We start from the raw sequence: 144,179 nt of genomic DNA, 5'->3' as shown, positions 1-144,179 counted from the left end.
GATGAACAGGATATAAACTGGGCTGGATTTGGCAATCCCGGCCCAAGAGCTAAAAAACCGTAGCAACTCTACAATGGGAGCACAAGCCCATACCGATAATAAAATGAAGATAAAGGTGTTAGGATTATGACCAGTAAAAGCTACTAAAAAAAAGTCTGAGGTTAGCAGAAATATATTTTGCATGATTCCATTCTTCATTAGTTTACTATAAGAGTTTAAAGTTGCTGCAATATTTAATACTATACCAATTAGTATTCGGGGAATACTAAGTGTATTCAGTAGGAGAATCAGGGCGTTTTTCAGAAAATTAGGCTGTTATTAAATAGTTTTGTCTGAAAGGTTTAAGTGTAAAGGAAATTAAAGAAGAGCTTGATATGACACTGGAAGAGTCTTCTCCATCACATACAACAGGATCAATCCATTCCAAGTGGTCCAGAAATAAATAATTAGTCGCTTGACCATTTCAGAAAAAAATCATGTTTTGAAGATGCATTGCATTCCCTTATGATTTCGCAGTTCAAAAATAATTAAACATTTTTTTTTATTGTATTCAGTTGAAAACAGGTGGCCATTTTTGTTTTACACCTCATGCTGTATTTCATGTTTGCAGACATCTATGGATTTTCTAAATTACTCAGCACTGGGTTGTCGCAGGCTTTTCAAATAAACTGTATTGTGTACAGTACATTCTCACCTACAAATAAAAACCTTATTTACCTAACTAATACGATTTTGTTCATGTACGCTTTGTACCCCAATGTTATAGAATGTGAATGAACAAAATTCAATTTTTTTTTGCACTTATAAACTGGATGTATCATGAAGTTCTCCTGGGACTTTCATAATTAATTTTACTCTTAAAAATAATGGAAAAAAATTAGAAACTTACGAGGTGCGACAATAAAGTAATGAGACTGATGTGAAAAAAAATGTTGCTTACCGTTTTAGTCATGTTTAGTATTGTCTCCTTCAAAGTAGTTCCTCTCTGATTGCACACACTTATTCCAGCGCTTCTGCCATTGATGGTAACATTTCTGGAACTCATCTTCTGTAGACCTTTCATCCTCTAAGACCCTCGTCACAGCTTTTTGAACATCTTGTGTTGTTTGAAAATGGTGTCCCTTGACCGCCATTTTGACTCTTGGAAATAGAAAAAAGTCGCACGGAGCGATATCTGATGAATAAGGTAGCTGTTGGTAGTACTGAAATTTGTTTTGAGGTTAAAAATTGCTGTACTGACAGCAGTATGGGATGGCGCATTATCGTGATGCAGAATCCAATTATCAGCAATGTTAGCACGGACACGAAGAACTCATTTACGAAGTCTTTCTAAAATCGCTTTGTAGAAATATCGGTTAACTGTTTGTCCAGGAGGCACCCACTCTTTATGAGCAATTCCCTTGGAATTGAAGAAGCACACAAAGCATGCATTTCACTTTTGACTTTGAAATGCGAGCTTTTTTTGGTCTGGGTGAACCCTTTGAGCACCATTGCGAACTCTGGTGTTTTGTCTCTGGATCGTATTGAAAAAAAACCAACCTTCATCACCAGTGATAACACGGCTCAACAAATCTGGATTGATTTCCGTTTGTTCTTACAGATCGGCTGCCACATTTTTCCGTGTTTCTCGCTGTTGTTGTGTGAGATTTTTGGGAACCATTTTTGCACAAATCTTTCTCATACCAAGATCTTCAGTTAATATTAGACGAACCATTTCTCGATCGATGTTGAGTTCTTCTGCAATAATTTTCATGGATAATCTTCGATCAGATCGTACAATTTCACGCGCCCTGGTCAAGTTGACATCTGTCCGTGAGGTTGATGGTCGTCCACTGCGGTCTTCATCCTCAACATTCGTTCTGCCTTCACTAAAAATTTTATGCCACCGAAAAACTTGAGCTCTTGACATAACCTCCTCTCCAAAAGCCTTCTGAAGCTTACCATAAGTTGTCGTAGTGTTTTTACACAATCAATGTGCCGCTTGGACTAGAAGTAGCTTATAGACCAAGGTCAAAGATGGTGTGCCTACGCAAGCTGCAGGGTTGCCACATCTTGCAAAGAAAAATCAGTCTCATTACTTTATTGTCGCACCTTGTATGTCCTAAAATGCTTTGTTTGTGAGTTACAGCTAGAGAAAGATATTGCTCAAATTTAAGATAACCTGGTGAAATGAGGTCGTACTGAAATTTTTAGGATGTTAATTAAGAGGCCTCCCTCTATGAATCATGAAACCTTGCCGATGGTGAGGGGGCTTGACTGCTCAGTGATACAGAGTAGGCTGAACCAAAGGTACAACCATATTGAAGAGGTATCTGTTGAGAGCCAGCCGGATTAAGGAATGATTCCTGATAGAGGGCAGCAGCAGCTCTTTCAGTAGTTGTTGAGGTCATAGGTCAGAAGGACTTAAATGGCCATATCAACATCACTCAATCTTCTGAGTACTGTGCAGCTGAAAGCAATGGAAAACTACAGCTGTTTTTTTCCCCCAAAAAATGTAGCCTTCTGCAGTTTCATGTGGAGGCATCTTTCTCGGTAAAATAATTCCTTATTCGGATCTCCGGGTGGTGATTATTAAGGAAGGGGTTATCAGAAAATTAAAAAAATAACATTTTATGAGTCGGAGCGTGGAATGTTAGAAGTCTAAAAAAGGTTGGTAGGTTAAAAAATTTAAAGAGGGAAATGGATAGGATAAATATAGATGTAGTAGGAATTATCAAGGTAAGATGGGAAGAGGAAAATGACTTTAGGTAAGGTGATTTTAGAATAATTAACTCAACGTCAAATAAAAGGAAGACAATAATAGATTTTGTAATGAACAAGATAAGGAGGAGAGTAGAGTATTTCAAAAAGCTTAGCAACAGAATCATTGTTGTAATAAGGATAAAATCAAAACCTAACCCGACAATGACTGTTAATGTCTATATGTCTTGTAAGTGCCCAAGGTGATAATGAGGTAAAGTGTATAAATGAAGAAATTGATAAAGCAATTAATCACATAAAAGATAATGGAAATTTAATAATACTTGGAGATTAGAATGGAAGCATCAGAAAAGGCAAGCAAGGAAATATTGTGGGTGAATATGGACTGGGTAAAAGGAATGAAAGAAGGGACCAACTTGTTGATTTTTGCACAAAGTTTAATTTAGTAATTGCCACCCCAATTTAAAAATCATAATAGAAGAATATACAAATGGAAAAATCCTGGTGATACTGCAAGGTACCAGACAGATTATATTATGATTAAACAGATTTAGAAATTAACTCCTTGACTGCAAATCATATCCAGGGGCAGACAATGATAGCAACCATAATTTAGTGATAATGAAATGTGGGTTTAAAAACCTGAAGAAAAGATGTCAGATGAATCGATGGAATTGGGATGAAAAACTATTTTTATGTTTGATGTACAATAACTTTGTTAAATGGGTAATAAACACACAGACCTTTTAAACAATATGTGTAGAGAATTTAATTCTGAGCAAAATTGTATAGAATAATTTGAATGAAACAAAGAAAAGTTAAAAAATTTGAGAAATTTAAAAAGAAATTCAAGAAAATCAAAGAGAAATTAAAAAATTTACTTAGAAACAGTACACTAGACACTGAAGTACCAGTTTACAATAAATGTTCAAAAATGAACCTGTCATTTTCAACATATTTCTTGGCACGCTTTTGTTGCTCTTTTTAGTTCAGGGCTGTCCTTAAGTTGCTCAGCCACACCCATAATGCAGACAATTCTTCATAAGAATGCATTTTTGTTTTGTATACAATATTTTTCATCCATTCCAGATGCAAAAATCTTAAGGTTTTAGATCAGGTGATCTTGGTGGCCAGGAACGTGGACTTCCACGACTAAACCATTTCTCAGGAAAATTATGATTTAAGTGAGTGGAAATGGCACAATAGAAGTGGGAAGGCGGGCCATCGTGCTGCAAGTATACTTTGCGTCTCAGTGCTAGAGGAACATCTTCAAGCAGCTGCGGCAATTCTTCTTGAAGAAAGTGCAATTAGACCTCAGCATTTAAGTGGCCAGGTAATATGAATGGTTCAAACAGCTGACTGTGAAGAGGGCCGTATCGTACATTGAAACTAAATTGGTTTGGAAACTGACTTCCATTGATTCATGAAAATTTACCTCTTCATTGTTAAAATTGAAAATCGAAACATTTATCATTTTATTGCAAAATCACAAGGAACATTTTTTACAGATAAAACAAATCTTATCCGATGATGAATGCATTATTGTGGCTGACTTTTCAGAAAATTATTTCTTTGTTGTGTAAGAGGCAAAGGACAAGGGCACCAGTCGGTAAAAATGTATGCTACCATTTGTTTTATAAAGATCAAGAGAAAGTAAAGAGCCTTAGCTGTTGTGTCATAAGTGATCATCTAGAACATAATACCACAATAGTCCATGTATTTCAACTTCAATTAATAAATTACATTAAAGAACACCATCCTTCTATAAAAAAATTAATCTATTTCTCTGATGAGAAGATAATTTTATAAATATGTACTATCACAGAGCAGATTTTGGACTTAACATAGAATGACATCTTTTGCATCTTGTCATGGGAAAAATGCCTGTGATGGCATAGGGGATAATATGAAGCGATCCCTGACAATCTAGTTCACAGCGACCTCATAAGGATCAAATCTTGACAGCTCAGGAAATGATTAAATTCAGCAAAGAAAATATTAAGGGAATTATGTATGTTTTTGTGAAAACTGAGGAAATCAAGAACTTGGTTCCACTACCCATCCACCAGAACTGGAGCAAAGAACTTCATTCCAAAAAATGAACAAGACTAAGTCTGGGTGCCAATGAAAAATATACTGAAGAAACTGACTCGCCTGGATTTGAACATCACACTCATCACGATTTTAACATCACACCTAAACTTTGTGTAGAAATTTCACAGGTATTAAATCAACATTAAAGTAAAAATGAATTACAGTTGAGAAGATATTATATTGTTGTCAGTGTATTAGTTGTTAATTCACTGCTAAAGTAGTTCAGGGAAATAATTTACTACATTTTACCTGACTGCTGTTTCAGTTACGTTTTTCAAGATTTTTTATTTCATTACGATCTTCAAATTTAACATTATACAGTACAGCAAGGATATTTACCACACGTAATTTAATGCATATCCTGTACTGTTCTTACCCTACAAAAATTGAATTTTATTCATTTGCATTTGATAAAACTTTGGGCTACAAAGAGTACATGAACAAAATCATACTAGTTACATAAACAGGATATTGATTTTTAGGCCAGAATGTACTGAACACAATGAGTTTATTTGAAAAGCCCAGTACTGAATAATTTAGAAAATCGTAGATGCCTATGAATGCAAAAAAACAGTGTGAGGCTTAAAACAAAAATGGCTGCCATTTTTAAATCAGACACAATAAAAATCTAAAAAAAATTAGTTTTGAACTACCAAAATGTTAAGGGGATGCACACCCAAATTTGAAGTTTTTCTGGTGTGGCAACCAGTGCTGGACCATTTGGAAAGCACTGACTCAACAATTAAACACTGGGTTGCTCAGTTTAAAACAGTTCCAACATGTACTAGCGATGAATCACATAATGGACACCTTTCTTAAGTGACTATGCCAGAAATGATAGAAAAAGTGCGTAAAATAATTTTGGCAGATTGATGAGTGACAGTGAATGAGTTAGCAGAGCTCAATAGAACATGTCCACAATATTCTGCATGAAATTTGGGCACGAACAAGCTGTGTGCTAGATGGGTTCACTTTTGTTCATGCCCAACCAAAAAAAGATTTTAAGTGGTTGTCTTGAGATCTTAATCCAGAGGATTTTTTTTTTGAGCATAATCTAGAGTAATTTTTAAGTTTTGTGACGCTTGAGACTTGGGTTCATCACTACACTCCTGAGATAAAACAGCAATCAAAACAATGAGTTGAAAAGTTGAACCTGCTCTAAAAAAAAACCTAAAACAATGTTATCCGTTAACAGTTATGACAACTCTGTTTTGGGATGGATGTGGAATAATTTTCATTGAGTCACTTAAAAAGGCTGAATAATAAATGTGGGTAACCCTGCTGTAGCACCTCAGCATGAAATTAAGGAAACACAACCACATTTGACAAAAAAGTAGCACTTTTCCATCAAGACAAGCTTCAGTCAATGCAATGGCAAAAATCAATGAATTACGATTTGAATTGCTCCATATTCACTTGACCTAGCTCCCAGTGACTACCATTTGTTTCCTAACCTAAAAAAATAGCTTGGAGGAAAGAGATTTTTGACAAACAATGAACTTATTGCAACCGTAGATGGTTATTTTAATGAGCTGGATAAATCTATGTACTGAACTGGTATAAGAAACTCTTATGGAATGCTGGGTGAATTGTATAGAACTTAATGTTGACTATGTGAAAAATAAATCATAATATAACCAGAAAACTGTTGGTTTCTTATCCAGGCTCAGAACTTTACACCATGCCCTTGTATTTTTTCAGTCAGGAAAAACAGTTGGATGAATTAATGGAGAGGGAGAGATAGAGAGGGCGAGGGGGAGAAATAGATAGATTCAAAGTTAGGATTGGTTGAACTTAACTATAAGTGGAACAAATCACATATAAAAACACTGCAACAATTCAGGAAAAAAGGTGTTTCATAAAGAGAAAAATTAAACATCACAATTACAACTGGTAACATAATACATACCTCTGTAACACTACTTGCAGACACCTGACTGATATCATTTGCCAATTGTAATGGAGTAACATAATTTCCATCAAAAAGAAGAATCTGGTTACCAATATCAGCAACAAGTTCTTCTCCATTTTGTGCAGCATGTAAAATTTCATTTTTTAGCTGGATTTTTGCACGCTCTATGAGATCATTAGGTATTTTACCTTCAGACAAAACATGTGCTGCTGATGTAACAGCTGATTTAGCAATTGAAGATGGAGCCGATATGATGAATCCAAGCAATCCAGAATCAGCATGAGCAGCATATAATGCTGATACAGAAACTGGTTTATCAAATCCACACATAGCTTCAGCAAGAAGGCTGCCGCCTCTGGACCATTTAATGCTTGACCATCCACCAAGAGCATGTCTCAGTACAGCGAAATTAATGGCATCCTTATTCTTTAATCTAAACAAAAATAATACAATAATAAATAACTGAATCAGCATTACTTAACCTATATTAGCAATATGTGCTCTACAGAAGCGTGTAGGATGAGAAACGACATACATTTTTCTCCAGTAATCTATTAATACTCCAAATCTAAAAATTAAGCCAGACAGGCAATGTCAATTCAGCATGCAACCTAACAATTGTTGTCTAGAACAACAAGTATCAAATGCTTCACAATAGAAAGACATTTTTTTCCTGTTTTAAATTCATGTTTTGATCAGCAATGATTCTGCTCAAAAAATATATAATTTAATTAATCTGAAAATATTACCGTCCATATAAGCAAACTAAGAATTATTTTTTTGATAAAGTATAATTTTTCTTTGGCCGCAATTGATTTAAGAAAAAATAAAATCTTTTCCAATAAAAATAGGTTTTTTAAAATTGTTCTTCAATGATCATTAGAAGGGAAAAGTACCAACAATACATATTTTACTTTAAAGCAACATGGGGATTCAGAATTAGAATTAATACATTAGTTAAAAATAATCACTGAAAAAAACTTATAGTTCAGTTGTTTGCCAAACTAGTTTAAAAAAAAAAAGCTTATACATCCAGATTTAGGAATTATAATATTCACATTCACTAAAACTGCCAGCTAAAATATATATATATATATATATAGTTCTCAAACAACTTAAATTATACTATTTCATTATAGCTATGTTCACTGTAATTTTTACTTTCCTTGCTACAGCAATATATGTTGACATAGCAATAATGAGAAAGTATATGTTTAGTAAAAGACTATCCCCAAAATTTGCCTCTTTTAAGTTTTACGATTTGGAGACATTTTAATAAAGAAATTAAAAAAAAATATATAGATTTAAATAAATTGGAACTAATGTGCAAAAAAGTTTTTTATTCCAGTGGCCCCCAAGTCCAAAAAATCTATTTTTGTCAGATGGACATTTGTGCAACTTGTACGTAAGTATGTTGGTTTGTATTTGGTCTTATAATCCAGGACACCATTGACCAATCTTCTTCAAACAAAAATAGATGAGTATTACCCATTGGGCAGAAAGAATGTATTAAACTTTTGCAAAAATTGGAAAAAGGGGTGAGGGATTTTGACCAAAAAAACTTGAAATCTACTGGGATACTTTAAGAGAAAAATTTTCTTAAAAAGTTAAAGTTTTTTTTATCAAGGTCACAAATTACCAAAAAGGTTTATTTAATATTCGCTTACCTCCCCCAAATATGACTTCATTTATTTTTTTTATTCTTATTTTGTCTTGCTTCAGAAAAGGAGTTATTTGGAACATTTTTCATCTATATTTTCTAAATCGAGGCCTTCAAAACCGCCATAAAAAAATTTTGCCCATCCCACTCCCAACTGTCTATGGAAATAAAAAATACTTTTTAAATACATCTTGCAAGGTGCCTATTGCATTTAAAATATAAAAATCAGTATTTTTTGAATTTGAATTACAAATGTTCACCTCTTCCTAGAAAATTACAACTTTGTTTATTTAGAATTTTGGCTGTATCTGTAATTTTTAAACAATTTAAAAAATATATATATTTTTTAAATTTATTATCACCACTTGGGATTATTTTCTTAAAAATTAATTTTACCACAATGCTTCTCTTGAATACAAGAGGCCCCAAAATTAAAAAAAAAATAAGTTTCGCTAACAATAGTCATTAAAATACCCTCTCCTGATAAAAGAGCTCCCAAATTTAAAAACATTTTATTTTAAATTTTAATTTATTAAAAATACAACTTGGAAACTTTTTAGAGGAGAATTATTTTTAAATGATAAAGTAATTGGATATATTATGTTTCTAGTAGCTCAAACTTTGTAAACATTTTTACAATATTATGAAATATTGATGAAACAATTAGCATGTAGAACAATAAAATGTGGATTCAAAATTTCTAATCTTTGTGTTTCTTCAGATACTATCTACGTCTGTGTTTTATTTCTCACTGCAAAAAAATTTTCTAAACAATTTTCAATTTCCGCTTCACTTAAGTTTGTTTCATTTTTGAACACAAATCTTTGTTGATGGTTATTTTATTTTTCATTATTGTATATGTAAATTTACCATTTCTGTTACACTTGATATAAATTTGATATTAGGGAAGTGGGCAACAATACATAGTTTTTTATTTATTACAAAAATTTTAATTGCTGTATATTATGTATTTTTGATGCCTATTTAAAATACGTAACTGGTTTTTTTTTTATCATAGTTTTATTTGTAATTAAAATTTTTATTGAAAAAAGCATTGTGAGTGGATAAACAATATTATACATGGAATTTCTACAAGCCTAAAATCTGCTTCTTTTGGATTTTCTGGTGTAGTTTCCTGTAAGTATATCATCTTCAGATTCCTACAGTGGTAGGCCAGCATTCTCAGGTTACATTTTCCCTGGTAGCAAGTTTCCAAAGCGGATATTTCCTGGTGAAAGCTAAACATTACACACACAAGAGCTTTATATATATATATATATATATATATATATATATTATGCTTTTCAAATTGATGGGATCAATCATCAGTATACAGGATAATTCTTAACACATAATTTGATAGATGTCATGACCAGTCTTAGCAGTATATCTATAATCAGTTATAATCAAATTCTACATGTAATGAAGATAAGAATAACAGATAACAATAATAGGATAACAGATGGGGTGAATCCATGGATTTGAAAAGACTGTTATATAAATCAGTAAATTTTATATTAAGTTTGCTAATTTATGTATTTAGTGCTGATTTTTATTAATAATTAACTACAGCTCACTTTACAGTTCCATTCTCTCATTCAAATACAAATGCAGAAGCTGTGTTTATTATAACATTTTTAATACATTAGTCTCTAGAAAATGAGGAAACAAATTATGATGGCTAGGAACAGCTAGCTACTTCCCTAGTTCTCAAAACTGTAAACTAAAACTGTGAAGAAGGACAAATATTAGTCTTTCTAATGATTTCTAAAATCTAATGAAATTAGATTTTAGATCACCCAAACCCTAAGTATCTGTGGTGTTATAGAAATACAACACCACAGATACAGTGAAATCAATAGAAGGAGAATTCAACAAAATGCAATTAAAAGACTACCTACCACAAAACCTTAAAAAAATTCCAAAATACAAACCCCCAGCCCTACTAATGAAGGATGAAAACCATAATGTGGTCCATAACAATAAAGTCAAGGCAGAAATCCTAGCTAAAAATTTAAACTAATTCCTAAATTGCGAAGAACCGACAGAATTCCTAAACTCTGACACCACCACCAGCAGAAAACATCAACCCTCCCATAATAAAAGAAGTCCACTATGCACTCGGTGAGATGAAGAGTTACAAAGTGACGGGAGAAGATCAGAAATTCGTAAAGATCTATAAACACACAGGAAGACCAGCAAAAATCACCCTTCATCAACATCTGGATCAAAGAAGAACTACCAGAACACTGGACGACAGTCATCATCCATTTACTATACAAAAAAGGTAACAAAACAGACCCTAAAAACTACAGAAGAATATCACTCCTAGACACATCATACAAAATTCTTTCAAGAATCATCCTCAACAGGATCAGTTTACAACTTGAGAAACAACTAGAAGAATACCAGGGAGGTTTCAGACCCTGGAGGAGCTGTCCATACCAGTCATCTAAAGGTAATAATGGATTACAACAGAAAAAGAAGCAGAGGCATGGTGATAATGTTTGTAGACTCCAAGAAAGCATACGATTTCATCCACAGAGAATCCCTACTAAAAATTCTTGGACTACACCCCAAATTAATAAACATGAAAAACTGACCCTCAGAAAACATCAAAAGTGATATTCAGAAGTGAATTCTCAAAATCGTTTGAGATCAAAACAGGATTGCGCCAAGGCAATTAATTGTGACTCACTGGTACTATTCAACTACACTCTGGAAATGGCTTTGCTAACTGCTTGCCATTGCTAGCAAATTACATCAACAAAGCTAAACACAAATATTAGAACTTCAAAACATTGCAAATAAAATTGGCCTCATAATATTATTCGAAAATACAGAAATTATGCCTCAAAAACCAACACAATTAAAAAAAGTAAACATAAACGGTAATAAAGTCAAAATAGTAACCCAATTTTAATACCTTGGAGGAATAATAACCTAATGAAAAACCCTCAATCCAAAGAAGAATAAACAAACTAGCTAAAGCACAAAAATTAACCTGGTTCATGGTAAAAAATTTTATCCATATACACAAAATAAGTCACAACACAGTTATAAAATCGGAAACCACATATGCAGCAGAAATACTCTTCCACCTGAACAAACAATCCAAGACTGACATACTCCAGAAAATCAAAAGAAGAATTTGAAGAACCTGCATCATCAAGAAGTACCAGAAAGACGCGCAGTGGTGAAACGTGTCCAACAAAGTAGTGTACGAAGAGTTGGAACCCATCACTGATATCATGCATAAGATGAGAGTAGGATTCTTTGGTCATGATATGAGGATGCAAGATTCGAGACTTCTGAACAGCTGGTATAATACAATGTTGACTTGAAAAACACTGACAGGTTGCAGACAGATCAAAGAAATAAGAGAGGATCTGAAGAAAATCGGCCTTTCATCAGAACACATCACAAACAAGATCCTATCCTATGTGGTCTATGGTCATAAAATATGAAAAAAATCCTATATATATATATATATATATAAACCTTAAATTCTATTAAAAAATTAATTTCAAGAAAATAATATATATAAATGTAAATTTTTTACCCAGCAGCTTTCACAGCAATGGCAGCATGCGTTAAACCAGTATTACTTTCTTCAAAAACTTCTCCACCATAATATACTGCTGGTACATCAGGTCCAGAACCAACAGGAAGTTCAAGATCAGAGGCAAAGCTCGTTACTATATCACTACTAACACCAACTCCAGTAACAGAAGCTCGACTGCTTGTAAACAGTGAAACTACATGATGTTGCAGCTATGAAGTAAACAAAATACTTTCTTTTTTAATCAAATAAAATATAACAACATATCAATCATATAATTTGCTTGTATTAACTTCATACTTATTATTATTAACATTTATTACAAGATATTGTTATCAGGAGAGCAACAATTTTTCTTCCATTACAAAGCTTTAATTTAGATCAGAATTACAAAAAAAAAAGAATTAACAAATTTTTTAAATAACTCAATTATGATACACCTGTGTCAGTTGGAACTTTCAATGTGAATTAAACCAGGTTGGATTAATTCCAATACTTCGCTTTTTTCTATATGAATTAAACCGGACTGGATTAAGCACTTTGCTTTTTTCTAAAGTAATTCCTAACCCAAATTTACTTTCTATCTTTTAACTCAAACATCTTTATCTCAATCTTTATTTTTTTAAAGCTAACTTGACAAACATCTAAACATTCTTAATTGCATGTAATTTTTAATAAATTTTTATATTTGTTTTTAATTTTTAACATTATTTTGCAACATCACAATTTTAATTATAGATTACCATTAATCTTTTAACAAAAAGAAAAGATTTATAAAATTTCTGGAATATTATTATCTTCTGTTAAACTAAACATTCTCTTTTCTATCACTTTTTATTACTTTTGATTTACTTTTAAAACAATGTCCTTTTTTAAACTTTAAAAACTTATTTTTTTGCACTTTTACTTTTTCTGTATTGCTTTTTCCAAGTGTAACTGAATAATGAGGAGAGATGATATTTTTATCTAAATTTTCTATGCATACCAGCTTACCTTTCTTGTAAGAATCTTTATAGTATGGTAAAGTAAAAGGAACACACACACACCTTTTTTTATAGATACGACAGCTTGAGAAAGTTGAATTTAAATAAAATAAAATCACATTAAAAGTAAGGACAACACTAAAAAAATCAATGACATCAAAACTCTTAAAAAAATAACAAAAGTTTACATAATTCTAATCTGATTAGACATTACAGTTTTAGGTAATTTTTCATATTTTTAATAGTAACATTCTGCACTAAAAGCTAAGCGAGATAAAAGACTATTCATGTGAACATATGCCACATTATCACTTACAACAGCCTACCCAAAAAAAGTGAACACAGTTTTTTTGGGTTTTCTAGAAAACCTCAATTTTTAGTTTTAACTGTAACTGAAAATAATAAGGTATTTTGTCTGTTGTTCAGCACCGATAGGTATTTTAAATAAAACCTGATCACAATTTTTCATTTCATAAAAATTTAAGTCCCTAATCAAATAAAATAACTATGAAAGAAATCGTTAAGTGTCAACTCTTCAAGTTTAATTTTAAAGTTTGATTCATCAAAATCAAAAGTGATTTTTATATTTTTGACGCTAGCAAAAAAGCTTTTTTTCCTGCAGCTGTATTTGTTTATTACAGAATAGCTAAATAAATTATTTAAAGAAATATGTTATAAAGTCAAGAGACCAGGAGTAAAAAAGGCCCCTAAGCACAAGATGGAAATTAATGTTACAATTAGGGTTTGTCGGTTTTAAAAAGAAAATTATGCAATTCGAAAACCAAAATTTAAAATTTATACATAACATTTATCTATTAATCTACTATAATGATTTTAATGTAAGTAAGCAAAAAGTACACAGCAAGTTGTATATACCAGAGAAAGGTCTGGCAACACTGTTGCCTGAGTGGAGTTCGACTGCATATGATATGCTGACTAGACATTTATGTGCATTGTGCACTGTCCGATTGGTGCATGTGATGAGCCCAGTCTTTGTCAGACTGCAGGAGTGTGTAGTAATTGACTTGTTTTTTGCAGTGTCTACGTAAACAAATGTATGCTGCGATTACTTAGATGAAATTCAGAATCAATTTCCATGTTTATTATTTCATGGCACAGACTTACTTACTCATCTGATATTACTGTAATCTTTACACTATTTTTAACAGCGGGTAAAAATATCAATTTGTAAGTATTTTGATTTATTTATTTTTTTTTAGTGCAAAAGGTCAGATGTTTGGAATTATTTCAAAAAGGTTGAAAATAATAAGGGGCGCTGTAATTACTTTAATAAAATGTTAACTTGGAAAGGATTATTCATGAGTAGCCTGCACAATCATTAAAAATAGTCCATGAAAAAAATAACAAACAAAAAATCATCTGATGCTGGCCCGAGTTCACAAAAACAATCAAGCATCTTTAACTTCTTGAAAATGAGTAGTTTAGAAGAAATTGTATCAAGATTTGCTGCCTTGGATGGGTTATCCATTAATAGCATTACAACAAGCTTGTACATACAAGAGTTATTACAACAACGAGGCTATTCCTTACCGCAAAACAACTCTCGAGTAATGAATCATTTATTCATTTTATGAAACTATTAAAAATTAAATTATAAATGAATTAGATTGTATGAAGAATGGTGAATGTTCTATATTTCTAGATGAATGGACTAGCGAGAGAAATTGCAGGTATTTAAATATCAACGTACACCATCTTGAAAAAGATTTTAATTTAGAATTAGCTCTGATAGCAAGTTCTTGTGATGCTAAGATAACATTAAAACTGGTTTCCAAGAAGCTAAAAATGTTTCATTTGGATCTAGCAACAGATAAAGTTGCATCAACAAATGATGGTGCTGCGGTTATGAAAAGGTTTGGCCAAATATCATCAACAATTAATCAACTGTACTATTCACATGCCATACACTTAGCAGTTATTGATATACTATATAAAAAATTTTTCTGTTAAAACAGATGTAAATGCTACAAGTGAGGACTCTGAAAATAATGAGTCTGAGGATGACTATGAGGAGTTAGATTCTGTTGACATCCATGATTATAGATTAACTACTCCTGCATACTAGATAATTACCAAAAACTTATGTCTCAAATAAGATAAATTTGCAAATATTTTTTAAAATCCTCTGTCAGAAACAGCATTCTTCAGAATTATGTGAAACAGTAATACGGAAAAGAATTAAAAATGATTTTTTTTTTGTCTTCAGTCATTTGACTAGTTTCATGCAGCTCTCCAAGATTCCCTATCTAGTGCTAGTCGTTTCATTTCAGTATACCCTCTACATCCTACATCCCTAACAATTTGTTTTACATATTCCAAACGTGGCCTGCCTACACAATTTTTTCCTTCTACCTGTCCTTCCAGTATTAAAGCGACTATTCCAGGTTGTCGTAGTATGTGGCCTATAATTCTGTCTCCTTTTAACTATATTTTTCCAAATGCTTCTTTCTTCATCTGTTTGCCGCAATACCTCTTAATTTGTCACTTTATCCACCCATCTGATTTTTAACATTCTCCTATAGCACCGCATTTCAAAAGCTTCTTATCTTTTCTTCTCAGATACTCCGATTGTCCAAGTTTCACTTCCATATAAAGCGGCACTCCAAACATATACTTTCAAAAATCTTTTCCTGACATTTAAATTAATTTTTGATGTAAACAAATTATATTTCTTACTGAAGGCTCATTTTGCTTGTGCTATTCGGCATTTTATATCGCTCCTGCTTCGTCCATCTTTAGTAATTCTACTTCCCAAATAACAAAATTCTTCTACCTCTGTAATCTTTTCTCCTCCTATTTTCACATTCAGTGGTCCATCTTTGTTATTTCTACAACATTTCATTACTTTTTTTCTTCTTGTTTATTTTCAGGCGATAGTTCTTGCGTAGGACTTCATCTATGCCGTTCATTGTTTCTTCTAAATGCTTTTTACTCTCTGCTAGAATTACTATATCATCAACAAATCGTAGCCACTTTATCTTTTCACCTTGTACTGTTACTCCGAATCTAAATTGTTCTTTAACATCATTAACTGCTAGTTCCATGTAAAGATTAAAAAGTAACGGAGATAGGGAACATCCTTGTCGGACTCCCTTTCTTATTACGGCTTCTTTCTTATGTTCTTCAATTATTACTGTTGCTGTTTGGTTCCTATACATGTTAGCAATTGTTCTTCTATCTAAGGCCTAAAATTGCTTCCCTTGTCCCTATACTTTTCCTGAAACCAAATTGGTCTTCTCCTAACACTTCTTCCACTCTCCTCTCAATTCTTCTGTATAGAATTTAAAAAAAAATTAAAAATGATTCTTGACTGTAAAACAAGGTAGAATAGTTTACAGAGGCCATGTTAGAGAGATTAGTACATTTAAAACAATGTATTGTTTTAACTCTGAATGACCTTAATGCTTCTCACATGTGGAACGAAGATGAAGAAGAATATTGCAAAATTGTAGAGCTTCTTAAGGTTTTAGGACCAATAAGATTAGCAGCAGAAGCCTTAGGCAGACAAGACACGAATTTATTAACAAGTGAAGTCATATTTGAATTTTTGTTTAATTAAAAAATATGAAAACTGAAATTAGTTGCAAGTTATAATATGCTATAAAGACACGAACTGAAGAAAGAAGACACACAGAATTAGTACCTCTAATTACAAAATTCACAGACCGTTTGGACAAAATCTTCTAATAAATTTCTTCCATTAGCTAAAAAAACTGGCATTTTTAAGTTATCCGGACAGATGTTATCAAGATTATATTAAAGACTATTCTACAGAAGATGAGTGTGATGTTAAAAAAAAGATGAAGCAGAAAATCAATCTATTTCTGCTTATTTTTGTGTCCAAAATAAGGACACGACTAAGCAATAAATCCATCAACATTCTTTGCTTATGGAAGTCATATTTTATTAAACAAAAAAAGAAGTAAAAAAAATAATTTACATAAATATAAAACTTTGTTAATTTCTGTGTTGTTTTAAGGTATTATTATTTTGTTAATTTTTTATTTTAATAATTTTATGTAAGTATCTATATGTACCTTGTTGTTATTTTTTGTATTTGTGAATTATTATAAATAAAAAAAATAATAAATTGATGATCTGTGAAAAGTGCTAAAAGTAGAGAAAAATAATAAGCAAGTGAATTTTATATATATATATTTAAAATTAATATTATAAATCAAGAAACCAAAAGTAAAATACAATATGTTTTATACAAATTTACTAATAGTCCACTAAAAATTGTAACTAAACCTCTGTTAAAGGTTGGATTAACGATCCATATGGTTTTTACTCTGGAACTTTTTAAACCTGCATAATGTATTAAATAGTCAAGGATCAGATAAAAATCTTACCATGAATGGTGCGTTTTCACTTAAATAAATAATTAATAAATCAAATAATAAATTAATAAGTAATTAAAATATTTTATCACAAATATTGCAATTAAATAAATTAGAAAGTAAATTGAAATCCAATATATGCATTTAAGATAAGTAATTCATAAAAAATAATCCATAAATTTCATACCGTTTCACTTCCGATTTTTGAAATATTGAAATCCTTAACAAACAATGGATTTCCATAGCCTTGTCTATAAGCAGCTTTGTGCAATAAATCTATTGCCTTTGCCTAAAAAAAAAATCAAAAAATCAAATAATCTATATAAAATAAAAATTTATACAATCAAAGATAATGTTCAATAGTACTCATTAAATCAATTTTCTGTTCCTTTTTAATAATTTTTTTAAATTTTAAATTTTTGAAATCTTGATGTTACTAAAATATCTGCATAAAAAATATGATTACTTATGAAATACAGTTTCACCAAGCAAATCAGTTTTTCTAACTGGTTTAAGCTTGCTAAGTCTTTCTAGCGCTTTGCAGCTAGTAATGTTATGTGAAGTCTAAATAGAAGAAAAATGACAGTGGTAAGTAAATATCTGAGACTAAACAATTTTCCATAATTAAGCGCACTAAAAAAGTACAGAAAACATCATAAAACAATTTATTTAAGTTAGTTAAATTGTATTAAATATATTAAAATTTCATTGTTTAATTATTGTACTACGGTTCTTTTGTATTACCGCTACAGTTTGTTTGTTTTTTAAAATATTATACTAATCTAATGAATAAAGATTAATTTTTAATACTACAATTTATTATATTAATATAAATAATAAAATACCATTAAAAGAGTCATTTATAAAAGTAACCTCTGGTCGAAAAATAACAATAAAAAAAATAGATTGAAAAATTTTTTCGTACAAACGTTATGTACATGCAAATATTACTTCTCGAACATAGTTGCCACCTTTATTCAGGCACTTTTGTCGTATCATGATATCAGCTTGTTCTACTTCCTCTTTAAAGAATGAAACTGTCAAAGTATCTGTATGTTTGCTAACTCCAATTTCCCTCACCACTTTTGAAGTGCTGAGTAATCAGCAAATTCTTCAATTTTATGATGAAATAAAAATGGGGTGGTTGAAAATCTGCTACTTAAAAACTTATTTAGAACACCCTTTGTGCATGAGGTGATGTAAGCCGTGCATGTCATGAAAAAAAAAAATTATCCTCTTTGTTTAGCATCCTTTGCTATTTATTCTGTACCCCTCTCCTAAACTCTGTCAATGTTCACAATAAATGTTAGGAGTTTGTATCATATCATACTCTGCCAACAAATTTCTGTTGGCTATAAATTCTGTCAAAAAAATTTCTTTATGTTCCTAATATAGGGTAGGCATTTTTTTTTTTTAATTTTTGGGCTTGTTCAGAAAGTGTGTGTGTGTGTGTGTCCGTACATGCATCTGCTTGGACTATTTTTTTTTGTCTCAACATCAATGAACCAAATCCATATGCAATCCCCAGTAATAATACTGTTAAGAAATTCACTTTTAATTCTGGTAACTTGCTGAAAAAAGTCAGTACTGCTCCCATTCTTTTTATTTTGTGGGCATCTATAAGTTGTTTTGGTACCCACTGTGCACAGTACTTACAAAAACAGAATCTGTCTTTAACAATTCCAAAAGGAGTAGATCTTGAAGTTGGGGAAAATCTCTCTGAGATCAGTGATTGTGAAGTGTCGTTTATCTACACATTCAATTTTTTCAAAAAGTTCATCACTAACAATGATGAACTTCCTCTTCCTTTATCATTGTGCATATTAATTTGCTGTTCCTTGAATTTTCTGTATCATTTTCTCACAGAACCATTACTCACTACATTATTACTGTAATCTCAAAGCCAACAGTGGATCTGTAACAGATGATCCTTCTGTTTGCAAAAAAATGAATGACACTATTTACTTGCAACTGGCAGAGCTGCTAGAATCAGCTCCGTATTCACCACAGACTATTTACGTGGTATAGAACAAAATAGTGACTTTTAAATTACATACAATGTTGTGAGTATGCCTAGTACTACTACTAACTGTATCCAGGATTAATTCAGGTGGGTCCTCAACATCAATCACCTTCACCACATGAACTCACTAAATTAGCTTTCTACATGTTGATGTGTCATACCATAATATTTTTGGTTCCACCATTTCCTAAATTCCATATTAATTCCTTTCTATTGTCAATATATTAACATATGTTAGCTGCTCAAGAAAATTAAAGGGAATGGAAACTAGCAGGTCACAACACTTGTTTAATCTTCTGGCCAGTACAAAATCAAAAGGCAAAGTATTCTAACAAACCCACCGAGTTGGTCTAGTGGTGACGCATCTTCCCAAATCAGCTGATTTGGGAGTTGAGAGTTCCAGCGTTCAAATCCTAGTGAAGTCAGTTATTTTATACGGATTTGAATTCTTTATCGTGGATGCCGGTGTTCTTTGGTGGTTGGGTTTCAATTAACCACACATCTCAGGAGTGGTCAAACTGAGATGGTACAAGACTACACTTCACTTACACTCATACATATCATTCATCCTTTAAAGTAACACCTGAATGGTGATTCCCATAGGCTAAACAGGAGAAAGTAATAATATAATAAAGTATTCTAACAAGTTATGTTGCCTTTATAAATTGAAACTTACCTTATGTTTCCATTTACATTATGTGTTTAAATAATTCTTATATCATAATTTTTTTTAAAAATTGTAGTGGCACCCTTGTAGTAGAAAAGGGTTGTAATATCTAATTAAAAATGTTTTCTTTGTTAGGTTTACAAGGATTTTTTCCCTGTAAGAAACATAAAATTATGTCCAGAGTATATACTGTTTGATAATTACAGAGCTGATTCTTACTGGGCTCAGAAGTTAGAAATGTTTTTTTATGTTAGGTAAAAATGTTTTAACTGCATACAATTATAATAATACAAACAGCATTAAAAAAGTTTCTAATTTAATGTGTACATACTGTGGTGTTCACAATTTACACTTTTCTTTTTCTCTATTAACAGTAAAAAACAAAAACAAAATCTACACTGCTTCACATTTTGAAGGAAGCAACAACAGATGAGGCAATGGCAGGTTGTTACATAGCATTTTGTATTATCTATACTATGCTACTTTGACACAATTGTGCTCCTTAGTATAATCAAGTAATACCATACTGGCATTGGCTTTATAAAGGTATCGACATTTTTTCTTATTATAAATGATTAATACAATGTAAGAAATTAAATTTTTTTAAATATTTAATTCTAAGATTCTGGAAGCATATAAAAAATAGTGCACATCAGTAATACAATTAACTGGAACTTTGTCACCACCAGTACCAAAAATTTGCTGAATATGATTAACTGAAAGCAAAAATCTAGTGAAAACATTTTATATTTCTACGTGTCAATCGTTCTAATATCCTGACAGTACTCTTACACTTGTAATAAAAATAAACGAATAAAAAAAAAAATGAAATTGTTAACATCAGATGTATTAGTTCATCTTTTAACATGATTTAATTGCAATAAATAGAAAATCAATTAAGTATTAATGGCTACATAAAATATACGAAAAAAAGTCATACCTGTGGAGGTAATGCTGCTAATTCATATTTAATACGTGGAATGTTATCTTCTAATTCCCATGGCTTAAAGGCTTGATTTACCACAACATCTTTAAAAAATTTCAATCCATGGACTCTTAAATAAAATTAATAACAAATAAATTAGATATACAAAATAAGTTAGTATTAATAAAATGTGTCAAACCAGAAACACTTGCAAGTCAATTCAATGAGTCAATAAAAAAACAGTGAGACGACATGTAAGAAAGCCTATTTATTCAAATATCACTGGGTTTAACGTGAAATATATCTACCAGACAACCATACTTGTTGCTGCTAATATATCTTGCTAAAGGGGTCAACCTGCTGTCATTAAACAAGTAGTTACTACTAGAATGAATAAAGAAACATGTAAAATTATATTTCTCAATCACACTCAATATCCCCATTAACAGTTCTATGGGCAAAGACAAGTTCTTGCACGGTACGCCTGACTTTGAGTGACTTCATCTTCAAAAAACAACACTCATCCTTGTAGTTTTCAAAGAAAGAGATATCATAACGATGCAGCAAAAAGAATAGTTGCATATTCTTTACAACATATTTAACATATTTCATCATAAGGGTTTTCTTAGAGTAGGTTACATGAGCTGTTTTGCCAAAATGGCATTCTATTATAAAGACCATCTATGAATTATATGAATATCAGATTGCAAACCTCGTGACAGAATATGTGTTAACTCTAGTCATGATTTTGAGGGTGCCAGCATGTAATAATGCCTTAAAAGAGATATCCACTCCAATATTATCCATAAACAGAATAAATTAATGGCTAAACGAAGGGCCTAAATTGAAACCCTGAGGTACCCCAGATACAGCCTCATTTGAGTCTTTCGAAAATATTCACACAGATCTATTTGTAATATAGCTCTACAACCACATCAACATCGCAGCACCTAGCATCCAAACGGCCATGCTTCAACAGAAGTAAATTATGAGGCAGTATCAAGCGCCTTATGAAAGTTGAAATTAATGATGTAAACGTTTTTATGCGATTCCATTTCTGGAGCAGTAAATAACAGTATGCTGCTTAAATTCATCATCAAAGATTTACCTACATATGTGCTGATTTGAACAGACACTTTTCTCTAGTGAAACATTAAGATGTTGGTAGACCATCTTCTCAAATACTTCGGCAATAACATTAATTCAATAATTATCCAGACTGAGAATCACTCTTTTTGGCAATGGCGAAAGAAACACAAATTTCTAATTAACTGGAAAAATACAGACTGCAAACTGAAACTGTACATCCAACATAGAAGAAGAGCATAATTAAACTTGAGATGCTTCTAATCATAAATGATGGGACTTTGTCCATATAATCTATCTGCAGTATGGGGATGCAGTGTCTAAATACAAGATTCAACATCTGCAGTCATTATAATCAGAATAACTACAGCAGTGTCACTGATGAATGACCCAAAATCCATTCTCTAAACATCTGTTAGACAAGGCTTATAAATGAATGCCTCCCAAAGACTTTACATAGATCTTCTGTGTCAATAATAGTCTGATTACAGACTTTAAGAGGGTAAACTCCAGCTGGAATCCTTCTGTGCAGATTTTACAAAAAATAAATTTCCTGACCTTCTCACAAGGTCATCCTCAAACCAACCTGGCCCTTAAGACATAATTTCTATACAGAATTTTAGCCTTTTTCCCTGAAATTCTGAAAATTTATGATAATAGACCAGACAACCTGTTTTTTATACTTTCTGTGAAAAAAGCCTTTTTCTTTAAACAACTAATTAGATTAAATGAAAACCATACAACAAAACCTTTAGGTTTGGGTTTACGTAAAGGAATATGCTTTCATATACAAGAAGAAAGGATATATTATTGAAAGCAGAAGCAGCTTCATTAGCATCGGATGACTGATAACATTACTCTGATAAGCTTGATTTATCGAGCGGTACAGACCAAAATAATTGCCTTTAGTATAGTTTAATAAATTAACATAGATGTTAATTGAGCGTATCATGCAACAGATCTGGAAAAAACAAGAAAGTCAGCCTCCAACTAGACATCAACATTATTATTAAATAAAACGAGATCTAAGAAGGATGAACCTCCAATAGGTAAACGGAAATTATACTAATTAAGTTAAAGTCATCCATAAAATTAAACAATGTATCAAGCGTTCTTTTTAATGATCTCCACCACTTAAACTTTTACTATCACATTTTATATTTGGGGCATTAAAATCACCAATGGACAACAACATTAAAAAGTTTATGTTGATTTCATCGACTAAACTACCAAAATACTCAACATGATTTCAGGCTTAATATCAGGACTGAAACATTGCTTCCTAAAAAAAAAGATTAACCTCTTTACACAAAAGTAGTTCCACCTAGAGGTATTCATCAAAGGCTTTCAAATCAGGGTACCTAAAGGAAGTTAGTATGGAGTGCACTGCAAGTACTACTCCACCACCACACTTCTTGTCTGATTTAAGGAAGTTGCGATCAGGCTTATAAACATTGAAGTGGTCTGGAAAAAATTAGATTTCAAAGAAGAATCATTAAACGCTGATCCATGACAGCAATTAATATCATACATATTCACAGCAACAGAAACAAAAGAATCACATCTTCATTAGTTCAAAGACCCCCTAACATTATGATACAATACTCTCAAATTATTTATCTTTACCATCAATTAGAAAATTACTGTCCTCCTCTTCCTCCTCCTTGGATTTAACATTAACAGAAGGTACAAATTTCTGCTCAAATCTTAATAAGCTATAGAATGGCAAAATCAAAATATCAGAAGGCCATGTATCAGTAAACAAGACTTATTCAAAATACTTATCTGAATAACACAATGTAAAGAACTATATCTTTCTTTCTTAATTTTCAGTACATATGTAAGCACCTACTGATTCCCTCACCAGATTTCTAACGACATCAGATGAAGTAGAAGGATCGAACCTAGTATCAAAAACTGCTTCATTTTTGAGTCTGAATAGGTTGGTGTTATCACTAGCAGTTCAATGACTTTCCTTCATGATTTTTCTACTTTTATTAACAAGGCTCCATTCACTTTTGACAGAAATGTACTGGTCGATAGACCAGTAGTCAAAAGCTGCTCAAAATTAGAAGATATTATCCTAACTTTCAAAGGCTTTGAACGGGTTACACTCTATTGCTTTGAACAGGGTAATCGGTGACTCAGAAGTATGATTTTCACTAATCTGAGCCAAATTCAATTTCACCCAACACTTTATTTTACTTTCGTAACTCAATGAACTCTGAATTCACATTAGTAACACAGTCCACTAATACATTAACTTTGCCCCTCAAAATTTCAATTATATCAAGCAATCTATCAAAAAGGAATCCACAGTGACAATCACTCCCACACTTCTCTATATTTGAGTACTTATAAGCCATTTATCATATATCTATATGACATATAGATATATGATAAATGATATGATTGATATATATATATATATATATATATATTTCATTTATGAGATCTCAAAATTCACACACTCAGGGTGAAAAATTTTACCACATGGGTCCTTACAGAGTAACCTCTTCTGCTTGCCATAAAATGGTTTGCTGCAACTACAGTATCACAAAGCATCTTGGATGGAGCAATTGCATCAAACTAATACACAGACTAAACATAAATAAACACTAAACTAATTTAAAACTTAGAAATAAAATGAATTTAAAAACTTTGTGTGGCATATAGTTTCACCACTATCTGTGAAAAATAAACTCAACCTGCATTCATAAGTGAGAGAAAGGAATTGCTTCCCTGATCTGCATTAGATCTGTTAGATTTGACTTATTGACTTATTTGACCTATTTAAGATAGGAGATGTTAGGTAATAGCAGGATCAACAAAGTACAGATGAAAATACTTACAAGAAATAGCTGACTAAGGTCAAACCATGAACTGTTGGTCCTTTTAGTCTTTCTGTGGAAAATACCACAGTCCATTGCCTAGACCCAGACTGGCTGAGTCAGCAGACAAGTCCAGTGCTCAAATTAACAAAGAGGTAGGACACATTGATCTTGGGTGGTAAATGGCCTACTGAACAGAACTGCTTAATACAGAAAAGATAACTGAAAAATGTGTCAAATAATCTAGCTAAAGATTTATTGGCTTAAAGATGTTATTAGTATTATATTGATTGATGATTTTTTTTTAACTTTTTTACAGATGGCCTCCTATCACCCTCTACACCCATCCCAACCAACATGATAAAAATAACAGGAAGCAGAACTGATTAACAGAGAAGAAGCAAGTACAGCAAAACAGACAACAAAATGCTTCAATGTACTGCATCTGATCCTATTGGGATGGGGATGAAAACTGAAACAACACAAAGATATACACTAAACAGTGCCCATTGCAATCATCGGACGATGAAAACACAGTAATATGAAAACAAATAAAACAAAAAAAAAAAATTAAAATCTAGAACGCAGAATAATATCATTCAAAGCATACATTCAGAAAGTCCAATGCGAGTCATTAATATATGACTACTCAGTTCATCAGACAATACAAATGATATCAATGTACATGTAAACTTTAATGGACGATAGACTTAAAAAAAGAACAGGCATACAAAAATTTAGAAATAATTATGGAAAACTTATTAATAAAAACATAAAATCAAATCATTCAGGTCATTAAATGCATTAATACACCTTGCCAACAGCAAGTCATACTATATTGGTAGAAATTAAAAAGCCTATATCTCCTATTTCTAAATAGGAATGTCAACATCCAGTAAACCATACAAAGCCTTGTAGACAAATACAGTATCAAACACTGATCTTCTATTGTTTAGTCTGCAGGCCCAAAATTTGCAGGTCTTCATCATAACAGCTGTGGTGAAGACATAAACTGCACTGATGCAGGTGATTTAGAGATTTTTTCTGAACAGTCTCAATGTAGGAGTCACTAATACTTCAATCATAATTCCATATCATCAAGCAGTATTCCAAAACAGGTCTGACAGATGCTCGGTATAGATATGCAAGAGGGTAGTGGAATGTAGAAAGTGATGTCCTTCCCAAAGCAGTAACTCTAAATTTCTCCAAGCTCTGAAGATAATATTATCTACATGGGTTGTAAACAGCAGTCTAAAGTCAAAATTAACAAGATCACAAATGTTATTAACATGACTTATGTTAACACCATTTAATTAACTTTGCATAACAATGAATACAAGGCTTATGGGAGTGATTATCCCAATCAATTCCAGGCACATTAAAATCACCTAAAAATCACAATTTTGTAAATCAAGTTCTTTGGACAACTGATTGAAATATTGATCAGCACTTTAGGACGGATGTCAGGGCTGAAATAATGATTTCCAACTAAAATGTTATAACCATCTTTCATGTGTATCTCAATCCAAATATATTCTACAATAAATTTAGTCCTTTTTTTTAAACTTTCTATCTTGCTGACCACTGTCAAAAAACCTCCTCCACAAATTTTGTTACTTTCAGAATAGTTCCTATCAGCTCTAAAGACTAACCAAATATTTGTCCCAAGTTATAGCTACATCATGTTAGACTCTAGAAGCCAATATAAAAAACTCATCAGATTTAGTAAGCAGGCCTCTGAAATTTTGATATAAAATACCATGCCAATAAAAATCCATTACTGATTATTATTATTATTAGTACCCTCCTCCAACATTTTCTTTTGATTAAAACTTGTTTTATGGATTTGGTTATCTCTTAACACATCATATAAGGATAAAACCAAATTCCTATTTCCAATCATCATTAAACCTTTCCTTCCTGAGAAGCAACTATAATACTGTTGTCATTGCAAACAGGAATAATACTAGCTTCTCCTTAGTGGATGCAGGTGACCCATGTTAACCAGTTTTCCTTTGTTACCAGTGTTGTCATTTAGTGCTTTAGCATCCGCAGCAGAGCTAAAGAGATTTAAATTAAAATCTTTATTAGTAATAACGATATACTAAATGAAATAATGCTGTGCATGGGCCATTATAAGGAAGTCGTTTTCATTTACAAAAACCCTTAGTACACTTATCACACTTGACAGTAGAAGGAGCCATCCCATTAACAAATAACTTAACCTAACTACAAGTAAATTAAAAACTTTGTGTGCTGTTTGTTGGTGAATCAGTTCAATATAAAAATAAGAATTATAAAAAGAAGCTCAACCTGTAGCCTCGGTGAGTAGGAAAGGGCCTTCCACTTCCCTGACCTGTCAGACCACAAAAATGTTTAGACCACATGACAAAGAGACAGACATAAAGGAAAAGAACAACCAACAAGAAAGATGAAATATCCAAAATGTACAAGGGGAGAACTGGTCAAAACCTGTGGAACATTGGTCCTTTTAGCTGTCCTGTGGAAAAAACCAGTAAGCTAATTCATTGGCAAAACCACACAAAGTTGCCAGGCCTCAGAATGGCCATACAGTAAACAAAACCACTACCTGACACTGTGACGTAGCACATACACACAGATTGTTAGATGTTGAATGGCCTAAAAATTTAACTCAATTCATGAGAACAACTCAATCAGAGATAGTCTGTGCCTGGAGCTAGAGGATGAGAAGTGATGACTGATGTTTGATTGAGAATGATGTATGATGGTGATGATTTTCTTTAAAAATATTTTTATTTGGATGGTCTTCCTTCACCCCTACAACCCATCCCTATCCTCACCAGCAACATATAAAAGATGAAGAGGCAGGTCGAGTTTAGCGTGTGACGACTAAGCAGACATGGTATGCCACATGGTTCTAACAACGGGAGAAATTAATCTGGAAAAAGTAGTTACCCAGCAGAAACCTAAAACATGGATACACACCTTGGTAGTGCAAGGAGAGGAAGAGGGAGCAATAATCATAATAATAGCCAAACGACACACCAACAGAATTCAATATAGCAGTCAAAATATAATCATAATCATATTGTTACAAAATAACCAATAAATAACAATTGCTAACAAGAAAGTTGATAGAAACAGAACAAATGCACATTATGACAATTTGTTGTATAGGTTCACAAAAATTCTTATATCAACCTCCATATTTGGAGCACTGGACAACACTTGCTCTAATTCAGATGTCTCCATTCAAATAAATTTTCAGTCCTTCCAACTGTATTAGAAATTGGTAAAATTTCAGATAATATCAAATATTATCATAAGCAGGAATTTTTCACACTTGAGAGGTTTGATGTTCAGGTTGCATCAGTGTGCATTCTCTTTAAAAGAAATTGTATTAAAAAAATGAATTCAATAAGTATAATCTGTTTATATTCTACACATGATAATGCCATGACTAATCATATTATAACTAAAAATATTATTACTTTTTTACACCCAAGAATGATGCCATCATTCAAACTCATATGGTGAAAACATCCTATGCTCATCTTAACAAAACCCATGTCATTCGCGAATTTTATAATTTTTCTTTCCTCTCACACTTTTTACTTCATCTTCTACAGCATTTTTCATCAAACATATTAAATAAGATCAAAAATAAACACCAACATTCCTGTTCATAAATCAGACCACTCAGTTTAAGCAACCTTTATTTCAATGCTATTTTCTGATTTAGATACAATTCTTTAATTAACCTTCTACCTTTTTAAACTACTCTTGGCTTTTTAATATTTCTATTCCTTTATCTCATTTGATACTGTTGAATGCTTTTTCCATATCTATAAAACATAAATTATTCCTTTACATTTTTCCATACACCTCTCATCAATAATTCTTATTAACCCCAATAGCATCCCTTGTGCCTCTCCTGTTCCCAAATTCATAACATTCTTCTGCAACAACACTGAATCAATTGTTGAATAAAAAATAAGACTATATATCCTGTATTCTTGACACTTTGCTGCATCATGGTTGGAATCATGAACGTTTTATGAAATTGTTCGGGCTATATTCTACAATTGTATAAATTATTACAAAGTTTCTTCCAACTACTACTTTCAGTCTTCATTAAGATATTTAATCATTTCCATTGATAACTCTATTTTTTTAGTTTTCTTTTCATTTCTTTTATTTATTAATTTATTTTGTAGTTGATGAATTACACAGAAACCGTGAAGCTTGTATATGGAATATGGAATTTTATTGCATATGAAAAATACACATGACCAGAATTCAAACCCAAGACCTTTGGATGAAAGGCCAAGAAGCTATCACATTCCCAGTACTTTCATAATCTATTTTACTAATGAAAACAATGCAAAAGTTCATATATACATATGTCCTAAAAGCTTCGTTTAAGAGTTACAACTAGTGAAAGATTTTGCTCGAATTTCAGCAACTCCGATGAAATCAGGTTCTGAAATTTTTAGGATGTTAATTTAAGGGGCAGATTTAGTGATTTCTTATGGTTTTTAACATGAAAAATTGAACAAAATTAGTCCCAGAACTGTAAAGCACTTTTTGAGAAATTTGTGGTGAAATCCAATAAATTGGAGTAACCAACATCCCATTTTTTATGTCTGATAAATTTAAAAAAAACTTCTAGATAATTTAATTTTGAACAAAATGGTGTAAAATAAGTTGAATAAAACCAAGAAAACTTTGAATTTTATTTAGAAACATTACATTATTATGTTTGTCAGAAAAGTATTTATTTAACAAACAAATCCAAATTCTTTTTTGGCGATGTGAAAAATTTCTAAAAACAAAATTTACTGTTAAATTAATAAAAACTGGAAATTGCACACAACTGTAAAATAAAAATTACTTAGATCAAATCTTTATTCATGACAGAAATACATTAAATTTGAAAATTATTTCAAAGTTGATGATAAAATAACAGCTGATCAATAATGCACAATACTGTGTTTGTGTTTAAATCATTTGGTAAGATACACTAAGTATATCAGGTACTGTGAACTGTGCTGTCATTAACAAAGGTTTTCTGTGAACTGAATTTTAGTTTGAGTGTGATCGATTATTTTTAACATTTGAAAGTGATCGTGCTTACTTACAACAGAGGAATATAATGAAATGGTATTCACATTTTGGGTGTTTGTATTGGTAATGCTACAGTTGCTGTCGTAGAACATGAAATACATTTTCCTAATTGCAGGATTCCAGATAACAAAACAATTAGCACAACTTTACACAATATTCGGAAAACAGGTTCACTACCTACTACATATACCAGCTACAAATTATCTGTCTAACAAGACGGTGTTATTGATGAAATTATTATTGATGTAGTTTAGTGCAATCCAGGTGTCAGTACCTGACATCTTTCTAGGTGGAACAGCCAGTTATCTACACCCAGGAGACAGTCCACTTTGCTTGGAGTTCTGCAACTGATCGAATACAAATAAACAACTCTACAAGTATGTTTTGTTTACTGACAAGGCAAATTTCACTGAAGATGACAACTTATAGTTGTTAGTATACATGGGCAGCAGTAAATTCTCATGAAACAATGGGTGGCAATTTGCAATATCGATTTAGCATCAATGTATGGTGTGGTCTATTTCACAACCAGCTGTTTGGACTGATAATATTACCTAAACCCTTAAATCTAACTGCACTTTCTTCAGGAAGAATTGCCGACAGACACTTGAAGTTGTTCCTCTAGCACTGATACACAAAATATACTTCCAGCATGATGGTGCACCTCTCCACATTTCTTGTGCCGTTTCCACTCACTTAACCATCATTTCCCTGAGAAACGGATTGGTTCTGAAGAACCACATTCTTGGCCACCAAGATCCTGACTAACACCTTCAGATTTTTGTATCTGAGATGGATGATAAAATAGCGTACCCAAAATAAAATACATCTCGTGGGGAATTATTAATTGTCCACATTACGGATTTGAATGTGAAACTTAAGGACAGCCCAAAAGAACTAAAAGAGTAACAAAAGTAACACAGTAGCAAGCCAAGAAATGTGTTGAAAATGGCAGGCTCATTTTTAATTATAAACTGGTTTGTAAAATGCACTTTGGTCTAATGTACTGTTTCTAAAAAAAATTGAAATTTTTCTAACTTTTCTTTGTTTTATTCATCTTATTTTACAGGATTTTGTTCAGAATTAAATTCTCTACAAGTTCTGTTTAAACATTTTATGAGTTTATTACCTATTTAACAAAGTTATTGTATGTCAAACATATAAAACAGGGTTAACACCTCAATTTTTTTTGGTTTTCACCCCAGATTTCTCTAAATCAAAAATCTCCCATATGCAAATATGGTTCTGGAACCTACTTTATTTGATTTTTCAGAATAAAAACTATAAGAAATCACTAATTCTGCCCCTTAATTAATGTCCAAGAAATTTTATTATGCCCTCATCTCACCAGGGTAGCTGAAATCAGAGTAAAATATTCCACTTACTGTAACTCAAAAACGAGGTCATATGTTTATGTGGACTTTTCCATAATTTTCAAGAGTAAGAATAGGTATGAAAGTTTTGGGAGAACTTTGTTATATACCTGTACATATGAGGTGGGAAAAAATGAGATTTTAACTTTTGTTAAAAAAAAACTCTACTCTATTCTATTATATTAATAATGTCATACCCCTGAGATGAAACACACTTATGAAAGAGTTTCTTCCAGTTCTCAACATTGTGGAAAGCATTTATTAGTATAGCCATGTAAGTTCACTTAGTAATTTTTCTTTGTTCAAATAATTTTTTTTCCATATACTGATAAATATAATTATGTATTACCAATTATTTGAATTATGAAATGTAACAAAATTTCAACAAGGGATACACTTACTATTAATTGCGTAGCAGCAAACTTATTAAAAGAAAAAAATCCCTCTTATTTAAAAAAATCTTTAGATCCCTCTTTATTTATAAAATAAATAAATCCCTCTTAACAAGAGGGATGTTATTAAAAAAAAATAAAATAAATAAAAACATCTCACATTTTATCACATGTAGCCTCTAACGTGTAAGTAAGAGTATCTCTGGAACCAGTGCAAGAAATATTAGCACCAATCTGCTGAATATTTCGTGTAATACCAAATATTGTTGAAGATGAAGTCGTAAGACCAGCAGATGTGCGTAATACGTGATTCAAACCTGGTGCTTCAATAGGATCATATCTTGAACCAGCTCTGTAAACAGATAAAATAACTTTTTAGATTTGTGGGGAAAACACTAATAATTAGGAAACTAACAGGGTAAGAAGAAATCAAAATAATCTAATAGATCAACATATAGAGCCCATTGAAAAGTGAAATGCACACAGTATTAGACAATGGGATAATTTATTTTGAATTAAATATTGAATCATAATATGGTTCTGTTAATTTACTTTAAAAATTTAGAATACACATTTTTTAAGCTACCTATAATTTACTTACATTTTTCTGGAAAGAAAAGAAAAACATAGAGAATTATATAAAAACTAATTACATTTATTTTGAAAACTAATATTTTAAAAAATAAATTGGAACTGGAGAAATATCAAGTGTTAGAAAGACAAATTGTAAGAGCCATCCTTGGACTGAGAAAGGACTAAAATGGAGAATTCAACAGACTAAGGAAGAATGAAGAAATATACTTGAAAATGGAAAACATACTTCATGTAATGAAGAAATGAACATTGGCTTTTTTTTTAGACATCTAAATAGAATGGATGATAGCAGAATTACTGGACAAATTTATTATCTAAATACAAGGTGACCACATATTGGCTGAACAGTACCCAGAAGGACTTTTAAACAACTAAAACTGAACATGCAAGATATTAAAGATAGAAGACTTTTCCAGGAGAAACTTAAATAACAGAGGACCTGGTGGAGAGATAACAAGAAAAGTATCAGAAAAAATAGAAGAATTAAGATTAGAAACTCTCAAAAGGACATGGACAGAATTTAAAAGTAAGAGAAAAAGCGTTCTTACTCCTAATTGATCAACCGTGTTTATACAGTGAGTCATTCGGAAAAAAAAGGGTGAAAGCAATTAGACAAACTATGAAACTTATATGTGAATTCCACAGACGTAAAGTCCATTTACCATTAATATAAATTTAAAATAATATGGAAAAAAATTCCAAGTTTTTAAAAGGGCAAGTGGGGAATAAATGTAGAATCAATTACAATTTCGAAATAATTCATATAAAAGAAATATATAATTGTGCTGATTTGTATAGTTAGGCTACTGTAACTATTTTTTTTTTCTTCAGTCATATGACTAGTTTGATGTAGCTCTCCAAGATGCCCTATCTAATGCTAGTCGTCTCATTTCACTATACCCCCTAGATCCTACATTCCTAACAATTTGTTTGCATATTCTAAACGTTGCCTGCCTACACAATTTTTCCCTTCTACCTGTCCTTCCAATATTAAAGCGACTATTCCAGGATGCCTTAGTATGTGGCCTATAAGTCTGTCTCTTCTTTTAGCTATATTTTTCCAAACGCTTCTTTCTTCATCTATTTGCCGCAATACCTCTTCATTTGTCACTTACCCACCCATCCGATTTTTAACATTCTCCTATAGCACTACATTTCATAAGCTTCTAATCTTTTCTTCTCAGGTACTCTGATCGTCCAAATTTCACATTCATATAAAGCAACGCTCCAAACATATACTTTCAAAAATCTTTTCCTGACATTTAAATTAATTTTTGATGCAAACAAATTATATTTCTGACTGAAGCTTTGTTTCGCCTGTGCTATTCGGCATTTTACATCGCTCCTGCTTCGTCCATCTTTAGTAATTTTACTTCCCAAATAACAAAATTCTTCTACCTCCATAATCTTATTTTCCTATTATAATCCTATTTTCACATTCAATGGTCCATCTTTGTTATTTCTACTAGATTTCATTACTTTCGTTTTGTTCTTGTTTATTTTCATGCAGTAGTTCTTGTGTAAGACTTCATCCATGCCATTCATTGTTTCTTCTAAATCCTTTTTACTCTCAGCTAGAATTACTATATCACAGCAAATCGTAGCATCTTAAACTTTTCACCTTGTACTGTTACTCCGAATCTAAATTGTTCTTTAACATCATTAACTGCTAGTTCCATGTAAAGATTAAAAAGTAACAGGGATAGGGAACATCCTTGTAGGACTCCCTTTTTTTATGACGGCTTCTTTCTTATGTTCTTCGATTATTACTGTTGCTGTTTGGTCCCTGTAAATGTTAGCAATTGTTCTTCTATCTCTGTGTTTGAACCCTAATTTTATTAAAATGCTGAACATTTTATTCCAGTCTACGTTATCGAATGCCTTTTTAGGTCTATAAATGCCAAGTATGTTGATTTGTTTTTCTTTAATCTTCCTTCTACTATTAATCTGAGGCCTAAAATTGCTTCCCTTATCCCTATACTTTTCCTGAAACCAAATTTCTCTTCTCCTAACACTTCTTCCACTCTCCTCTCAATTCTTCTGTATAGAATTCTAGTTAAGATTTTTGATGCATGACTAGTTAAACTAATTGTTCTGTATTCTTCACATTTATCTGCCCCTGCTTTCTTTGGTATCATGACTATAACACTTTTTTTGAAGTCTGATGGAAATTCCCCTTTTTCATAAATATTACACACCAGTTTGTATAATCTATCAATCGCTTCCTCACCTGCACTGCGCAGTAATTCTACAGGTATTCCGTCTATTCCAGGAGCCTTTCTGCCATTTAAATTCTTTTAATGCTCTCTTAAATTCAGATCTCAGTATTGTTTCTCCCATTTCATCCTCCTCAACTTCCTCTATAACACCATTTTCTAATTTATTTCCTCAGTGTAACTCTTCAATATATTCCACCCATCTATCAACTTTACCTTTCGTATTATATATTGGTGTACCATCTTTGTTTAACACATTATTAGATTTTAATTTATGTACCCCAAAATTTTCCTTAACTTTCCTGTATGCTCCGTCTATTTTACCAATGTTCATTTCTCTTTCCACTTCTGAACACTTTTCTTTAATCCACTCTTCCTATGCCAGTTTGCACTTTCTGTTTATAGCATTTCTTTAACTTTACATTTTGTATTATATGACGGTAATTTTTTTTTCAAGGTCCGATCGGAAATGAAATTAAAACCACAATGAAAATAAAAAATTTTTTATTTATAACAAGTACTTACATAGTTACACTATTTCTCTACATAGTTGCCACTCCGATTTAGACATTTGTCGAAATGTGGTACCAACTTTCCAATACCCTTGTCATAGAAAGGAGCCGCCTGTGTTTTCAGCCATATTTCTATGCTGGATTGTTCTTTTGTTTCTTCAGTTTCGAAATGGACCCATGTCTTGTCCCCTGTGACAATTTTGTTCAAAAAATCTTCTCCTTCATTGTGGTAGCGCTGGAGAAACATTAGGGAGGCGTCCATTCTCATTGTTTTGTGATGGTCAGAGAGTATCTTGGGAACCCATCTCACACACAGTTTGCGGTACTGAAGTCTCTCACTCACAATGGTGTAGAAAGCTGACCTTGAAATTTCAGGAAACGAATCACTGAATATGGAAATTGTGAACCGATGATTTTCTCGAATCGCCTCATCCACTCGCTCAACAAGATCATCGGTTGACACTCGCTTCCTTCTCTGACTACCTGCATCATGAACATCTTGTACGTCCTGCTTTAAAGTTCCTGCACCATTGCCACACTTTGTTGTCACTCATTGAAGTTTCACTGTACACATTACTTATTCGTCAATGAATTTCAGCTGCATTACACCCCTCAGCCTGAAGAAATTGAATTACCACATGCACTTCACACTTGGCAGGAGATGCTATTGTTGTAGACATGTTTACATGCTGGCTGCGTGTTCAGAACTAAACGAAGTGATGCGGCATGATTGAAGGCCATACTAGAGACGCTGCGCAACACATATGCGCAAAGGTTCATCTGATTTTTGCGCGGGTTTTTATTTCGCAACCAATCGGACCTTGAAAAAAAAAATAACCCTCGTAAATCGGTGTACCATCTTTGTTTAACACATTATTTGATTTTAATTTTGTACCCCATAGTTTTCCTGTATGCTCCGTCTATTTTACCAATATTCATTTCTCTTTCCACTTTTATCCTTATTAAAATGATTCTATCGCTATTCATTTTGAAATACTCTACTCTCTTCCCTAACTTCTTGTTCATTACAAAATCTACTCCTGCCTGTCCATTATTTGAAGCTATAAAAGGACTGACTGTAACTATAAAAGGATTGAATTTCTGTATGTATAATAATTAGGATACAGTACTGGAAAAATTGCTGAACTATATATTTAAATGATATTTAACAATAGTAACACTAAATTTAGATATGGGTAGTTCTGAATAACTGAAATAAATGTTACTGATTGACAATTAACAAAATACAGTGACTGGACTATTTTGATGCAATTAAAATAATTTTATAAATAAAAATCGAGTAAAGATAAGTCTGGATGATGTAGATTCTATTATCTGATTAGGATGACTGATTGCAGTTATTAGTAAACAAAATTTATGAAGGCTAAATGTAATGCAATGTTGCTCATAACTCACAAATTAAGATAGTCAAATGAAACAAATATAACAAAAAATACATATAGTTTGCTAAAAAAAAATTTAAGATTAATTTTTCACTAAGTTACTATTTACAGCGGTACATCTGACTCAATGGTGAACCAGTTTTCTCATTCCATCAGTGAAGAATGTTAGTGGTTTTTCCTTGATCCACAACATCACTGCATCCTTCAGTTTATCACTGTGGTGAAATTAATACATTTGATATCAAGCTTTAATTACAGAAAGGAATGAAAATCTCAGAGCGCCACACCTGGTGCACAGTCGAAATTCAAATTTCAACTTGATGTTTTAAAAAGATACAGTACAGTAGTACTGTAAAATATAAATTTATAAAAAAATTTTATGCACAAATTAAAAAAAAAAAATTGTAACTTACATGTAGACTGAACAAATTTTAGTTATTTTGTAATTACAACTGCTTATGGTTTTTTTGAAGTAAATTTTTTGATGGTGTTCTAAGACATCATTTTCCACTTTATAAAAATCACAGATATCTTCTGGTCTTTCTCTGTGTAAATTCCAAATTTTTCTGTAGCGCATCAGTTATTTAATTTAATGATGGTGCTTGCAGCTGAACTTCCTCTGTTTCTTTAATCTCATCCTCTTCCAGCCCTTCATTCATAATTTCTGCAACGATTTCATCATCAGTAACAGGAATGTCCTCATCAATAGAAATCCATTGATGATTTATCATCCACATTCATCTTCGATTGAACTTATCGGCACGTCATCAGATTCAATAAAATCAGCTTTTTTGAAGCAGTTTTGAAGGTTTCAATTTTTAATTCGTTCCAAGCTTTGCACAACATAGGAGTAGAATCTCTAGAAGTGTAATCTTTTTTGCTACATCATTCATTCTTAGTCTTCTTACGTCTAGTTCCATCTAGAATTTTAATTATCATCTCCTCATTTTTTTTCTATATAAAACTTTCAGGGTATTTACAATTCCCTGATCTAATAATACAATGGCTTTAATACATAAATAATGCTCTTATTCGATGGTTAAAAAAAAAATTATCTGATGTATGAGATGTACAATTGTCTAAAATTAAAGCTATTTTTCTTTTCTGACTGATTAATTTTTCATTCAATTTAATCAAAAACTGAGAAAACAAACAAGACATCACCCATGCATTTTTGTTTGAATTGTAGTTTATAGGCCAGGAAATATCTAGACATTATGTTCGCATAATAATGCGAACATAAATCTGGCTAAATAAGACTTCATATGGTGTACTGCCATGATGATTCTTGTTTGCCAACCTCGTTAAGGCCCCGCATCCTTTTTTTTTGTTGCATATGACCACAGATTTGTGGAAGTGATAACTAACAGCCAAATGAGTAACCCTGTTGAACCTAAAATTTGTTGTCCAGTAGCTTCACCAATTATCGCTAATTACTTTTTAACAGGTTTGATTCACTATTTATTTCCAGAAGTGTAGCTGCAGACAGATCAGGAACAGCAGCAAGCAACATTTCATTTTTACGTTTACGCAGACTCTCTCCAAAATATCCATTGCTGAAAGCACTCTCCTAGCATTGCTTTTTCTGGTGTGTAAACATACAATCATCAACCTTTACAATATACTGTCTTCTTCAATTCTACTTAATGCAAACATTTATTTCCTGAATTTACTAGTTCCAATCTAAGTCATATTTTTTGACATATTGAGAGATTGATTTTTCTTTTATGTCAAAATATTTCTTTAATACCAATAAAATAAATTGAAATCAATTGTTTTTATATAAATTTTTGTTTCTGCTAGTCAAAGAAATTGATACTAGTCAATCCTTCATACTAGCAGAAATTGAACTACAAAAGTCGCAATTGTACAAGCTACCTTAAAACTAGTTATCAACCAACATGCAAATTTCTATTTTCATTACAGGGTTGGGCTCTGCACCTCCCACTTCATATGTACAGCTATCATACGTACAGCTTTATTGCAAGGCCACTGCTACCTTGCTGGTTTGATAATAGCACAGTGATCTAAAAATGCCACAATTACTTTATCTGTTTGATAATATCCATAGATTCACAGCCATTACAGATGACCATAAACTCACTATAACAACAATAATAGAAATGTATGACTTAATACAGAGAGAAAGAAGCATTAATATAGAGCGATTACAAATTAAATATACACTTTCAATAGCTAATAAAATATCAAACTGGTACATCTGAATACAGTAGCTTAAAAAATATTAAACTGGTGTATCTGAATACAATAAATGATAACGTTTTACAGGGAATTTTTTAAAGTTTATGTTGGTGCATCTGCTCTGCTGCTAATGTCACTGATTAATGTGTCATGTTACCAGTCTAGCAAGATGGCTGCTACTGCAGTAGAAAAAGCTTTTTGTGTGCTTGAATTAGCAAAAACAAACTTGGTTACTGTCATGCAACGACGTTTCAAAACAAAATATGGTAAATCACCACCAACAAGAAAATCAATCTATGACTGGAATTAACAATTTCAAAACACAGGATATCTGTGTAAATAGAAAAGTGCTGGAAGACCTCCTGTTTCAGAAGAACAAACTGATTGTGTTCATACTAGTGTATCAACATAGTTCAGGGAAACTGACTAGATCAGAAAGTTTAACATTGCAAATTCCTCAACCAACTGTGTGGAAAAGTCTGTGAAAATGTTTGAAAATGACACCATATAAATTACAATTAAAACAAAATTTAAATATCAACGATAAAGTCTTACATAAACATTTTTGTGTGGAGTTGCAGGAAATGTGTTGAAAATGAAGATTGCTTTTTTCATTGCCTAATTTTCGGTGATGAATGTATGTTTCAATTGATAGAAAAGTTAATAGACATAATGTAAGAATATGGGGGGGGGGGTTACAGAAAACCCAAGAGAAAATTTACAACATATATGTGATTCCCCAAGTGAACGTGTTTTGCGTTGTATCTTGTGAAAGGGTGTATGGGCCATTGTTTTTTCACAAAATGACAGTAACTGGAGTAATTTAGGACACATGTTAAATGAATGGTAATGCCTCAACTCTAGGAAGACAACTTCGTTTCTACACAGGATGGGCTCCCCCTCACTGGCATTTAGAGGTCAGAAATTATCTGGATCGATGCTTTCCCAAACGATGGATTGGCCGTGCAAGTGAGGAAAACATGGTTTTAAGCATTGACCACCACGTAGTCCAGACTTAACCTCTGGCGACTACTTTTTATGGGGTTATGTAAAAGAAAAAGCTTTTGTACCGCCTCTTCCTGTTGATATTGATGGATGACTTAAAACGACGCATCACAACGGTTGTTGCCACTGTTGACCAGCATATGCTTGCATGTGTTTGAGATGAATTCGACTACAATGATGATATCGGTTGCACACATTGAACACATATATATATATATATAAACTTAACGAATTCTTCTATATAATCATCTCAAATCTTAAAAAATAAATTTTTAATAAACTATCAAAAGTGTATATTTCATCTGTAATCACCCTGTAGTAACTGCTATCAACAGGGTTAGGGCAACTGCCCAACAATGTATTCCATAAAGAAATAAATTGTTTGTTACATATTGAAATTGAGATCAATATCTGTTATCAGGTGTATACAGCAAATCGATAATACAAAGGGAAAACATAATTTCATATTTAACAACAAAATAAAATACAAAGGAATAGGTGTGAGATACATTCGTTTTGTTAGAATAAAAAATGGAGTGTGTCCCAGCTTGGGAAAGAACCATTTTTTTTTATTTACTTATTATTTGTATTAACTAAAAATTACTGAATAATTAAAATATGATTTAAATGAACTGGTACACACTTAATGACAACAGATATTCTGCTAATAGGTAAAGTTGATTCAACAGTTCCAACAGCAATCTTATTTGGAAGAACAGTTACATTTACATCACCATAGTAGCCAGCATACTTATGAGCAGCAGAAGTGAAATGCCTTTTCTGGAAAAAAAAATTGTAAAATTTAGTATTATCAACATGGGATGAGCTAATAATAGAGTTTGAGTGTTTACTATGAATAAAGACTAATGTAATCTGTAGAGTAGAGTATATAACAGATGGTCAGCTGAAAATCTAATAAAATTAAAAATAGTTAGGCTAAACTACTGTATTTTTACATTTTTTAAGTTCTTTTTTCTTATTAACTGGAATTCATTTACAAATATAATATTAACTTAACAGCAATCCAGAATAAATCATGAAAAATAATTAGCCATATATTTGAATTTTAGAGTAATTTAAATTTATTACTTATAAACCACATGCATTTAAAATTCCTAGTTAGTAAAAATGATATGGGTCTTTTTTACATTGTTCCCATCACTTCAAAAAAAATATATGAATTTTTAATTCTTTTCAAGATTTCTAATGGTAGTATATAATAAATGATTATAAAGATCTCGTACCCACTTTAACTAAGCGGGAAATTTAACCACCCTACAGTAATTTCAGGTAGATATTAACAAACTCAATATGAATCTTAGACAAAATGTGAGGAAAACTGTGGGTACTAGAATGCAAGTAAGGTGTACAACACAGTCTCTATTAAATAAGATGCGTTTTCTAAATATTCCAAACCAACCTTCCTCCTTTAACACATATGGAGGTAGTAACCAGTAATACCATACTTCCAGGCTGTGTAATTATGGATAAATTGAGAGCTTACAAAGGAATTGCCTTCCTTTGATATATACATATATATATAAAAAACCATATACACATATCTATTGTTACCACATATATGCCTAATTTAATAGCAGCAACTAAGATGTGAGCTGGCGCACAGTATACATGCACGCTGATACAAGCATCACTACCACCGTGCAGATCTCCCACCATAGCGGTGCTGTGGCCCCACCACTCTCAGGCTCCAATCAAAGAGCATGCACAAGAGTGAATTTTAATTCATCATTGACCACCACCTGGAGAAAACCGAGAAGAAGAATAAGATGGAAGAAGACAGAGGAATTCCCTGGCCGCCTCAACGTGGGACCTCCTGACAAATGTCAACATCCCCACCAAAGCAGCAGCCCGACCAGGCCTGCTGATGTTGACGAGGGAGCCGCTGGCCGCAGACGCTACCTTCCCACTCCAGCTCACCAGACTTCAATCATCCTGGCGGTGGACTCAGCGACAGTGGCCAGCACAGCATGGGATCAGTCGGGGAGAACCGCCTTGGCTGCGCCAGCAAAGGACGATAGACGCCACCAAACGCTGCAGGGCTCTAGGGGCCACCAATGCCACGCTGTAGTGGGGACCCTACTGCCGCTGTGGGAAAGCCTGGTCTGACTTCAATGGATGAGCTGCAACTTCTCGACTTCACCAGAGACCAGCTTCTGGACCCAACAGCTCTTCTCAGACCTAAGGCAAAAAACGGCCCTTTTTAGGGCCACCACAAGATTATGAATTACAAGTCGTCGAAGCCATTTGACGATAACAGCCCTTCTCAGGGCTACACTAACGTTAGAAATTGCAATGAGCTGTCGAAGCTAATCGACGACAAAAACAGCCCTTTTCAGGGCTATCATAAGGTTAGTAAGTACTACGTGCCTTCGAAGCCATTGGGTGACACTATATATATATATATATATATATATATATATATAATCTTTTTTTTAATTCTTGGTAAAAAATGATATTTGGATTTGTGTGTGTAATCTTCATGTGAATATATACAAACAAACAGATTTTTTGAAATTCTGAATTTAAAGGGTTAAAATGGAGTAACAACAAAATTTATTATTTTTGAGTTTCTTGGTAACAAATGAAGGATACATACTTGATTTTTGGTGTCTGTAATCATGTGAATATCTAAAAACCAATTTCTAGACTTTTTGAAATCTTGAGTTTAAAGGGTTAAAACAGATTTTTGAAATTTTTTTGAAACCAGACTATTTTTGAATTTATTGGTAACAAATGAAAATATCAATTTCATTTTTGTTATGTGTAATCATCACTTGATATAAAAATCAATTTCTAGATTTTCTGAATTCAAACTTGAAAGAGCTGGAAGGAAGGTAAAAAAATTTTGACAAATTATTGCAAATTTTCCACATTTCCATCTGTACTAGATTATATATTTAGTAGATTTGGCAAATACTCTTCTGATAAATATCTAAAAACCATTTTCAGGTTTTAAAGAATTTCAATTTTTTAAGGGGTACAATGGTATACAGTGCGGTGGCTCAACCAACACAGCCACTACCACTGTTACAATATGTGTGATGCGACTGGCTGCACCTGGTTCCAGTTCCTAGAAAAAAGAAAAAAAAAAGATTTTTATTTTACCGCGAAGAAAAGGCAACTAACCATACAGTACCGGCAAAGCCGCAATTGGAGATGCTAATGTGTATAATTCTATTACCACCTAATTAGGAGGGTTGAGTTCAGACATATTTGTAAAGTAAATATTGTAGAATGTAACAAGAATTTTTAAGTAGACAAAAAGGTTTTTATTATAGGAACCTGTCTGCACGAATTCCTGTATGAAGACTAAATAATGTTAGGAGTTTCCAAACATTTATGAGCCAAAAAAAATGGAAAAGTTTGCTGGGCTGCTTTTGTAAAAATCGTCCAGCAAAAGATTAAACAGTTAAAACTGACTAATGTAGTCATTATATATTGAAAATCTTATATTTTTTGTTGTTTAAGAATCTGAATTTGTATTGTTTTTATCTCTCTTTTTATATTTTATTGCTTTATTTTTATATTTACTATTTTCATATTTGTATTTTTTCTAACTTTGGATTTCACTCTATTCATTCTTTTGAATGCAGATTAATTACTTTATTTTAAAATACGGGAAAATCATTATGTATAATCTTCACAGGTCCAAATTCCTAAAGCAACAGTTTAAGAAGCAATATTGTTAAAATTAACAAACTTACAAAAATCAGTGTTTACAATATTAAACAGAAAAAGATAAAACATTTAATTAGTGCAATTGTTTATTAATATTTAATATTTTTTTTTTAATATTGGAATGCAAAATTAGATAATGATAAAAACATTTTAGTGGTGAACTGCTATATTAATGCACATAATCATATACTTTAAAAACTGACTTTATACAGTAAAAAAAAAATTGGGCAGATAATACTGATTTATAGCATAATACTGTATGTAAACATGCATACCAAGAGATAATTAAATTTATTACTCTTCCAATCTGAAAACAGGTGCTACCTAAAAGATAGTGGCCACAACTCGTACAAAACAATAACAATTTTTTTTTCTTTTTCCGTTAGAAACATTTTATGGACTTCCAAATCTCACACCATCAGAGTTTCTTCTCAGGGACTTCTCAAAATACTGTGTACAATCTTATACCTTTGAAGAATTTAACAGGATAAAACTAAAAATTTAACTTAAAAAAATTACAGCATCTAGGTTATGATAGATAACAACAAAAATGTTTAGAAGTAGGTAGTGATTAAAAATTTTGAGGATGGCGAAGGAAAAATGGAAATGTTTTTATAAATGATGATTTTGAGTTACTGACAGTTAAATTTTTTTGAAAACATACTATCTATTCCAATGCATGTAACTTTACATAAGGTATTTCAATATTTTCATTTGCTATTTACAAGTCTTAGAAAATCTAGTTTGGTAAAACATATTCACCAAAACTTGATGTGGAAAAATCCTATAAATAAATCTACTATGAATTAAAAATCAACTGTAGTCTTTAACAAAAATAATTTACAGATCTATAACAAAAATTAACACAAAACTAGTCAACATACCTTGATTAGCGAGCAAAGGTTAGCAAGCGTAGTTAAAGTTTGATTAAATTATATTTATAATTTTATTTATTTTCTTATTTCAATATAACGTTTTAGTAGCGCCATCTAAGAATTAACTAACTACAGAGAAGAATTACTCAAAATAATATTATTGAAAAACACTATTTTATGTTTCACATAAAAAAATTTGATGAATGGGTAATACACATACTAGTTTTAAACAAAACTTGTAGAAAATTTAATTTTGGATAAAATTGTTTGAATACGGTTCACAGAAACTAAATACAAACATTAACAGTTTCAAAGTTATTAAAAAAAAACAAATTTAAATGTCGGATTTTAACTAGATAATAAATGAAACAACATTTCAATATTACAAAACAAAAAAAATTACATATTTTAGAAAAAGGTAATTTCTCAGATGAACTTCAATTTTGTTCATGCTTTAATATTCACAATAGATATGATTAGGAACAGGAAAATAAGATTTTTGGTGACCCATGGAAGGCATATGTTTGCACGCATTATCAATACTCTAGTCAACAACTTACCAGTTTTGCGAATTATCCAGGTTTGTTCAGATACTAATATGTTTTGTGGAGAGAGGTTAGAGTTAAGATTCCTAGACCGTTTAAGTCAACAGTTCAGGTTAAAATTTTATGGAAAGATGTTAGGGATAAATTAAGATATGATAATACAAACCACAAATGGTAGGATACTTGGCCAAATTTTTCCTTAAATGTAAATATAGTCACTATAGAGCAAGAGACTACACCATATTTTCCATGTTTTTAGTTATGTGTACGATTGATAATCATCTTAAGAAAAGGGTCATCTGTCATTTTCAATAACTGACTGAAAGTCAGATTCTGAACGACTAAGGTTTAGTTAATGGTTTATTCCTCTCTTCATAAAACTCAACTCTAAACCTCTCTTTACAGAACAGATTACAACTACAGCATCTGAACAGGTTGATATAACTCACAAAACTGGTAGCTGAGTAAAGTACTGATAATGCAGCAGACGATTCTGACCTTGCACAGCTCACCTGCTATCCAAACCTGCTTTCTAACATTTAGATCTTGCGTTTTCCTGATCCTAAGCATATCTACTACAGTATATTTAAAATATGAAAAAAATTTAAGTTAATTGCTCAAAATTGTCTAGAAAAATAACAAATACAAACAATAAAACAAACTAATAACTTATTTTTTTCTTGTATTACACTTTTGTTCATTTACTAATGATTTCAAGAAGTCCCAAGGGAAGTAATCCAGAGGTGTTAAGTCAGGCAACCTTGGAGACCAATTAATAGGTTCACCATGTCCAATCCACTCATTTACAAAACGGGTACTTACGTATTAATGCCACCGCAGTTACAGCTTTGTTTAAAAACAAAGTAGTCAATCGGATTTTGGTGGAAAATGAACAGTCTCTTTATTAATTTTAATAAATGGTTATTTATATTTATTTATTTTATAAATATAATTTAACCAAACCTATGCTCGCTAACCTTGACTAATTAACACCGTAATTTTTTGAGTATTTATTTAATAAATTCAGTAATTATTGCAATTATTTATTATTTAAATAATCAAAACACTCCTGTTAATTAGTTAAGGTTAGCGAGCGAAACAAGCGTAGGTTAAGTTTGGTTAAATCATATTTATAAAATAAATAAATGTAAATAACCATTTATTAAAATTAATAAAGAAACCGTTTTGAATCTATATTAAACTCTATATCAATCAGCCCCTTTTCCACCGAAATCCGATTGACTACTTTGTTTTTAAATAAAGCTGTAGCTGCGGTGGCGTTAATACGTAAGTACCAAAAAAGGTTGCATTTAAGTGTTGTCTACTAGAGAAAACTGAGGAGTTACCCCATTGTGATGGAAAATAATCTGCCTTCTTGTTATCAAGAGGAACATTTTTCAATAGATCTGACAAATTATTTTGTAAAAAGTTTAAGTATAAGGACCCAAAATGTTTTCATTGAAAATAAATAGTCCCAATCATTTGTTGCCTATAATACTGTGAAATTAATTAATTGAAATTAATGAAATTAATTTGAATGCAGTATTGTTGTTGCCATACGGATTTTCATGATTCCATAAGTTGACTGTTTTTAGAATTAAGCAGTATATGAAGAAAATGGGAATGATCCAGTGGTATGCAAGCACTTAAATATGGAGGAATACAAAACATTTAAAGAACCTGGAAATCCTGCTATTCAGAAATCCCTGATGGCATTGTTACTGTACAGCTTCTGGATTTCCGTTGCAAAATCCATAAAGAAAAAATGTCTGTGTATTCTTAATTGGAAAATCTGTAATGTACTGTTAGATAATGACATACACAAACTATTCCATTTACTTACTTAAACACTTATTGCTGTTCAAATACAATACAAAAAACTTAACTGTTGCAATCAAAACTTATGACATAAATTGTCAAATAAATTTAGATAAAATTCATTTTTAATTACTTTAAAGATGTCTAATAAATTGTTTTACTAATATGTTGTTTTATTTGATTTTGCATCTGTTTTTTAATTTTGATTTATTTTTTTAGAATATTAACTCTTTTGTTTAGCAGCTATTTTTTTTTTCATTTTACTTCTTGTTTGAATTGGCATTTCATTTATTTGACTGTTTTAGAAGTATAACTTTTATAAGTTGTAATAGAAGCATAAAAACTATAAAAATTATTCTTTAAATGGCACTTGCATGATCAGGTACAGGTGTTTGCTCATGCTGTTTACAAACTCTTGTTTTACAGATATATTCAACTTTGTGTATGTTTTTTATAAACTGAAATTGAGCAGAGATTTACTAAAAATAAACTTACTTATGTATTAACGCCACCGCAGCTACAGCTTTATTTAAAAACAAAGTAGTCAATCGGATTTGGTGGAAAATGGGCCGATATAGAGTTTAACATAGATTCAAAACAGTCTCTTTATTAATTTTAATAAATGGTTATTTATATTTATTTATTTTATAAATATAATTTAACCAAACTTAACCTACGCTCGCTAACCTTGACTAATTAACAGGAGTGTTTTGATTATTTAAATAATAAATAATTGCAATAATTACTGAATTTATTAAATAAATACTCAAAAAATGACGGTGTTAATTAGTCAAGGTTAGCGAGCGAAGCGAGCGTAGGTTAAGTTTGGTTAAATTATATTTATAAAATAAATAAATATAAATAACCATTTATTAAAATTAATAAAGAGACTGTTCATTTCCCACCAAAATCCGATTGACTACTTTGTTTTTAAATAAAGCTGTAGCTGCGGTGGCGTTAATACGAAAGTACCACTTTTTTTACTTTTTGTTGTTGTATGTTCATTTTGTAAGATACATTCTAGATCCAAAAATTGCATATGTTACTTTACATTATCAGGCAGTTGTTTTAAGACAAAATATTAAATAAATTCGAAATTTCTTGTACGCATTAGAAAATGTATAAAAATCAAATTTATAGATTTTTATAAGCACTTAAATTTATATTATATATTTCTTTTTTATAAAATGCACACTTTGGCTGAAAATGAAAATTTATAGATTTTTATAAGCGCTTAAATTTATATTATACATTTCTTTTTTATAAAATGCACCCTTTGGCTGAAACGAAAATGAAAATGCACCCTTTTTGCTGAAATGAAAATGAGTTTTTACCTCCAACAAGCAGGATCCAACAAATTTTCTCACAAAGGTGATTATCCCAGATTTATCTTCCTTATATGTGAAGGTTAAGTTTGGTTAAATTATATCTATAAAATAAATAAATATAAATAACCATTTATTAAAATTAATAAAGAGACTGTTCATTTTCCATTGAAATCCGATTGACTACTTTGTTTTTAAATAAAGCTGTAGCTGCGGTGGCGTTAATACGAAAGTACCACTTTTTTTACTTTTTGTTGTATGTTCATTTTGTAAGATACATTCTAGATCCAAAAATTGCATATGTTACTTTACATTATCAGGCAGTTGTTTTAAGACAAAATATTAAATAAATTCGAAATTTCTTGTACGCATTAGAAAATGTATAAAAATCAAATTTATAGATTTTTATAAGCACTTAAATTTATATTATATATTTCTTTTTTATAAAATGCACACTTTGGCTGAAAATGAAAATTTATAGATTTTTATAAGCGCTTAAATTTATATTATACATTTCTTTTTTATAAAATGCACCCTTTGGCTGAAACGAAAATGAAAATGCACCCTTTTTGCTGAAATGAAAATGAGTTTTTACCTCCAACAAGCAGGATCCAACAAATTTTCTCACAAAGGTGATTATCCCAGATTTATCTTCCTTATATGTGAAGGTTAAGTTTGGTTAAATTATATCTATAAAATAAATAAATATAAATAACCATTTATTAAAATTAATAAAGAGACTGTTCATTTTCCATTGAAATCCGATTGACTACTTTGTTTTTAAATAAAGCTGTAGCTGCGGTGGCGTTAATATATAAGTACCAAAATTAAATATTATTCATTATTGTTCTGCATTAATCCTAGTTCATAATGACCTTCTACCTATAAAAGTGGAGGTAAACTGATTCCAAATAACTAAACACAACCCTGTTAAGAAATGTGTAATTCAGCAAGTACATCATCCCAAACATAAACAGAACTGAGCTAGAAATAAAATGTTTACAAAAACTCAAGATATCAGCAGCAGGCCAATCATATATCTGTATTTTGGTTAATATACTTTGAGGTTGGTTGATATACATACTTGGTTTACGTAAATCAACATAAAGATGCATTATACATACAACTCATTTTAAAAGCAAACACACTCAATCCTGAGTCCTATTATGTACTTACTTTCATTATTATAACACTTTCCTGGTCAGAGATTTTAATTTGACATCTAGATGAAATATTACAATTATGTTAAAAACATTATTTAAAATAATGTGGAACTATGGTATATTTTTTGGACGTTTAGACTAAACAAGAAAATAAAGAGGTTACATTTATCAAGTTAAACAGGATAAATGTAAATTATACAAGCTGAAATTTTTAATGATAATTTAGTGTACAGTACAGACCAGACTGGGAAATGTATATGGTCATCCAATTTAAGCCAATCATCTATTAAAGATAAACATTTACTATACCATTTACCAAGATTAGTAGATTGATTAGTTTCATGGGTGTGCATTTGTTTTAACGCCAGTGGGTGAGTTGGCCAGTGAAGAATATGGCTACAAATTTACATATTTCCAGCAATTTATCAATTCACTTACAATAAAAATTCATTTTCACAGTCCGATATATTCAAATATTTCATTGCATTATATGTTGCTTTTTTATTGTAAAAGCAAAAATAAAAAAAAAATAAAATTTGGAATTGCTACAAAAAAAAGTATTTAGCATAATACCTTAAAGTATTACTGGATTTTTTGGGAGTTGATTGAAAATTGTTACAATATTTTTGTACAACTCGTTGCAAATTTAATGATTGTCTTGATATTAAAAATTTAGCAAACAACTGGACTCAGGAAGGCTGGCTATTTTTTGCTTGCAAGAGCTTTTACCCTATCCGTTCATAAAGTACTTATACATAAGTTTGAGGCTTTAATTTAAAATTTTTAAAAGATATTTCTGAAAGATGTTACCTGGGTCACTTGGAAAGAGCCTGTTTTTTTGAAATCTTGAGTAGCACTGCTTCGATTGCTTATTAAAAAAGACTATATTAGAATCTGCTGGAATTTTTAAAGAGTTTAATATATTTATACATCCTGAAACTTCAAATCTTTATCTTTACTATTTTCTAAATTTCTAATGTAGTTTTTAAAATAATTAAATTATTTTGCCTACAATCAAACGATTATATACCCACAGTCCATTCTGAATAAAATAAATTTCTGTTGGCCAAAGTTCAAATAAACTAGGTTCACTCTACTGTGCATCCTTTGTCAAGCATGCTGAAAACCATCCACAAAAAATGATTTGGTTTACATAATTCTACTTTTCTACCTATACTGGCCATAAAACCTCGTCAAGTTAATGAAATGTATAACAGTTTTAAGGTAAAATAAATTAAAGTTCAATCAAGCATGAGATTAAATGGCATTACGATACTATGCAATCTATAAAACATTTTAAAGCTAGTTGCTAACACGATCGTTAACTCTGAGTTTAGAGCAAAAGTAACCCTACACCATCTTCTACGATGAGAAGATATGGAAATTAAAAATTTCATTATCTAAGCAGAAAAGATGTCTCAACTCAGCCGAAAAATAATACTAGCGTTCAATTAAAAACATTCTCCTGAAAAACAAATTATATAAATTATCATACTAGTATTATTTGGTTTGAAGAAATAACACTATTCGGTAACCTTAAAATCACCACGGAAAAATATAATTTTGAATAAAGGGAAAGTAAAGAAAACTCTAAGCTACTGAATACTTACACATAAAGCTCGATATAAATGAGTTTTAGAAGCGTTCGTAGCCATATTTTCAGCTATCAAAACTATGACCTCCGCAATAACACACCACTCAAATATGGCGGAGGTAGCAGAAAATTTATTACAAGATGACCAACTGTTTGAAAAAAAGATATTATCTTTTTTTGTTTATTTAGAAGATCAAATCAATTAACTGATATCAACTTTTTTATATATAAATATTTTGTTCGCGGATTAACTAAGAAGTTTCCGTGACATATTTTTGTGTGTACCCGCTTCCTATACTTATTCAAATGAACATTTTTGGAAGTGTTTAAAATTATCAAATTGAACATTTTTTAAAAACTGATTGTTGAATTCAAGAATACAGTTATAATAAGCATATTGTTTGGATTCTGATAAACATGTTCACCCCGTAATCCATGAATTTGCCAAATTACACATATGCTCTCTATGCGACCGAGGGACGCAACTTCGTATGGGTTTCAATTTTTATTTGCTGTTTGGCTCCGGAACCACCGCAAGGTATTACCTCAGAATATGAATGAGGATGATATGTATGAATGTAAATGAAGTGTAGTCTTGAACAGTCTTAGGTCGACCATTCCTGAGATGTGTGGTTAATTGAAACCCAACCACCAAAGAACAACGGTATCCACGATCTATTATTCAATCGTATAGTGCCTCATCTTGTCCATCCTTCATAACAGTTCCTTATTGTATACGTCCGTCAGACTCTAGGATTTTAGAAACTTCTTGATCCTTATGATGTTTGCTGCCTAGTACCTTCCATTTGACTGGATAACTTCATTCAAGTAGTTAAATTTTCTCGTTTTAGTTCTTCCAAGCTCTATCTAACAATCTTGTGCGTTCTTAATATTCGTAATGTACTCTGTTTTTCTATGGCAATTTGTGAGCCTGCCTTTTTGGCCATTCCGTGTACAACATTTAGTTGCTGTTATGCCATTTTTATAACTTCTGTAAAGAGGGTGAGATTATCTGCAAAGACCAAAGAATATGCGAGGGAGAATCCGAATGTTAAATGTTGTCTGAATCAACAGACAACATTCAGATTCTCGCTTGCATATTCCATTTGATTTGCTTCAGGCCTTTATCTTGGCAAGCTTTCCTCCACTCCCTTATGACCTTTAACTAATCTATACTAAAGAGAAGAGGAAACAGTCCATCAACCTGCCTGAATCCTGTCTTGATGCCAAAAGGATGAGATATTTTACCTTTAAATTTAATCTTGGACTTTGTGTCTGTGAGAATCTGCTTGATGAGCTTTATTAGTTTTGAGTCTGTCCCAAATTCTTTAATAACATTAAATAATGTTTTCTGGTCAAGTGATTCATAAGCCTTTTTAAAATCTACAAAGGTGATCATTATTTTCCTTTTCACCAAGTTATATTTCCCGATGAGTGTTTTCAGGCTAAAAATTTGTTCTGCATTAGATCTCCCTTTTCTGAATCCACCTTGATACTTTCCATTTGTGTCAGACATTGATCTGTCTTTTTTATTTTATAAATTATTACCTACAATATTTAAAAACATTCACATATCACAGAATGGGAAACATGCTGACAGAATAATATATATTCAGTGTTATGTTGTTGATTATCATATTTCCATATAAATAAAACATTCCAGTAAGATAACATCAAATATTCTTCCCGTCCATAAAAAATTACATCCAAATTTACATTTTGTAGTAATAAAACAAATAGAAACGTTAACAAACCATGCAAATATAAAACTAAATGTATAATACAACTAATAAACAGTTATTAGTATAGATATAGGGAAATTAGCATAAGTAAATATTAAAAAAAACTTATAATAAGTAAAAGAAATCCAAAAAAGAAAAACTAAAAAAAAAACAAAAAAATAAAAATCTGAACTCATAAATTATAACAAAAATAATATTTATTTACTTCTAGCTTTTGTATTTAGTGTTTTAATTTTATTGAGAAAGTATAAATACTTTTTTATTTTATTTTTTATTTAACCTCCAGGACCACCGTTAGGTATTGCTTGGAGGATGAGATGAATGTTTTGTAGCGTGTGAAAATGCCATGCCTGACCGGGATTCAAACCTGGGACCTCTGGATGAAAGGTCAAGACACTACCACTTGTGCCACAGAGGCTGTACCTAGGTATTATTTTCATAGTGTTTCATGGTTAACTGGTAATTCATTTATCAATTAATGTTACTATTTATTTATTTTTAGTTTTGTTTTAGTTATGTTTACTTTTATCTTTTATTTATAACTGATAACTTTAGCTATTTTTTAATGGTATTCTACTAATGGACACGAGACATTCCAGTCTATTGTCTTTTACAGTACTATACAGACCAAGGTAGTCCTCTAAGACATTTAAGAGGTTCCCTGGTAGATTTAATGTCAACCATTTTTTCTAACTGCAAACCAATTTCACTGCAAATGCATCAGGATAAACATGACAATCAACCTTCATGTTCGCACTCATTTCAGCATTAGATGAAACAAGGTCCAAGATCAAAGTATGATCCTCCGGCAGATGAAAATTTCATTGATGCAGTTTTGTATCATCCATAAACTTAAAAAGGACCTCAGCCTTCTTCCTCACATAATAATGAATTCCAGATTTGTGGAAGCAATTGTTCCAATTAATTCCTGACATACTGAAGTCGCCTAGCATTGCAATTCTATATTGCTCCCAATCTAATTTGCTGAATATCTGATTAAAATATTCTGCCAGCACCTCAAGACCTAAAATACTTTAGCCTCATCTTTTAGCTAAAATAATGATTGTCATCATTATTTTAGCCAACTAGTAGGTTGTTACCATCACTCATTTGATGACATACATTCTTTAGTAAGCTCTAAATCATTCCAACTAAAAGATTAAATTTTCTTATCATCAATAATAATGAAATCCTCTACATTTGTTTTATCAAGTTCTTGGTAGTTCTTATCAACCCTAAATACTCTCCAACTGTAAGGAAAGTAATCTGCTGTTAAAGTGGTAACAAGAAAAGAACAACTATAATCTCATGTTGTACTGCAGCTGCTGACGCAAAAAAAATCAACAGCTTTAATGCAAATGTTACTTACATTTTCATGCAAAATACCGAGTTCAGTCAACCTACTACTGACATTAGCTTACACCCTCCTGTGGGGGTCATCTTTTGCTTAATAGTTTTATACTATATTTCTGCCTTATATATTTGGTTTTCCTGTACCTTTAGCATTCCATATAATGGTAAGACCAAAACTCTGGGACAACATTCTCATAATCTTCTTGTAATACAGTGATATGAAAACAGCTGTATCCTCTCTTAGTTTTAAGCTTGGTGTATGAATGGTGGTACATTTGCTCACCACATTAACAACAAGGAAGTTATAATCCTTACTTATAATACCTGTGCATTCCAAATGAAATAATTTCATTCATTGACCATTATGTGACAAAAGCTTCTGATACCATAAAACCCTTTTTTTATATATTTCTCACATTTGTTCTTAGTTGGAGCCATCCTGTCAAAAACTAAAACTTACTAACTTAAATTAAAATCTTCCTATGTTGTCAATTGACATATCTGTTCAATAGATGTGGAAAATAGAACTTAAAGAGTTATTATATATAACAATAACAATAATAATAATAATAATTTTGTAGCACCTCCACTACTCCTACAGTGCACCTTACCATGCTACACAGGACAGAAAAGGCTGACAGCACAGGAATAAGAGGGGATATTATTGTACAACACAACAGCACAAGCCACATAATGTTACATGTTATGTAGGCTTTGAGACATACAAAAATAGAAGACTACTCGGAAATGGGGACTAACAAATAAAAAGCGAATGAAAGACATACTTAGCATACACACTTAGACATACTAGCATCAAATTGACTCTGCACTTTGACTGCACGACCTGCCTCTCACAACAAAGGACTCAAGTTAGTTGAGGTAGTTTTTCACTCTCTGTTGACATGGTGATATCTGATGAATAATTCAGCTAAGTATGTGATTGAATATTATTTTTTCAAGTACTTTAGAAGTTGACTGAAGAACAAGATAGGACAGAAATTAGTCAAGAAAGGAGTACCAAATTTAGGAATGGAAGTGATTACAGTTTTTTCCCGTGCAAAGGACAAGTAGACAAAATAAGGCTCCAGTTAAAGAAGGAAGCCAGATTGAAGTCATTGCTACAAAAGGGACTCTAACAGTGCTGTCTGGGATTTTGCCAAACCTAGAAACAATAAAGCTAAGGGGGAAAAACTCAAATTAAGACTTTAAACTAAACTAGAAGTTAAAGGATATATCACTGTTCTAAAGGGGGCTTTCCTGCTGGCCTACGAGGGGAGTTGATCACAACTCAAGCTTATTGCAAAAACCTTTATTCAAGGCCTCACGACTTGCTATACCAAGGGGGGTGGCATAGATGAAAAAGAGAACAAAAAGAGAAGACCTATGGCTCTTCTGCCGGACAAACTGACACAGCCTAAAAGGCTGTGAAATTTTACCAGACTGAAAATCATAAAACCGCAGATATGAAAATTATCCAGCCCAAACTGGCCATCCCAGAAGAAAACAACACACATAGAAGTAAACCTCTCTCACTCTGGTATAAAGAGACCAAAAGGAATTACAACTAAAAACAGAACTCCAGAAGCATTACTCCTGTAACAGGATAGAACACAGAATGTCAAGCCAAATATCTAATTAAACACTGCAAACTTTTATTTTTGGGTGTTATAAGTGTCTTATATTCATATTGTAATCTGATGTTACAGATTCAGCATTAATAAAATCTAAGATTGAGTATCTTTAGATGTCTTAAAATAAACAATTACATTACAAAACATCGGAATTATAACTTATTTAACTCATTTATTATATTTCTTTACATTTTAATATGTATTTTTTTTATGATGGTGCTCAGATTGGAACATAGTTTTTTCTTATCTTTCCTTGATCCTTCTAGTTCATTATTTTTTTAAACTAAAACTATTTAGTTTTACTGTTTAATAAAAGGGAAAAAGGGAAAAATTTAATTCATTGAATAAATATAAAAGTAAAATATTATCTATGCAAATCAAATCTCGTATTGTACAATTAAAGCATATTTATCATTATTAAAATTTAAGAGTAACACAGTTAATGACAAGATTCTTTAACTATTTTTTAACTAATATTGTTAGTTTTATTATTATTATTTACTTTTTTTACTTATACAATAACAACAGACTGACACTATAACAGCTACTGATGGATGATAATGAATTTTGTAGAATTTGGAAAATAACCTAATTGAAATTTGAACTTGGAAACTCCATATGAAAGGCTGAGATGCTACCATTCTGCCAAGGAAATTGGTATTATTGTTGCACAAATAAACAGTGTAAAATAGAATTACATACATTATCACATTCAATCAGTTAAAATGTGTTAATTAATGTAATAATGTAAACCAATGCTGTCTGCAAGTTGTATAAATCCCATAAGTATAATTCTTTCCTCTATTAAGAAATTACAATCTTTGTTTGAAATAAAATGAAATGTAAGGAACTAAATTGAATATTATTGCAGGTGTTTAGTTTAAAGCAGTACATTAAATCATACCATATGGAAGATTATAAAGTTATAAACCTCATAAGAATTAGTTAGCTTTATATGTTTCATCTCATTCTGAAGTGGGTCGATTGGTAGAGATTTATTTTCTTCTTTTTTTTTAGTAGTATTTATCAAAGAATATATATTTGTATAAATATATGTAGAATAATTCACTGATCAGGATGCCAAAATGAAACATTTAGAAAAATTAAAACTACTCACTTTCAATTGCATCTGGAGAATTTTTTAAGAGCTAATTATAAATAATTCTTTCATCTACAAAGTACAAAGTAGCAATGTTGGTTGTGCTTGAGTGTTTTGGGAAGTAGCTCATTTTTTAATTGATTTTGTTAAATTTTGTGGGTTTCTAAATTGCGTATCTTCCAGACATGAAGAAATGGTAATTTTATGTTTCTATAAAAGAATATGTTTTTAAGTTTTTCTATACATGTAAAGAACACAAACTTGTACTATTCACAACAGCAGAATCCATCTTTGGAAATTCCCTTGTAAAAAGAGGACAACAAAAGTAACTATTTGGTTAAAATATATGTTGTTGGAATAAACATTAGTTATAATCTGACTGTGATTCAATCAAATTTCATTATGACCAAATTTTAACAAGATTAATTTTTTTGTTGATTTTTTACTTTATAAACATTTTTATTATCAGTTTTATTAAATTGGTGTTAATGTAATTTTAGTCATCTTAAAGTTATCATCTAAAAATTATAGTCATTTTATGAGGTCCATCTTATCAAATAATTTTATCAATTGATTAGTCTAAATTAGATCATAGATAGGTTGTATATTGTCACCCACTTTTCTGTAGTGAGTGTTCCCTTCATTCATTTAAGAAGAAAATAAAAAAGAAGGATTTCCAAGGACGCTTTGGGGGAGTGAATAGGTCTATAATTTGAATTTTGGTTACATAAAATTTAAAAATATATTCTAATATAAATAAAATGAGAGTTGGAAGAGTTTTAAGTGAATTACTCCATTATCATTAGTACTGTGGTTTTGGATTAAAATGCTAAATTGCAGTATTCGTAAAACAGATTACTACATGTGCAATGATTATTATGTAGCAAACTAATACAACTCAACCTGTAGAAACATTGAAATAATTTTGAAGAAATTGAAGGATGAGAAATAAGAGTTAACACTAAAAACAGTAAATTTAATAAACTCGTTTTTGTATAATATTCTTGGTACAGTTTTACTGTGCTAGTGCTGTTAGAACCTTTTAGTAACAACAAATAACTATTATGGATGATCGCTGTTAATAACCATATCATATTTATAATATAACCATAATCATTTTTAAATTAATTAAAAATAAATCAATAATGTTTAATGATCTGCACCCTTGCAGCAATAAACAAAAATTTAATTATGCCAATCACTACAGAGAAAAATAAGCAGGTAATCTTTAGTTTAAAAATTATACAATTTTGAAAATAATTAATGATACATTTAAATCCCTCAGACTCAATCAAAAAATGCACACTAAAAACAACAATGGAAAAAATATAATTAATGAAAAACTAAAATTTAAAGTCAAATAGTTAAAATTTAAAGTAAAATGGTTTTAGGGAATAAATTTAAATTATCCAAAATTCATGATTCACATTTTAAAATTTATTTAAATATGGTACCAATGTAACAGCAGTTTGTTATCACCATCAGCAACAAAAAAATTATTTTATTGCAATAACTGGGATGTTTCTCAAGATAGTTATCATCACTCTCTTGATATTTTTAAAATTTTACTACATATTTTTTTTACTAATTTATAATATTAAAAAAATCTGTTCTAAGAAGCAATTATTATCTCTATGAAAATACTTTTACAGGGACAAAAGAGAAAAAGCAATATGTAATTATTTTTTGTAATTTTAATAAATTAAAATTAATATTAATTAATAAAGATAAATAATGTTGTTAATTAATAAATTAAACTAATTATATTCAAAAATAACTAGTTAAATTTTTAAGGTACATAACAAAGTGATCAGATTATATGTGTTACCCATAATGTTGATAATGATTTAAATTTCTTGCCATATAGTTTAAATGATGGAATGATTGAATTGATTTTGTTTACAATGAAATCAAACCATATTGTTTTGCTTTGAAGAACTTTAATAGAACACTTTTGTCATCATTATTAAATATTTATTATACTTATGTATATTACCATTATAAGCATAGTATCATTTCTTGGGGTTTCCCCAAAAGTCAAAATTACTTTTTAAGAAACAAAAATGGACTATCAGATCATTATTTGGCACTTAAAAGTATCTATCAGTTGTTTACAATTACTAGCACAAAAACTTTTTCACTACTAGCTCATACTTGTTTAAATACAGCCATCTTTCTTAATTTTACTTTAAAATTTGTAAAGTATAATTAACTGTGTATGCATCTGTATATTAAAATAGTTTTGCAAAGAAATAAAATTATATTGATAATATTGTTAAAAAAATACTACCAGGCACATAATTTGAAATCTGTCCATTTGTTTGATTTAAAAAGAACACATATGGATTCATATTCCTGAAAATTAATCTCGTATAAACTAATTTTTTAAAACAGAACAAGAAAAATTAATTACACTAGTCAACACAAAATTTGTATCTAACATATTATACACCTTTTCTCACTGTAATTTGTGTGGTGATCTCTAATATGCTTTTGAAATTGTTACCATGTAAAGATTTTATGTAAGTCGTGGATTTATAAAATTTTTTTATAATAAACTCATTTTGATCAACTACTGGTTACAATTAAGAATAATTTCTGTATCTTTATTTTTTAACAATATGCGTACATGCTTAATAAAGAAAAAAAAAATAAATATAATGTATCATGAGAAGTAGACACATATAAAGATGTCTCTGTGATGACATCATACAAACATCTGTTGGTGCCTACTACAGAGCTTGAAATCTTATTCAGTCTAGCTTCACTGGTCTATACTGTTGATATACTGTGTGCTGTATTTCACAGAGATATTAGTGTTTTGCTATATTTTTATCAATTCTTTATAATTGATCTGGCCATCTCAGATTATTTGCATAACTCAAACTGATTGGTTGAATGGATAATGACGAGCCACGCCATTTGCTGTACCAATGATTTGGCGTAAACCTAAGGACCGCTTCATTGACTGCTACTTTTGTACAACAAATATATTTGGATTTTCATTAAAAAATAGAAAGTTCATAAAATATGAAGATGTATCCTTGGCTCTAAAGCCAGTACCACGTAGAAAGGAGATACTTGTGCCTGTACCACCATCTAATCCGATTGCTAGAAGAACAATCTGAAAATGAAACGGATAATGTAGAGGATGTTGATGATTTTCTTCCTGTGTCTGATGAGAAATTTCCTCATTTAATTCAACAACATGAACTTAATTATTTAGATCATGATTTAAAGTTATTAAAAAGCAGCAAGCTGAACTTCTGGAGTCTAGAATGCAACAGTGAATTCTTTTAATAGAAAAAACAAAAGTTACTATGTTTAGAATATGAAATGAAACTCTTTCAACTTATTTTACGATGAAAATTCATTGTGCATTTGAACTAATGCTGATGGCCTGTTGAAGGAGCTTAGGATTTAACATATTCCTGAAGATTGGCGACTTTTAATGACTCTTCTAAAGTTAGCATGAAAATAATTATACTGCATAATGGTAACAAACAGCCATCCATTCCATTAGCTCATGCAGTCAACATGAAAGAAACATATGAAACTATGGCATCAATATTAGAAGCAATAAAATATAAAGACCATATATGGCAAGTTTGCAGTGATTTGAATTTGGTTTAGAAGATACGTTTACAAAATATTGTTGGTTTCCTTGTCTTTGGGATAGTCGTGATATAAAAAATCATTAACAATTTGAAGAACTGGCCATTGTGACAGAACTTTGTGACTTGTGAAAAAAATGTAAAGCATTTATCATTAATTGAGAGTGATAAAATCATACTGCCGTCACTTCACATAAAACTCATGAAAAATTTTGTAAAGGCACTAGACAAAGATCGACCAGGATTATATCATTTAAAATAAGTTTTCCTAAATTGAGTGATGACAAGCTCAAGGAGGGTATACTTATTTATCCAGAAATCAAGAAACAGCTTAAGAACTCAACATTTGACAATAAACTTAGCGAATGTGAACTAGCTGCATGGAAGTCCTTCAAAGATGTTGGTGGTTTTTTAGGCAATAGAAAGGATGAAAAATATGTTTTTTTGGTTAATAAGCTGTTAGAAAACTACAAATGCTTAGGATGTAGGATGTCATTAAAAATTCTTTTCTTCCACCCCACCTAGACATTTTTCCTGAAAATTTGGGATCTTTCAGCAATGAGTTAGGAAAGTGTTTCCATCAGGATATTCTGATCATGAAACATTGGTACCAAGAAATATGGGATTCTGGAATGATGGGTGACTATTGCTGGTTTTGGTTTAGAGAAACTAATTAAACATCGTACAAACGAAAAATTTTGTCAACATATTTAAAAAATTAATGGTAAGTCAATTCCAATGATTTAAACTTTAAAAAACTGTTATCTTAAAGACATTTCCATGATTTAGACTTTTAGAAACTGTTATTTTTAAATTGTATTAATTTATTTCAATTTATCTCTGTTTGAATAAATAAAAATTTAGTTATTTAAACAAATTTTAGATGAATACACATAAATAATAATTTTTTTTAAATATTGATTTCACACTGATTCCTTGGCAAATAAATTGTATGTCTAAATCATATGTATCTAAACAACATGATGTATTACAAAAAATTCTGATAACAGTTTTGAATTCAGCACCCCAAAATTAGTTAAAATTACCATGTAAGATTCCAGATACACAAAAAAATGTTTTTTGTTGACTAGTGTTATTAAATTCATTGGTGGTTGATAGCAATTAAATTAACTGGTATCTACGTTATAAAATTCCCTCTATGAATCACAAGACCTTGCCGATGGTGAGGGGGGCCTTGAGTGCTCAGCGATATAGTGTAGCTGGACTGAAGGTGCAACCATGTCAAAGAGGTATCTGTTGAGAGCCAGACAAAGGAATAATTCCTGAAAGAGGGCAGCAGCTCTTTCAGTAGTTGTTAAGGCTGTAGGTTAGGAGGAATTAAATGGTCATATCAACATCACTCAATCTTCTGAATACTGCACAGCTGAAAGCAATGGAAAACTACAGATGGTTTTTTCCAAGAAAATGTAGCTCTCTACATTTTCATGTAACAAAGATGGAGGCGTCTTCCTTGGTATAATTTTCCGAAGGTAAAATAGTCCCCCTCATTTAGATCTCAGGGTGGGGACTACTAAGGAAGGGGTTACCAGAAAATTAAAAAATAACATTCTACAATTCGGAGCGTGGAATGTTAGAAGTCTAAAAATGGTTGGTAGGTTAGAAAATTTAAAGAGGGAAATGGATAGGATAAATATAGATGTAGTAGGAATTAGTGAGGTTCGGTGGGAAATGGAAAACAATTTTTGGCCAGGTGATTTTAGAATAATTAACTCAGTGCAAATAAAGGGCTGACAGGAGTAGGTTTCATAATGAACAAGAAGATAGAGAAGAGAGTAAAATATTTCAGAAAGTTTGGTGTTAGAATCACTGTAATAAGAATAAAATAAAAACCTATATTAGATAACGATTTTTAACATCTATATGCCTACAAGTTCCCTTGATGATGATGAGTTAGAGTGTGTATACAAAGAAATTGACGGAGCAATTAAATACATAAAAGGGGATGAAAATTTAATCATGGTTAAACAAAGATTTAGAAATTAACTCCTCGACTGCAAATCATACCCAGAGCAGGCATTGATAGCGACCGTAATTTAGTGGTAATCAAATATAGATTGGGGTTTAAAAACCTGAAGAAAAGGTGTCACATGAATTGGTGGAATTTAGATAAGCTAGAGGAAGAGGGGGTAAAGAAGATTTTTGAGAAGGACATCGCAACAGGTTTGAGTAAAAAACATAAGGTAGAAAATGTAGAAGGAGAATGTTAAAAAGGAGATTCTTAAATCAGCAGAAGCAAACTTAGGTGGAACAAAGAGAACTGGTGTAAAACCTTGGATTTCAGACGATATATTACAGCTGATGGATGAACGTAGAAAATATAAGAATGCTAGTGATGAAGAGTAGTAAAAGGAACTATCGACAATTAAGAAATACTACAAACAGGAAGTGCAAATTAGTGAAAGAGTGGATTAAAGAAAAGTGATCAGAAGTGGAAGGTGAAATGATCATTGGTAAAATAGATGGAGCATATAGGAAAGTTAAGGAGAATTTTATGGTACATAAATTAAAATCTAATACTGTGTTAAATAATGATAGTACACGGATTTATAATAACAAAGAAAAGGCTGAAAGGTGGGTGGAATATATTGAAGTGTTATATGGAGAATATTAATTAGAAACTGATGTTATAGAGGGAGAAAAAGAAGTTAAAGAGGATGAAAAGGGAAATACAATACTGAGATCTGAATTTAATAGAAATTAAAATGATTTGAATGGTAGAAAGGCTCCTGGGATAGATGGGAACCTGCAGTATTACTTCAATGCAGGTGAATAAGCAATAGATAGATTATACAAACTGGTGTGTAATATTTATGAAAAACAGGAAGGGTTTCGATCAGACTTTAAAAAAGAGTGTTATTGTCATGATATCAAAGAAATTTTTGAAGAAAATGAAAATTTGTTATTGTTAATGAATGATGAAGCCCATTTTCATCTGAATGGCTTCGTCAACAAACAGAATTGCCGGTATTGGGCAGAAAGAAACCCACATCAGCTTCACGAGAGACCACTTCATAGCCCAAAGGTGCACACCAGCCGCGTACATTGGAGGACCTAAAGATCGCAATTCGTCATCACGTCACACAGATTGATGTAGACATGCTGCAAAGAATTGAGGCCTACAACAATGTATTGCCCAAAATGGACATCACTTGCCGGACATAATTTTTCATTCATGAGTAAGTAACAAATGCTTTGATTTAACAAGTGTTTCAGTACCAATAAAACTTTTTTAAAGTAAATATTCAATTTTTTATGATTATTTTAAAAACATCCGGTTCCCGTGAATGACCCTCTAGATAATAATTTTTAAAATAATATATAACATTTTTTATTTAAAATTTTGATTATTTTAGTTAATGTTCATATGATTTTGTATCCTGCTCCTTAAGAGATATACCACTTTGTCAAATAGAGTAAACATTTTTTATCAAAAATTTAGATTTTTTTTTACTAATTTTACATTTCATTCAGTTTAATTGTAATGATACAGAGGTAATTTTTTGAGTTGGGGGTATATAAGAGTAGAGTAAATAAGAATATATAAGAGTAAATAATTTATATAAGAGTGATACCAGAATAGTTGAACTGGCTCACCAAATACCCTTTATGAATAGTATAACAATAGTCATTGACCAAATAACAGGTAGTTTTCTTATTATCCATTATTCTATAAAATAATTTGAAAAACAGGAAATTTAGATTCTTATAACCTTCATAGTGAATATTATTGATTCCTGGGACTTTTCATGGTTTAGAATGACTTATAACATTCCTTACCTCATCTGATGAAATATTATCTATAACAGATATAATTATTAGAGAAATATTTTGAAATTGATGTTAAAAAAAGGTAAAGGAAAGATATATAAATTAAATCAATACGTACAATTTAAATGTTATTTTCTATTTTTACTATGTTTAAAATGATTATGAACCAGTAATCAGATTATCTGTTCTTATTTTTCATGATCATAAAAAAATAATGAAGTACCTACAGTCATTTTCTCATAAGAAAATTCACCATCAAAAATTAAATGGTTTTCCTTTACTTCTTTTGTAACAAAAATAATTTATTTACTCTCAATTGATGAATGTTTTGTTCAGGTGAAAGAGTGTTTCTGCCGCAAAATTGGGTTCTGGTTTTATAACTGTGTTGTAGTTATAAACTACAATCAGTTCGAGGATTGTTTTTGTTTAGGTTGTTTGTTATTATTTCTCTGAGGTATTTAAATTGGGTTACAGTTGTGATTTTATTACCGTTTATGTTTACTTCATTTAATAGTGTTGGTTTTTGGGACATAATTTCTGTATTTTCGATGAAACAGTTTTATTTACAATGTTTTGAAGTTCTAATATCTGTGATTTAGCTTCATATCTTGTTTGCTAGCAGTGCCAAGTTGTCTACAAAATCAAGTTTCGGCTATTTTTACTTTTGGGAAGCATTTTTTGAGCCATTCCCTCATAACCACTTGTAAAAGCAGTTGAATATTTGTAACAGTGGTGAAAGCCTATCACCTTGGCATAGTCCTGTTTTGATCTCAAATGGTTCTGAGAGCACGTGTCTGAATTTTACTTTCGACTTAGTGGTTGTGACGGCCAGTTTTATTATGTTTATTAATTTGGTATGTAGGCCAAGATAACTTAGACTTTTTAGTAAGGATTTTCTGTAGATGCTGTCGTCAGCTTTCCTGAAATCTACAAATGTTATAACCATGTTTCTGTTTCTTTTCCTATTGTAATTCATTAACAGCTTGAGACTCATGATCTAGTTCAGACAGCTACTCCAGGGTCTGAAATCTTCCTAGTATTCTCCTAGTCCTTTCTCGAGTTGTAAACCTATCCTGTTGAGAATAATTCTTGAAAGAATTTTGTATGTTGTGTCTAGGAGTGAGATTCCCTTATAACTGTTAGGGTCTGTTTTTCCCCCTTTTTTGTGTAGTGGATGGATGAGGGCTGTCGTCCAGTGTTCTGGTAGTTCTTCTTTGATCCAGATGTTGACAAGCTGTTGATGAAGAGCAATTTTTGCTGATCTTCCTGCATGATTCCAGATCTTATAAAAATCTGATCTTCTTCCGCTGCTTTGAAATTTCCTTCACCTCACGCAGTACTTGGTAGACTTCTTTTATTGTGGGAGGGTTGATGTTTTCTGATGGTAATAAAAATAATTTATTTACTCTCGATTGATGTATTGACATCATTTATAACATACATATTTTTCTTAGTCTGGGTTTTAACCTAAAGGAAAGAATTTATCTCCTTCAAGCAGAATTTTAAGGTTAAGAAAAAATACAAAAATTGCAGGGAACTGTGTCTGATGAGTAAGGAGTTTGCAGGGAGTTGTTTGATCCTGTGTTTTGCAAAGAATCTGGATAAGTTGTGATGCATGGGCTGAAGTGTTGCGTAAATGAACTTTCACAGCAACATGAAGGTCCCGCTTTTTAATTATCAAGGCACAATTCATCATGAGTACGCTCCTAAAGAACAAACCATCAATAAAGAATATTACATAACTGTCTTCATCGGCTAAGAGATGCTGTTCAACTCTGTGCAACTTGGGGAAATGGCGATTAGAAAATTTATCAAGACAATGCTCCAGCCCTGGTATGACAGATATAATTCAAGTTGTTAGAACCTTAACTTGATGACTGACCACCCCCCCATCGAACATCAGTAATATTGATTTCCCCGGCCACTCTCTTCTTATGGATTTCAAACCCACCTAATAATCTGTCGAAAAAAACATTACATTCCTGCTTGGCTGTATGTCTGGTAATACTCAAATATTGTCTAACGGTTTTCCGGAGGCACTTTTTCAATTCACTGTTAACAGTATACATCATACACTCTCTTATAAGATTCTCCTTATTACCATTTACCTAAAGGAAAGAAATTCTTTCCTTTAGATAAATGGATTTCCTTTAAGTAAAGACCAAATGAATAAATTATTTGCAAACAGAACTTCAATTTGAATCAAGTTCTAAACAAAGAATGTGGGCTATACATAAAAAAAAATTTGTTGAAGTTTGGCACTCTTCTGCTTAGCACTCGGGCATGGATGAAGTAATCTTCTTCAAAATCTTCTTCATGGATAAGTTAATCTTCTTCAAATATTGTTGATTATATGCACTTAGCTTACAGAACTAACAAAAAAAGTAAAATCACATTTTAAAATTAAAAGAATTTTACTTTTTTACAATTCATAACTATCTTAAAAATGAAATTTTTCTTCTTTTATATTTTTTAAACAATTAAATGACGTCATTTGAAGACGTTTAACTATTTGATATACATCATGAACCATTTTTTAAAGATTCATTTCCATTTTCCATTTTTTAAAGACTCTAGATACCAAAGTAAATTTATAAACTTTCAGTTTAAAAAAATGAATTCGAAATTATATTTAACTCACATGAAATAGTATTTTTAATAGTAATGAGAGCAGCAAAAATATTAAGTAAAATTAATAGTTTTAATATAAATCTCATAGTTTTATGTCAGTTACGAAACACACCAATTAAAACTCAGATCTAAAAAAAATCGTCATAATAATAATAATAAAAAATGTGCCAAACAACAGAAGAGCTCGAGTTGTTTTAAGTTTGTAACAGTTTGAGAAAGACAACATAATAAATACCAAATTAAAGTTTGTTCTATTTTAAATCATTTTATTAACAATTCTTTATATAACAAAAAAAGCATCAGTTTATACTTGCATTAAAAAACCACATTAAACACAGAAATTATGAGCTCTTTTTTAAATCACAAGTAACTTTCGACATTGATAACATTTTTAATAAAATAATTCTTCAAAATTCATTAATTATAATATAAGCTTTTAGTTTAGCTCATTTAATTTAAATGTTTATTAAGTTTTGAGATCATTTTGGTTATTATTTTATTGATTGTAATCATTTGGAAAAGTATTACCTTCGTCTGCACAAGTATTTTTGAAGTTATAAATATTTTTATCACCTCTGAGGTCACTCAAAACTCTGGTGAACTGCAATTTATGCTTATGGAGAATCATTAGCAATTATAATCTCTTAAAAATGAACTTAGTTTTTTGTTGTAAGAAAAGCGCTAATCTTGCAAAAGTAAAAAAAAAAAAAAACTGTTTAGACTGTACAATTAAAATGAATTTTTCATCAATTTGTAAGCAACTTAGGTGCTTTATTTTGTAGGCTATTCTACATTTGTATTTGCTTGAATTTCATCAATCTATGCTATTATATAAAGACGAAGAGGGTTTTTGTTTGTTCGGGATAAACAAAAAAACTTCGTGATCAATCGCAACAAAGGGTTCAACGAGATTTGCCGATTGAAGCACAAATTTAAATGAATTGAATTAATGAACTGTGAGCCTATCACTGTGTGAGCTGGGTTTGAACTGAATGGTTCGTATCAATGGAATGAATAATATTAAAAAATAACAGAATTAAATATCTTTATATAATAATTTAGATTTTATTTAACATAAACTAATTTAATTCTAAATAATAGTGTAGATATTGGTTAGCTGGCATCTCTCCCGCCACCACCCCATTCGGTCGCCCTAGAGCATAGACCAAATGTTCCGTGCCAAATAATGGCTACTGTGCCTCAAAAACAGAATTGCGACCTCGTTATTCCTAATGCTCCTAGTGAGCTCCTATCTTGCGTGAGCGGTTAAGCTGGGTGCCGTACAGCACCCGCTTTATGTGTCCCTACCGCTCACTTGTCACATTAAAACTAGATCGGGGAGGCAAATGTTACAAATTAAAACTAAAAAAGTTATAAGTTAAAAAGACGGCAATTTAAGCCGCCACGCCTCGGTCGCTGTTTGCCAGCTAGTGCCTGTCCACCATTTAAAGCGCTTGGAGCTTATTACTGGCTGATGGCAGCCATTATTTCAAGGAAGACTTCCCCCAGACACGCTACAGGAATCAATAAAAATCTCATTTAAATTAAACAATCTAACGATGATGGTTAAACATCGCAACCTCATCGAGGAACTCCCACACGGTCCGACAATGCGGCTCACGCCACATTGACTTGCCGTTTATGAGCGGCCAGTTTTCCCCCTGACCTCTAAGTTCCAGGGCGGCCCGGTCTCTAGCCCCCCCAAGAGCAGGGCAGTCGAACATTAGATGTTCGTTCGACTGGACCTCCCCGCAGACACACAACTCATCAGCCGCTAGGCGAAACCTGAACAGATATTGCATCAAATTCACATGATTGGTGAGCACTTGGGCACCCGCCGCCCTTAAAAATGAACTCGAGGCATACCATCCCCCCAGATCCTGTATAAATCTATACAGAGATCTTCCCTTAGTCGTGGTGTGCCATTCATGCTGCCATGCCTCCATCGCGAGGCTCCAAAGCCTCTTCCGCAGGCGGGAAATGGCAACTGTTCGTAATTTAGACCCGGTGCATTGTGATAGCCGTTCCGTTCCAGTTCTAGCCCGTCCCGAAACCGCATCCCAAATACCTCGGTTTCCCTCTTCGCAACTTCCACATGGCTGCTCGAACTTTCACCACTAAATCGTTTGGGAGAGCCTTTCCCAATACGGTAGTATCCTCGTAGGAGGTTGTTTTAAAAACACCAGTGCATACAATTAAGGCTCTGCGCTGGGCACTCCTTAAATTTAGAAGCAGTGCTCTATTTCTATCCAACCTGTGCGCCCAAACTGGCGCCGCGTATGCGACCATACTCTCGAAGGCACCTCGGTACACCAAGTACATTTGGCGACCAGACAGCCCGTAGTCTTTCCGAGCAATCCTTCTAAGTTTGTGCATCACAGAGACAGCGTCCGCCGCAACTTGTTTAATGTGGTTGCTAAAAAGCAACTTGTCATCAAACAAAACACCTAGGTACTTATGAACCCTTACTCGGCTGATTACACAGCCTTTATACTTAGTGTGGGGGTTTCGACTGCATGATAATTTGTCTGCGCCCTTCAGAAGCATAAACTTCGTCTTGGGCACAGAAATCTTTAAATTTTGTATGTCCATCCAGCCTTCGGCGGTTGACAAAGCCGCCTGCGCTCTGCTTTCTAGCTGTGGTCGTGAATTTCCACGAACTAAAAGGAAACAGTCATCGGCGAAAGCCTGGGCCGAGACTCCTTCTGGGAATGTCAACCCCAGAAACCCGTCGAACACCAGGTTCCACAGCAGGGGACCGAGAACGGAAACCTGCGGGCTTCCCCTGGTGACGGATTTTTCCACAACTAGGTGCGCATTCTTAAACAGAGCCGTACGGTTAGACAAGTAGTCTCGTACCACGGCCTGTATGGCTTCGGGAACATCGCGGCGTTCCAAAGCATAGAGGACAGAACTCCAACACAAGGAAGGAAATGCTGCCTCTATATCAATAAAAATAACCAAAACATATTTGCAATCGGCGCTATCCACCTCGGTAAGAGCATTTAAGATGCAATCCTCAGTGCCAACCCCTTTCATGAAGCCGTATTGGCCTCGATTTAGAATACAGCTCATATCGATGCTCCCTTCGAGCCGTTCCACAACCAGCCTTTCAAGCAACTTGCCGAAAACCGGCAAGAGGCTGATGGGCCGATAACTGCCGACCTCACCAGGATCCTTTCCAGGTTTCAGGAGTACCCTTACCAAAGCAACCTTCCAGCAAGCCGGAAAGCAGCCCCAGCTTAGGCATCCCGTGAACAGTCTGCCGAGTGGCTCTCTTATGACAGGCAATAAATGATGGAAAATATCCGGGTCAAGTTGGTCAATCCCCGGTGCCTTCTTTAATGCCATTCGAGAAACCACTCGGTCTATATCTTCGAGTTCCACGGTCCGAACGCCAGGGAATGGTGTTTCACCCGCCCTAACGCCGATTTCCGCTTTACCCTCCGGAGCATCTGGAAACAGAGTATCCAGGAATGCCCGGTAAGTCGCCACAGATGTTAAAGTGTGGTCACGACCACCTAACCCGCACCGAACACTGGACAACACGTGCAATGGCTTCGGTCGGTAGCAGGTCTTCGCGAGCTGCCAAGGATCGCGCTGCAACTCGCTCATGGAGTCTTTCCAAAACTTGAGTTTGGCTTCCTTGATGGCGTGAACATATGTGTTACGGGCACGCCGGTAGATCCGAAGACGCTCAGCGCGCACGTGGTTAACGATAATCCCCGTTGGGGGGCAGCGCTGGTACCTTATCCGCGCGGACCTAACTCTTGCGCGCAGCACGCTAAGGTCAGAGGACTACCATTTCTTGCCGGGCCTCCGTCTGCCTTCCACAGACTACAGATACAGATAGTGTAGATATAAAGAAGAAGACGGTATTTGTTTGTTCGGGATAAAAAGAAAAACTATTGGATAAATCGCAAGCAAATTTTTACCCATGTTTCTTGGCATCAAAAAATCTCGAAGAACCAACTGATCGATGGCTTTCAAATTTTCAGGCTACAACGTATTGGAAGGTTTTAAGTCACAGACGGTGGCCCTAGCTCCCTTGAAGGTTAAAATGTTAAAAAATTTCCACTATTTTCTCACCGAAGAATTACAACGTCACCTTTGAAGTTGTAATTCTTCGGTGTAAATTAATGATATTCATTAAAGAAAAAAATTAGTCGTTTTACTTCATTATTATATTTTGCCCTCCATGACAAAGAAATAAGTTATGAATTTTTCGTCATGTAAGGAGTGTGTGCTTTAGTTACCATAGCTACTATTATTTTGTCTTTTGTTATTTAGTTTCTTTTTTTGTAATTTATCAGTATTATTGTCACAATAATGAAGATAACAATCAGTGTGCAGCTCCAAGGGGCGGAATCCTCTTAGACAGGAATGGCGATTGAGCGAGCTCTGCAGGTTTCCAAGGGGCCATTCCTCTACAACACGGGAATGACAAGCGAGCAAGCTCTGCGGTCCTGTGGTAGGCCCCGTGGCCCCGGAAAGTCCCGAGGAACCCCCGAGTTGGCTTCGGGGTTAGCCTGAATGACCTGGGCACTGAGGGTTCAGGTTCTGGCTAGACGGGCCGGCTAGTAATATATAATACTAAATAAAGAGATTAAATTTCTTTTTATAATAATTTTGCAGAAAACAATCCACATATTGATAAAGTATGTGAAAAAAGGTATTTTATTATATATATTTTTTTTGTTTTGTCCAGTCATTTGACTGGTTTTATGCAGCTCTCCAAGATTCCCTATCCAGTGCTAGTCGTTTCATTTCAGTATACCCTCTACATCCTACATCCCTAACAATTTGTTTTACATATTCCAAACGTGGCCTGCCTACACAATTTTTCCCTTCTACCTGTCCTTCCAATATTAAAGCGACTATTCCAGGATGACTTAGTATGTGGCCTATAAGTCTGTCTCTTCTTTTAACTATATTTTTCCAAATGCTTCTTTCTTCATCTATTTGCCGCAATACTTCTTCATTTGTCACTTTATCCACCCATCTGATTTTTAACATTCTCCTATAGCACCACATTTCAAAAGCTTCTAATCTTTTCTTCTCAGGTACTCCGATTGTCCAAGTTTCACTTCCATATAAAGCGACACTCCAAACATACACTTTCAAAAATCTTTTCCTGACATTTAAATTAATTTTTGATGTAAACAAATTATATTTCTTACTGAAGGCTCGTTTAGCTTGTGCTATTCGGCATTTTATATCGCTTCTGCTTCGTCCATCTTTAGTAATTCTACTTCCCAAATAACAAAATTCTTCTACCTCCATAATCTTTTCTCCTCCTATTTTCACATTCAGTCCTATTTTCACATCCATCTTTGTTATTTCTACTACATTTCATTACTTTTGTTTTGTTCTTGTTTATTTTCACGCGATAGTTCTTGCGTAGGACTTCATCTATGGCGTTCATTGTTTCTTCTAAATCCTTTTTACTCTCGGCTAGAATTACTATATCATCAGCAAATCGTAGCATCTTTATCTTTTCACCTTGTACTGTTACTCCGAATCTAAATTGTTCTTTAACATCATTAACTGCTAGTTTCATGTAAAGATTAAAAAGTAACGGGGATAGGGAACATCCTTGTCGGACTCCCTTTCTTATTAGGGCTTCTTTCTTATGTTCTTCAATTGTTAATGTTGCTGTTTGGTTCCTATACATGTTAGCAATTGTTCTTCTATTTCTGTATTTGAACCCTAATTTTTTTAAAATGCTGAACATTTTATTCCAGTCTACGTTGTCGAATGCCTTTTCTAGGTCTATAAACGCCAAGTATGTTGGTTTGTTTTTCTTTAATCTTCCTTCTACTATTAATATGAGGTCTAAAATTGCTTCCCTTGTCCCTATACTTTTCCTGAAACCAAATTGGTCTTCTCCTAACACTTCTTCCACTCTCCTCTCAATCTTCTGTATAGAATTCTAGTTAAGATTTTTGATGTATGACTAGTTAAACTAATTGTTCTGTATTCTTCACATTTATCTGCCCCTGCTTTCTTTGGTATCATGACTATAACACTTTTTTTGAAGTCTGACAGAAATTCCCCTTTTTCATAAATATTACACACCAGTTTGTATAATCTATCAATCGCTTCCTCACCGGCACTGCGCAGTAATTCTACAGGTATTCCGTCTATTCCAGGAGCCTTTCTGCCATTTAAATCTTTTAATGCTCTCTTAAATTCAGATATCAGTATTGTTTCCCCCATTTCATCCTCCTCAACTTTCTCTTCTTCCTCTATAACACCATTTTCTAATTCATTTCCTCCGTATAACTCTTCAATATATTCCACCCATCTATCGACTTTACCTTTCGTATTATATGTTGGTGTACCATCTTTGTTTAACACATTATTAGATTTTAATTTATGTACCCCAAAATTTTCCTTAACTTTCCTGTATGCTCCGTCTATTTTACCAATGTTCATTTCTCTTTCCACTTCTGAACACTTTTCTTTAATCCACTCTTCTTTCGCCAGTTTGCACTTCCTGTTTATAGCATTTCTTAATTGCCGATAGTTCCTTTTACTTTCTTCATCACTAGCATTCTTATATTTTCTACGTTCATCCATCAGCTGCAATATATCGTCTGACACCCAAGGTTTTCTACCAGTTCTCTTTATTCCGCCTAAGTTTGCTTCTGCTGATTTAGGAATTTCCTTTTTAACATTCTCCCATTCTTCTTCTACATTTTCTACCTTATCTTTTTTACTCAGACCTCTTGTGATGTCCTCCTCAAAAATCTTCTTTACCTCCTCTTCCTCAAGCTTCTCTAAATTCCACCGATTCATCTGACACCTTTTCTTCAGGTTTTTAAACCCCAATCTACATTTCATTATCACCACATTATGGTCGCTATCAATGTCTGCTCCAGGGTAAGTTTTGCAGTCGAGTTGATTTCTAAATCTTTGCTTAACCATGATATAATCTATCTGATACCTTGCAGTATCGCCTGGCTTTTTCCAAGTGTATATTCTTCTATTATGATTTTTAAATTGGGTGTTGGCAATTACTAAATTGTACTTCGTGCAAAACTCTATAAGTCGGTCCCCTCTTTCATTCCTTTTGCCCAGCCCGTATTCACCCACTATATTTCCTTCCTTGCCTTTTCCAATGTTTGCATTCCAATCTCAAACTATTATTAAATTTTCATCTCCTTTTACGTGTTTAATTCCTTCATCAATCTCTTCGTATACACACTCTACCTCATCATCATCATGGGCGCTTGTAGGCATATAGACGTTAACAATCGTTGCCGGTTTAGGTTTTGATTTTATCCTTATTACAATGATTCTATTTTATTATATATAAAAATAAATTTACAGTATTATTCTATCAAAATTGTTTGAATAGTTTTTGAAAAATTCAACTCTATACTGCAGTTATAAGCAATAATAATAAGACAACCCTGTTCTTTTGGCAATAATAATTTTTTTATAAATAAAATTCTCACTTTCTAAATTAAGAAATTTAACTGTTTCAACAGTCCAGAAAATCCAAGTGGGATGAGTCACTGATGTGATGGTATAATTTCCTGAGGAAATTATCATGGCTAGGTGTTCATCCAAATGAATCTTTCCAGTCACTGGACCACAAAAATCTTAACAGGATATGTGGCTTTTAGGGATGAGAAGACTAATTTCAATTTGGTGGCAGTTAAACACTGTCTAGTTTATAAAGTCCCAGACCCTACCCCCTGTATCTTATTGGTTTGGATCAGAAATTTTGAAACAGTATTATTATTAGATATTTAGTTACAGGTACCAGCTTAGAAATGCACTCTAATAGGAAGGATGTAACCAATTTTCTGTTATTGAGAAATGCCTAAAATATCTCTTAATCTAATTTAGCATCAAATGTACTAATGAAACGAACTAGTTTAGATCCTAATTAGGCAGACATCTGTCTACTATTTGATAATAGTCAATTGGCAACTTTCTCCCTGATTAAAGTAAGGTATACAATAATTAAAGGTAGAGAATAGATTATACATTCGAGGAACTTCCTTGGATTCAAGACAACATTACAGAGACGTTTTACTGAATGAGGCTCTTACAGGCAACCTGTGGTAAGACCCAAAGGGACTAGGAATGGAGAGGGTGGTATGGTGAATTGAATCATGGTAAAGTGGTCTTCTATACAAAATTGTCAGGTTAGAAAAAATTCCATACTGTAACTTTCTATAAATTGTATGTTCTGTGTATAGAATTTAAAAGTAAATAATAGAAGATCAATCTCATTAAAACATTTATTATGTAAAAAATAATTAATTAATACTAAATTTATTTAAATCCATTAATATTGCAGCATTTGTAATATCAGATTTGTTATTATTGTAATTATTACTATTACCAGTTATACTGATAATGTTTTCAAACATGTTTATTGTCTGCACAGGAAAAACTGTTATTTACTTTAGCTTAATAAAATGCCACCACAGTTACTATACCTGAAATGCTACAACTCTTCCTGAAATTCCGATTCATTTAATCCCAGGATCTATACTATGCTTGAATTTTTCAGTTTTTTAACAAATCATTAATATTAAATGCACTGGAAACAGCACTGAAACCAATGCTAATCATTACAAGAATCATGATAAATAAATGGCTGCCGTGGAATTAATCTTATAGGATAACCACCAACTAATTCTAACATTAAACCCGGCTTGTGTTTCATTTCTTCAAATTTTAAATCACATTCAACTTTAAATTTTCTTAATATGTTTGTTAATAAAACTTTCATTGATGCCATGCCATATCGTAAGCCTGAAAAATAAAATAAAAAATATATGATTGTTTTTATATCAGATAATACTTATGATGTAGTAATATATGTAATATACAGAATATTCATATATATACACAATTCTACTATAGTTAAACTCTATTCACATATACATAAAAAAAATATATATATATATTTTTTAGTAGATGTAGGAGTTAACATGTAAACTTGTGAACCAAATGATCTTGAGTTCATTTCCAAGCAAGTTTCTTGCATCTTTTCACATAATACTTTGTTTATCTCATATTCTTCATAGATAAAATATGACCAAAACAAGCGTGCCCAAAGGTATAATTACAAAATGTAATATAATTCAAATCTTCTTTCTACAAAAAAATGAAAAAAAAAGTAATGCAATAATGTAAAACCAAGAAAAGAAATAAACCTTCTTCATGGTTAGCCAGTTGATGTATTACTCAGAACACCAGCTTCTTTAAAACTAGAAAGAAAATCTCATTTTTCCAGCTCTTTCTACCTCTTCCTAACACAAACATTTTTGTGATGTTTATCACAAAAGCATATTTTGTTTTACATATTATAAATGCAATATACTGATTGAACAGAAAAACCTTCAATTTTTTTTAATATCAGTGACCTCTAAATTCATGCTCAAATAATCTTCCTTATTAACTCAATCAGGGAGAGCAGGTTAATCATTCCTTTACAGTACTCATCCCTTCACACTTCTTGGATATCTTCTTCAGTTAATAGTTATCATGGGAATTACATAAACTGCTTACTACCTTGACTCCATCTGTGACAAAGCTCTGGTGCTGTCCAGCGACTTTATTCCCTATTAATTGTATACAAAAGTAAAATTAAAAGTCTGTGATGAACTATAGGAAAAAATGGACCGCTTAATCTTTCTACAGACTATCTGAATCTATTCAAAATTAATTAAGGCAATAATCCTCAGTTCTACATAAAATAAAAGAATATTCTCTTCACACCTTTTATTTAGTTAAAATTATTCAGTCAAAAGTTATTGAAAATTGTTCCTGATCAATCACTATCAACACAGGTTATGTCTAGGCTCATAATAAGCCAGCTGCTTGTATGCAGAATTTAAAATTTCTGATAAAGTACTAGTAGATTAACTATTAGAATTAAGAATATGCCAACAGTGACTTTTTTGAGAATAATTTTCTGCTTTTAAAAATAAAGATAAATTTAACTTTTTACTCTAAAATCATAATTTAATGAGATGAATTTGTATGATTTTACAAAGATTATTAATTAGCTCTTCTCTTTATTAATTAGTTTAATGATGTCAACATGCCAAGCCTGTGGTAATGCAGGAAATATTCAGACCTTCAAGTAACTCATTTATTCTGATCTGGATGATCAATAAAATCATTACTTTTAGAAAATTCCACTCTTACACTGCTGATTGAATAAATCCTCTAATATTTATGCAATGGCTAATGGAAAAGGTTTTCAACAAACCATCAGTTTTCATGTAATTCCTAATCTAATTGTAATTGTATTATGGACAATGTTTTAAAACTAAAAGATAAAAACAGTAAATAAAAATATTATTTTTTAAGAATCAACAGGAAATTACCTGGACAACCTCGAGGACCAATACTGAATGGTAAGAAGCTGTGTTTAGGCCTTGAGCTAATATTTTCAGGAAGAAAATGATTTGGATAAAATTCATGAGGATTAGACCAATAATCTTCATCTCTATGAAGTAGATAAAAACTTAAATAAATTATTGCTCCCGCTGGAAGAGTAAACTTATCTGCAAAAAAGAAAATATATATATTATATATATATATATATATACATATACAGCAATTACCATTTAATGAATATGAGGTAACTACTAATAATTTAATCAAATCAGAATCAAAGATGGATTCTGGAAATATAACTGCAATAATTTTTTGCTTGTTGTTATTATTTGACTTCTTAATTTTTCAGTTTCAAGTTTATGAACAGATTAAAACATTAACAGATAATTTATCAGTAAAAAGTAGATAGTTGCAAAAAAATAAAACCTAATTTTCAATACCATACTAATGTATAAAATGAATATAAACAGCAACCCTGGTACATGGTATAAATGGTAAGAAAAGTTTGTCTTACCATGGAAGTTATTTATTATAGTTTTCATTTTGGTTTAATGGTTTTATTATATCTAGTAATTCTAAAGAAACTGATTCATTCTTAACAAACAAAATTAAAATCATGAATCAGTTTGAATAACAACATCTAAATCGGTATCTCACAGAGAAGCAACTGCTTTGTTAAGAATATATACACAACAAAAAAAGAATAGTAATAATACATGAGTGAAAGAAAAAGAAGGAAACTGGAAGGAAGAAAAAGCCTAGCCTAGTAAGTGAGATTCATTCATGTGATTTAAATAGGCTATTCAGCATTTTAAAAAAATGAAGGTTAAAGTACAGAGATAGAAGAACAATTGCTAACATAAACAGGAACCAGTTAGCAACAATAATAAGCAAAGAACATAAGAAAGAAGCTGTAATAAAAAAGGGAGTTTGACAAGGATGTTCCCTATCCCCGTTACTTTTTAATCTTTACATAGAACTAGCTGTTAATGATGTTAAAGAACAATTTAGATCCAGAGTAACAGTACAAGGTGAAAAGATAAAGATGCTACCATTTGCCGATGATATAGTAATTCTAGCTAAGAGTAATAAACATTTAGAAGAAACAATGAATGGCATGGATGATGTCCTATGCAAGAACTACCGCATGATAATAAATAAGAACAAAACAAAAGTAATGAAATGTAGTAAAAATAATGAAGATGGACCACTGAATGTAAAAATAGAGAAAAAATTATGAAGGTAGAAGAATTTTGTTATTTGGGAAATAGAATTACTCTTTAGTAATTCTATTTCCATCTTTATGGACGAAGTAGGAGCGATATAAAATGCCAAATAGCACAGGCAAAATGAGCCTTCCGTCAGAAATATAATTTGTTTACATTAAAAATTAATTTAAACATCAGGAAAATATGTTTGAAAGTATATGTTTGGAGCGTAGCATTATATGAAAGTGAAACTTGGACGATCAGAGTACCTGAGAAAAAAAGATTAGAAGCTTTTGAGATGTGCTATAAGAGAATGTTAAAAATCGAACGGGTGGATAAAGTGACAAATGAAGAGGTGTTGCAGCAAATTGATGAAGAAAGAAGCATTTGGAAAAATATAGTTAAATGAAGAGACAGACTTATAGGCCACATACTAAGGCATCCTGGAATAGTCGCTTTAATATTGGAGGGACAGGTAGAAGGGAAAAATTGTGCAGGCAGGCAATGCTTGTAATATGTAAAACAAATTGTTAGGGATGTAGGATGTACGGGGTACACTGAAATGAAACAACTAACACTAAATAGGGAACCTTGGAGAGCTGCATCAAACCAGTCAAATGAATGAAGACAAGAAAAAAAAGTCTGTCTCCAAGAATGAACCAAACAATTATTTATAAATTTAGTTGGTCATCCAATAAAATTAGTAATAAAAATATTAATTTTGGATGCTTTCTGTGTGGCACCAAAACGTTGGAGCATTATCTCAGATAATTTTAAATGTTTTAAAAGATTAATAAATTATACTGAGCAAGCTAATGAACACGTAAAAGAGTATAAAATGCCTTGAGAGTGGATAAAATAATTGTTTGATGGAAATAGAAATCATTTACCAATCTAGGAGATCATAACTGATGAAAAAATTAAAATCTGCTGCATAGAATTGAAAAAAACAGGATTTGAAAACAACAAATACCAGAAAGAGAAGTCATTAGTAATCAATAATTAATATCATAAATTCAATTTTGAGATCATAAATTCAACAGTAAGTAATAAAGTATGACTGTAATTAAAAACATAAGTAAATTAATTAAAAAAAGAAAATAAAAGCTAAAATTAAAATTAAAATAAATATTAAAAGTAAAATAAAACTACTCATAATAAGTAGTTTCTAGTTGATGAACACAATGCAAACTCTTTAATCAATTTCAGTAATAAAATAACTAAAATTTACAAATCAAGTAAAAATTTAAAAGTAACTTCTTAAGTATTCACTGTTCTAGTACAATAATCGCAGCTCCTAAAAAGTTAAGTAATTTATTAGGACAATAACATTATAATGCACAACTTATATCACATCAGAAATGCAACTTTCTATTTAAGAAATAAAAAATAAAAAATACTGCTTCACTATTACTCTGCAATAATGTTTTTGTATATACACTGTAATTCTAATACTACAAATTATATTATATTTATGTTAAGATAAATTATTGACCTCCCCTCTAAAATAACTTTATTTTGGTATTAATGAAATTCATCCAGATAATTATGTATTAATGAAATTGTACCAGTTGCTGTACTATGTTATGAAGGACACAATAAAATTAAATGCTTCTTTTATCAAAAATGGAAATGAATTTTAAAATTCACTTCTTTTTGAACAGACCTTTCTGAATCATACATCATGAAATAATTTTCATCCATTCTTCATCCATTTTGTGCTAATGGACCACTAATGTTTTTACTGTATGTAAAAATAATAATAAAATCTGTTTGGAGAAAGGAAACGTTATCATTAATTATTACTATTTCTTTAAAAATATATGTAGTCAAAAAGTAATCAGATTTGGATTCAGTCTATTAGAATGAAAATTCTAATTCTATAATTCTAGAAGAAGAAATCAATAAAACACAATCGAGAGACTACTCTACTGCAAAACCTTCAAAAATCAGATCCAAAAAAATGAACCCTTACCCTTCTAATAAAGAATGACAATGGTAAACTGGACCATAACAATAAAGACAATGTGAAAATTCTAGCTAAATATTTCAACAAACTTCTAAATTGCGAAGAACCGATAGAAACTTCAACGCCAATCCCCAATAAAAAAACCCTCCCACAATAAAAGAAGTCTACCAAGTACTATATGAGATGAAGAAAATTACAAAACAGCAGTAGAAGATCAGATTTTTGTAAGATCTGTAAACATGCAGGAAGATCAGCAAAATTGCTTCTTCAACAGCTTGTAAACATCTGGATCAAAGAAGAACTACCAGAACACTGGACGACAGCCCTCATCCATCCGCTTCACAAAAAAGGGGGAAAAACAGACCCTAAAAATTACAAGGGAATCTCACACCTAAACAAAAAATTCTTTCAAGAATTATCCTCAACAGGATAGGTTTACAACTTATCTAGGAGAATACCAGGGAGGTTTCAGACCCTGGAGTAGCTGTCCGAACTAGATCTCAAGCTGTTAATTCTAAGTTATCTTGGAGTACATACCAAATTAATAAACATGATAAAACTGGCCCTCACAACCGCTAAGTCGAAAGTAAAATTCAGACGCGAGCTCTCAGAATCATTTGCGATCAAAACAGGACTATGCCAAGGTGATGGGCTTTCACCAATGTTACAAATATTCAACTGCTTCTACAAGTGGTTATGAGGGAATGGCTCAAAAAATTCTTCCCAAAAGTAAAAATAGGCCGAAACTTGATTTTGTAGACAACTTGGCACTGCTAGCAAACAACATATGAAGCTAAATCACAGATATTAGAACTTCAAAACATTGTAAATAAAACTGTATCATCGAAAATACAGAAATTATGTCCCAAAAACCAACACTATTAAAAGAAGTAAACATAAACGGTAATAAAATCACAACTGTAACCCAATTTAAATACCTCAGAAAAAAAAAACAAATATAACAAATAAATAATAACAAACAACCTAAATAAAAACAAACCTCGATCCAAATAAGAAGAAACAAATTAGTTAAAGCTAAAAAATTAACCTAATACAACTTACAATTAAAAATGCCTACCAATAAGTGCAAAAATAAGACACTACAACACAGTTATAACCAGAAACCACTTATGTAGCAGAAACACTCTTCCACCTGAACAAACAATCAAAGACACACAGGCTCCACAAAATCAAAAAACGAATTGGAAGAACCTGCATCAATAAAAGGTACCAGAAAGATGGGTACTATTGGATTATGCTTAACAAGGTCATGTACAAAGTGTTACAACCCATCACTGATACCATACGTAAGAGAAGACTAGGATTCTCTGGACATGAGAATGCAAGATTCAAGACTTTTGTAACAGCTGGAACAGTACAATATTTACTTGAAAAACACCAAAACAGGATGCAGATGGATCAGAGAAATAAGAGAGGATCTTACAGCAAATACACCACAGATAAGATAAAGCTAAACAAAAAATCGAGAATAAAAACACTCACTTCACACTCACAAGAAAAACTCACAACATGAACATTTTCAACACTAGAAAGACCACAAAAATCAGAATGAATGATAAAGTATGGGGAGCACTGCAAGGCCCAAACAATCCCATCAAAGAGACCTGGATAATAGATTGATTAAAGTGGTGATAAAAGATAGTAATAACAGAATGCAAATTACAAATGAAGATATTGTAATTTTTAATGTTATTGTTAAGTCAGTAGATTTCAATATGTATTAATTCAGATTAATACATGGATAAATTTAAAATAATGGTATCAATTAATCGGGATGAATTTCATTAATAATGTTTACCAAGTCTCTACATATACTCTAGTTCACCAAAACAGAATCAGATAACAGTAATGGTATATGAATAAAATTAACTTCTTTTCGTTAACTTTTATCAAGAATGAAGTTTAGTTCATATGAAAATCATTTATCATAAATTACAGTAAGTGTACATTGTTTTAATTGGTTGTAAAAATATTTTTTCTTTCTGAAAATTTCTAAAAAGACTAATTCAAACTTGTGGTGTCTTCATAAAAAAGAACAGAAGATTATTAAACATAATGATTAGTTTATTATAATTTACATAAATAAGAAAACCTATCCTGTCAATAACTTACCCAGTTTTACATCTTCTGTTAATAAGCGTAATGTATGTGGAGCAGAATAAAGTCTTAATACTTCTTTGATTACCATCTCTAAATTTGTTAAGTGTCCTAGATCGTCCACAGTGACATATCTGTCAGAGTTTCCAAACAACTCATCAATTTCTCTATGTACCTTATCTTGCCAATTTTTATATATTCCAAGCATTATAAGGACGTAACTATCTGATACTGCTGATGTATCCATTCCCTTTAATAAAACATACATAAATAAATAAAATTTTAAAAATCAGGCAATAATATCAAAATGGATCACATAGTCAAAAAGGAAATTAATTTTTATGATTCACTTTTTATTCTTTTTTTACTGATCTTTCTGAATCACAGTACAATTCATTCTTCGACTGTTTTGTGCTAAAAGACCACTAATATTTTTACTACATGTAGAAATAATAATAAAATTTGTTTGGACAAAGGAGATGATGTCATTATTATTAAGTTACTAGTTATAGTTTTAGAATCTTTAAAAAATGTATCTCTTATAAAGTCAAAAAGTAATCATTTTTACATTCAGCATATAAGAAGGGAAATTACCATTCAAGATATTGTAATTTTTGATGTCAATACATTTTATTTGTTCCAGTGAGTACAGTTTGCCTCAATGTTGTATGTACTGTGTTATAGTGACTGTATTAGTTAATATTAAGTGTTTTAGCAGATGTTCATATGTACATATGCGTGTTCGGTGTCACACTCTAAATCACCATATATCTCCAGAACTACTGGACCGATTTTGACCAAACTTGGTCAGACTGCTTCTATATATGGAGGATTGATGCAATTAAATTTTCAACTTAAAATGTCAAGGGGGTTAGGTTGTAAAGCAAGGTTATCCTCAGTATCTCAAGATTTTGCCTAATTAAGGTCTCAGTTTTCTTGAGCACATTTGTTAACAATTAAAAAATAATATTTGCAAAAAAAAGTGTTTGCAAAATTGCACGCCCATTCCAAAAAATTCTCTAAACTAGTGGCTAAGTGGGTATACTTTTCTTTTTCTGTTTAGCCTCCGGAACCACCGTAAGGTATATTACTTCAGAGGATGAATGAGGATGGTATGAATGTAAATGTATACTGTATCAATAGTACCCCCTGTTACCACAAGAAGCACTAGTGGTAACATACTAAATTAAGTTGTGTGTGTAAACTGCATGAAGGGAAAGTCCTACAACTGTGTTGTCAGTTTTTTTTTTTTAAACAAACAGTAACATCAAATAACTTACATATACATAAAACTATAACAAATAAATCAAATAAATTAATGAATTCACTATAAGCATTACAATCAGAAAGCACTGCTTAAGGTAAAAATTTGATTAATATAGAGAAAGGAAAGGTGTGATTTGAAAATAAGTATTATGTAGTGTATATATTTTAATTATATAATAAATAATATTGTATGTGTAGAATAAATATTTAGTTTAGGTATTGTTGCATCTGTGCATAATGAAAAGTACTAAGCAGAGGCTTGCAGGATTGCTACTCACTGTGCTCTTAGAATTTGGAGAACCCTTGAATGGCCTTGAGAAATCTATATTACAAGATATGGCACATAAATAAATTGCATATAGATGTTATAGGAAGATGCCCTTTACTTTTTTATATGATATCTACTCAATAACAGGTAAAGAAGTATATGAATAACAAAAGTTTATTAAAATTTTTGTAAACACAAAAGACTTAAACTTTTGTGTTAATTCTTCTTTCATAGAAAATAAACAAGAAATAATACTTATTTTTATCATAACCTTATTTTCATAAAAAAAATTATAAATAATAAATAAAAAAATTAACTTACTCCAATAATAACATCTAGTGCTTCAAGAGCTAACTCATGGTCATCAACATTTTTTTCTATGTCACAATCCAAAAATGAGTCAATGTAAGGAGCTGCTTCAAATTTGTCTTCATCTTTGTTTCCATGATTATGAAAACCTACCAAACATATCCTAAATTAAATGTCATATCACCTTTTAAGAAAATAGGGTATATGCCTATAAATCTGAATTAATTCAAACTAATGTCTGTCTAGAATATAAGAAATAGTTAAAATTGGACGTCTGCTTATGAAAATTCCATAAAATTATACTATTTGCAAAAATATTGTAGCAGCTGATATTATTGATTTGTTTTGATGGTATGTAATATTAAAAGATTTTTCATCTCTTGTCACATTGTTTGTGTCTGCTTTCCTTATTTCTAAAGTATAAGTACAAATATATATTTTTGTCATTACGTAAGTAATCCATTCAATAGTTTAACTCATCTAATAATATTAAATTTGTATTAATCACTATTTGGTAATAGCCCTTGTTTGAACATGTCCCAGACATCTTCAATGTTTGATTACAAAAAACTATCAGTGTTAGACACAATTCAGATCTCAGTATATAAATATAATTCTAAGTTAGATGTGTAGTGAATCAGATGTTGGCCAAATAAATTATTTATTTTAAACATCCCTTTCAGTAAAAAACCTTGGCCTGTCAGAAGTAATTGTTACTTTATGAATGATTTTTGTGCTGGTCCTTTTGAAGGACACTTCACTGTAGTCTGAATGAAAGTTATCATAATTCTTGGAAGCATACAGCTGAAAGGGAAAGTGGCTTTAATGTTTAAAAAAGGGTCAAGTACAGTTGAAGCCAATAGCTAACCATCAGTTGAGTAAGAGCTTGTGTGGGTGATAACTTTTAATAACTTGTTGAGTCAGACAACTTTTATCTCTGTCAGTTCTTTAATATTTTTGAGCTACAACTGGATTAAAATTATACTTGGGTATCAGGTCTATAGGGAAAAAGGAAGCATATTAGTTGGCCAAAACGGTATTTGATTTCCTTTACTGAACCTGAACCAGAACTTTAGCAATATCTACAGAATTATAGCAAATAATGGACAAAGAAGGAGTATCAGAGATGCTAGAAAATTTCTCCTAACCAGAGCCTTTAATACATCTCGAAGGAAGATTCTCTTCCTTCGAGGAAGACTCTTCCCATTACAGGCAGATAGAGATTCCATACGTTAGTTTTGTTCATGGCCTATAGAGAACAGAAGATTTGTCACAAACAGCATGATGCCGCAGAAGTAAATAGATTCTTAATCACTGAGAAGCAATATATAGATATAATAGATTCATCACTTGAGAAGCAATGTTCAGTTCTACTCAACAAAATAAATTTTAAGGCATAATGTTAAGGAGCTGAGTACACAAAAACACCTCTGTGGCTAAGGTATGTTTTTCTGGTCTCCTTTCGCAGTTGGCAATCTTCAGTAACACATAATAATTGAAAAATCACATAAGTCATTCCTTCATATGCCTCGAACTACAATATCACAAGATCTCTAATGAAGTTGCTGCTGAAAAAAAATACCTAGTTACTTTCCAAAGTATTACACAGAGAATAGTAAATGAAAAAAGAATTGTAATAAATAAAAATATGAAAGTAAAGTAAACTGTATTCCACAAAAAAAAAACTGTTTTTTATGAATATTACCATTTTCCTCTGTGTCTTTATGCATCGTTTTACGTTCCTTGAGAATTTGTCTTCTCCTCTTGATTACCTGTAAATTACACAAATTATCTTTTACTCAATATAAACAAATTAGTTGCATGTATGTGAACTCATCGGCTGGAGGCTGAATTTAATTATCCATGAAGCCATCAGTTGCTATTTAAAGCAGTCAACTCTATAAAACTATTCAGATATTCTAATACATTGATTGTTGGCCTTAATTCTTAAAAGTTGGTTTTTTGTGTTTTTTGAGCTCATATTGTTTTCTGCCTGCACTAAAATATAACAGTAATCAAACATAAAAACTGCTCAAATATGGTTTGTGTCTGAATCATCTAATGACTTTATGTTACAATCAAAATTTTTGTTGAGCTATGTTATTTATTCATTTTTTTTTTTCATAAGAATTACAGTTATCAAGAGTACAATAAAGAAAAATGAATAAAATAGTTTTATTTTAGTCTTTTCATTAAGCTAACATAAATCTTTTTCTTCATGTTGGTCCATTAGTATCCTTGAGAAGATAGATATGTCCAAATTTGAAATAATAGAATTCCTACTACTGATTGATGTAGACTTAGGTGTACTAACAAATGTGAGTTTGATAGCATAGTGAGGAGTTGCTCCTGCAATTATCATCATGTTCTAACTAAACAAAATTATAATAAGTTAAATAAAACAACAAAAAAAGTTGAAAACAAAATTTGTAATATTAATATTCCATGTCTACATCATGAAAATGATCTTAATTTATTTGAAATATTTTTAAATTTTTTCAGCTTTTTTTACTTTTCACTTTTGATAGTGTTGTCTTCTTCATTTGTCTTCAGAAGATCAAGATAAAATAAGGGAAAACAAAATAAAAAAAAACAACAAACACCTTACAACACATTATATACGTAATTTCATCTATTTACTATTAGGGTGATTCATAAATAAGAATTAAAAAATCTAAAATCATACCGTAATTGTAAATTGGTGGATTCTGTCAATATGTCGAAACATTTCTTTCCCGGTCTTTGTCATTTTAAAAATAAATGATGGATATAGCCACGGTTTATACATTCTTTCCAAAATTATTTCAGATGATCTAAATAAGAAATAATTAAATGAGTACATAATGAAAACTATAACTGAGAACTACAATATTATTCTACATATAATTATATTAGTAAGCCTAGAAAATAGCATTTAAAGAAAACAGATATTAATTGTAAGAATTCTAACAAGTTTTTTTTTTTCGCAAAGTTATATTAGTTTCATTTTCAAGTTATTAAGATGCCATTAATTTCAAAACAAAATTCCACAAATACATATAATTATTTTCCAACCATTTTTATCTTATTTATGTTAATATCTAATTATTCTGATAATAAAATGGTTACTACACCAAAGGAGTGAATTAAAGACATTAAAAATCCAAAAATCATAATTTTTTGGAGCTGTCGTTTTCATCTTTAATTTCTTATTAATAAATGTTACATGTCAATAAAAAATAGTTATTTATAAATGTTAAATACCTTGATCATTGAGTGGTTGTAGGCAACTTAAACGTTAGACATAAGTCCATTTCTAAAAATTACTTGAAGAATAATAAGCACCCAATGCATATTTTAGAAAAAAATACAATTTTATATCAGCACACTAACCAACAGAGCTGCAAGTGATATTTAACTCTTCAAATCATTTTTACCCTACTCATCAGAAGAAATGACTGTATAGTGAACATTATTATTCTTAGAAAAAGCAGCTCATATTAGTGTCTACTTTAATTTTCTCATTCATATCACAGCCACAAGAAAGACTGGGTCAGATAGCATAAAGAAAAATATTAATGTATCCCGTTACTTACATGTAATTCATGGTGTATGCTATTGGGTTATTAAGAAAGTAATTTCAGTTTTGTAGTGTGATAAAGCTCAGTTTTTTTTACACAAAGAATGAACTTTAACCAATTGTATATTTTCCATTTTGTCCGATAACCTTTTGCCATCTTTCTTGAAACTTCTTGATTCCTGGACTCATAGTCCAGGCCCTTATAAATAAGGGTCTTGGCCCTTATAAATAAAAAACTGAACCTAATGCGTTTCAAGTTATAAATATTACTGAAAGTTTTACCATTCAAAGAGTTTTGTAAACTTTGAAATAGAGATATGATAGTGCAAGATTAGAGGGATATAGGATATCTCATCCCTCATATATGATATATGATATATGAGGGATGTCACTTCCTGACTAAGCTTCAATAATTTTCCACGCGTTACTAAAGATGTGTATGGCCTTGCATTAACTAGGTAGTAAAAATTTTTTTTGCTATTTGGCGAATCTGGCAATTTTTCTTTGATTGCTTCCTCCAGTTTCACTAGTTGTTAGCAATAAACATCTAAATTGATTGTTTGGTTCCTTGGAAGCAGCTCAAAATACACAATACGCTGTAATCTTTCCAAGTTGACAGCATGATCTTTTTTTGATGCAATTCAGCTTTCAATGTGGCTCGGCTGGTTCCTCATGCTTGGACCATGATCATTTTCAATTTATGTTATTGTAGACAATCCATTTTTTGTCACCAGATATGATTTGTTTCAAAAAAGGGTTGGCTTCATTTCACTTATGCATATTACAAATATTGATTCATTGTGTTAAGTGAATCTCTTTCAGTTCATGCAGAACCCAAATATTGAGCTCCTTAAAGAATACAAGACATTTAATGTAATTTTCAATTGTTGTGTTTGATACATTTAACCTCTCTGCAATTTCTCACAAAGACAATTTGGTTCAATTATGGCTTTGATTTTTGATCTTCATCGGCTTCATAGGTTGATCTGAACATTGTTCATATTTGAATTAAAGTTTCCACAACAGAATTTTTTAAACTAATTTTGACTCATGAGTTCTGTGAGGCGATCAACACCATAAACATCTTAAATCTCTTTGTGAGCCTCAGCAGCTTTCTTGCCTTTATAGAAATAAAAAAGTAAAATTTGTCAAAAATGTTTGTTTTTGCATTCCTTGTTAAAATTGACCATAAACTAACAGGTGCAAACAAAATTACACACAGTTTGTTTCTAAAGTTTGCTAAAAGTGACAGCTATCAAATGCCAAAAGAAAAAATCATAACACTGACTGATGGAAATCCTTCAAAACAAACAAAGCTATCTATTTGTGAAAACTGAAATTATTTTCTTGTCAATTTCCATATTGTTGTTCTTTAGATTAATTACACGGCTGCAGTTAAAAACAAATAAAATTTATATAAAAAAAAATACAAATAAAATAGTTATATAAGTGGATTTAATAAATTCATGTTAACGACATCATATGATTAAACTATTTAGCACTAATTATCTTGTACACCAAGGTATTTCTAAAAAATACTTTTTATGCTGCCTATCCATCTAATAAAACTTACCTACATTACATAATAATTTATTACTTTATTACTATCATGCATTCATTAGTTCATCATATAAGTTATTCTGTTAATAAACAGAAAACTGCTGTATTTTATGAACATTGTTGTCAATAAATGAACCACTTAAATTTTAGTAATAGAACAAGTCATCAGTTGAGAGACACCTTACCATACCAAAGTTCATCCTCCATCTAGATGTTTAATTTTTAAAGTTTACATAAATAAAAGTTTAATTTTTTTTATCAAATAAATAAACAAATAAGAGTATATATTTAATGATAAATAGATTTAAATTATCTTAATACATATTAATAAATAGTATAACAAATAGCACCAGATTATGATCCTACTATTGCAGTCTATTGTTTAATTTATAAATAGTAATTTATGAAGGCAAATCTTATTAAAAAATGATCAAAATATTAATTTTATTTTGATCCACTTGTCATTTTCAAATTTAAGTTATTTATTTACAATTAACTAACCCCTAATATGTAATTTTTCAAGTATGTAGGCTATAAATTTGTTATTAATGATTTCAAATCTGACATAATAATAAACAGAATACTAATTTATTATCTGTATAATGTGAAATAATTAAATTCTTAACACTGTAAATTAATACTAACTTACCCATGCTTATATCTTGTTTTGTTTGCAAATAACCTTAATTTATATTTATGTACATATGTATATATTTTAGTGTTTACATTTTCTTTTATATTTAAGAAAATATCTTTCTTCTTTCATATATATTGACATGTTACTAATAGTTTGACATTATAACAAACTTATGTGCCAGCCATTTAATTAAAGGACCTTTCCCCAAAGTTAGCTGTTTTAAATGTATTTCAGAGATGTATTAAACCTATTAATTGAAGTTAAAAGTATGATGCAAAGAATTAAATCTTGTAAATTCTTCTTTAAATTCATTTATTACACAGTAAATTAGCTGATGTTAATCATCTGCAATATTTACTAAAAAGAATGTCATTTATTCTTTCCACCCCTACCAAATCAGGCAACAAAACTGTTTACATGCGACTCAACAAATACTTCAGCTTACAAAAAAGGGCCTTATTATGCTTCCATTGCAAGTTTTTTTTTTTTATAAATTACCAATCAGATTAAGAAAAATCTTTCTACCATTTTATTTAAAATACAATTAAAAGATTTTCTTTTACAAAAAAATATTATTCAGTCAATGAATTTTTAAATAGTAATAATTAAAAATTCTTTAAATCCTGAATTTTCTTCAACTCTGCACAACACATGTATAAAAATTATTTTTGAATTATGTTTTACTTTGTATTTATTTTTTATATTTATAATTTTATAAGTGTGAATTTAGTGATACTGCTCTAATCAGTGATTCATTTATAGTATGAAAAGCAATCACTACTATGAAATGGAAGATGTGATTATCATAAGTAAAACTGTGATTAACCTAAATACTTACCATCAGTACAACCAATGTACAGTAACATTCTACAGTAAATTTACCTTCTTTTTATATAAAAAAAATTAATATATTCTAGTTCTTTAAAAGTCCTATTTTTATATTTTTACAAAGGTTTATGTTTGGTTTAGAATAACTTTGTTAAATGGGTAATAAACACACAAATGTTTTAGACTAAACTTGTAGAAAATTTGATTGTGAATAAAATGGTATGAATAAAGTTCACAGCAAGCAAATACAAACATAAGAATTTCAATTTTGTTTTATTAAAAACAGAACATATAAAAATGTGTCATTTTAATTAGGTATTAAATGAAAAAAAAATTCAGTATTACTGGCAGTTAAACAACATTTAAATGTGACTTTTTTAAACAAGTGAATTGGACCTGGTCTCCAAGGTCGCCTGACTTATCTCTGTGTTAAAACGTGTGGGGCCATTTGAAATCATTAGTATAAAAACAAAAGTGTAATAAAAGGTAAGAGTTAGATATTAGAATTCTCAGTGTGGTACAACTAATACAAAACCCTATTGAAATATGGAAAGCAACAAAAAACATGGTTCATCTAACAGAGTACTACATTCACTGCAGCGAAGGACATTCTCAGCAGTTTATTTATTTGTTTTTTAAATATTTAATTTTTTTGTTCTAATATTGAAAATTTTGTTTTGTTTAATACCTAGATAAAATCTAACACATTTTGATACGCTTTGTTTTTAATAAACTGAAATTCTTACATTTTTTCTATGTTGAGTTTGTTTACATTTCCTTAGCTTCATTCTTTTATCACATTTTGATGAGTTTCGGAACCACTCCATTGTCAAAGCTTGAGTACAATAAGTTTTAATAATGGAGTGGTTCCGAAACATGTCAACATGTGATAAAAGAATGACACTGAGAAAAAGGTAAACAGTACTCAACATAAAAACTATGTGATCTTAGCAGAAAAGATAATAGTAATTATTATTTTAATAGCAATTCTTGCATTTGTTGTTTAGTTTCTGTGTACATTATTCATACCACTTTACTCAGAAACAAATTCTCTGCAAGTTTTATCTAAGATATCCAGTTATTTTACGATAAACATAAAGCATTTTCTAACACCGATCTTTTAATCCATACAGTATTTCTCAAAAATTACTAAAAATACAGTTCTGAGACCTATTCTTTTTTGATTTTTCAAGGTTAGTTTTCTTGTAAAACCACTAAGTTTTACCCTTAATTTGGGTCCCAAAAATTACAATCTGGGTTAATTCTACCGAACGTGCAGAAATCAGGTTAAAATCTTTGCCAGTTGACATTCGCTAACCAAGTGTTTGCGAACGTAAGTTTATTTGAACATTCTTCTTTATTTTTTACCAGTAGAACCTATTGTGAAAGTTTATTATTAAGTTCTGAAAAATAAATAAAAAGTGAAAACTGACATTTATTAAATGAAAGTTATTTAGAAAATTACTTCAACCTGTTTTATTCACCTTTTTTTATACTGAACTTCATAATATTTTTTTTTTTTTTTCATTTTACAGGGAGTTTTTAGGCATTCTTGTTACAAGTTACTCTTAATAAAGAATAATACAAGTGTTACCTTGATACATCTTCTGGAAAGGTAACATTGTTGTCTTCAATAAGATTCATGTTAACACCTAGTGAAGTTCCTGTATCAAAAGAATTAACACCAGTTAATAATAATTCAACATAAAATAGGAACAAGAAACTTGTGCCTGTTGAATCTATGAACTCAAAGGTACTATTAACATAAAGGTAATTAACTCATGGTATTAAAAAGTAATTTTTTAAGTAGGAATTGTTTTGTCATAAACTGATAATTTATTGTAAATCAAAATCCTTGTTTTTACTATGAAAATATGTCAATCTATTTTTCAACACCCAAGGATTTGTGAAATACAAGTTATTTATCCATATTACTCATCTAACAGCATGACAAAATAAAACATTTAAAAATTGAAATGTTGCATTTTCAATGAGACATGATTTGAATGAAAATCATTCCTCCTGAGAATCTTTTAGAACTAATTATCCAACTCCTTCTCAGCTCATTGATGGTAGTACAGTTGACCTAATGCTAGGCTGATATAATATTTTAAACAAATTTTGTTAGTTTATAAGTTTTGTAAAATTCAAGGGAATTGATATTAATACTTATGAGCTAAAGGTAAAATTTACACGTTGTGATAATTATGTACGTTCCCACTTTCTATGAAATGTTTAGCAAATGTTGATTTTATTATTATGTGTAACGCCTGTCAGCTTATTTGTACCCACAAGGGAATTTATGTTCTGTTTGTGTGATATAGTATTTAATGCAATCATTGCATTTTAATTTTTTAATTTGTGATTATTAGTTTTCTTTGAGATCTTACACATTCTATTTGTATTTTTGAAAGCAACATTGCAACATTTAATAAAAATATTATTAATTCTATATGACTACTGTTGATATATTTTAGCATTATATATATTTTATATATAATGCCACCTATTATATCATAATAGAAATAATAAAGAAATGACATAATGTATATGAGTGAATTAAATCTAACCATTATGTAACAAAGTGACATAAATCACTTGGTGTGTTTGTGAGTAAGTAGTGTATTTTAAGTAGCATGTTTTCTGTAAGTGGAAATGGTTAGCAACTGAAGTCAGTTGTTTTATTGCATTGAATTCTTCATTGTAGATGTTGGCTGATGAAGGAAATATGTACTCATATTAGGTAGTGTAACATGTGTTAGGAAGGGAATGTTTGCTGTTTTATAGTGACTGGATGTGTTGTGCATAATCATATCAATGATAGTGAGTTTATTATATATTTATAAGTGTATCCTATCTCTGATGTGGTAAAGTTAACAGTTAAGTAATTTGTTTGCGTGCATATCCCACAATAAATAGAAAATTGAAGCAGATAAAATAACACTGAAATAGATAATAATTGAAAATGATTTAAATATAGAAAAGGAACTGGAATGTGTGACTTTTGTTTGGAACGTGGAATTGGAATGTGAAACTTTTTGTTTCCTTTGAACAAGGGTATAATGTCATTAACATTATGATGAAAGCATAATATTTTCTCATTGTTCTCATTGTGTAATATGTCAATGTTTTCGAAGTGCTATAAACTATTTCAGCCATGAATAGAAATTTGTGAACCTGTTGGTAGACCCAATTAGGAATAGTACTTATTATAATTATATGAAGTTACTTTGTTTTTTAATTTAATTTTTACCTAATTTATTCCTTTAAGGGATTCTAGTCAAACTAATCTTTGCTTACTTTACCTGTATCAAAAGTATACTTCTATTATTATTGAGACTCATATGGTGATTCATTATACTTGACAAAAATGCCAAAACTATAAAGTATCAAGTTTTTCTGGGAAGATTCCAAATTTTTTTTAAGGTTTTAATTGTAAAAATTTATTTTGGATATGACTATTTTTTTTTGGATATGATTTATTTTTGGATATTAAGGTCAAGAGAATTAAATGATGTGTTTTATTCTTATTCTGCAGTCAAATCTGATTTAGGTGTAATTTGTTGATTTAAGTTTGTAATGAATGATGTTATCAGGATCAGGCAACATGGTCTTCTATTTCTTTTAAATAAGAGTATTATGGAATACAGGCGGTTTGCAGAATGATATGAAGATATACACATTGATGTGAATAAAATTTATTGAATAGCATAAGAATAGATGATAATACTTTAAAATTATTAATAAATTCAGTTACAGAATATTAGAGCTTTTCTTCCAAAGGTGCAAGGACTTAATATCCAAGGCTCTGAAGAAGGCTTCAGTGAAGTTTCAAGTTGCAATGTTGTAAGTTACGCTTGTTTTAAAAAGTTTAGGAGACCTCCTTCAGTACAAATTGAATAATATTTTTTATGTTGTGTTTCTTTGTTTAACATGCTATTTTACTCAATTTTTCTGTTTTAAATCTCACACTGTTGAAGCGATTTTTATGTGCTGTGTAAAATTTGCATGCTGTGGTATATCTATTTGTCCTACTTCTATGAGGCAGTTTAATTAAATTGTTGTGTATAATGTCTGTCTTATCTGAACTAGTACTATATCTCTTGGTGAGTGTACGCTCAATCTGTCCATTATAGTATTTAAAGCAATCCATACAGTTAATTTGTATTAAATTATGTTTATAAATAATAAAGAAATGGTAAATTATGTAAACCATTGAATGTTACTTAAAATTAGATCAAATCAAAAAGATTAATAACACTCACGACAAATCACTTCTAATGTACAACGCATTAAGGAATGAGATACATCAAATGTTCCTAATCCTGTTTTCTTCTTTAAATGTTCTACTAGCATCAAACTCTGTTCATTAAATACTTTAACATAGTTTTCCATTACATTTCCAAGAAACATTTTATTTACCGTTTTTCTTTGTCTCTTCCATACTTCTCCTGTAAAAATAATTTAAAATTAACTTGTACTTGGCTCATTAATAAAAATTAACCATTCCCATAATCTACATATCACAGAACAGAACAAATGAAAATGTTATCAATAAGAAACTGATTCTATAAGAGTACTGTTACTTGTAGCTTTGATCATAATAGGAAATGCCAAATAAAACTTATTAAAAATGTAAATTATAAATAAAAATAAAGTAATATTTCACATTGACAGGTTAGAAAAGTAAACAATTAGACAACATTTTTTAATTACTTTTTTTAAAGATAGGATGTTTGTTATTACTAACAGTTTAAAAGATTTTACTGAAATTCAAGTTGGAAAAATATATTATTTAAGCATTTGGTAAAATAATATTTTCAAAAACAGTCAAATAAAAGAAAATATTTATTTTTTTTTTAAATGAAGGATCAGACAAAATTTAACAAGATTGAGAAATGTTGAAAACATAGTAAGTAATTTTTATACACTTGTTTAACAAACAAAAAACAGAAAATATTATTTATAATATTATTTAAAATATTATTTATATTATTTAAAATATTATTTAATATTATTTCAATCATTTCAGCTTTCTGCTTTCTTGATAAAATATAAACAAAGCAGGTTTAAGGACACAAAATTAAAATTAAAATAAATAAAGTGGATAATGTATAAAATCTCTTAAAATATAAGAGATTGAGAATGTTATAAGTAACATGCGAGGGCGTTACATGATAACTTAATCAGACATACAGAAGAGGTAATATCTTGATCATTGGTTTAATTTGTTGGTTTTGTATTCTGATTATATTGTTACCATAGTAACCCTCGGGAACTTTAAATGATAACTGGAATTTGAGATAAGGATGAGGTTAAGGCTTGTTTATTGGTCTTTTTTTTCGGCTATCCGATTCCTATTTTATTGTTACCGTAGTAACCTGCAGGGGCGTTAGATTATAACTGAAATGTGAGATTCGAATGAGGACAAATTTTGTTCATTGTCCAATATTTTTTCTGCTTTTCTATTCCTATTATATTTTTAGCTTTGTAACCTGCGGGAAGTTAAATTATAATTGTAATCTGAAAAACAGATGAGGACAAGTCGTGTTCATTGGCCTAATTTTTATCGGCTTTTCTATTCAGATTATTTTGTTGCCGTAGTAACCGGCGAGGACATTAAATGACAACTGAAATCTGAGATACGGAAGAGGGAATATCTAGTAGTTTGGTTTTGTATTCTGATTATATAGTTACCGTAGTAACCTGCGAGGGGATTAAATGATATCTTAATCTGATATACGGAAGAGCGAATGTGATGTTCGTTGTTTTAATTTTCTATTATCTTTTCTATTATGATTATATTGTTACGATAGTATATTGCGAGGGCGTTAAATAATAACTGTAATCTGAGATACGGAAGACTACAAGTCTTGTTCATTGGTCCAATATTGTCGGTTTTTCTATTATATCTAGATTATATTGTTACCCTTGTAACATGCGAGAGCGTTAAATGATAACCTTATTTGACATACGGAAGAGGGAATGTCTTGTTCATAGGTTTAATTAATTTGGCTTTTTGATTCTGATTATATTGATACCGTTGTAACCCTGGGAGACGTTAAATAATAACTGGAGTTTGAGTTAAAGTAGAGGAAAAGGCTTGTTCTGTGGTCTATTTTTATCGGTTTTTCTATTCTGATTATATTGTTACCGTAATAACCTACGAGGGAGTTAAATGATAACTGTAATCTGAGATGCGAAAGAGGGAATGTCTTGGTTATTGGTTTAATTTTTATTGGCTTATCTATTCCTATTATATTGTTACTTTAGAAACCTGCGAGGGCGGTAAATGATAACTTAATCTGAGATAAGGAAGAGGGAATATCTAGTTCATTAATTTAAATTTTATTGGCTTTTCTAGCTAGCCGATAAGAATTTGACGAATGAACAGGACTTTAATTCTTCTGTATCTCAGACTACAGTTATCATTTAACACCCTATCAGGATACTATCGTAACAATATAATCAGCTAGCCGATAGGAATTAGACCAATGAACTAGGCTTGGCCTCTGCTGTATCTCTGATTACAGTTATCATTTAACGCCATCGCAGGTTACTGTGGTAACAATATAATCAGCTAGCCGATAAGAATTAAACCAATGAACAAGGCTTGCCCTCCCATTTCTCAGATTACAGTCATCATTTAACGTCCTCCCAGGTTACTATGGTAACAATATAGTGAGCTAGCCGATAAGAATTAGACCAATGAACAAGACTTGCCCTCTTTCATATCTCAGATTACAGTTATCATTTAACACCCTCGCTGGTTACTATGGTAACAATTTAATAAGCTAGCCGATAAGAGTTAGGAGAATGAACAAGACTTGCCCTCTTCCGAATCTAAGATGACAGTTATCATTAAACGCCTCGCATATTACTACGGTAACAATATATTCTCAATAGAAAGACCTATAAAAATTAGACCAATGAACAAGATTTCTAGTCTTCCGTATCTGAGATTCAGTTATAATTTGACGCCCTCGCACGTTACTACGGTAACAATATAATCATAATAGAAAAGATGATAAGAATTAAATCAATGAACAAGACGTTCACTCTTCAGTATATCAAATTAAGATATCATTTAACCCCCTCCTAGGTTAAAACGTTAACAATTTCATCAGAATAAAAAAGGCAACAAAAACAAAACCAATGAAATAGGCAGTCCCTTTTCCGGATCTCAGATTTCAGTTGACATTTAATTACCTCGCCGGTCACTACGGCAACAAAATAATCTGAAAAGAAAAGCCGATAAAACAATAGGTCAATGACCAAGACTAGTCCTCTTCCGTGTCGCAGATGACAGTAATCTTCCGCAAGTAACTACGGTAACAATATAATCAGGTTAGAGAAACATATAAAATTTAAACTATTGAAAAAGACATTCCCTCTTCTGTATCTCAGATTATGTTATCATTTAACGTTCCCAACAGATAAACTAAGAATATAATAGGAATCGGAAAGATAATAAAAAATGAACAAGCCTTATCCTCATCCTTATTGCACATTCCAGTTATCATTTAACGCCGCCGAAGGTTACCACAGTAACATTCTAATCAGAATAAAAAAGATAATAAAAATGAAACCAATGAACAAGACATTCCTTTTCCGTACGTCAGATTAAGTTATCATTTACCGCCCTCGCAACTTGCTAAGATAATAATATAAACTCAATAGACCAACTGTAAAAATTGAACCTATGAACAAGAAATTCCCTCTTCTGTATCTCAGATTACAGTTATCATTTAACGCCCTCCCATATTACTATGGTATTAATATAAAAAGCTAACTGATAAGAAAGAAGACCAATGAACAAGGCTTGCCCTTTGCCGTATCTCAGATTACAGTTATCATTTAATGACCTCGCAGGTTACTATGGTAACAATATAATCAGCCAGCCGATAAGAATTAGACCAATGAACTAGTCTTGGCCTCTGCTATATCTCTGATTACAGTTATCATTTAACGCCCTCGCAGGTTACTATGGTAACAATATAATCAGCTAGCCGATAAGAATTAGACCAATGTACAAGACTTGCCCTCTTCCGTATCTCAGTCTACAGTTATTATTTAACGCCCTCGCATATTACTATGGTATTAATATAATCAGCTAACTGATAAGAATTAGACCAATGAACTAGTCTTGGCCTCTGCTGTATCTCTGATTACAGTTATCATTTAACGCCCTCGCAGGTTACTATGGTAACAATATAATCAGCTAGCCGATAAGAATTAGACGAATGAACAAGACTTTGAATGAACCAAGCAAAAGATACAGTTATGAAATGCAAAGCACTGAGATTACAATCAGCTTCTATTCTGTTATTAGAACAGAATATTTTGTTGCAAAAAATGTTACATAGCTTAGTAAAAAAAAGTAAGTGCTAAAAAACAAATTCATATTTTACCTGATAATGTGAATGCACCTTTACTTCTACTTTGGAAAAATGAGAAAAGAGCACTTTTATCAATAACTCTTGGATTACAGCAAGTAGCCTGCAAAAAAACCAGTATTACATACTTCATAAATCTTATATACAGAATGTTCAAGTGGTTCCATCACTCAGTTGTTTATACTAAATGCATATTTTAGTTAAAATGCAAATATTGGTGTGAGGTGGGTAAAATAATGTTGAAGATGTTGATACAACTGGAGCTAAATTGAGAGAACTGTTTATTGCATGTAAACTTCAGTATTTCCAGTCTGTGTCAAGTATTGGGTTTTGATCAAGTAATCATAATCATGTGCTATTGTTTGTTAAAATGCAGTTAACTGTGGAAGAACGTGAATTCATGATGAAACTTATTTAGAGACAAAATCTCATGTTGTGTGTCGGCGAAAGTTCAGACAGAAATTTGAAAAGGAAGCACCAGTGAAAAGTGTTATTCAGAGGCTAGTTAAAAGATTTCATGAAACAGGTTTGATGTTAGACCAGAAACATGCCAGACACATGTCAGTTTTAATGACGCAGGTTGGAGAGGATATTAAAGTGGCAGTTTCAAGATCTCCTGGTAAATCTTTGTGAAGACTAAGCTGGAGAAAGAAAATTTCACTAGGTTCAGCCAATAATGCACTGAAGAGAGTGCTGAAATATTATCCTTATCGATCGAAGGTTTTCAATGAGCTAACTAATAATGCTGATTATGCTAAAAGGGTTCACTACTGTCAGTAATTCAAGAACTTCATTTGAGGCAACATTGGCATTTTAGATCAAGTGTTTTTCATAGATGAAGCATGGTTTCAGCTTGGTGAGTATGTTAATAGTCAGAAGTACCAGATGTAAGTACTGAAAACTCACACATTTTCTTTTAACCTCCCATAAACCTTAAAAAAAAATTAGACATATGGTGTGCAGTTTAAAGGCAACGAATTACAGGACCCTTGATTTTTGAAAAAACTTGGATGCTGCTGTTTATCAAGAAATTATCCAACAGTTTATAGCCTTACAGGAAGAGGATGAGCTTGATTTTTGGTTGTAAAAGGACAGCACCACTTTCCATACAGCTCACTTTACTATGGAAATGCTACAGGATTTTTTTGGTGAGGAATTATTTCTAAAGGATTGTGGCAACCAAGATACCCTAAGATCTGACTGGTTCACACTTTTTCTTAAAAGAAATGCGGTTACTTAAAAGAAATTGTTTATATGAACAATTCACAAACCCTACTAGTTATTAAAGACAAAATTTTCCAATGCCATCTAGGAAATAGACAGCTAACAAGAGTAGCCAGGAACATAGTCAAACATGTTAACAAGTGCATAGAACTGAATGGACCCCATTTTAAACACATTCTGTAAATTATTATGTAAGTGTTTGCCAATAAACTATTTATAGATTAAACTAAACTAAGTGATGGGGTCTCTTTTAAGTTGAACACTCTGTAGCTGTAATTTAACACAACATTAAGAGGTTTGATCTGTAGAATCAGAAAACCTCCTTAATATATTTTTATAAGTAGAAAACCATGATTGTGATATATCAGCTATGGATAAAATAATTACTAATATTGCATATATATATATATTATACAAAAATATATTATTTGAAACTTTTGAAGTGACAAACCAAACCAATTTTAATAAGCACAATGTCTTTGTAGTTTTCTTATGTTATTGCTGGTGTTTTTTGTAAGCTAACCTTACTTGTATTCAGAGAGTAGTCAAAAAACATGTTACATTTGAATTGTATTAGTTCATTTGACATAATGTATGTTTATTTATTTCATAATGTTTTAGCATGCTAAGTTAAGATCCTTTGTTATGTTTGTGTAGAGTATCTAAATTGTCAGTGCTGGATTTATTGTTTGTTTGCGGATTAATTATATATTTTTTTGGAAGTGTTCATTGTACCTTTTTTGAAACTGCAAAACAGCACTCATTTGATTAGTGCACAGCATTGTGCAGTGAGAACAGTTCAATTTATATAATCTGCCGGCATCTATGGCACGAGTAATATTATCTCAGCCTTTCATCTGGAGGTCCCAGGTCTTAATTCCCCAGTCAGGCATGACATTTTCACAGTGCTACAAAATTGTCATTTCATCTCATCCTTGAAGCAATACCTAACAGTGATCTCAGAAGCTAAAAAAAAATTTGGCTAGACTGTATCCATATCTTTTAAATTTCTAAGATACTTTCTCTCTGTGTTTATCTATGCTGACAAAATTTATTTTCTACTATTTTATTTTTCGTATTATTTTTATTCATTTTTTGTAGAGCATAACAATAAGTGTACTATTATATCTGTTTTTATGTGCTGGAAATCTGTTTTTATAGTGTGGGATTCTTTTATGCGGTATTGAAGTAATATAGATGTATTGAGTGGTTTTTGTATATCATACTTTTAAAAGCACGTAGTTTATGTGAAAGGTGGTTTAAGGTGGCTCTGAATAGGAGTGTCTGTGTTCGTTGATTTTCTGTTATTACTTTCTAAAGTATTTGTGTTGGATATTTTTTTAGGTGAAGTCAAAAAAATGAATTTGTTTATTGTGTTTTTATTCGGCTGTAAATTTTTATATATGTTGTACTTTATATATGTATGTTAATAGATATATTGACATACATATATCCTATTGAGACCATGTGTCTCAATACATCATGAGTCAGTATATTATTTTATGAGCATGTTTGCTGTTAGTGAATACGTGTTTGCTCTGTGTGTTCAAAACAATGATTGCTATGGTGTTGGAAATAGGAAAGCTCACTGAAATGCAATCAGGTTGTTTATATTTGTTTTGAAATTTAAAATAATTTTGTTTCATCTGTTTCTCATTTCTCTGAGAAGTGGTTTTGTTGTAATGTGTTTAATTTTAAGATGTATGTTCTGTTACTGGAATGTTCATTTATAAGTTTATTACATTAATTGATACAACTGTTGAGTTATCGTGTATTATATTGTGAATATTAGGAAAGTCATGATGGTTATAGGGGCTTTTGGGTGGATTTGTTTTAGAAACATTTTTATGTATTAAGTAAATGTATTGGATTGATTAAAAAAGTAGAAAAATTTATTATATACTTAAATTTTATAATGTGTCCATAGTAATGCACCGAGATTAACTATGCAATTACACCAGAGAAATGGAAGACATGTTACCACTGAATTAATAAATTGCCTATAAGATCTGATATGAGTTTTAAGAAATTTCTGTTTATTGTTATTAATTAATATTTCTGTGCTTCAATTATACTTTTTGTTGTGATTTTTATTGAGCAGTGTTTTTTAAGTCATCAGAGGCCATTAAGAGACTATTTGCTATCATATATACCAGCCTTACAGTATGCAGCAATTTATCAGCTGATACTCCATTCACTAAAAAAATTCCTGAGTCACAATTTTTTCTCAGAACGGAAAGCAAAATAAATAAATAAGATGTTACAGTTTACACAAATTATTACTTACTTCTAAATGTTCATGTTTATAAATTCCTATCACCAAATATGGGCCAAGCCAATATCTTACAACAGCCTCCTTGCGATATTCTTGACCTACTTCTGCTATTTTGTAAATAAAATCTAAAAAAAAAAGAAGAAGAATTAACAAAAATTGATAATGTCTAGCATCAGGGTAAAAATACAGTAATCTGTTTATTGAACAGATGATATAACAATACTAAGCTTTTTTTTCTTCTCATTAAATAAAACAATCTTTTGTCAAGATAATATATTTAATAAATTTGATGGAAGGATATAGTACAAATTCATACAACGCAGGCAGGGATGCAGCTGTAAATTTTCCAGTGCCACAACTTGATTTTGTAATTGGTTCACAACCACAGTTGGCTGGTTACATGAAAATAATATGAAAAATACATATTCATTTCAGTGTTTACATTCATAAGAGGCAAATCCAATCAAATGTTAATTTTTTTTGAGAATTCAATTTTTAACGACTTATTTTGTTGCTTTTTGCCTACAGATATTTAAAAGCAAGAAACATTTTCATGAAGTCTGATTTTTATAATGTAAATATTTTTTATCGCTCATAATGTATCAATAACATATGAATAAAAATATACCATTAAGAAATATAACAATTAATACTTAATGTTAAAATAAAACATAGGCCAGGCTATTAAGTTACAACAAATTTTATGTGAAAGAACACTTTTTTTATTTCTCCCAAAAGCAGTATGGGAATGGTGTTCTGGCACCAGTGCCCTCCTGAACTCAGTAGAATCTTAATTAATCAAAGTAAAAGAGGCTGACCTGCTTTTGGATTAAAAAAAAGTTGGGTAATGCATATGTATATTTATTTTGATTAAAACATAAAAATGTTATTCCAATCATTATTACTCGCTGATCTCCATGACAAAGTGATATCATCTCAGCCTTTCATCCTGAGGTCCCAGGTTCAAATTCCAATCAGGTATGGCATTTTTTCCACGCTACAAAATTCATTATCATTAGTAACTGTAAGTGTACATAACCCTGTTGTTACTGAATAAATAAATAAATAATGTTAAAGGTTTTCTGTAATTTAAAGAGAAATTTACAAATTTCTCACCTTTAAGAAATTGAGAAAATTTATAATCAGATATGAAATTTAATTACATAATTCCGACATCAATAAAACTTAGATGCAAGATTAAAAAGTTTATTTCTCTACTAATGTTTTTATTCCATATGTCTGCTTTTGTTATGGAATTATATTTTACCTATTGTGAAAATAACATCTTTTTGAATCACTAAATTTTTGATCAGCCTCATTCCCACTGACAGATGTTCAATTTATAGTATCTAAATTGTAGTTCTGACATTTATATTATATGTAAAATAGTCTTCAGTCATTATTATCAAATTTTTCTTGACACACAAGTTTCTGTTGGTTTACATTAGAAAATAGAGATAAAATAGTGATATATTATTTATATATATATATATATATATAAATATATTTTTTTATTGGTGCCGTTTCTAATAGAAAATCTTTTAAGTTGAAAGGAGACAAAAATATTAAATTCTATTTTTCAGCAATTTTATTCAAACATCTTTCAAAGGAAGGAATTTTGTCAATATCTTATGAAGTATTTTTTTGATTATCTAACAATAAAGATTTCAAAATATGTATGTATGTATACATACTCGCTATATGCATTTAGCATTTAGCTCGTTATATATATATAGCGAGCTAAAAGTAGCCTTACAGTTGTTATTTCCTCAAAGCAAAGCCTATTCCTCAGATGTCAGTTATGATTTTTATTGTCTTTTTTATTTTTGACAGGAAATTATCAGCAACGGCAAACAATTTAAATCAAGAGCAAAGAAAGTGCATACTAAAGCAATATTGAAATTGTGAGAATGCTTAGCAAGTGTACATGCCAAGGAGCTTTTAACATTTCCCCACCTTCCATGCAATGTTTCACATAAGAAATACATTTGAAAGCACAGGTTCGGTGGTTAATTTACCAAAATCTGGTCATCCTAAGATTCTTGTTATTGAAGAAAATCAGATGAAAGTTCCTGTAACACGACATGTTTCTGTCGAAGTACCCATACCAAGAATGTTCTTGCGACGTCTAATCCGTGAGCTTAAATTAAAACCATATTGCTTACGACTAGATGCATGGTCTTTTTAAGGAAGATCCTGATTGCTGATTGCAGTTCTGTGAGCTGATGCATGACCAAATCGGTTTGGAGCTTCTGGATAAGATCTGATCAAATTATCAGGTCATGTGAACAGGTATAACTGCACGTATTGGGCTGATGATAGTCCTCATATTACTATCATTTCTCAGCTGAACTAGCCTGACATCAGAGTGTGAGGACATTGACCTGCAAGTGTGTTGTCGGACCAGTTTTCTTTGATGGAACTGCGGTTGAGATTATGAAGAAATTCTTTGTGATGTGGTAGAGCCACAGCTCAGAACCAGAGCGAACTTCATTGAATTGTTCTTTCAGCAAGATGGAGCACCTCCTGATTATACTTTGGCAGTGAGAAACTATCTTAACCAAATCTTTCCAGAATGTTGATTCAAAAGAAGGGGTAACATCAAATGGCCACCACATTCACCTGCCCTAACCAATGGATTTCATTTTTTAGGTTTTAAAAAATGACAAGGTTTATGACAAAAATCTCCACACAGTGGATGAATTAAAAGAGTAGCAGAAGCATTTATTGAAATTGATACAGATAAGGTTTTGTGTCATACTGCTTGTCATAATGTTATGGAAAAGTTCAAAGCATGTTGCAGTGTTGCAGGAGGTCAATTATGAGATGTGTTAAAAGCTTAGCTAAGCTAAAACTGTGTTAAAAAACTAAGTAAAATAAATGTGCATAAACAGTATTAAACAAATATAATTGCAACAAACATATATGTATATATATATATACTGTATGCACTACACAGTATATATATATATATATATATATATATATATATATATATATATATATACTGTGTAGTGCATACATACTGAGTAAAAGGCTACTTTTGGCTCACTCGTATATAATAATAATATAATATTTATGAACGTATAGACATTTTATTATTGATCATTAAAAAAAAAAAAATACATAATTTATAGTAAGTAATCATTTGTCACAGACACATGAATACATATGCAAAGCACACAACATTTATTATTATTATTTTATTTTGTCTCAAAATAAAATTACGAAGTTACCTTCATTTGTTATACCCAAGAAGTAGAAAAGATTTCCAAAAACTGGAAGAGTTTCTGGCCCTGGTAATTTAGCAGCTAACAATTCAAGGTGACGACGATTCCATTTATAATACACAATAAAGGCTAACAACATACCAACCAGTAATGTTATTATATACCACTCCAATATTATGATAGTATTCATCTTTTGATGGCCTGAGAAAAAAAAAACTGTTTTAAAATAATAATAAGTTTTTCTTATATTAATTTATATTACTTGACAACAATAACTGCAACTATAGAATAACATTTTATAATGGTTCAGTTGTTTGTGATGCAGTAATGATCAAATCCTTTTCCTGAATTTTATGTTTTGTAGTTAAATTCTTTACTATCAGACAATATATGAGAAGCAACATGTCTTTCTCCTCACTAATAAACAATTTTATGTTAATTTCATTAAATTTACTTATTATCATTTTCCCTTTGGACACCTAATTTATTGTAAAAAAAGAAATATTAGTAGCACAAACATGGAACAGTGGTGGAAAAACTTATAGTCAACAGTGTGCAAACAGTACTTACATTATTGGTAATAAAATTGATACAATAATTTTTGGAGCTAGCTAAATATTTCCAATTAATTATAATTAACAATCCTGTTTTATTCATACTTTTTTAAATTTTGCTTTATTAACATAATCTCACTGTAGAGCCAATTTGTCAAAGTCGATTCTAAATGATTTATTTACTGCTTAAGTGCAAGATTTACTGCTTATAGAATTACTACTATCTTTTTGAGAAAACAAATTAAACTAATACTCTGGAAACTAATTTACAAAGAAATAACATCAGAATAACCAAAATAAAAATGTACCAAAATAACATACAACAGTAGACACACACATACACTTTACATTAACACTAAACGTTTTTACAGACAATATTAATCTAAAAATATCCAATTAGGCTTATACATACAAAAGATTTATTAACTCACAAGGTACAATAAAAAAAACAAATTACAATTTAAAAAAATCAGTTATTACAAAAAGCATGCTAAACTGGAGTTGCAGCTTCTTGTGGAGTAATTCACTGATCACTGCCCTTCTAGTTAAGCCTATATTTTCTTTTTAAGATAAGCTTTATTAAGACCAGTCTTATCATCTTAGGAGAAGTTAGACATTGTCAGTAGATGTAATTTGAATGATTACAATCTTTTTAGGTAATAAGAGATTGCTTTAGTTTAGAAAAGATTTTTCTCAATCTAAAAATCCGAAATTGCTAAAGTAGCCCTTGAGAAGATCTTTTTTTTAGGAATTCTCATTCATCTGTACTGAACACTAATAGAATCTTATCTCTACTGATCTGTCCAGGCTGCAGTAATTGAGGCTTCTTGTTCTAAAACCTCTAGCAACCTGATCTAACTCAAAGTTTTATTATTCCAGATCATCTATAAAATAAAAAAATCTATTTCTACAATTCATCACAAAAAAAATCACTCAGTTATTAAAACAATAAATAGTATATTAATGCAGTTATCTTCTGAACACTAATTTCCTAGTCTCCTCAATTAATAAAAATCAAAATATGGTGACATTAAAACTATTTTATTTTTTTTCTAAGATGTCTACCTACTAGAACAAAAAACAATTCTATCTTCATTGAATTAAATATGTTTTAAATTATTTTACTCCCATCACCTCTAGATTGCATTAAAGAAAAAAGTCATTTTTTAATTAAAAAGAGCTGAATATTGGGATATTTTTAAGATTTATTTTCAAAGCAACATACTTTTAGTGGTTAGTCAAAAACTTTATAACGTAAACAATTTGACCTATGTACCCCCCCCTAGGTACCTTTATTTCCTTATATATATATATATATATATATATATATATATACACACACACATACATACACAACAGTGCAATTGTTAACCTCACTGAGAAGGTGCTGCTATTGCTAATTAAATTTGAAGCATCCTTTGGAAGAAAATGTTTGTTATATTTTTTGAAAGTGAGGTTTTTAATATTTCATATATATCATCGTTACAAGCAATACTATCTCCCACATGTTAGCAGTGATATCTTCACCAGAGAAGCAATGATTTTATACCACTGCAACTCATCACAAGTTTTACATTTTTACAGCGTCTTTTGAGAACAGATATTTTTCTCGATTAATGAGTGTAATGTTATTGTAAAGGCAGATTATGTTTAAAAGTTTGGATGATCTGAGGATTGTGAATAAGCACAAGTGATAATCATATTAAACCTTCTGCTATAGTAATCTATAATTGTTTTGTTTAAGAGGTTTTGAGTTTTTCACACTGTCTGACATCAAACCTAATATTGAATAAACATGACTATTCAGTTTTTCATTATAATAAAATGGACATTATGAGAAAGTTTTGTGTAAAAACACAAAATATTTATGACACTTGTAAAAACAAGTGTCATAAATATTTCTGCTTTTTATTTATTACCTTAATAACTTTTATGCCATATTTAGTCTGAAACATTTCTCTGTTTTTCATTTCTCAAGATTTTTCTAACAAAAGCAAAATTTTATCTAACTAATAAAATTTTGCTGTTTTTTTTTTCTATCAAATATATCTTATGTCATATCTTTATATTATTTATTTTTATTTTTTATATTCTTTTAATAAAACGAGGATTGCAAGAAATTTTTTATTTTTACCTATATGTTTTTTATTTTTATTTTTACAGATGAATGAGAATTCCTGACAAAGTGCAAGTGTTCTTCCCAAAGGCTTCTTCAGCAATTTCAGTAAGATAGAAAAATATTGTTGCTGCCAGAAAGCTTTCAAATCAATAAAAGTTTTAGCACAATTATTAAAAATTTATTTGTAAAAATTAAACTGTATGCCTTACTTAGCATTATAATCTCCACATTTCAATTTTATAAAACTTGTAAGTTAATAACTGATAAAATAATTATAAACATGTTAAATAAAATACAATATATCTTTTTTTTTACCTGAACATGTTTTTTTTAAATACAGCTATTGTATGTAATGCAAAACAAAAGTAATCTATTAGCATCATACTTGGGATTTCTGATATCAACATCATAGAAACTTCAATTGTTACAAGTATTTTATGTAACCAAGCCAATACACACAATACTGATAGATAAAAAAACATTTTTAATGTTTCTTTAAGTGTGATACCATACCTTGAATTGCTTTTTTGTGTATATTACAGATCTGTAAATACAATTTCTCTATAACCCTTTGTTTTAAATAAATTACGCTTCAAAAAAAAATTAAGGGAAAATGTAGTCAAAATCTGTAAAATCTATAATTTTGCATGGCCATACCTGTGTTAGAATGATTTCGCTGATACTTTTCTTTTATAAATAGTCTCAGGCATATCGCAAATTAATGTCCAACAGTAATTGGGTAGCATGTTAGTATTCCATTAACCTTTATAACAGCTTTCCATCACCGAAATGTCTTGGTGGAGACATTCATCGTGTTTGTCAATTACATCTCCGAGTTTGTCTGGGAAAAAATCCAGATGTGAGTGGAGGAAATGTATTTTCATATTTCATCCAATAGCTCTGAATGAAGTAAGAAGTTGATTAAAAATTTTGCGGTAATTGTCGGATTTTTGTTTACCTAGAAAATGTTTGCAAACTTCTTTAAATGAAGCCCAAGCTGCACTTTCTACATTATTTAACATCGAGTTAAATACATCATCTTTGACCAACTCTCTTATTTGAGGACCAACAAATATTCCTTCTTTAATTTTTCCTTCACTTACATTTGGAAATTTCTGCCTGATGTACAAAAAATCCGGGACTATCCTTCGTTGATTTAACAAAATTTTTCGTAGCTTGATTTGGAGAGGGGTAAAAATATTTTTCCCATTTGGAGTTAAATGTCTCGTTTCTTCCACTCTTTGGTAACATAATGTTTATCCCTAGCTCGGCTGTCCCATTTACAAAGAAAACACATGTACTTAGTATAGACTAACTGCATGCCTAACAAAATAGCTATACTTTCAAATCACCACATACATTCCAGCTATGATTTTTATAATTTATTTTTTCAAGAACATCTTTCATCAAGTCATATATCTATTTAAAATTAATACCATAAGTGATTGGTGTCGAAAGATATTTGTTACTGTTGTGTAGTAGAACCACTTTTAAACTGTTCTTAAACAAATCTATGAAAAGGCGCCAGTCCTCAGGTTTATGAACTTGTCCTAAATGTAACATAAGCTCATCAATATTTGTCCAATAAACCAAATTATTTTCATTAATAAAGTGCTGAGGAAGTTCTTTTTGTCAGCTTTGAAAGCCTGAAATTTTTGTATTTTTTTTAAAAGTAAATTCCAACCTTGCAGTCTTGATCCTAACAGTTCAGCTTGATTTTTTGATAAATTTAAATCCCTAACCGAGTCATTTAATTCACGTTGTGATATAAGATGTGGCTTATTGGAAGATAATTCAAAATCAAAATTATTGTTGTCTTCTTCAGTACTGCCTGATTCATCATCGCTCTTTTTGAAACATACACTCACAGGTGGCTCAGGAACTGGAATAATTTCACTATGAGGTACAGGCCTGATTGCAGACTGCAATGAAAGATATTTTACAGTATGTTTAAATTTTTTAGAAATTCCAGACACTCTTGTTAAAAGTAACAACGGTTACATGATCGTTTGGTTCACGTCAAACCATAGGTACATATGTCAATATGTGACTATGATATGACTTAATTCATTGTCTAGCATTATTTATTTATAACTTACAAATTATGTTAACAAAGTTAAACAATAAAAAATGAGCTAAAAAAATACAATATAGGAGCTTAAAATGCTAACTATATGTTGAAAAATGAAAATAATCCATTAATTAAAATTTAAAGTTTTTCAAAAATGTAGGTGATAGAAAGATTCTGAGTTCATATTCGTTTTCAGCATCAAAAAAATAGATTAAAATCATGCATCGCATGTTAGGAAACAGAAATTGTGTTTATCATTGTAATCATAAAAATAGATTATCAAATAGATCAGCCAATTTAAAAAACAAAAAAACATTTATAACTAGTACTGTGTATAATTAATTTATCATGATTTTAGGTTTCTATTCAGCAGATAATTTTCACAGAATTTATTTTAGTCTTACATGATCTTTCATTTCTGTACCTATAAAGCAACTTGTCCTGACTGATTCTTCAACACGCAGAAAAAACTACTGAATATAATTTGATGAAAATTTGATACATGTTCTTCTTACAGTGTAAGTACGCTCTAAGAAACGATTTTTTGAAATTACGAGTTTAAAGGGTTAAATTGGAATAACAATGAAATTTACTACTTTTCTTTAATTTCTCAGTAAGAAATGATGATATGAACTTGATTTTTGGTGTGTGTTATTTTCATCTAAATATCTAAATCAATTTCTATATTTTTCAAAATTCGACCTTGAAAGGAGTGAAGAAAGGTAAAAAAATTTGAACAATGAATGCAAAATTTTCCTCTTTCCGAGTATACAAAATGAGATATTTATTAGATTGAGGCTTTCAAATACTTTTCAAATAAATATCTAAAAACCATTTTCAGGTCTTTTCTGAATTTCAGTTTTTTAAGAGGTGCGACAGTATAAGGCATGGCGGCTCAACCACTGTTGTCATCCCCTATTAATTAAAGCAACTAGTTACATCTGCCTCTGGTTACTTGACTAAAAAACATAAAATAAAAGTAATTTAAAAAAAAAATTAAGAAACAAAGTACGGTCACTTCCTAGTGGTGCTTGTCGGGTAATGCTAAGAACTGGGTAAAATACATTTTTAACCACTTATAACTAATATTTTTAGAATGGAGGCCAACTGTTTTGAAACTCACATTCTTAGATCACTCAAAGTTTCGGGTCTTACACTCAAAAGATTAAGATTTTTACATTTTAAATGCATTTGGTAACTTGCAAGATGGATTTAAATTTAAAATACATTTTTAAAACTTAAAAAAGTATTTTTTGTTACCACAGACCACTGGAGTGGGGTAGCCAAAAACCTTTTACAGAGGTTTTAAGACCTATTGTAGAAAATATAGATGCAAAAAACTCCTTTTAACTTCTTTCTGAAGCAAGTCATAGATAAAAAAAGAAAAAATTCTGACAACATAGTTGTAGGACTTTCCCGCCACGTGGCTTTTTTTCTGATGCACACATACACAAACAACCTAATTTAAAATATTCAATGACGCTAACTAAAATGTGCACACATACCGTATTCCTTCATGTAGGTGTGGCTGTACTAGCAGCCACTTTAAATATTTTTTTTCACTTTAAATATTATTCATTTATTTAATTCTACTGCTACGACTACAACAGCTGTATATCAGTGCTACAGTAGCGCTCCTTGTGGTGAGACAAGGTAATAATGATAAACTATACCCACTTTGCCACTAGTTTATTTAGAGCATTTCTGGGGGTGGGATGCGATTTTGAAAAAAAGTTTTTTTTGGAAATATTATTTTTTCATTGTTAACAAAGTGGCTAAGAAAAATATGGCCTTAATTAGGCGAAATCTCAAGATATTGAGGCTGACCTTGCTCTATAGCCTCATCCCCCTTGACCTTTTAAGTTGAAAATCTAATGGCATCAATGCCTTATATAGAAGTAATCTACCTTAGTTTGGTCAAAATTGGTCCAGTAGTTTTGGAGATATAAGGTGATTTAGAGGGCAACACCAAACATACACACATCCAGAAAATTTCCCTCCTGTTTTTTTTGGGTCCTTAGGTGTCAAAAAGTATGCGGTGAAAACCACATATGCCCAAATTGGATTGATTACCATAGATTCCCTTTTATAGCTATAGTGCTAAGCGGGAAGGTATGTAAAGTAAATGTTTGAGAGGGGGAATGTTAAACAAAGTTTTTTTGGTAACTTGTGATCTTAATAAAAAAATTGTGTAGTTTCTAAGAAAAGATTTTTGCTAAAGTACCCAAGTAAAAATTTTTAATTTTCTTTCAGAACCCCCACCACGTTTAACAAATTTTTAAAAATATTTATCTCTTTTCCCCTGAAAATAGTACCTGTCTGCCATGTTTGAAGAACTTGGGGTCAAAGGGGTCCAGATTTGTAAGACCAAATACAGGCCAACAGGGCATACGTACAGGGCATATACGTACATATGGACAAACATCTGTCTGACAAAGATAGATTTTTTGTCTTGGAAGCAACAGAATAATTTTTTTTTTTGCAGATTATTTACAATTTATTTAAATCTATTCCTCTTTTTGTGAAAAACATTTTTTTTAATGTCTTAATGCACAAAATTTAAATAAAGATCGATTTTTTAGATATCTTTTTCTTGAAAAAAGCCTTAACTTTTACTTTTACTGAAAAGTAAGATTATGCAATAAATGCTAAAGAAATAAAAATATGAAAATTTTCATACAGCATGGCACTAAACGACTATGGAATGAATGAATACAAGAAATGTTGGAAATGAAAGGAAGAATGCATAGCTTTGGGCATGAAATGCGACTATGCTATGATAAAGGGGGGGGGGAATGGAGATGCTTAAAGTTAAAAAGAAGTAAAAGATTTATTTTCAGCAATGTAATAAGTAATAAATTGAATATAACCAAATGATGTATTAGTATGAATGAGCTGAATATAGAAAAGGAAAGATTGTCATGATGAAAAAAAAACAAATGGATATAGTAGTGAATTCGCAGAAGTGAGCAGCTTCTGTCAAACTGGAACCGATAAATTAAAGAAGAAGAATTAAGTGATCTGCATGACAAAATATGATTAAAATTAAAAAAAAAAATTTAATAAAAATTATTCACTTTCAAATTGCATGGAATTGTGCTACCAAAAGTTTTTTTTTCAGAATAATTAATCGGATTCTAATTCAGTAATGTTTCAACTACAATATCACTGAATACAAGTTAGTTTTAATTTCTTTTATATAAATTGTAGTTATGTGATATTGGATTTTAATTTGTTACAATAATTTATTCATATTATAACAATAACCTGATAGTTTATAAATAACAAATGATAATGAATTATGTAGCGTGTAAAAAAATGCTTTCACTGATTGAGACTTGAATGCAGACAAAATAATAATGAAGTACATAAGTACCTTTGACTTAAGAAGTTTTGATCTAACACAAAACAAAAATCTAACTAAAAGCAATGTTATGTCAGCAGATTTTGTGTATAACATTTACGATTGCATTTTTACAGGCTATCTTGTTCTAGCATCCTTTGAGAGAGATCTTTTAGCAATGTTTACATAAACGTACATATTCAACAGCAACAAAAACACTCAAAATAATTTACAAATGAATACGTCAATACAAGTGTACGATTCATGTACAGTCATACAAGACAATGTTTACTATGATTAATTTATAAACAAAATACACCACAGATTAAAGTTTACAGTAGTGTACAAAAAACTAAACAAATAAATTTTCTTAACTTCACAAGAAGCTTTTAAAAATTAACAAAACACTTTCAAAATAAACAGAAAATCAACATTCTCATATACAAATTTCAAATTGACCAAATTCTTGTAAACTAACTCCTTTTATAAGTTAATATATAAACTACTATCTTTCACCTGAAGATTGCATTCTGTAAAACACCAAGCACACGCAAACATATATAACAGCACATATGAGCATACATAACAGTACACAATGTACTCGTGTACATTGACATAATACGTAAAAATAGAAACAAAAATTAGCAAAACAAAATACACATACATAAAAAAAACATTCACAAGAAAATCTTACAAAATAAAAAAAAAAAAAATTGTATAAAATATGATCTTCAGATGTAATAAAATGCTTAGCATCTGTTAATGACTGTGCATCTATGCTTACAGACATTATTGTGTCTGTTTTTTTATAAGATTCATAATACCGAAAAAATCAAATACAAGTTGTGATAAGAAATTCATAATGCTAAAAAACATTCACACAAAAGTGTCAAGATTTTCATAAAATAAATTTATTTTTTAGCTCTTAAACTTACAAATAAAATACAAGTCACACAACAAACTAATAAAACACACGCTAACAATGCCTACCCGAAGTTTACTGCAGTGACGACTGTTTATGACACTAGGCAGATTAGGTGCTTATTCAACCACAGAAAAAATCAACCTCAAAGAATTCAAGACATGCATGCATAAAAATATACTATGACATGTACATTTTACATATAACATATTTTAATACCAATAATTCAACATCATCAGAAAGGATGTAATTTACAAAAATTCTAAATCTGATAACTATAGCATATTAAATAAATTAGTGTATAACAGGTGAAAGAAGCTGTTTTATGTTGTGGATCTCCTAACCACCTTAAGAGTTTTAATGACAACAGACTTATAAACAAAATACATAGTCATATAGTAAACCAATAAAACACACACAACAAAATGCCTACTCAGAGTTTACTGTAATGACTATACTATTTATGACACTCCTATCTACTCCACCCTCTGAAGATGTTGACCCTAACCTTTACCAACAAATTGTCTTATATACATGAGTCTCTGCACAAAATTCCATCAAAATCGGTTCATCCAGTCCAAAATTATTAAGCTTCAAACATGTCAACAGATGTACATACATACGAATATTAGCCCCCCACATTTTGTTTTCGTTTTTTGGGGTCCCTGCATCATAAATCAAGAAATGCTAAAAACCCCATCCTCATTTTTTGACTGATTACTGTGCTTTCCTTCTTGCACAGAAGCATCATAGTCTAGAGCTATGATGCAAAGAAATAATACAAGAGAAAATGAAGCCCCCATTCAAATCATTAAAATTTTTAAATATTTGGAAACTTAAAAAGTTAAGAGAGATAAAAACTGTGTATGTCAACGTTAAATTAAATAATACTAGATTAAAAACTATTCGTTAAATTTTCAAAAGGAAAATGTAATTAAAAAATAAACAAAAATAATCAATAGTTACGATTAATGAAAGGCAATTTGACAACTATAATATTGATTCATCATGAGACAAAAAAAAATTAGTTGAAATAATTTTCTTATTTTAATGTGTAAGACAGCCGACCTTTACAAATTCACATTTAACATTTTTATTAAAACTTGTGTGATAGATTCTTGCTCACAGAGAAGTGATTGGTTATAATTAACTTGTAGAAGAGAAATTAACTCCGTCAATCAATGTCATATATATATAAATTCAGTATATTTATTATTTTCATACACTACTATAATGATATTTTTATTTTTAAAAGAAAATAGTAGTATTACTCCATGCTCTGTAGCATTTATTTCTGTCAAATATCTTTACACAGGTGCGTCATTTCTGTTTATATAAAAAAATCTAAAAATTTACCATGAATTCATTTCATTTTCAGAGAAATATTAATATAAAACATTGAAGTTACAAGAAAATTTAATAAATCTGGCTTGCAATTTTTGTTCATAAATATATTATATATATTTGTTTATTATTTTTCTTTATGAAAGACTACAAAATCATGATCATTACTAATTTCAAAACGAAATATCTATATTAAAATTAAGTACTAAAATAATCAAATTATTATCCTATTTTCATCTATAATATTTTTTCTAAATTTCTCATTCAATTCAGTCATTTTTTAACCACCTTAAAAAAAGAGGGAGGTTCTCATGCAACCCCTTTTTTTTCAGCAAATCAACTGATATCAATGATTTGTTTTACTTAGTGTATGAAGCTTCCCTGGTAGTTGCTTCAGGTAACTTAAATGGAACTTATCTGAACACAAAAAATTATATTATTTTAATATAAGCTTTGAGAATTTTTTGTATTTGTTTCATGTAATTGGATTTCTTTAGTTTAATAATATAATTTTTGATATTAATATACTTTAATGTGTAACTCTAAAAAAATTATAAGAAAAATTCTGTTAATGTGCTCTACATGTAAAGTATATATTTAAAATTGATTTGAAAAACTTTCAACAACATTCTATCACGTAAAAATCTGAGATAAAACATTACACATTTCAAACACCCTATTTCATTCTAAATCATAGTCCCAATATCATTTCTCTGCGATGTTAAATGATGATGTTGTTGATGTTAAGAGATGGAATGATGTCGCTGTCAAAGTAAGGGTAAATAATTTTTTGATAGTTTTTTTTAATTTGGTGCTATCGCTGAAAAATTGAAATTTAAACAATTAAAAAATGAATATCATCATTATTATTTAAAATTTTATTTACAAATATATATATATATATATATATATATATATATATATATATATATATACATACTTGTAAATATATATTAATTTCTCAGAAAATATAGACAGAATAGTTATTAAAGGGAAAATCATGGTGAACATGTAAAAAATGGGTGGGGTATTGGGTTTTTAGCAATTCTTTACATTTTAGGGTCCAACCAATTCATCCAGACCAACATATGTATGTATGTGCATACATACATATATATATATATATATATATATATATATATATGTTATATATATATATATATGTTGCTTTGATTTTGACTTATGTCTCAGGATTGATGCAACCAATTTTCACCAAATTTGGCTCAAATATTTTCTATGTATGGGGCACTGATCATATAATTTTTTTTCAAAATTCATGGGGGATGTCACAAAAAACCAATTTTGATTTTGCTACAGAGGCATTTTAGAGAAAACTTTATTAAAACAAATTTGACACCAACAAAGCACACATAAATTTTCCAAAAAAAGGTTTTTCAAAAAATCAACCCCCACTTCTTAAAATTGAAATATATAGTTGTTCTGCTCTATTTCCCTTCAGTTTAAATATTTTTCAAAATACTTTTGGAAGAATATTTTAGATCTCCCTCTATGAATCATGAGACCTTGCTGATGGTAAGGGAACTTGAGTGCTCAGAGATACAGAGTAGCTAGACCGAAGGTGCAACCATATCGGACAGGTATCTCTTGAGAGCCAGACTAAGGAATGATTCCTGAAACAGGGCAGCAGCTCTTTCAGTAGTTGTTAAGGGCATAGGTCAAGAGGACTTAAACGGCCATATAACATCACTTAATTTTCTGAGTACTGCGCAGCTGAAAGCAATGGAAAATTGCAGCTGATTTTTTTCCAAGAAAATGTAACTCTCTGCATTTTCATATAACAAAGATGGAGGCGCCTTCCTTGGTAAAATATTCTGGAGGTAAACTAGTCCCCCGTTTAGATTTCTGGGTGGGGACTACTAAGGAAGGGGTTACCAGAAAATTAAAAAAATAACATTCTATGAGTCGGAGCATGTGGAATGTTAGACGTCTAAAAAATGTTGGTTGGTTAAAAAATTTAAAGAAAAAGGGGAAGTTCTGTCAGGCTTCAAAAAGTGTTATAGTCATGATACCAAAGAAAGCAGGAGCAGATAAATGTAAAGAATACAGAACAATTAGCTTAACTAGCCATGCATCAAAATTCTTAACTAGAATTCTGTGCAGAAGAATTGAGAGGGGAGTGGAAGAAGTATTAGGAGAAGATCAGTTTGGTTTCAGGAAGAATAACTGCTGACATTTACAGGAACCAAACAGCAACAATAATTGATGAACATAAGAAAGAAGCCGTAGTAAAAAAGGGAGTCCGACAAGGATGTTCCCTATTCCCGTTACTTTTTAATCTTTACATAGAACTAGCAGTTAATGATGTTAAAGATCAATTTAGATCCGGATGTTTACAGTGCAAGATGAAAAGATAAAGATGCTACGATTTGTTGATGATATAATAATTCTAGCTGAGAGTAAAGAAGATTTAGAAGAAACAATGAAGGGTATGGATGAAGTCCTACGCAAGAACTACCGCATGAAAATAAACAAGAACAAAACGAAAGTAATGAAATGTAATAGAATAATATAGATGGACTACAGAATACAAAAATAGGAAGAGAAAAGTTAACAGAGGTAGAAGAATTCTGGTATTTAGGAAGTAAAATTACTAAAGATAGATGAAGCAAGAGCGATTTAAAATGCCGAATAGCACAGGCGAAACGAGTTTTACATTACATTAATTGCATTACAACAAAATGTGCCCAAGAAAAATATGACTTTAATTACGCGAAATCTCGAAACACTGAGGGATGCTTGCTGTACAGTCTTACCCATCTACCTTTTAAGCTGAAAATTTAATAGCATCAATGCCCCACACATAGCAGAAATCTGACCACGTTTGGTCGAAATCGGTCTAGTAGTTCAGGTGACTTAGAGCCCAACTCCGAACATACACGTACGAACATATTTTATAGTTATTATTTTTTATCAAGTATTGCAGGCATCCGCTAAAAGTTATTGTAAGATAGGAATCTAACCGTAAAAATTCTGCGAAGTTCTTTCCGGTTTGCTCTGAAAAAAAGATTTCAAAGCGTGCGCAAATTAAAAAATTAAATGTATTACTTTCTGTTTCTATTTTTAAATATGAAAACCAAAACTGAATTTTCTACATTTAAAGGCGCTATGATAGAAACAGTAACCAACAAATTGAAATCGATAATGATAGTATTTTGTTGAAACGAATTTCTTCTATATTTCTTTTAATCTGTTATATTTTGTTGGTAAAAATCTTAAAAAATATTGTAAACAAGAAATTACAGTTATTATAGAAACGAGAAAAGATTAATTACTATATTATTTAACACGTACCACAACAACTGCGTCAGATTAATTATTTATAAAACATTGTTGTGGTTAAGACAGCCTTCACACCGGTTATATTAACTGATATAGATTTATATCGCAAGAAATTCTTATAATACACTTTTCAATAATAATATTATAGTAAGTATTAGAATCGGTTAGATTTTTATTTTTCACGAATTTGTTATCGAATAAAAGAAAATATTGTAATGCCACAAACAATTTGAAAATATAATAGTGTCTCATTCTTCTTAAACTGTAACTAAAATAGAGTAATGTGGATTTAAATTTTTGTGTGCAGAGCCGATCAAAACAATTTTCAAATGTAGAGGGGATACTAATGATTTTGGTCCTCTGATTTCGATTAAAATATTTTGAAAATTCTAATATGTTTATTAACTATAAATTAATTAGGAATGAACTACAAACACAGTTTTTAAAATATTCATCAAATTTTTTTTTTTTAAGTAGCAATGACTGCATAAGCAAATTATATAATACATTAAAAGTGGAAGATAAATTTTCTTCTTAGCCGGCCTCCGTGGCGCGACTGGTAGCGTCTCGGCCTTTCATCTGGAGGTCACGGGTTCAAATCCCGATTAGGCACGGTTTTTTCCCACACGATACAAATAATTCATCTCGTCATCTGAAGCAAAACCTAACGGTGGTCCCGGAGGTCAAACAAGAAAAAAAATTTGTTTCTTATACTGTCCCAGTCTTTGTTAAGATAATTCGTTACAAATGGCACTAATCAACGGTGCATTCTTGAGAATCACTTTCTCCCATTATTTTATACGGGAGCGAATAATTTTAAACGCTACATTTCCAGATTGTTGTTTAGGTCGTAAAGGAGCAATAGAATGGCCTCCCAGATTCCCCGATCTATTTCCACCGGATTATTTCTTTTGTTGTACTTGAGACGTAATATTAACAAAAACCAAACCCGAAATAATTAATGGCCTAGAGTAGTTGAGACGGCTGTTTTGACTCAATTTGATATAACAAAGTTCTAAACTGATATAACTTGAGCTTAGCGCGCTGCAAACAGAAGGGAAGCAGACTGAACGTTTATTAACGGTGAGCTTCCAAAATTTGTTTTATTATATAATTTAAAGATGAAAATAACTAAATAAATCTCATAAATCTAGAAATGAGCTGTTGGTTTTTTTTATTGCTTCAAATAAATAATATCAACTGTTCTACATCAGTATGTTACTCGTATTTATAATAATTTTGGAAAGTATAATTAGCGTTTCTATACGCTGTAGCTCATGGTTTTTTAACAACCTTTAAAATCTTTAACAAATTTGTAATTGTTTAAGGTTTGTTACTGAATATAAAATTTTCCCTTGATTTATTTTACTTTCCCGTTCAGATAGCGAGCGCTATAGCTCTAAGAGGGAAACCAGTTTAACCGGTCCATTTTAGACTTTTGCGGTTTTTACTAAATCTTGACGTTTTGACATCTAAGAAACCGAAAAAACCGGAAGAAAATTTTCCGGATGTTAATATTCGTATGTATATGTGTGTGTTCGGTGTCGACGTCTAAATAACCTTATATCTACAGAACTGCTGAACCGATTTTGACCAAACTTGATCAGATTACTTCTGTATATGGGGCATTGATGCCACGAAATTTCCAACTTAAAAGGTGAAGGCTGTGAGGCTGTAGAGCAAATTCACTCTCAGTATCTCGAAATTTCGCCTAATTAAGGTCATATTTTTCTTAGACATTAACAAATAAAAAATAACAACATTTGCAAAAATAATTTTTTGAAAAGTCGCACCCACACCCCAAAAAATTCTTGCCTGCTATGTTGTGACGTCATAGATGAGCGGTAGAATTAAAATAAATTAATAATATTTAAACAATAAAACAGTAACTTGGTCTGGCTGGGTCTGGAACGCGATCACTCGGTTGACTCGATACCTGGTATGTTAAGCCTCGCGGCTACACCGGTGTGCCGATCGCACAAGCAAAGTTTGTACTATGTAACTTGTGAAATTACAATAGTTTAGTTAGTGCTGACCATCGCCCGCTATTACCCGCGCGAATTAAATACGGTATGCGCGCGCGCTTTAGAATCATTGAATTAAATAGACGAAAAAATATTATTTTTAAGTAAAATGATAAATATCTAAAATTAAGTTGTGTGTTTAAGCAGTGCATCAGAAACAATCCCTAATTGTCAGATTTTTTTAATTAGAACCGACTATTTTCCTTTTCTTTGATGAAATTATCATATAAGCTTAAAGCTTATGCTCGGGATATATGGAAATGAAAATTTAGCGTATGAAAAATTCCACGCCTGACCGGGATTTGAATCCGGGACCTCTGCATAAAAGGCCGAGACGCTACAACCACTCCGACAGCGAGTTCGACAATTACAAACGTAACATAATTATAGTAACGCTTTAATCTTTATCTACTCTGCTTTTCATAGTTTTTAAAAGTTAAAGATAATCGGGTCTGGTTCCAGCCATATTTATACCGTATTTTAGTCAAGATTTGATGATGTAAATCAAATTTCACACAGATCGGTCAGTATTTTTAAATATAATTTTCATTTAAATAATTTAATTCATATACATTATCAAAATAGACCGTTCTAAAATAAATGAAGAATGGAAAATAGAATAAAAATTAATTAAAAATTGAGGAAGATAAGACAACTGAAAAAACGTTTTGGCAGTTTTTAATTTAAAATATTTACGTTACTATCTATATATTTTATCGGAAAATAATTGATTACAATTTATTTTTATTATTATTATTATTATTATTAAATAAAAATAAGAAAGTAAATAAGGGATTTTTTAAAACAAACACGAATATCAACAAATCTTATATTTGAAATGTCATGGTAATTCTTAGCGTATAAGGACAAACCGAATACGTGTGAATAATTGTTTCCTTTTAAAACAGTAAATGATAAAATAATAACTAATAAATTAATTTAATTACAATTTTTACCAGTCTACATTACAATGTAATTTTTCGTTTAAGAAAATTAGACTACATTATTTGGAAGAACCCATTTTAGACCGTGATATCATCAGAGCCTTTACAAAATTTAAAAAAATATAAATTAATTATCAGAATAGGCATATTTGGTTACGATTAAGGAAGGCCTGAAAATTAAAAAAAAAAAAAAATTGCACGGGTGTCGAATCGAGAACCTTCTCCTTTTTTGAAGTCTGATTCAGGTATACAACTAACAAACTAAAGAATAATATTACAACAATTTTTTTTTAATGTTTAAGAACTGGCTTTATACTTTTTAGTCGTACTTTAATAAAATTATTATCGTACACTGCATGAGTTTAATTATTACGTTAATTTGCATTTCAAAAGATGACATCATATATTGAAATTTATAATATATTTGTAAAATATCCTTAGTAACCGATCTTAGTAACTGTACAAAATTTCATCAGTAGACCGTGGCAGGAAGTATGTTAAATTAAGGATGCAAGATTTGTAGATAATCATAAAAAAAATACCATTGTGAGTTAAAAAAAGCAAGTAGAAACTGCTCTAACATAAATATTTATTCTTTTAACGTGATTCCTTTTTCAAGTCGGTTAAAAGACTTTTTTCAGAAATTAATATTCCATGAAAAAAATAATTAATTATCAGAACGATGAGGTGGTCAGATAATTATTTATGATGCCGTAAGTATAAAACATTTTTATCAATTCTTAGGAAATTAAAAATGTTAACTTATTCTTTTATTTATATTTATAAACTAGTCGGCCCGTCTAGCCAGAACCTGGACCCTCAGGGCCCAGGTCTCCCGGGGCCTACCCCAGGTTCGCAACGTACGCAGAGTTCACCATTCCCGTTTGCAGGGGGACGTCGCCTTGGACACCCGCAGAGCTCGGTTCGGTCGCCACTCCCGTCTACCCAGAGGGTTTCGCTTCCTAAATCTGCTACCTCGGATTGTTCGTAATCCTCATGATTGTGAGAATAATATTGATAAATAACAATTAAAATATTCACGTTAAGGAATCGGCAGGAGAGATGGGACTTCTGTGCGAAGGGCCGATGGACCCACAGGTTGGTAGATGGTCTGGGAGAACCCACGACTCGGTGGATTTTAGTCTTACTCAGCTGCTGGCGGACCACAGGGGCTTTAGGGCGTATCTCTATAGGTTTGGGTAGGACCACTCAGATAGCTGCCATGCTTGTGGGGTTGAAGAGACGCCTTTTCATGTATTTTTTCGCTGTCGTAGATTTGTGGTAGAGCGTGAGGAGATCGTGAATGCTATTGGCAGAGAGGAAATGTTTGAACCTGAGGACCTCCAGGAAATTATTTTAATCGGTGAGAATCACTGGGCGGCTGTTGCCCACATGCTAAAGCAGTTATGGAGAAATTACGTTCTGCCGAAGAAAGCCGCAGGTTAAATAGAGGCCCTGGGGTCGCGGTGCGGGGGCAGGGTCGCGGACGAGTGTCAGAGGGCTCCCCGATTTTGTGGGGGCCGGCTGAACGCAATGAAGCCGCGGTCACTCCACCGGCTTGGGTCCCAGGGGCTTCTCCCGCTTTCGAGCTAAAGCTGATGGCATGTAATTATGCGTATGGTAAGTATGAGTGTTGAAAAGGTTTTTGGTGTTGTTTGTCCTGGTTTTTTAATTATGTATGGATCTGTTTTTGTGTGCGTATGTTCGTTGCTACTTGCTTTGTTGTCTGAATGTGTGTGTGGGCTCTTACTCCCCCTTCAAAAGTAATGCTTTATTACCAGCTATTCCCAGGCGGGACGGGTCGCCAGGGGTGGAGCTTTAGTCGGTAATGTGCAGGAATAGATACGCCTTTTTTACAGTCTTTGGAACCTGTTAGCGAGTCCGACACTTTTTCGGCGCCCGTAAATGAGGTTCCTAAACCTCTTAAAAAAAAAGGATTAATCTTTTTTTTTATTTTCCTTTACAGGTTGACTGCCATGAGACATCAAATGATGTCTCAGTGTAATGTCACACTTAAGATGAAATATTATTGTTTATTTTTAATCTATTTGTATCAAATTACATATTATTTTAAACATAAAAGTAATACTTTTACGTTGTGTGTAGCACCAAACTTTTTTTTTTTAATTTGAAATTAAAGAAATTTTCTTATAAAATCCCCAAATAAAAACAAAATAAATATAATTGACAAGTGTTGTAATGAAATATGAATTAATTTTAGTTGTTTTTTGACAAAGTTTAGTTAGATTTAAATATCAAACCCACCGGGTTGATCTAGTGGTTAACGCGTCTTCCCAAATCAGCTGATTTGGAAGTAGAGCGTTCAAGTCCTAGTAAAGCCAGTTATTTTTACACGGATATGAATACTAGATCGCGGATACCGGTGTTCTTTGGCGGTTGGGTTTCAATTAACCACACATCTCAGGAACGGTCGAACTGAGAATGTACAAGACTACACTTCATTTACACTCATACATATCATCCTCATTCATTCTCTAAAGAATTATCTAAACGGTAGTTACCGGAGGCTAAACAGGAAAAAGAAAGATTTAAATATAAAGTACTCTTTAAAATATTAAATTCAAATTTTACTTTAAAAGATTCAATTCAAAGTATAATTATCAATAAAATGTGATTTTATTATAGAAAAGAGTGACTTTTACTAATTTATATTAAAAAAAAAAGTATAATAATTATTAAAAATAGTATTCAAACAATTCTGGAGTTGTAGATTTAAAAATAAATAGTCAGTTGTAAGTAGAAAATATTATAATTCAATTAAATTATTTTAAACAGTCTGAAACAGCAATTGGTGTCACGTTATTCACGGTTGCTTTTTTTTTTTTTTTTGTCTTCAGTCATTTGACTGGTTTGATGCAGCTCTCCAAGATTCCCTATCTCACGGTTGCTATGGGACACAAATTGATGTCTCAACTTTAATTTTGAATATTTCAAAAAGTAAAGTTGCAAAGTGAAATTGGTATCAAAAATTAGTAGTAGGGCGATAAAACCTTTATTGACATGAAAAAAAAAAAATGGCAGCACTGGTGTATATTTTTAACAAGATAAGTATAGCAGCCTTGGAAATGTTGCATTTTTCAGTGTAGCAGTCAACCTGTCAACGAGTATCTTTAATTTACAACTTCACCCTTCTTGGAGATAAAATGAATATTTTAACTATTTTAACCTTGAAGGAAGCTACGGCCTCGGTCTGTGGCTTAAAAACCTTCCATAGTATAAAACGAATGTATCCTGAAAATTTGAAAGCAATCGATCGGTTGCTTCTTCGAGATTATTCGAGATGAATATATCTAAAAGCCTTCTCAATTATGCCAAGAAACACGGATAATAGTACGGTTGCGATTGATCGAGTAGTTTTTTTGTTTATCCCGAACAAAGAAAACCCCTCTTCTTCTTTATGTAATAGTATAGGTATGCAACTTATACCTAAAGACAACAATATTCACCTCTAATCAAACCAGATAACAGAATTGTTTTCTTGTAAATAAACACAATACTTTAGCTTAACAGAAACATATCATTTGCTTCCGTTAGGGTGTTTAATAAGTTATAGAACTGGTTTAAACAAATTTCTCACCGATTTTTTAAAAACACAATTAAAAAAGAAAAAAGATTTTTTTACAGAAATGATACCGATTAAAAATATCCTTGAACTTTCTGCGTTCTATTTTAACGAATATATGTGCTCATATAATTTTCATTAACGCTCTCTCGATTGTAATTTATCTTTTAATTATTTTTATATTCAGTATCTTCATGTCACCCTTAACATAATTTTAAGTGATCACATTTTAAATAATTATACGGGTTTTTATCTCACCAGCTCCTTCTTTTGCATGGAAATAGTATATCTATCATTTACTTACGTGATTTATTTAATGTGTTATTAATAACAAATTTATTTTATTTTTACTTCATTTTATTAACATTTTATGGAGAGTCTTTCAGGAACTAAATCTTTTAATTTATCATTCTTGTAAAAATGATTACTTATTTACAATATCAAATAAAGTTATTGCAGTTTATTTAAGATTACATAAAATGCAATATTGTCCGTAATAAAATAATAAATAAAATTTATTAAATTTTTATCAAAATTGTAAAAATCGCATTTCGGAAATTCAGCTTTGAAATTTTTGCACATAACCGTGTCGCTAATGAACTAAAGCAATAGTATTAAGTTATAGGCGTACGTTCTGTTAGATTAATTTAAACACAGATTTATTCTAAAATGTTAAGGTTTGCTAAAATTTAAAAGGTTAAATTTTGAAATGATAATATTTAATCTGATAAAAGTGAAAACATTAAAACGATTAAAACTATAAAAAAATAAATTCGTAAAAATAACGTGAAATAAATCTAATTTGTACGAAAATCTTACCTGTTTACGTAAATAAAAAATATATATGTATATTTATGTAAAATTAAACCGATGAAATGTGTCCCCACAAAATTTCTGTTTGTTTAAAAAACCGTATATACAAAACTAAACTAAATACTGTATATTCATTTATAATGTAAATAAATGTTTAAAATTAATTACCGTTGTTATTCGTTGAAATGATGGAATAATTCAGTTTTGAGGTATACGACATATACATAGACCCCTTCTACTCGGTAAAATACTACTTGACGTCCCCACGGATGATCAGCAAGTGTTTTAAATCCATCGTTGGCTAACCAGAATATAGCGTGTTATTCTGTTCGTGGCCATGACAATCGTATTGTCAAATGGAAGGATTTTAGCATTTAATTTAAGTACTTATTATTTATCGGTCTTTGTATATCGATATAAAGAAAAATCATTAAAAAAAATTAATTGTTGCAATTACAACCTGTTAAATAGAAAAATTAATTTTACACGTCAATAGTCGATCGCATAGGTTACTTATAAAATACCCTATACGATAAAAAAACCTATGATCTTAGGTCAATTATAAAATCTCCTTTGCATATGATGGCTTTTATTTTCTATATCTAAGGATATAATAATGAGCAATTGGTATTAATTATGTATAATCATTTTGTAGAAAATTATCTCACGATTGAATAATTTAATAATTTAAATTCCAAAGCATATTAAAGGACTTAATAAATAATTGATAATAAAATAATCGGTTTAATAAAAAAAACGAATGAAATAATTTTGTCATGAACTTAAAAATCTTAAAGAAATACGCAAAAAATAATAGTATATTTCCACTCTTTGAATATAGATTTTTAGAATTAGAAGCAAAAAAAAAAAAATTAAAAATACCAAAAATGAAGATTTTGGAGTGTAGTTATTTTTAAGTTTATTAAATGTTTTTATGTTATTATAAATTTAATTATTATTTTATATTGTATTTACAATTTTTTACTTCCTTGTACGAAGTAAAGGATGTATTGTGATAGCGAAAAATTTTGGTTTTAAGATTTCATCGGAAATATCAATTTTGACTAGTTTCGGCGTGACGGCTGTACGTACGTACGAATGTATCTCGCATAACTATAACATTATTAGACGTAGGATGTTGAAATTTTGGATTTAGGATTGTTGTAACATGTACTTGTGCAACTCCTCTTTTGATTGCAATCGACGAACCAGAAGTGTCCAAAAAAGCCCAAAATCCATAACAATTTGGATTTTGGAATTTTTCTTAACTGCAGTAATGAACTTTCTTTGGGAGTTTTTTAACGGTATACCATAAGTGGTACTTATTTTCGTTAGTTCCAGAGTTAAAGCCGAATGAAATTTTAATTAATGAAATATTTGGATTTTACAAGGTACATCGGTTCGAATCCGACTTCAATTCTTTTTTTTTTTTTTAATTTAAATATATTGATTTATTAATAATTATTAACCTCCGATTGTAAAAAAAGTTTTACAATAAATAATAATTCAATAAAAAAAGAAGATATGAAAAAATATCAAAAGTTAAGAATGAAATAAAATTTTATGTACTTTCCATTAAAAAAAAAAAAATGTGTATATGTAATTTAATGGGCGTATAAGGAAGTCATGTGGTGTCCCCATTAGATTTTTTTATGTAATATTTGGAGAGGATTACAAAAAACAGGTCTTGATAAAATATTAAAACTATACAAGACAAAATTACAAAGAACAATGATGACAGCTATTAAAATTATTAAAAAGAAACTACTTAAAATAATCAACAAATCAATAAATATTAGCTAAGATTTAATGTAATGCGAATTTACCTTCTGGATCTTACGAATTCTTCTTCATAAGTTAACAACTAGTTTAAATATACGTTTTTCTCTAATCTTAAAAATTTTCACCCAAAATTATATTAAATATCAAGTTGATATCATTACGTTTATATTATTTTCTTTTTTAATTATATTTATTTTATATATAAAAGTTACATTATAAAAAAATTAATCAATGGCCAAAAAAAAAGTTAAAATAGTTTTCTCTATATTATCAATTTCATTTTTAAAATTACAATTTCGTTTAAAATATCAACTATCTTAAATTTTGGTAAAAATTTACACGAGTAACGTCCTCACTAAAAAGAAAAACAAAACAATAAATCATAGAAACTGCTAATTTTGTGACGAGTAAGAAGAGTGAATTTAAAAAAGTATTTAAAAGTACTGTAGTATATTTTGCATATACTTAGCTAACACATATTTTCTTTACGATCGACAATCGTGGAGAACATCGCCTATGGAATCGCCAAGGGTCGAACACAACTGAATGGCAAATCATCATCATCATATATATATATACATGATGATTTATGATTTATGATATATATAATATATAAAATAGTGATAGATATATAAATAACGATTTAAATTTTTTAAATAACTAGTCCACGAAGTTATAAGTTTAAAGAGCGACTTTTCGTTATTTTATTTCGTATAATTTTTTGTGCAACAAATATAAAAAGCTGACAACTGTGGGTTGTTTCTGATTTACGGTTTACACACACAACTTAATTAAAAATATTTATCATTTTATTTACCATAAATACTAGCAGACCCGGCATTGCTTTGCTATTGCTAGATTTGTATATATACATACATATATATATATATATATATGTATATAGATTAAATGAACACAATTGAAATTTTAATAAAACATTAACAAAATGAACATTACGGAACTTAACGAAATTTAACCTTTCCCTATTTTCCTTTTACCCTTCTCCATTTTCCCCCTTCCCCTTTTCATTTTCCCGATTTCACTTTTCCCATTTTCATCTTTACATTTCCCCAATTTTCCCCCTTCCCTTTCCTTCCCCATTTATCTTTCCCTTATTTCTCTTTCCCACTTTCTCCTTTCCCCTTTCCATTTCATTTCCCGTTTCTTCTTTTCCCCGTTTTTCCTTTTTTCTTTTATCCATTGGCCTTTCTTCCCTTTTACTTTTTTCGATTTTTCCCTTTTCCAATTTTTCCCTATTTCCCTTTTTCGATTTTTCTGTTTCTCCCTTTTCCCCGCGCGTAAATTGGTCCAGTAGTTTTTTAGTCTATAGCGGACACACATATCGGTACCGTTGAAATGGAATCGTAAAATATTTAGTATAGCGTCTGTTGCTTTTACGTCCAACAGATAACGCTGTTTAAAGAAAAAAATGTTTTACCTGTCACAGGTGTGACATTTTAAGTATATAAATAGTAGGTATATAAAAACACGCGCGTATTAGAATGCAGCGTTGTGTCAAAATTTCAAAGCAATCGATGAAGAACTTTCGGAGATGTAACATTTTGAACAAACGAACATTTACATTTTTATTTATATAACAATATTTTTTTCTTCATTTAATTTAATAATTTTAACTAAAGCGCTAGCGCATACCGTATTTAATTCGCGCGGTTGTGGTGGTTCTAGCAGAGATGATCGGCGCTAACTTAACTAATGTAATTTCTCAACTTACATAGAACAAATTTCACTTGTACGGTCGGCAGACTGATATAGCCGCGGGGCTTAACGCATTAGGTATCGAGTCGACCAGGTAATCGAGTTCCAGACCCGGCCAGACCGAATGACTTTTTTACATTTTAAATACCATTCATTTATTTGATTCTACTGCTCACTTGTGACGTCACAACATAGCAGACGACTACAACAGCATTTTTGTGGGTGGGGGTGCGATTTTACAAAAAATTATTTTTGCAAATATTGTTATTTTTTAATTATTAACAAATTTTCTTAAGGAAAATATGACCTTAATGAGGTGAAATCTTGAGATACTGAGGGTGGCCTTGCTCTACAGCCTCACCCCCTTGACCTTTTAGATTTCAAATATAATGGCATCAATGCCCCACATATAGAAGTAACGTGACCAAGTTTGGTCAAAATCGGTGTAGTAGTACTGGAGATGAAAGGTGCATTATAGACTAACATTAATCTCACACACACGTACATAAGAACGGAAAATTTTGGAAAATTTCCATCCGGTTTTTTGGGTTCCTTAGGTGTCAAAACATCAAGGTCTGGTGAAAACCGCATATGTCCAAATTGGACCGATTAAAACATTTTCCCTTGTAGAACTATAGCTCTGCTGTAGCGCTATCTAGACGGGAAAGTGAAAAACTTAAATTAAATGAGAAATCTAAAAAAGATTTAATTTTTTTTAATTTAGTATTTTGACCCTAAACACAACATAAAGTTTAAACTCACTGATCTCTTTGAGTCACTGCATAAGCGCGTATGAAAAATACACCGGTACACATTTAACATAACCTCAAATTGAGGTTATATTGTATGTTGTCGATCTTAAATTGAGCGTAACTGAAGAACTCCAACAATCTTCATAAAATTCTCATATGCCCAACTTCAGATACTCTACTACAGTATATATGTAAATTGATCTAGTTATATATTCTACATTATACATTTTAAGCGAATGGTATTTTCATACTTCTCATACATCAAAAAGTAAAGAAAAGTCAATCTCATTCCTCAATCCCACCGTGTGACTGAAGGTAATACCGTACTTTTCTTAAAAAAGCCGGTAAAAAAATATGTTCTAAACAATATAAAATACGAGTATACATATACTAGGATCGTTCAATAATTAAGAGTAAAGTGGCAGTAGCGGGAAAACTATTTATTTAATTCAGCGGGAAACTGTTTGATGTTCAAATAGAAAATCCTGACATAGAATATATCAGCTATTTGAAAAAAATTTCAGTTATAATAATAATCTCTTTTGTTCATTTCAAAATGTCAGCTAAACTTGAAACATGTACCGCGGAAGAACACCGTGCTGTGTTAAAACTTTTATTTATTGAAGGTGAAAAACCAGAAACTCGTTGATTAAACTTGGATCGGTCATATTGAACCGGAATTCAAACGTCAAAAGTATGGAATGGAAATATTCGAGATCGCCCGCAAGGAAAAAATTCAAAATCTCTGCGTAAGCCAATAAAGTACAGCTAAAAGGTATTCTGGATCTACAAAAATCCGATTCATGTCATTTATTTGGAAGAACACGTGAAATCAAAAGCGAGTACTACCGTGACATTCTAGAAAATAAGATGAAATCCGAAATGAGGAAGCAACGTCCATGGTAGTTCTCTTTCGAAAGAAGAAATTCTTCTGGATGATAACGCCCGCCCCTATTCAGCTGCAAAGACAGGGGGAGCTATCAACTCAAGGGGTTGGTCTAGCGGTGAACGCGTCTTCTCAAATCAGCTGATTTGGAAATTGAGATTTCCAGCGTTCAAGTCCTAGTAAATACAGTTACTTTTATACGGATTTGAATACTAGATCGTGGATACCGGTGTTCTTTGGCGGTCGGATTTCAATTAATCACACATCCCAGGAACGGTCGAACTGAGACTGTACAAGACTACACTTCATTTACACTCTTACATATCATCCTTATTCATTCTCTGAAGTAATACCTGAACGGTAATTCCCGAAGGCTAAACAGGAAAAAAGAAAAAGGGGAAGCTATTCGGCCGGGAGGTGCTGCCACACCCGCTTTATAGTTCCGATCTCGTACCAGTAAATTTTTTTTGTTTAGTTCTATCAAAGAATTTTTACCTAGTACCAAATTGGAACAATGAGAGTATAGAGAATGGCTCAAACACAAAGGTAAACAAGATCATATTAATGGAATAAGGAACGAATGGGCAATTGCCTATATGTATCCGGGGATTTTGTTGACAAGTAGCGTTAGTTTCATTCATTAAATAAATAATAATAACAACAACAATAATAATAATAATAATGTTTCTAGTCATTTCTGAAGGACTTACAAACCGTGTGCGCATATATATATATATCCGCACACATTTTATATTTATATTATTATAACACATCCTGTTTATTTTTCTAATAGCATATTTAAATATTTTTCGACACTGTATGTTTTCTTAAATTAAATATTATATTCATACTGTTTACGCCGTTTGCGTAAAGTCGTTTTATTCCAATGAATTCAAGGTTATGGTCGAGTCTTGTAGTTTACAGGCTTGGTAATTTTTATTTTTTGCATTTTTTGTAAGGCTTATCTACGTGTATTTTTAAAATAGGTTGTTTGGGTTTGTTTTCGATATCATTTCTCTCACTCCAGCTTGACTGACTGTTGCATCATCATATTGGTGTTAGCTTATTTCTATCACGCATTATTTGATTGCTGTTTAGTCTTAATGTATATATTAGGCTTAGTGTTTTTTATTCTCAACCAATTTCAACATTGTCATAGTTCCTAGAAGTCTTATCTTTGTCGGCCCTGATGTCATTTCTTCAACTTGCGTATTCAGAATTTATTTTATCAGCCTTACGTGACTCTTTAGTGGTCTGCTTGCTTGTAAATTATTTTTGTTTTGTCTTCGTTCTCGAATTCCTCACGTTTTCTCTAATCGTTCTCATACTAACACTAAGTCACTACTCTTGTTGCCAACACACACTCTCTCCTGTCCACTGTCTAGGCTTGGTTTCCCCCTCTTTTCGTTCACGCCATCTTTTCGTCAGAGTAGATCAGACCTTCACCATGTCGAGTCGCCTATGACTTTTCGCTCTCCAACTTTGTGCTAATATCTTCATCGTATTCATACTCGCATACACGTTGCGGTATTTCTCTGTCGAAATTATGTCTAGTTCTACCCGCCAGTGGTTCGTTTATTTCACCGATCTCTATGTTTTGTTTTTGCCTCGTTTCTTTGTCAAGTTTAATCTTCAAATTCTGTATATTTCTTCTATGCTGGAAGTGCTTCAATTACTACAAACTGCCATTTCTATCGACGCCGAATCTTCTCGAGCTGCTGATTACATTTTCATCGATACAGAATCTCTCCAAACTCGTTGCTAAATTTTTGAGACGCCTCGTCCTGCTCAACCTCTAAATCACGTCTCACCCCTGCATTCCTGATACACCACTGCAGGCTACGCCCAGGCTTACTGTATGTATTCATTTACCTTCATTCACGAGTTCGTCTCTTGCTAATATTTGTGTGCTGCAGGCAAGTTCAATTTTCATTATTTATTACGTTAAACAGTTATTTTATCATTAAAATTTGTGGAACATTCAGTTCATCATACCTTATGCCTTTCAAATTTCATTTTCAAGTTTAGTTTAAAAAACCATTTATTCACTTAAGTGCAATCCTGATAGGTGGCTTACCTATTTTACGTGCTTTATTATTGCAATTTGTTGTTATGGTAATTAACTCCATAATTTAATCTTGTAACTTGTTAATCGCCGAGATTATTTTTTTCTACGCATGAACTGTGTTCATAATACTTCTCGTAAATTAACCTAAAGCAAATGACTCCTGATGTGCCGTTATGTTTTAGGACTTCTTTGTAATTTTATATTTTCAAGAAAGCTTACTAATAAAGGAACTCTATTTATATGTTTATTTATTTTAATTTGATTATTGTAATTAACTCTTTTTGTACTATAATATTATTGTGGCCTTTTTTCTACATTAAACTAGAATTACATGTTTGAATTATTTAATGCTAAGTTTGTTGTTCATAAATCAGGAAAGGCCAGTGACAATTAAGATTTACTGTAATTTATCTTTCTAAGTTAATGACATTTGTTCATCGCTAATTTTTCAATATTACAACATTTGTTAGTAATGCAATAGTTTTCCAGTTTTACTATGTTTATTGATGTTTTGTTTTTTTTAAGTATATTTTTTGTAAATCTCATTTAATATTATTATTACTGATATGCTGATATTTCTTATGTAAAATTAAGTTATGTTTATTTCCTAATTTCATTTAATTTAAGGTTATGTTCAGTTGTTTTACATAATTAAAGTCCAATTTCTTTTGGCAAATACGAGCTGTGTGTTTTTTGTTAACTTTACCCAACACATACTCTTTTTAAAGATATATTTACGAATATTGAAGACATTTTACAGTACTTTTTATGTACTAAGAAATCAGAGAAGAAATATTTTAATTTTTAAAAACTGTTGATGATAGGGTTAAAGACTAGGTTTCTTTTATCTTAAATTAAAAACACGTATTTATGATAATATAAAGATTTCACAAAAAAAAGCTAGATAAACTTCTTTTTGATGTTTTATTACAGATTCGTTTATTATTTTTAATAATAGTATTTTAGGAAGCTTATGTTTTTCGCAGAAGTCATTTTGACATTCAGATTGTCTGTATGCCCTGAAATAAACAACCGTTGGTTGTTTATTTCATGCTACCAGTGTAACGAATTTGGGTTCATAATCGGTATAAAAAAAAGATATAATCGGAAGGAAGTAAACTCGCATTAAACCTATCATTTTTTTATGTTTTGTTATTAGAAATCAGTATATTAATATATTAGAAATGACTGTATGCACTATTTCCGCTCGGTAAACGAATTTTTATCGTAGGATGATAACATTTATTCGTATATCTTTTTTTGTATATTATAATTTTAACTTTATAATTTATGTAAAAATAAGTCTATACTTCTTAGGCAAAATAGACGAAGTTATTTAACAACTTTTTTCTTTTTAATGTTGTGCATGTCATAGTTTCGTGATTCATGCAATTAAATATAAATTACAAAATTTGTTGTATATTATATCTATTAAATTCCTATTTTGCAATCGGTATACAGATTATTTAATATGAAAGCATATAAAAACTAAACTACATTTAAATTATATTATAATATTTATTAATTATATATGTTATATTTTTATATATTTAATATTAAATGTATAAATATTAATAGTATGTTTATGTAAATTTTATAATAGTAAGCAATTTTCTTCGCTATATTTACCACATATGTTTTTCTATGACTACAGATGTTAGTGTCAAGGTCGAAATCGCTCAACTTATTTGTTAGAGATTTAATATCAATGACGTGCTGAAAATAATTGGAATAATATTTACATTCTATAAATGCTACCTTCTGTTGATAAGAACCATCGTTTCTGTTTTTTTGAAGAATTTTGTTATTTGCGAAGTAGTATTACTAAAGATGGACGAAGCAAGAGCGATATAAAATGCCGAATAGCACAAGCTAAACGAGCCTTCAATAACAAATATAATTTGTTTACATCAAAAATTAATTTAAGTGTCAGGAAAAGATTTTTAAAAGTGTATGTTTGGAGTGTCGCTTTATATGGAAGTGAAACTTGGACGATCGGAGTATCTGAGAAGAAAAGATTAGAAACTTTTGAAATGCGGTGCTATAGGAGAATGTTAAAAATCAGATGGGTGGATAAAGTGATAAATGAAGAGGTATTGCGGCAAATAGATGAAGAAAGAAGCGTTTGGAAAAATATAGTTAAAAGAAGAGACAGACTTATAGGCCACATGCTAAGGCATCCTGGAATAGTCGCTTTAATATTGGAAGGACAGGTAGAAGGAAAAAATTGTGTAGGCAGGTCACGTTTGGAATATGTAAAACAAATTGTTAGGGATGTAGGATGTAGAGGGTATACTGAAATGAAACGACTAGCACTAGATAGGGAATCTTGGAGAGCTGCATCAAACCAGTCAAATGACTGAAGACAAAAAAAAAATGTAATCTAGATTGTTACAGTTCAAGAGTGATCTATTCATTTAAAAATGAAATCCATTCTTGTTTTAATTTGCGCAAAGAGATCAATATTTTTCTGTAAAATAAAAGAATCGAAAAAAATGAATCAAATAGAATAGCTGGAAGCAGGATGATAATCTAATTCTACACTTTATCACATTCAAGAATATGGTACACGGTTCTTAAGCACAACACACACGGAGTAACAAATAAAAATACCTTCCACCAGCACGCCAGGGTCGGCACTGCGAGAGCGACAGTGCTCTCTCTTCCTCGCAGCCTCGCGTGCAGCTTCCTACGTACGCATGCTTACAACAGCCAAACACCACGCCGCTAGAACTGTGAAGCGCACAGTTCCATATTAAGATTTTTGTACAAGTAAAATGAAAGGATTAAAGTAAAAAGGACTCATTATATTAAATGTTATCGATAATATCAAGTGGAAATATGGAGTGCTGCAGTTCCACAGCGCCTATAAACGAGCCGCCACTGCAAATAATGTTAGTCTGACCATGTTACATATCGCCATCTAAATTTGAACGATCAAGCAACACGATAATAATAAATAACGTGACACAAATTAGACGATAACGAGATACAACTTCTGACACGGGTTTATTTTATACGTCAATCAGGACCAAATCTAGGTACGGGCAAATCGGGCAATTGCTCAGACCGCAGATTTGGGGAGCGGCAGAAATAGTCGTAGAGAAAAAAATAACCTTTATAAAAACAAATAAAACATTAAAACATGTCGTACATTTTCAACACGCTGCATGTAGTTAAAAGGTTAGGCGACCCTTCAGTGTGTTAAATGGAAGCACTGGGGGGGGGGGCATGTATACTGAGAGCTTCAATAGATTCTTTGAAATTAGTAATAAATGTACTGGAGGGCTTAAACATGTCTCTCTCGAAAACATTAACGCTTTCAAATGCGATTCCGTAAATATCTCTTTTTACGTGCACTTAGTCCGTTTTGAGAAAACAATTTATTTTTATGAGCGACTGGCGAAAATGTAGTTTGAAATAAGGAGATTCAGGAAATTACAACAAATCTTTCATCGTTTATTTTCATGATTTACAATACACATTCTTTCAAATCGCCGACTTTCTCGTTTCAAACTACCTGCAAGTGAACTGTTCTAAATTTTTGCGATGGATTGTTTTATCTTACGGATTTCCTCGACGAGTAACAGTGAGGTTAGGTTCCAAAAGTGAATGTCGACAAACGCTTAATAATATTTTGTTTAACAATGAATCCTGTTATTACTTAAGAAGGTGATTAATTTGAGCTCAATAATAAATTTTGTATCTGTAAAACGGAAGGGTGACGAAAACGTGAAAAGAAGGCGTTGTTAAAAAGTTGTATTCGCGAGAAATACGATATGTGTTTTCATATAATTCTTATACATATGTTTCCATATAACTTGTTTCGAGTTTATAATCGGTCTTATTGGACAATTAGTTTCGCCAGTGGACAAACACAGCGGCTACTAATGGAGAGTCATCTGATATAAATGCAATAAATTTTGCAAATTAGTTGTCATTCTGTGCACATTAATAGAAAACAAACGGCCTCAAGGGAAGTTTCATTGCGTCATTAAATTTCGGGCCGAATGTTAATATTGCCCTCAGAATTATACCAAGTTTGCCATATCCGTAGCAACCGGAGAAAGAAGTTTTCCAAATCAAAAATAATTAAAACCTATTCGAGATCGACAATCACTCGAGATCGGTTAAGTGGATCGGTTATTATATCTATCAAACATGAATTATAGGTATTTCAAACTTATAACAGATTTGGGTAGACAAAAAAATGAGGAGAGAATATTTTAATATTCAGATCAATTCAATAAAAAATATTTTATAATTATTATTACAAGGAAAAACAGCCCCGTGGCGAGTGAATTTTTGAAATTCTTTTTAAATTTTTTGGACGACCTAAATACTTTTTCTCCGCATTTTAGACGAGTTTGAGGATAGCAAATAATATTCAGTTTCTTTAAATACAATTTTTTTCGGACTCTGAGCAAACTCTGGGTGAAATGTAACAACTAAAGATCCTCATATTCCCTGCACAAATCCATACATAGCCTACACCGCTACCCTTACGCGTAACGGTTCCCAGCTGCGTTACCGACGTGATAGCACAAGTGGTCTCTCGTCCGTATACCATCTCTTGTCTGTTACTACCCGTAAATTGGATTCCAAGACCAACAGCATATCCGTATTCAACTCTCTCGCCATAGCTCAGAGGAGGTCGTGGGAGTTGCTACTACGATTGGTATTTAATTGTAACAGCTTCATATTTTTAGACACAGACGACTTTCTACACTGTGGCCCTCCCCCCGCAATTCCTGCAGACCATAGGTTTACGACAATCAGATTTGAAACGGTTCTCCTTTCCACAATTAAAATATCTTGACCGATCAGGACCACGATATTTAACTGCATTTTTTCCACAAACATTTTTCCCACTCTCTGGACCAACGGTTGGTGATATCAAAAAACTTTACATAGATAAGTTTTAGGCCCTTATCCAAAAATAGTAGCAACTTTAAACGAATTCAATATTTTACTTAATAAGAAAGTTATAGCGACTTTTTTTTCAAAAACGTCCCCCATTTCCACCTCCATGGTTCGATTTTGCTCATTAACGAACTCGACCGTGACATTGGGTCGTTATATTTTATGTATCAGTTTGAAAGTCATCGGCGGAAAATTACGGCAGTTATCGTGGCCACAATAAAGTGAAATATATTTATATATATAAATGTATGTATATATGTGTACATAAACATTTGAACTGCCGGTTATTTTGGGGTCTAGGGGTTGTGAAACGCGAAGATATGTCTAAATTTTCTGGAACTCGAATCATGGTACCCGTTGCAGTAGGTAACTTTCTTGTAAAATCTACCTAAAAAGAAATTACAATCGATTTCTTCAATAAATCCGTAATTTCTTTCAACATTCGTAGACGATTCTACGTCATGCCTTATCCGGCTCATCACGTCAAATATAGGGAGTGGCGTGGACTAAAGGCTATATAAAGATTAACAGAAATCAAAAATACCAGTACAGTAAGTTTTGACAATGGAGCGGTTCCGAAACGCGTCAATAAATAATAAAATAACGAAGCTAAGAAATTTAAACAGTACTAAACATAGAGACTACAGTGATCTTAACAGAAAAGATAATACAGAGTGATTTTTTAGTCCATTTACCCAATTGTTAATGTCTGGTAATTTTTTTCTAAGAAGGGAAATTTTGTTTTTTGACACGAAGTTGATAGCGCTACTCAACCGGTATAGATACGGCAGTGTGAGTTGATTCTCCTTGAGCTGTGTAAACTTTTGTGCCGCTTCCGGTCGTGTTACGAACAGAATGTCTTTTACCATAGAACAACGAGTTTTCATTCTTGAACAATATTTTGCTACCAAATCGTACGCTAGTGTAAAAGAATCATTTCAAATTAAATTTGTCGGTGTTCCTCCGCCAGAAAAAATGTCAGTTTCTAGGCTAGCAAATCGATTTCAAGAGGCAGATGGTGTTTGCGACAGAATACGTAGTGGTCGACCAACTCGCGTGACAGATGACGTTTTAGAGAATGTGAAAACAAGATTGCTCTATTCTCCACGGAAAAGTTTACGAAAACTTTCCACGCAAGTCGGTTTGTCATATTCGAGTGTTCAGAAAGCCGCTAAAAAATTGAAATTATATCTTATCGCGTACGATTAGTCCAAGAGCTTCAGCCTCCTGATTTAAACAAGCGATTGCAATATAGCCGTTGGTTTAGGTCTCTCGTAAACGATAACGGAATAGAATTTTTAAACACAGTATTTTGTATACAATTTGTTTACAATGTACAATATATGTATGTTTTTACTTTGTAATGTTGCAATAGTTTAAAATGTTTACAATTTGTAAACACAGTGTTAGTGATGAAGCTTGGATCCATCTCGATGGTTATGTGAACAGTCAAAACTGTCGAATTTGGGCGGTTGAAAATCCTAACGCTTTACAAGACAAATCTTTGCATCCTGAAAAAATTGGTGTGTGGTGTGCGATATCTCGTCATCGTATAGACGGACCCGTATTCTTAGAACAGACAGTAAATGGTGAAGTATACAGGAGTATTGTGCGCCAATTTGTGTCCCTCCTGGAACCTCAAGAACGGTATTGCTGGTTTCAGCAAGACGGCGCTACATGCCACACGTCTCGAGAAACCGTGGATTTTCTGCATGAGTTCTTAGATGATCGAATAATACGCAAGGGCTTATGGCCTCCAAGGTCCTCAGACCTCACCATCTCCTGACTACTTTTTGTGGGGCTATATTAAGTCCGAGGCCTTCAAAAACAATCCTCACACTATTGATGAACTTAAAGTCAATATTATAAACTTAATCACGAATGTTTCCAATGAAACTCTTAAAAAGGTTTCTGCTAATACGCTGAAAAGAGTCCGTGCGTGTATAACCGCAAGGGGTGGGCATTTTTAGCATATTCTTTAACGATTATGTAAGTAATAGCTTTTTATTAAATCTCTTTTGTAAGTAACAAATACATTTTTTTATTCTACCTAAATTTCCCTTTCTTAAATTACATTTAAAATTGGGTAACAGGACTAAAAAAATCACTCTGTATTTGTGTTTTGGGAATAAAAAAAAAACATCAGGGTTAGAGCTGTGTTAAAAAAATCACAACTCAAGAAATAGCTAAAAATTTTTAGGATTTTGAAGCTTTTCATTGTAAATGTTTTTGTTGTTAATACGTTATTTAGTTAAAATTGGCAAAAACATTTAACAAAATCATGTGTAATTAAACATAAACCGTGTAACATTTTCGCGACCGGCCATTGGCTCGCCTTTTTTCTAGTTAGTAAATATATTATTTAATTATGTATATTGTAGTACTTGTTGAAATGAACATTTTAAATATGCGTTTCTTTTTTTATTTTATTTTTTTATATAAATATATATTTTTTTAAAATAATGTTTTTACTTTTTAAAAATACCCACAAAATTTTTCTGTCAAAGATTATGTTTTAAAATAATAATAATATGTAAAAGGTGGCGAAAATAATTTTTGCCGGGGCGACAAAAAAGCTGGATAGGAGCCTGATGCGAATGATATCAATGCCATCATTATATTAATCGTAAGAAAATTACAAATGTTTGTTACTTTATGAATTACATTAAATACGTTGGAAATACTAATATTTCTTAAAGTTGTATGATTTAAGGATATGAGATTTGAAACCATTTATTCATAAAAGATTGGCGATTAAAATTAAAGATCATTCGTTTGTGAGAACTAACAGACTTTTGAAGAACAAAAAATAAACGGATAACAAATTAAACGGTAAGTAGCCCTGAGGTTTGGGAATAACCACCAGTATTAGTAGAATGGTTAGATGAAAACGGGAGCGACCTTCAACTGCAGGATTATTTCAAAAGGACTATAAACATGATAATAGCCTGCACGTTTGGATTAATAGTTATTGCGTGTGCAATTAAAATTTTAATGAAATAGGAGATTTGAGCCCGTAACAATTTTACACGATAATTACAATAATCTTACTGTTCCTTCTAAGAATATCAAACATTTCAGGGAAACCGTTTGGAGTTAACACAATAATTTTAACTTTCTAGGTTAAAATACGAAAAATATTTAATTACGTTAATCTTTCCTTGCTGTCATTATTAATTATATTTGTTCGTTATTTCATTATACTTTATTTTTACTTCCTTGTACGAAGTAAAGGAAGTATTGTGATCGCGAAAAATTTCGGTTTTCAGATTTCAATGAAAATATCCATTTTGACAAGTTTCGGCGTGACGTCTGTATGTACGTACGTATGCATCTCGCATAACTCAAAAACGATTAGCCGAATGATGTTGAAAGTTTGGATTTAGGACTGTTGTAACATCTAGTTGTGCACTTCCCCTTTTGATTGCAATGGACTGAACCAAAAATGTCCAAAAAGACCAAAACCTAAAAAAGATTTGGATTTTGAACTTTTTCTTAATTGCAGTAATAAGCTCTCATTGAGAGTTTTTCAACGATGTATTATAAGTAGTATTTATTTTCATTGGTTCCAGAGTTATAACCAAATAAAGGTTTAATTAATTTTCATTAATTTGGATCTTACAAGGGGAAGGCACATCGATTCAAATCCGACTTCATCTCCTTTTTTTTTTAATTTAAATATATTAATTTATTAATAATTGTTAACCTCTGATTGTACAAAAAATTTTACAATAAATAATTCAATAATAATAATAATATTTATATATATATATATATATATATATATATATATATGAAAAAATATCAGAAGTTATTAATGAAATAAAATTTTATGTATTTTTCATTTAAAAAAAATGTGTATATGTATTTTAATAGATGTACAAGGCAGTCATGTGGTGTCAGACCACTGGAATTTGGATCGGTTCTGATTTCCAAGAAAAGATTATTCCCGATTCTTGCAATTTTTTTTTAATAGGATTTGCAACAAACCTGCGATTTCTTAAGCACTTCGTTACTAACGACGGTTTCTAACTACTGTCACAGATCATAATTAAAATATAAGAAATTTTAAAATTAAATTATTCTCGATGTCTTGTAGGGTCGACTGAAGCGATGCAGAACACTTGCTCGTTATGTTCTGCCATTCCACACCTCGAATTACATCTTCAGAACAACTTGCTCACCATGTCTTTACCTTTACAGCGGAATAAAGCTTTATTAAAGGAAAGCTTTGAGGTTTATTTGGTATTTAATTAACTTCACTCCTTCTTTATCATTCGTTCCAAATTTATGAACGAATATATTTTTCAACTTTTATGGTAAAAAAAAATATTGGATGAAACGGCTTTAAAACTTGATTAGGATCAAGATAAGGATCCATATTTTAATATAAGTAAACCGCTTATTCTTAAAAAAGGTTTTTCCAGAAATGAAGTAAATAAAAAATGGCCAAGAAAGTCCTGTTGTCTACGATTTCCCCAAAAATATAAATGTTGCCTTTATTCTTGTTTGAATAAGTAATTTAAAAAAAGAAACAAACTGGTAAAATTTAGAGCTAGTGTTGATTATTTTTGAGGAGATGGTAGATGATGAAATGAAGCAACGCTATGTTATTCTTGAATCGTTATATTTAATTTCTTGTCACCCTTAATTGAATTACAATAGTTACATTAAACTTAAGAATGTATGACACTTATAATTGTGACAGTCACTTATCAATTATGACAGTCATAATTGAACTTGAACATTATCAACAAACTATGAGTCCCCTTGGACTGAAATGAAAACACGACCGCACTGTGCGGGATTCTGACGTAGAATATAACTAACGATAATTGTCCATCCGGACGAAATGAAAAATTCGACCTCACTGGGCGGGATTCTAACGTAAAATGGTTATATTAGATTAACTCGCCGGCCAGCTCTAGTAGCTGCTAGGGTGCAGCACCAACCGGCTCAACATGGAACGGACCATAAGCTTTGGTTTGAAATGCAATGCATTTTTTTGGCGGTTTATTGAGAGAGATAATTGCAAATTTTGCTAGAAATTATTTGCAGAAATTCAAGCGAGTTCCTCTTTTGTTAGACTATACTTCTGTGGAAAATAACATCCATTGACATTCAATAGACGACTTGCAATGTCCAGGTGACATGCAGTACAGTTGTTTATGTTATAATCACATTAGCCGTGTAGTACTAATTGTTTACTTTTTTATCCATAAGTAACTCATTATTTAACTTACTTTATCTTTATTTTACTATAATTTATTATTTTACTCGCATCAGTATTAAGCATCGGATTAGCTCAATCAAGACTTACTTGGTC

The 144,179-nt window shown here is 31.1% G+C and overlaps 2 protein-coding genes across 3 annotated transcripts in view; both read right to left on the bottom strand.

Annotated features, from left to right (window-relative positions):
• Window positions 1–50,804, bottom strand: part of UQCR-C2 (Ubiquinol-cytochrome c reductase core protein 2) — a 52,064-nt gene extending 1,260 nt beyond the window's left edge. The window contains exons 1-7 of the mRNA XM_075368895.1: window positions 50,646–50,804; window positions 40,254–40,390; window positions 31,839–32,030; window positions 20,903–21,017; window positions 17,460–17,561; window positions 11,929–12,140; window positions 6,704–7,139 (exon numbers count right to left, since the gene is read on the bottom strand). Coding sequence (XP_075225010.1) covers window positions 6,704–7,139; window positions 11,929–12,140; window positions 17,460–17,561; window positions 20,903–21,017; window positions 31,839–32,030; window positions 40,254–40,390; window positions 50,646–50,690 — 1,239 coding nt within the window. The 5' untranslated portion in view covers window positions 50,691–50,804. The remainder of the gene's footprint in view (window positions 1–6,703; window positions 7,140–11,928; window positions 12,141–17,459; window positions 17,562–20,902; window positions 21,018–31,838; window positions 32,031–40,253; window positions 40,391–50,645) is intronic.
• Window positions 50,805–74,732: 23,928 nt separating this feature from the next.
• LOC142326408 (cytochrome P450 4C1-like) lies at window positions 74,733–127,096 on the bottom strand. 2 transcript variants are annotated; one of them, XM_075368894.1, is made up of 12 exons: window positions 126,733–127,096; window positions 105,716–105,910; window positions 102,492–102,604; window positions 98,996–99,083; window positions 94,850–95,035; window positions 92,179–92,248; window positions 86,687–86,813; window positions 85,706–85,772; window positions 84,013–84,149; window positions 82,173–82,407; window positions 76,850–77,029; window positions 74,733–75,266 (listed from the first exon to the last, which is right to left on the bottom strand). In XM_075368894.1, exons 2-12 carry the CDS (start codon window positions 105,897–105,899, stop codon window positions 75,076–75,078), a joined length of 1,578 nt encoding a protein of 525 aa, XP_075225009.1. In that variant the 5' UTR covers window positions 105,900–105,910; window positions 126,733–127,096; the 3' UTR covers window positions 74,733–75,075. The 2 variants fall into 2 exon arrangements, with proteins under 2 accessions (XP_075225009.1, XP_075225007.1); XM_075368892.1 differs by having other exon boundaries at window positions 126,895–127,096.
• Between the last annotated feature and the right edge of the window lie 17,083 nt (window positions 127,097–144,179).

Source organism: Lycorma delicatula, chromosome 6, assembly GCF_047948215.1.
Source record: "Lycorma delicatula isolate Av1 chromosome 6, ASM4794821v1, whole genome shotgun sequence".
In the NCBI taxonomy this organism is placed as follows: Eukaryota; Metazoa; Arthropoda; class Insecta; order Hemiptera; family Fulgoridae; genus Lycorma; species Lycorma delicatula.
Note: the sequence above shows the minus strand (reverse complement) of the source record. Positions and strands in the feature narration are given on the sequence as shown.

Bases quoted from the DNA above. Each gene is read 5' to 3' on its own strand.
- LOC142326408 (XM_075368892.1), bottom strand. From the start codon at position 126,952: ATGTATATGTCGTATACCTCAAAACTGAATTATTCCATCATTTCAACG. The intron at 99,084-102,491 runs GTAAGTAATAAT...GTTTTTTTGCAG, and splicing joins ATAAACATGAACATTTAGAA to GCTACTTGCTGTAATCCAAG. The intron at 82,408-84,012 runs GTAAGTTAATTT...GTTTTATTAAAG, and splicing joins CACTAGATGTTATTATTGGA to GGAATGGATACATCAGCAGT.